At 42.2% G+C, this 123,463-nt stretch overlaps 6 protein-coding genes across 7 annotated transcripts; 4 read left to right on the top strand and 2 right to left on the bottom strand.

The window, feature by feature from the left end:
- Nucleotides 1-17,416: 17,416 nt before the first annotated feature.
- LOC139451996 (lysophosphatidic acid receptor 3-like) lies at nt 17,417-18,331 on the bottom strand. The gene has a single exon (XM_071233276.1). It carries the CDS (start codon nt 18,329-18,331, stop codon nt 17,417-17,419), a length of 915 nt encoding a protein of 304 aa, XP_071089377.1.
- A 4,021-nt stretch (nt 18,332-22,352) lies between these two features.
- On the top strand, nt 22,353-52,004 carry LOC139452302 (macrophage mannose receptor 1-like). Of its 2 annotated transcripts, XM_071233728.1 has the most exons (14): nt 22,353-22,394; nt 23,353-23,430; nt 28,227-28,408; nt 28,612-28,730; nt 31,994-32,121; nt 37,041-37,234; nt 38,230-38,363; nt 40,174-40,307; nt 42,935-43,089; nt 43,962-44,080; nt 46,657-46,966; nt 49,086-49,219; nt 49,567-49,691; nt 49,804-52,004. In XM_071233728.1, the coding sequence occupies exons 2-14, from the start codon at nt 23,373-23,375 to the stop codon at nt 49,869-49,871; spliced, it is 1,860 nt and encodes a 619-aa protein (XP_071089829.1). In that variant the 5' UTR covers nt 22,353-22,394; nt 23,353-23,372; the 3' UTR covers nt 49,872-52,004. The 2 variants fall into 2 exon arrangements, with proteins under 2 accessions (XP_071089829.1, XP_071089830.1); XM_071233729.1 differs by lacking the exons at nt 22,353-22,394; nt 23,353-23,430 and having other exon boundaries at nt 28,321-28,408; nt 31,998-32,121.
- Nucleotides 52,005-53,261: 1,257 nt separating this feature from the next.
- LOC139451995 (uncharacterized) lies at nt 53,262-54,305 on the top strand. The gene has a single exon (XM_071233275.1). The coding sequence runs from the start codon at nt 53,262-53,264 to the stop codon at nt 54,303-54,305; it is 1,044 nt and encodes a 347-aa protein (XP_071089376.1).
- A 2,962-nt stretch (nt 54,306-57,267) lies between these two features.
- LOC139452676 (macrophage mannose receptor 1-like) lies at nt 57,268-75,686 on the top strand. The gene is made up of 14 exons (XM_071234220.1): nt 57,268-57,331; nt 58,578-58,771; nt 59,722-59,843; nt 60,824-60,948; nt 61,884-62,062; nt 62,543-62,673; nt 63,337-63,467; nt 64,566-64,732; nt 65,423-65,547; nt 65,836-65,963; nt 67,376-67,554; nt 68,451-68,584; nt 69,124-69,260; nt 75,231-75,686. Exons 1-14 carry the CDS (start codon nt 57,268-57,270, stop codon nt 75,302-75,304), a joined length of 1,890 nt encoding a protein of 629 aa, XP_071090321.1. The 3' UTR covers nt 75,305-75,686.
- A 2,723-nt stretch (nt 75,687-78,409) lies between these two features.
- On the bottom strand, nt 78,410-91,837 carry LOC139451994 (uncharacterized). Its single transcript, XM_071233273.1, has 3 exons — nt 90,690-91,837; nt 84,717-84,763; nt 78,410-78,807 (listed from the first exon to the last, which is right to left on the bottom strand). Exons 1-3 carry the CDS (start codon nt 91,835-91,837, stop codon nt 78,410-78,412), a joined length of 1,593 nt encoding a protein of 530 aa, XP_071089374.1.
- Nucleotides 91,838-100,132: 8,295 nt separating this feature from the next.
- LOC139452418 (macrophage mannose receptor 1-like) lies at nt 100,133-122,481 on the top strand. Its single transcript, XM_071233889.1, has 14 exons — nt 100,133-100,225; nt 103,998-104,170; nt 105,697-105,839; nt 107,393-107,520; nt 108,484-108,656; nt 108,983-109,116; nt 109,337-109,467; nt 111,407-111,564; nt 112,820-112,953; nt 114,435-114,562; nt 115,407-115,570; nt 116,599-116,735; nt 118,131-118,258; nt 121,719-122,481. Exons 1-14 carry the CDS (start codon nt 100,189-100,191, stop codon nt 121,805-121,807), a joined length of 1,857 nt encoding a protein of 618 aa, XP_071089990.1. The 5' UTR covers nt 100,133-100,188; the 3' UTR covers nt 121,808-122,481.
- Nucleotides 122,482-123,463: the final 982 nt, after the last annotated feature.

The raw sequence follows: 123,463 nt of genomic DNA, 5'->3' as shown, positions 1-123,463 counted from the left end.
CCGTTTCGAATGCTCGCACCATAGGATCCTCGTGGGTTTTACCAACGTGGTCAACATCTGAGAGCTGCACGCATCACTTTGACATTTCCTCCCACATCAAGCTGATGACACGCCTTGATATAACAGAAATACTCTTCAAGATGTCAAACTCGTCCACCCACTCTCTCTCAATATTTTCACGAATGGTTAAGTGACATACAAACCTCCCTCGGCTGCCTCAGCGACATTATGGATTGGATGTTCAGGCAGCTGTGGTGATACAGCTGGAATTTTGCTGACTGTGAGGAGAAAAAAAATCACTTCCAAGATGTCTCGCAAATGTAACTACCGCATTTCATCTATAGACACCACTACCAACACATGACTCCCTCTAACTGGGTCATACTATCTAAAAAAGAGAGGCCGGTCCATTATATAATCAAATTATTTATCCCTAGCTCATCAACTTATGGCATCTAATGATTACTCCCTTTCACTAAGACCGCGGGGGCACGGGTGGCCCAGTCGTCTAAGGCCCCGCGATTCGCTGTGCAGAGTTGCGTCCCTTGGCCACGCCAGAAACCTATGATTGTGGGTTCAAATCCCGGTTCGCCCCGATTATGTTTCTAGGTTTTTCAGCACCATACCCGTGCTCGTGGGTTTCACCGAAGTGGTAAACGTCTGAGACCTGCATCACTTCGGGCTTTCCTCCCACATTAAGCTGACACGCCGTGGTATAACTGGAATACAGTTAAAAGCGGCGTTAAATCCAACTCACTCACTAACACACTTAGACCGCCTCCGTGGTCAAGTGGTAGAGCGTCCGCCCGGGGTTCGACCCCCGACCGCGTCATACCAAATGACGTTAAAAGATAAGGGGCTTAAACAAGGACTGGTCGGCTCGGAGTCAATATACTGTCTTAGTGGGGTATTCATGTTAAACTGTGGCATGGTGTCTCAGTGGGCTAGCACTATAAATCGGCATCAGTCGAAGCAGCCACACAAACACACCTACACATACATGCACGTCGCTATATAAGTGCAATAATCTTGGACGCGACGTTAAACCCCATTTTACCTCACCTCACCTCTTTTACTTAAAGTATTATCAAATAGTGTAAGGTCGGTAGACGGGTGACACCTGGCATCTAATGGAGGAAATACTGTAATCTACCGTCTAATATAGAGATCTTGTATCTCCTTTGTTTTTTAAATAATTAATTGGTGGTGATTTTATTAATCAAGTTTTATTAATCAAATGTTTCACTGTTATCCTAGGGACACTTCTTCTGACCCGTGAAGAATAGAATAGGTCTTCAGTAACCCTGTGCTTGCCGTAAGAGAGGCAACTATGCTTGTCTTAAGAGGCGACTAACGGGATCAGGCTTGCTAACGTGGTTGATGCATGTAATCGTATCCCAATCGTGTGGCTCGATGCTCATGATATCAATCACTGGATTGTCTGGTTCAGACTCAATTATTTACAGATCGCGGTCATATGGCTGCAGTATTGCCGAATTTAATAAACAAAAACAACAACAACAACAAAATCTTCTCATGTTCTGAACACAAAAGCACGCTAAATATAAATTATGTCAGGTAAGTATAAATTATGTTTAAAAGGCAGATTGTTAAGGTTTTAGTGAAGCGTTTTTCTAATATTTGACCCAAGCTGATTTCCATGGGAGATGGTGTACTTGAAGACAGGACAAACATTATGGTATAAAATCATCTTATGTCACTTTCTTCATAAAACTGAAGTTCTAAAGCACCTGATTCTATCACTCATTTGTGGTTAAAGCGTTCGCTTGTCACGCCGAAGACCCGGGTTCGATTGCCGACATGGGCACAATGTTTGAAGCCCATTTCTGGTGTCGCCCGTCGTGATATTGCTGGAATATTGGTAAAAGCGGCGTAAAACCATACACACTCATTACAGCCATATATGAATTTGACCATGTCTGAAGTTCAATTCTTGCAAGTGCTAAAGAAAAAGGCTGAATTACTCACGGAACCCCGTTTTTTCGATCTCAGATTTTAAATAAATGCAGTTAATATACAAAATAAATTGGGCCTTGGCACAAATACAGCGTATCTAAGGTTTTTATGTCTTTTTACACGTAAAAGTGTGTAAAAATATGAACAAGACAGACCATTGTGAAAATGAGCATAACCAGGTGTTAGTAGAACAAGGTGAATGTCCATGACCTCTGACACCTTGACGACAGGTGAAAACAGGTGCTTGAAACCCACGTGCATGTGATTTGTCAGTGGTTAGTGATTTGTGAGTGGCATTGTGGGATAATGAATCATCGTCAAAATATCAGAACGTAAAAGTAACATATTCCCTTCTCAAACAACAACTTACATGTCATTATTATTATGTACATAAACATAGCTGTTATTTTTATTGTTGTTTTGATAACTTTTTTCCAAGCTAATTTGCATTATGCCTATAGCCTGTTTCTGCCATGTCAATTTGGACTTAGTTTTATTTTTGAATGGTGAAAGTGCCTACAAATTACCTCCTGTAAAGTACATTTTGTATTGAACACTGAGATGAAACTAGCAAATCCAGACTAGTACTTTTCCAGTTGTCTTGTTATTTCGTATTTACATCTACGTAATGCTTTGTGTCGATTATTAAATACAGCAACACATTTTTGTTTCATTTCCATGACTACTTTAGTTGTCAGCCATGTAAACATGTTTGATAATTTTCATACCTAAATTTCAACGTTTTCCGTAATGGTCCTTAACCTAGTCTTCCTGCCCCTAATCTATATAGCTTAAACTTGAAATAAACTAGTTTTCTTACTACCACTAATTTCTAAATACAGTATTTATTTTATCTGACACTGACACAATTTACACATGCAAGGCCGATAAAGAAAAAAATAGTTCACTTATCACTTCAATCCATTCCAGACCAAGCCATCTTATCTTTCAAGGAAAAGGCGCAGTCCAGTGCCGTTGTACAAAGCGATCTTAGCGCTAAGGGCGCCGTGACTCCCATTGCTTAGCACTGACTTATGCAGTCGTAGCTCAGGTTGTTCTGTACAACGGAACCCAGATCCGGTATGACTGTAACAACATGATAGTCTATGGATGAGTCAATGCGTATTTTGACGGGGGAGGTGAGGTAAAATGGAGTTTAACGTCGCGTCCAAGATTATTGCACTTATATAGCAACGTGCATGTACGTGTGTGTTTTTGTGTGGAAGCTTCTACTAGTCCGGACTGATGCCGATTTATAGTGCTAGCCCACTGAGATACCATGCCGCAGTTTAACATGAATACCCCACTCAGACACAGTATACTGACTCCGAGCCGACCAGTCCTTGTTTTAGCCCCTTAATGCCGAGCGCCAGACAGGGTAACAACAAGTACCAACTTTTAACGTCATTTGGTATGACGCGGTCGGGGATCGAACCCCGGACCTTCCGCTCTCCGGGGGGACGCTCTACCATTAGACCACGGTGGCGGTCCTTTTGACGGGGGAAATTAGATCAGATTGAAGACGAAGTTGAGTCCTAACGTTTTCAGTCGGTAATAAAAAAACCAAATACAAAACTTAATACTAATAGAAAAAAGTCAACTCAAGTCCAGCAAGCAGGCGTATCCTACTCGCGGCTGTACATGCTGTCGGAATACCAGACTAACAGTGAGTGAGTGAGTGAGGTTTTACGCCGCTTTTAGCAATATTCCAGCAATATCACGGCGGGGGACACCAGAAATGGGCTTCACACATTGTACCCATGTCGGGAATCAAACCCGGGTCTTCCGTGTGACGAGCTAACGCTTTAACCACTAGGCTACCCGACCGCCCCCTAACTAACAGTGAAGATGTAAACATGTATATATATATACACTGAACCGCAAAAGAAACGTCGCCATGGATAGAAATATGAGAAACCCTATTTGTTCAAACACTGTAAACATACTTTGAGACATATAAAAAAGATGAAACTTGGCAAAACTGATCACCAAGGTTGAAATTAAAGTGTCAAATGTTCTTAAAGTGAAACACAACACTAGTCTCTGAATTAAGTGGCATCACAAGTCAGTATCTCGTGTGTCCGCCATGTGCATTGGTGACTGCCGTACAACGTCGATACATGGAATGGATGAGGCGGTTGATGAAGGCCATAGGCACTTGAGCCCACACTCTGAGGAATGCCTGACGCAGTTCAGCTGGAGTTGTCGGCCTTGGTCGGACGTCATTCAGACGTCTTTGAATCTCGTCCCTCAGGTGCTCAATGGGATTTAAATCGGGACTGAGTGCTGGCCACTGCATGGTTCTGATGCCATTCTGCTGGAGGAAGTCTCTTGTTGTTCTCGCAGTGTGGGCACGGGCGTTACCATGCTGAAACTCGTGGTTTCGGCGACGTGCCAAATGAGGTATGGCGCGTGGTCTCAAAACTTGATCAATGTAAGGAGCTGCTGTGACACCATGCCTCTCCCTGGACCAATGCTCTGGAAGACCACAGGGCCGACCCTCTGTGCAAGACCAATTCCACCCCACACCATGATGCTCGGACCACCCCACGAGTCTCTCTCAACAACATAAGCATCCGAATAACGTTCTCCACGGCATCGCCAGACTCTCTCGCTGCCATCTGCTGTTGAGATACAGTAACGGCTCTCGTCTGAGAAGAGGACTCTTCACCACTGCTGCATTGTGGTGCCAATGCTGGTGCTGTGTTGCCCACTGAAGACGGTCCCGGCGATGACGTGGTGTCAGAATAGGTCCTCGGTGTGGCCGTGACAGTGAAGGTGTCTGCTCGTCAATCGTCGACGCACGGTGTCCGCAGTAATGTGTCGCTGGTTTGTCCCCATGGTCTGTCGAACAGTTTCCGCAGCAGTAACAAAGCGATCTTGAAGATGCTGTCATACAGTCTGACGATCCGGACGTCGGGTGGTGACCCTTGGTGTTTTTATCATCAAATTTCATTTTTCCGGACAAGGTAATGTTAAATTTTGGAAACTTTGACAAAAATTAACCAGATATTTAAATGACAACCTTCATGCAATGTTACTTGAGGTGACGTTTCTTTTGCGGTTCAGTATATAAACTAACCAGTTGTTTTATAATCATATTGAGGTAATATTTATAAGAACGAGAGGATTTTGAGTGCATTGTGCTCAATCACAATATAAAGGACGAGTCATAGCGAACAGCATGTACTTGCGTCACGAACTTATGATAATTATAACGGCCGGCAGCTGAACTAGTTTCATGTTGTATTTGCACCCAGTAACCCGGAAAGCAAGCGGGCATGCTTTAAATTATTCTTTCTGTGACGTTGGTGGAATGATTGTAATACGTACTTGAATTTTTAAAAATCTGTTAAACATTTGTCAAATACCATCCTCTATATGTCAGGCCTAATATTTCAGTAAACCTGTAATAAGGGTCACCTAAATGCTAGTAGTGGAGACATAGAGGATCGCCAAATACATACAACCTAACATTCCACACCAGTGCCTGGCTGGGCTCCGTTCCACAGAGCGATCTTAGTGCTACGTTGATCGTAAGCCTATGATAAAGTGGGCGGTCGGGTAGCCTAGTGGTTAAAGCGTTTGCTCGTCACGCCGAAGACCCGGGTTAGATTCCCGACATTGGTACAATGTGTGAAGTTCATTCCTGGTGTCCTCCGCCGTGATATTGCTGGAATATTGCTAAAAGCGGCGTAAAACCATACTCACTCACTCACTATGATAAAGTAGGCCAGAATTGTATATTGTCTTGATGAAAAACTAACCTATAAAATTAAAAATATATATATGTAAACAACATATCTAAAGAATTGTATTTTGTTGTTGCAATAACCACAAAAATGCTTACTACCTTCATAATGAAATAAGTTGAAATATGCTGCAACCTCAGGTTTACATAATTTGTTCGGGTATCACAAAATGCTTTGGTCTCTCAAACTTTATGAAATCATATCATCCTTTCATTATAACTGCATGGTCGCCGATACTACCGGGCAAAAGAAAGTATACACCCATGTTTGATAGTGGCTAACATTGGAACACACAAGAAATGATTATTTGATGATGATGTATTTGATACGGATTGTGTTTTCGACCTTAACTTTGCTGTGTTTCCACTGCTTCTTTCAGCCTAGCAACGTTTGTAAACGTTTGTAATGTTTTGGCCAATTCCAGAGAAAGTTTCCAAGAAAGTACTTTCTTGATCGTCCCTGTAGTGTCACTACTTACACTCCTCTGACATATTTTCTTCAACGCCAAACTCCCATTAAACAGGGGACTGCGACATACGTGAAGATCCGTTGTAGAATAAGTCTTCAGCAACCCATGCATGCTTGCCGTAAAGGGCGACTACGCTTGTCGTAAGACGCGACTAACGGGATCGGGTGGTCAGGCTCGCTGACTTGGTTGATGCATATCATCGTATCCCAAATGCGTGGATCGTTGCTCATAATGTCAATCACTGAATTGTCTGGTCCAGACTCGATTATTTACAGAGCGCGGTCATATAGATGGAATACTGCTGAGTGCGGCGTTAAACAATAAATATACAAACAAGCATATGGTGTTAATTCCGCCATTCCGTAGTCCTTGCAAATGTGATTCAAGTTATTACAACTGTTTCCTTGCCTGCCATCTCAAATATTATAATGTATACTAGTCTAAAAAAATTTAAAGAACACCCGATTCTTACATGCTACTATAGTGAATATTTTATGACAGATTAACTATAGCGCGGACCTAAATTAATTAGGTCCGTGACGGTAGTAGCCCAATATGAAATATATCATAGAACTATATCTCCCTTGTTAATATGAAATAATCGGGTTTTGTTTAACTTGTTTTGAATACTGTAAATTAATATAGTAATTAATGGATATCCCAAGTTATGGATATTATGGTACTAATTACAAATGTCCTGTTTCTCGAATATGCTCATGAACTTTCCGTTTCCCTACACATATATCGAGGTATTCATCGCCTAACCACGAGATGACGAATTAAGAAGTTTCCTTGACATTTCCTGGGTCGTTCACTTTTGTTTACATGCGTAGGTTACATTTGCGTGTCACGTACTCTCTCAGCGACAAACACTTCTCGGTCTCTGTCATTGTGATTGCTATCACACGAGCAGCCGACTCTTTATGTTGATATCATAGAACAAAATATTAACCAATGAAATTCGAGAGACGAGCACATTCAACCAATGAAAACCCTCTGCTTCCCAGAGATGTCGAATAAGCACGGCGATAACGCGTGGTCTTCTATTATTAGAAACAAAACATACATCGGTAAATAAGCGAGTAGGAGTTGGAACCATCCCTGTCAGAACTCCAGGGTTGTCGACCGGCGGTAGGTTTGCCAAGCAGTAAGTATTCTGTACAATGTATGATCTTTAGCATTCTGTATAATGCATGATTATGCATGGAAACGACAAGTCAGCGTGACATTATGGGTCATTCTGCCCAAACGCAGAATGACACACAAGTTCACCCTAAAACGTGAACCTCTGCACGTGTGTAGTGGATTGAAGTCGTGGCCGTATGATTTCGTTCCATGCAACAGCAAGTCATTGAAACAGTTCGCCAACAGACAGGTAAACCATCTTGTTCCCCTAAAGTGTTAACTGAGGCCAGTGTTGAGAATCAGCTGATCTGTCACCTGTATTCGCGGGTGGTTAATGGAGACACAGACATATTTTGTTTATGTTGGTGAGATATGGACAATTCTTGGACTCTGGACCCAGGGCGCGTGGACAATAGAAGTCGGTGTCTTATCGCATTAGTATAGGGCACAGGTCTGGAGGACACGTTTGGGGGTTATCCCATTCACAGGCCAATTTGATCACGGTTCAACAACTGTTCAACGACACTATAAATAAACGTGCAATTAAATACAACGAATTTGCTAACTTCCTTCGTATACATACACGCCTTCAGGTGGGTAAGACTTCGCCCGTATCCCCACTGAAAACGTTATGTATAATATGTATTGGCGCTCAATCCTTTTAATTATATATATTTTTGAAGGGGACACGGGCGGAAGTGTTAAAAAATTTGCTTTGAATTATCTTCATAACATGTTGAGGAATCTTCTTTCATTTGGAATCAATAACCAGAGCTCCAGATAAGCTTTTGGTGTTGTGGGTATTTTACCCATGCATTTTGAGATCATTGGGTATCAGTAATTCTATCTGGGTTTTCCAAATTTCTGTTACCCACTAGCTTTTACACATGTGGGTATTTATGTTAAATATTTAAAAACACTATTCATCTAGTCCCTGCAAACTGGTGTCGTGTGGGTTCAAGAGCTTTATAGGACTAAAAAATACCACGATACTTCCACAAGAAAGTGTGATGGCAAATGATCATGATGTAACTGTCATCGTGGAGTTTGGCAAGGTTGACTGAATGCCAGTTTATAATTTCAAAATAAGTTACTGATTTGCTAATCGAATACGCAGGGTTACTTCACAATAGTTTGATGATACGCACAAGTTTTATTTTTATAGCGTATCTGTAATGTTCTTTGCGTATTTGATACGCTTGGATTTTATTTTACTGTGTATTTCTGCATTTCTGATACGTATTTTACGCAGATATGCAGCTAATCTGATGCTCTGATAATGTAGAAAGTATTGTTGCATGACATAGCCCTTGCAGGCTGTAGTTCATTTATAAATGATCAATTATAAATGATAATTGATGAAATTTATGGTATGAAGTAAATAGTTACTTTAATTTTGTAATTTGTTTGATTTATTTGTAGTTTCATCTTTATATTTTTGTTATCCATCAATGAATATAATAAATAAAAATAAATTGAAACTATTTTGTTCTGATTTTAGGAATGTGACTTTTGGTTCAACCCCTGAAAAAAAGAAGTGTCAGGTTTTTAAGTCTTTCAGGTCTTGAGTTGTTGAATCCGACTGGGAAAACAAGGCTTACCTGTGATATGTATATAGGATGGTCACAAATATATCAAAGAAGTGTTATGTTCTTAATCTAATGTAAATATTTTCATCATTCAGCTGTGTCCGCCATGATTCCAGTTCCAGAAGAGTGTTGTCAAGAGAAAGGGGAAGTCACGGAGTATTCCAGGTATGTTGTCATGTGTTGCTATATGCAGTCGGGAAGCTGTCCCAGTTTTCAATTGGAATTTGTAACATAAAATAAGGAAATCTGAGATACATTTTCTCCCTCTTTGACGGTGTGTTCTGAATGTGTAACAACCTCTGGAACCATGATTTGTGACCAACCTTGAGATAGGGGACCTCGTGGGTGAGACATCCCATTTTGACTTCTCAGTATATTTTACTACAGTATCTTAGCAACACACAAATACAATAATGAAGCTTTAGTTTATGTATTACAGAGATACATGACATCAAACATTTGGACTCACTTGTTGCAAAGTGCTATTTTCAGTTTTATAGCTGTTTATGTGATACATGTAATTGCAGATTTGAGATATAATGTCTGATTATTTGCACATAGACATATATGCTGAAATGTTTTGAAATAATGTTTTTATTACATTACGAACTGTCTAGAGAAATATAAGACATTTTTGTGCAGTCAACACACATGGCTATCTATGCAGAAGTAAAGGACATCAACCATCTGAACTACAAGGGCAGTGACGCAAAGCATAGGAATAATACCAGCTATTGTGTCTCTAAAAGTGCTCACAGAATTCCAATCTTTTTCTTTACATGGCTGGGGGGCACGGGTGGCCCAGTAGTCTCAGGTGCCGTGATTAGCTGTGCAGAGTTGCGTCCCTTGAGCACGCCAGAAACCTAATGATTTAGGGTTCGAATCTTGGTTCGCCTCAATTATGTTTTTAGGTTTGTTTCACCGAAGTGGTAAACGTCTGAGACCTGCATCACTTCCGGCTTTCCTCCCACATAAAGCTGACACGCTGCGATATAACTGGAATAATGTTAAAAGTGGCGTTAAACCCAACTCACTCACTTAACATTGCTGCCATAGTGGCCATATTGAAAATTTGGCCTTAACTCTGTTATTTCTGCTTGTACCCTATGAAATTTTATATTAGTAAGTATGTGGTTTTCAGAGTAACATATAATACTTCCAGTTGCCACCTTTGACTTTCACATACCCCTGTCACGTATCCCTGATGAAATTGCACTTAGTACGAATGATCTCAGCTATGGTGTCTCTTAAACTGCTCACAGAATTCTGATCTGAATTTAAACATGACCATATTGAAATCAGTTAATGACAATTAATCAGATATTTTTTTCGAGATGTATTGAAATTTGGCCTAGGTGTACATGAGTTAAGAAATCAAATTGCTGGATGCCCAGCCATCATTTTTGCCAATTTGTGTGTTGTGTATTGATTACCACTTGGAGGATCAGGAACCGACAGGATAGGGCTAGGGATTGACAGCCCTTCCCAGGGGGGACTCTATTTAAGGACGGATCAATTGCGTGGATCGATGCTCATGTTGTCAGTCACTGGATTGTCTGGTTCAGCCTCGATTACTTACAGACTGCCGTCATTTTGCTGGAATATTGCTGAGTACGGCGTTAAACAATAAACAAACAAACAAACTTTAAATGCTTTCCTCCCACAAGCTAACATGCCATGATTTGATTCAAATAACCCAACTTTCTCACTCACTTTTAAAATTCTGTTGCAAAAGAGTGCAAAATTTAATATATTTTCAATTTCTGAAACATTTTGTTCAATATGTCTTGGATATGATTGTAGATTGAGAACGGTTGTGATTGTCCAGATTGATGATTGGTGGATCATGTGAGCAGGCTCTTCAACTCTAGTGATGATTGACATGGCTTATTGTAAATCATTTTTGGCCTTTCGTTTATTATGGACAAAATGATAGGATCAATGATCCACTGGACAATTGTTAGGTATAGGTCAACAAGATCATTTCAGGTTGGGATACCAGGCGGTTTGATAACTGAGTTTACAGAACCACCTGTGTGGCCATTGGCATCAATCCCAATATGCCTTGCGTAAGGGAGCGCTCTGTCACTTTCACTGAAGAGAGCATTAATTAATGATGTTGATATGGACAGCAAAGATATGACAAAAATTGTAAATTTTACAATAAATGGTATATTTATGTGGTTATCCTGTGTCACACTGTACATTTCTTTCTTCTTTGATCCTGGTGTGGAAATGTCCTAGAACAAAGTTTCCAGCTTCAAAAAACACTTCACAAGTCACATCCCATAAATCACCATGGTCACCACCTAAACAATCTAATCAGCTCCAAATTGATATTCGTCCTGGAGCATGGCTTGGGTTATTAACATACTGATCTTCATAGGTTTAGGTGGGCAAACACTATGAAAGAAATCATCTTTCCAGATAAGCAGCATATTTGCGAAAAACAAACACACACACACACACCTCCTCCTCAAATATTCAAAACCCAATTACTTTCAGTCAATTTGCTTACAGAAACACAAGCAAAAAATGAAAAACTCAAACATTTAAAAACGGCACATGTAAATATCCAATGAAGTTTTTTCAGCATGTGTACGAAGGAGTTAATTTCCCAAACACAGTTACAGGCTAATATACTTTCCCAGTCAAGCCTATATATTTAGAACAGTTATATACATCTAAGGCATTATTTCATTTTTTTTATATCTTTAATGTTCACTAATTTTGGGAAAAACTCAATAGAATGATGAATAGATGAGTGAAAAAATATTGGTCACCCAATGAAAAATGTATAACCCAATTAAAATAGAAACCCTAGAGTAAAAACTCAATTGCTCAAGAGGTATCTGGAGCTCTGTCTTTCTACTTGGCCCCAACAGACTTCAGATTAACTATAGTAATATAAAACAACCAGGTGTTCTTGAACTTCTGGGGAGGTCAGGTAGCCTCGTCGTTAAAGCGTTCACTTGAAGACCCGGGTTCGATTCCCGACATGGGTACAATGTGTGATGCCCATTTCTGGTGTCCCCTGCCATGATATTGCTGGAATATTGGTAAAAGCGGCGTAAAACTTCACTCACTCACTCACACGCACTCACTCGAACTTCCTTTGATTTGTATATATTACAACTCCCTCACTGGTGCTGCCACTGTTTCAGGAAGCGAGATGGAAGCCCTCAACCACAGTGTGATGGTCCGGTGGTGAAACAGTGCAAGGTGATGGAGGAAGATTCAAATCAAATGACCTCTGAACCCAACACAGCATGGGGTCCGTTGTTTAAGAACCGCCAACATTTTGTGGACTTGCATGTCTGTTAAGACTCGCATCCATGTTCCCCATCCCTCTTCACAAACTCCTGAACTCTTAGTGATGCTACACAATATCAGCATGTATCATGCTGGCATCTACAGTTTCCAGTTCTTTAAGAAATCAACAACGAGTCTGTTTTAGAGACTGTGACAGAAACGTGATGGGTCATCTAGCACCGAACAATTTTGAAAGGTTAAAATATTCAGCCGTAATCTGTTCACACTGATTTTGTCCAACTCGCTCTGATGAAGATGAGGGGCGGTCGGGTAGCCTAGTGGTTAAAGTGTTCGCTCGTCACGCCGAAGACCCGGGTTCGAATCCCGACATGGGTACAATGTGTGAAGCCCATTTCTGGTGTTCTGAACCCAACACAGCATGGGGTCCGTTGTTTAAGAATCGCCAACATTTTGTGGACTTGCATGTCTGTTAAGACTCACATCCATGTTCCCCATCCCTCTTCACAAACTCCTGAACTCTTAGTGATGCTACACAATATCAGCATGTATCATGCTGGCATCTACAGTTTCCAGTTCTTTAAGAAATCAACAACGAGTCTGTTTTAGAGACTGTGACAGAAACGTGATGGGTCATCTAGCACCGAACAATTTTGAAAGGTTAAAATATTCAGCCGTAATCTGTTCACACTGATTTTGTCCAACTCGCTCTGATGAAGATGAGGGGCGGTCGGGTAGCCTAGTGGTTAAAGTGTTCGCTCGTCACGCCGAAGACCCGGGTTCGAATCCCGACATGGGTACAATGTGTGAAGCCCATTTCTGGTGTTCCCCGCCACGATATTGCTGGAATATTGCTTAAAGCAGCGTAAAAACAAACTCACTCACTCACTCACTCATTGATGAAGATGAAGCTATGGGGAGATTTCCATGCTGCGGTTGTGGCTGCTGAGATTTCTGTGGGATGATTCATCAGGTGGCAACGTTTCTTGATACAAACACTCCAGACATGAAGAAAGGAAAGACTTTTGTCAGTCTTGTTGCTGAGATCGTCATGTCCGTTTACATAACTTCTTCTTAATTATTACTCTGCTATCATCATTGTACATTCCCATTTCTACTATTACTCCAGTTTCACTGTAAATATGTATTCCATGATGTTTGTACACACAATCAGTGTCCCATTTGACTTTGTCATAGACTGTAAATGATTTGTCATATTTTCATTCTTAATCTTGTATTATATCAGATAACATTGCATGTCTTTTTGACCTTTCATGCTGGGATATGGGGTATTTCTGTATGGATAGTTTCTAAGGCTTAAAAAAATAAAAGAATTGGTTCTCAGGCAATGGCTTTTGAAATATTGTGCGAGCGGGTGGTGGTGTTTTGTTTTGGTTGTTCGGGCTAGTTTGTAACCAAATTTGTTTACAATAATGTAAGCGAAATATGTTCTTAAGTATTGTAGCATTTCACAGTTGGGGTTGTGTAATCGAGACACAGAATATTTAAAGTTTTAATTTAAAAAAAAACGAAAATAAAAATGAAACGTGCGGCTGACTTCATGATGATGCAGGCGGTGAATGGGAACCAAGACTATTCATTTTTTAGCCTAATATGTTCAAAGATCTGTTCAAAATCAGCTTGTGGTCTAAGGGGAACAACTCCACAGAAATCAGGCCTACCTGTGAGATAATATATTAGTTCCAATGTTTTGTTGTTGTTTAAAGACACACGCCTAGCGCCTACCTCATTTGGTAATAATATGCATAGAGTTTCCATTGTGTATGATAGTCATGTACACTACAGTACAATATGCCCTGATTTACTTTATTGATGATTTTATGATCACTTCAAGTACTTGCTGATATGTACTGGCAGAAAGAAAGAAGCAAGTCCTTGGTATGAATTGTATTTGGACTTGGAGGATTGCCAGTGTCATGAATACACAGACTACTAACATCCAATTCACTGACATACTTTGATGATGTGTATGTTTTAGATTGAACACTTTACATGCTTAAGTAAACATTTATATGTTTTAAATAACTTTTTTTTGTAATTATCCTTTCATAATAAGCTTTGTTGGTTACACTCAGCAATATTCCAGCTATATGAGGGCGGTCTGTAAATAATAGAGTCTGGACCAGACAATCCAGTGATTAACATCATGAGCATCGATTGGGATACCATGACATGCATCCACCAAGTCAGCGACAAGCAGTCCCCTTTTATGGCAAGCATGGTTTGCTGAAGACCTATTCTATCTCAGATCTTCACGGGTCAGTAAATGATTGAAGTAACGAAAAAAATTAGAAATTTTGAGTTTTTGAAATGACAAGAAAAAACCCTAGAAATGTGGAGAAAATAAACATAATTGAAATAACGGGAAATTTCGATTAATAAACCGACCCATCCTAATAACCACCCTAACACCCACAGGTAACACACACACACGTGATAACAATACCAGCTCACCTTGGTTTGATCAAAATAAAGACTACTGGCCGCTCTTCCAAAATTTATGCAGCCACATAAAAGTAAAATATATTACCGACTCAGACGCAGATAAATTTGCGAACACCTTCACCACCGCAATCATTACGCAGCCAGTAAATCAATAACTAAAGCAAACCTAACATCGCGAGAAGCTCCAAATACACCCAACAAAAACTTTAGATGGTCAAATTATACACTTTAAAACGTAAGCCAAATTCCTATGTGTAATCGTCGATCAGTATCTCATGGGTTTTACGGATAAGTTCATGTCAAATGAGAAGTGAGTAAGTGAGTGGTTTTTAACGCCGCTTTTAACAGTATTCCAGTTATATCGCGTCGTGTCAGCTTAATGTGGGAGGAAAGCCCGAAGTGACGCAGGTCTTACTCGGGCATGGTGCTGACAAACTTAGAAACATAATCGGGGCGAACCAGGATTCGAACCCATGCAACTTTCATGCAACTGAAATATATCATAACATATCTTGTGTTATTTAAAAGCATTTCCTGACGTCATTGGTGTTGTTGCTATAGCAGCACTCAGAACGGCATGCTACAGGAAAACACTCGATCTAGAGGTGGGAAAAAAATTATCTTGGATAACTGCAGATCAGTTACGATCATCTTAGCGCTAAGATCGCTTTGTGCAAGTGGGCCCAGATGTCTTGGACGATCATGACGTCTCGTCCGAAGTCGATGATTGATGACCCTTGGCCGACCATGTTCAGCACACGGGCGAATCCTGTATGTTGTCAGGCTGGTCCGCTCCGCGATAACAAAAGGCCCTTCTCTTTGCATTAAGCTTTTTGCTGGACCCTGGATTATTTTCAGGATGGAATAACACCATTTAAAGCGGTGTTTGGCCGTATTGCTCGGAACAAGATTCATTTGGATGTTGCTTCGAGTAAAACATTGGATCCTTCATCTAGACTTTCTAAGATGTTGGAAATCAAGGAACAAGTGAGGAAGAAAATAGTCGATGAGCAGGACAAGCGGAGTCAGACCAATGGTGACACGACACAGTTCGTTCCATCCTGAAAATAATATCCCAAGTGTCCCGTGTGTTTGGCAATCAAAAAGTGTAATTTCCTGACTGTGGGACAAGTACCGTCAAACGTTCTAAATAGAACGACACCTAGACAGGATCGTCTCATTACTGTAATTGCACTGTACGCAATAGATTCAAATATGCGCTTGTTCCTAATAGAGAATTCCGTACAATAACACTATGACGAAGTTTAACATCTACCATTAAACGCCGGCTCCATGCAGCCCGCCTGTAAGCAAGGCGTCATGTGAAGCACGTCAATATCACAAATTGCCCGAGTGTTTGGCAAATCAAAAAGTGTACTTTCTCGACTGTAGGATAAGTACCGTCAAACGGGTGGGGTTGCAATGAGTCGTGGGCTTTGCAGGCCTAAAAGAAAAATACCTAGACACGAAGGTCTCATTCCATTCAAATCTGTTATCAATGGAGAATTACGTGCTATAGCAGGGAGGCAAATTCCAACATACACCGTTACAAACTGGCTCTGTGCAGCCCACCCCAAAGCAAGGCGTCTTGTGAAGAGTGTGACCCTAACAACTTGGCATTGGTGGCAAAGATTGGGGTGGACTAGTGACACAGGGACGGGCTGTGCGCCATTGGCGTTATACCTTGTTTACAGACGAATCAAGGTAAGACTCCGATTCACAGACTGCAGAAAACGTTGTTGGCGACGTAGCGGCGAGCGGTATGCCAGGGCAATAATTCTGGACCATGTGATGATGTGGGGCGGTATCACACATGACAGGCGAACTGATTTGATTATTGTGAATGGACACTTGACTGGCCAGCGGTATGTTGACAAAATGTTGCGTCCTTTCGTTGTTTTTGCTCGATGTATCGGTAGAATTTATGAACTGCAACATGACAATGTCTGACCACATCCCGAGCGTACGCCAGAGACCATGCACCCTCCAACGAGGCCAAGCTTGGGGTACCTCTTCAGAAAATATTTATAGAATAGTATTTCTTTCTCAAACACGTTGCGTGTTGGATTCCAAATTCAATTTGGCATGTCAAAATCTGCAGGTAATCTAGCTCAATACTGAAATCACACCACGTTAATCTCCTAATCCCTAATACCCTTCTGCGTAATCTTGTAACGTATAATGTTAAAAGCGGCGTTAAACCCAACTCACTCACCCTACAAACACTAACATGCACATAATTCAGAAATATCCACGAAAAATAGGCTAATGTCCATCCCACCGCACTCGCTGGACCCCAGAGGCATCGCTAAGCATGTATTTCTTCCTTAAATCATTGAGGGTGGCCACTATGAAGGAACATTTTAATATTTTGGATTTCACCTCTAAACCATACCAGATTTTGTCTTGCACTCCCCCCCCCCCCCCCCCCCCCCCCACACACACACACACACACACACACCGTTTTCCCCCTTTTATCCAGGGGACCGACCTGAATGGATCTTAAAAGATATATTACCGTTCTAGAAAATCAGAAATTCACCTTCCCGAAAACCTTTCTAATTAGGCACTTTTAAACAAACCTTTGCCATTTTAGTTTTAAACAATTCTCAGGCACATGAACACATCTTACATAAGGGTCTCTTAAATGTTTGTTGTAAATTTCTTAATTTATTCAGACCTTCTGGGCCAAAAACGGTCCTTGTTATTTCTTGTCCTGTCCAAACCAACAAAGACACTGGACGTTACCGTTCTTTCTTGTCACAGCATCACACTGCCGTCTGTTCACCAGTCACTTCAATAACAAACATCTCCATCTTCTCAGCTATAGGTTTGATGCGAAGCATTCTAAACACAGCTTTTCTGAAGTCCGCCATCCTAAACGTGTAGATCAGTAGATTAAAGGAGCTCCCTGCCAAGACAAGGAAGAAGAGGGTTCTCTTCCATGGCCCGTTTCCATACGGTATCGTGAGCGACGTAGCTATTGTCACCGACATCGCTGCAGTAAAGCCGTTCACGAGCGTCACGATAGCTGCTGCTTGAGACTTAGTGTGGCGGGTTCGGATTCTGTACGTTTTATCCTTTTTGATATGTGTCCTGGTGACATAAAACACGCGTCCGTAGATTACAAACGTACATACATGAAAAACCAAAATCATCCCACTTGCAATCCATTTAAACACGAAAGATTGAGAAGTGTAGAATGCTGAAAAAATGGCGGCATTCATCGCTAGAATGACCCATGTCATGATGACGATCTTGACGCTTCCACGCACAGTCATGTGACTCCTGTAGTGGAATGGCCGTTCCACACCATACAGCCGCTCAAGAGCTAAAATCATAATGTTGGCACCGGATAACATTAAACATAAAAATATAACGAAGTATCTTACATATGCAAACCGACTACAGTGTAACTCCGGCACATAGTCAGGCAGGATGTTGACAGGGAACCCGACGATGCAGTAGAAGAAGTCTCCTGCAGCCAGGTTGGCCAGGAAAACGTTGCAAGGTTTATGTAGCATCCTCGTGGTGGCAAACGCGGCAATGATGATGGCGTTACCGACGCTGCTGACAGCGACAACAACAACGCCTACGACCGTGATGGCCATTAGCCACCATCCTTCAATCCTTCTCTCGATGATTTCAGGGATGCAGCCTATATGAAGGGTCGCGTTGGTCATCATTTCGTCAGTGAACGCTGAACACAGTTGATGGTTTGTTTTGGATCCAGTGAGGATCAAGAATGTAAAACTCGTCGAAAAACGGGGTTTTCCGTCCAGCACGTTATGATGCAAGCGTCAGAGCAATACGATGATCCGCAATCTCCCACACAAGTCTTGTATTACCTCAGTTGCAAACAGGCAATGTATATTGTCATGACACAGTTTCCCGTATTCTGTCACTAATATTCATGTTGATTCGAGTCCAAGTCTCGTCCACAGTTCTCGCCACTGTTTGGCATTCAAACTATTCGCGTTGTCCATATATAAGCTCCTTTCCAAGGTTTCAGGGTCTGCAGTGAAGCCTAGGAATTAAAGAGTTCGCTCGTCACGCTGAAAACAGGGTACGATTCCCATATGGGTAAAATGTGTGAAGCCCTTTACTGATGTCCTTCCACGATGTAGTGTTGAAAGCGGCGTAAAACCATACTCACTCGGTTTGAGTCTTGCCTTCTGGGGAGGTCGTCATTAACTGTCGGATCTGTGGTGCGCGATAGATAAACTTGAATAGATCCTAGTTCCATAAAACAAATCAGCAGTGACACCTGGTTTTATCACTTTCATTTAACTTGCTTGTTACCATTGTTACGGCAATACTGAGGTGGAGTAACCGATATGAGTCTCAGCACACACCCCATGCGTGATACAACATCGATCTCTTCCCAAACGTATCACGTTTGAACAGGGGCAGATATTGGGATGAACTGATCATGTTGAGCAGTCTCAAAGTCTTTATTTCAGATTAAACGTAACTGGTTTCTCACGCCTGAACACCTATACCGCTCGCTTGACGCTGAAGACCCTGATGTTGCACGTAGACTGGCTTAGGATTTGTCATGCGCCGCTGCCGATTGCTGGTTATAAAACATACATGCCAGCATTGGAGCGGTAGGGTAGCATAGGCGTTAATACGTACGCTCGTCACACCGAGCTCCCGGGTTCGATTGGAATATTGCTAAAGGCGGCGTTAAACAATACTCACGCACGCACGCACTCACGCACTCACTCACTATTAACCGAGTGTGTTTCCGTGTCATTTATCAGGAGTAAACATTGTATTATTTGAGCATTTGGCGAGCATGATACATATATTTTATAAATATCTATAAAACCCACGACGGTAATAATCACTTTATATTATGTTATAAATGATAGATGTATTTTTACTCAATGACGTGTCCCGTGAAGATTCCGGGTTAGAATTGGTCTTCAGCAACCCCTGCTTGTCGTAAGAGGCGACTCACGGAATCGGGTGGTCAGGCTCGCTGACTTGGTTGATACATGTCATCGTATCCCAATTGCGTGGATCGATGCACATGATGTCAAGCACTCGATTGTTTGACCCAGACTCGATTATGTACAGACGGACGCCATATAGCTGGAATATTACTGAGTGCGGCGTTAAACACCAAACAAACAAATACTCAATAAAGTAGCTTCAGGACCTGCGTATAAATACAAAGTTTGAGTGAACATTCAAATATATCATATAGTGCCAATGGCTTGCGACCACGTTTGTCTACAGAAACATGGTGACGTATGGGGAAACCCCTATCTATGCATATAGGGAACGCCAGTCAAATTGTGTACAGTAAACTACGGTTATAACGAACTCAAAGGGACCACTAATTTTAGTTCGTTATAACCGTAGTTCGTTATAAGCATATATACAACATATGTACAACAAATGGCCGGTACTAAAAATAAGTTCGTTATATCGGTAACTTCGTTATAAGCGTGTTCGTTATAACCGTAGTTTACTGTATTGAGAAAGAAGGCAGCGCATCGAGCTTGAAAGTAGTTGTTCCTCACAGGTGACCTCATTTGCATATTTGCCGGCTCGTGATACCAAGTTCATTGGAATGGGTTACCGCATCGATAACGGTAGCCATTATATGGTACAAACTAATATCGATCCTTAACATTTGAAGTCGGGGTGGACCTTTGGGGCGTGGAGGGATATGTAGTCTGGTGGTTAAACAAATCGACCTTCACATTGAAAGTCCCGTTCCTCACATTGGTTGCGTCTCTCGTCGTGCATTGGCTGGAATATTGCTGAACTTCGCTCACAATTTGGGGAAACAAGATGCTTCAGACTATCCAAATGTTTACTAAATTTGCCAGTTGTTAGAGGTACCTATCCAGGCTCTCTCCTTTTAAGTTTTCGTGTATTTAATTTTGGAGGATTTTTGGCACTGTCATGGCGATTTCGATAACATTACGCTCTATTATTGTATTCGAATTGTTTTTGCATTTCTGTTATAAATGTCCTTTCATAGTTAGAACGCTCTTCGAATGTATACGTTTTGCGTTTTCAAGGTGTATTTTGCAAAATGAAAAATGTGTGTAATTTTTCGTCAAAATGTATTTTAATATTTGTTGTCACATTGAGACCATAATGTTTAATGTTGAGCTTGGATGACTTTTCGGAGTTGTCGCCCTGACAATAGGAGTGGTTTACTTTTTGTTTAACTAGCAGCCAGTTTTGCAAATTGTATTGATACCTGCCCATTCCCCCAGTAGAATTATAGGTGGTGTTTGCGTTTATTCACTTTTTACCTAAGTTGAAGAATCTGAACTTTCCTGTAGTAACAATATCCTTCATTGTAAGTCACTGCATTCTGACTTTTACTGACAATGGTTATTCTAGTTCTTCTCATTGTTACTAAGCTCAAAGCCCATGCTATCTATTGTAGGATGAATTTTAGGACAACTCTTTTGTGTATTGCCGTTGGTACACTGACAATTCCAGTTCGATGAAACAGTACAATCTTATTCCTTTTCCACTGTCAATATCCTTTGATCAAATAGTAATCTCTTTAACACAGCTAAGCACTTAGATCTGCCTTAACGACGTAACGTTACCAGATTACCTTTAATGCGTTAACAGATGACGCATTGAATCGAAATATTTGCGTAACTCACAGCTCTCACAAGTGTTGTATTCTGGGGTTGGGGGAGGAAAGGGGGGGGGGGGACTGTGTGTACATTTACTGTTGCTACTACTACTACTACTACTACTACTACTACTACTGTTGCTACTACTACTACTACATTTACTGTTGCTACTACTACTACTACTACTACATTTACAGTTGCTACTACTACTACTACTACTACTACTACTTTTGCTGCTACTACTGTTGCTGCTACTACAACATGTACTGATGTCAATACTACTGCTACACCACAAGATGCACCGCGCGATGTCATACACTGTGTATGTGACTCATTCTTCAGTGCACTCTCTATACTTGAAGCACAATCAGTGCTCCACTCAGCTGGTCTGTTGTACTACACGTTATCACCTGATAACGCACAGTGGATGGCTATACATAGTGCGATACTTGAGGCCTCATTCCCGTCTGTTTGTTTCAGCTGTATGACGGCGGTCTGCCCAGGGGCACTGACTTGCTTCTATTACCGGGGAGTGTTTCGATTACTTGCAAACAGTCTCTATATCTAGGAGCGAACGGCGCTTCATTATCAGTTTAATAGCCCAACATGTACACCCCAGAAGGTCTGGGGGGCGGTCGGGTAGCCTAGTGGTTAAAGCGTTCGCTCCTCACGCCGAAGACCCGGGTTCGAATCCCGAAATGGGTACAATGTGTGAAGTCCATTTCTGGTGTCCCCCCGCCGTGATATTGCTGGAATATTTCTAAAAGCGGCGTAAAACCAAACTCACTCACTCACTCAGAGGGTCTGGGTTAGAATAGGTCTTTAAAACCCCATGCTTGCCGTAAAGTGCGACTATGTTTGCCGTAAGAGGCGACTAACGGGATCGGGTGGTCAGCCTCGCTGATTTGGTTGATGCATGTCATCGTATCCCAATTACGCGGATCGATGCTCATGATATCAATCACTGGATGTTGTGGTCCAGACTCCATTATTTACAGACCGCCGTCATATAGCTGGAATATTGAATATCATCTCTCGAGGCCTGATTATTCGTCCTATTTGATAACAACTGTAACAGATACGGTCGGGGTGAAGGACAATCTCCCTCTTCCCTTCGGCTGTCCAGGTAAGGTTGTCTCATCGGTCAGCATATCTCAATATGTAATTATCCGCAAAATGAATAAATTGATACATTTATAACTTGTTCACACCTCATATCTTTATTTGATGTCACCAATAACGGTTCCATTTTCTCGCCTTGCTGAGTTGCTTTTCAATTTTTAACAATTCCGTTTAGAAATAAAACACATCAGGTATATGTAACTAAACCATGTTGACAATTTGTTCGCTTTGAGTGATATGTGGGATCAATTAGTGAGTATGGTTTTACGCCGCTTTTAGCAATATTCCAGGAATTTCATGGCGGGGGACACCAGAAATGGGCTTCACACATTGTACCCATGTCGGGAATCGAACCCGGGTGTTCGGCGTGACGAGCGAACGCTTTAACCACTAGGCTACCCGACCTTCCCTGTGATCAATTAACACAGCATAGGTTGTTAATCATTTTAAAAGTCTATTAACCTTTTTTCGTGTAGTGGGTTAAATATGTATTAGTCCCATCACATACCAGTGAACCCTGTATTGCAATGAGCATGTCATACGCGCCTGATAGTGTTATCACATTGCGGGAACCTTCGTACACACTGTGTCAAGTGAAGGTTGTGGATAAAGGTTCTGAATGTAGATTCTAAATGAAAGTCGCGAAGAAGGGTTTCGAAAGTAGTTTATATTAGTAGATGACGACCCCTGAAGATCTGGGTGAGAATAGGTCTTCAGCAACCCATGCTTGCCGTAAGAGGCGACTAACGGGATCGGGTGGTCATGCTCGCCGACTTGGGTGATGCATATCATCGTATCCCCCCCCCCCCCCCCCCCCCCCCCCGCCATTAATAAAATTGGTAGGTGACAATTTAACGATGTTCAAATTTGAGAGGAAAAAACAACAAATACTGGTACTTAAGTTTGATTTTAACACACACACACGCACGCGCATGTGGTGATTACAATTCTTTCTTTTTCAGGTAACAAACAAACAAACAAGATGGGTACTTGTCTAAATGCTCTACTGGCTTCAGTGTGTTTACTCCTGGTGTATACAGGTATGGTATAACATACGATCAAACCGTCATGTACAACAGGAAGTCTAGTTCTGTGAATTGTTTTGTCCATACTGCCCATATTGTAGGAATGGTTCACTGAAAGCATATATATAATGATATAACTAATGATTTGAATTTACACTACCGTGGCGTTAAATCTGAACGCAACACCAAACCACAATGCAATTTCACATCGTGAATGAATAGCACGTGATGCACGTGCACACAGAAGCCAAAGTGTGGGTGCCAAAAGGGGAACTTACAATCATCAATGCAATAGAGCTTAACACCCGTTTAAAATGCACCCGAGACAGTACTCGTATCTCAAAAAGTCAACTTTGATCAAGGGGATCATCACGGCGCAAAGAGTGAGTGAGTGAGTGAGTTGGGTTTAACGCCGCTTTTAACATTATTCCAGTTTAATGTGGGAGGAAAGCCCGAAGTGATGCAGGTCTCAGACGTTTACCACTTCGGTGAAACCCACGAGCACGGGTATGGTGCTGACAAACCTAGAAACATAATTGGGGCGAACCGGGATTCGAACACACAGTCATAGGTTTCTGGCGTGCCCAAGGGACGCAACTCTTCACAGCGAATCGCGGCGCCTTAGACGACTGGGCCACACGTGCCCCCCACGGCGCAAAGAACTTTGTAGCATTCAGATACGAGTACCAAACCTGTCATAAAGCGTACGTGTGTAACTACGAAGGGGAAACAAATTGTAATTTGCACGTGGTGCCTTCAGAATGAGGAATGTGAATATTGCACATTTCAGTTTAAATAATTTTGTAATATAAAAGTAGAAAACAAACATATCATGAAAACAAAACTAGTAATATGTTTTCACAACAATGACATCCTGAAACATTTGTTATTGTTTTCAAGGAACAAGGGATATAGTTGAAGTAGGACTGCACATGGAGGTGAGGTGAAATGGGGTTTAACGTCGCGTCCAAGATTATTGCACTTATATAGCGATGTGCATGCACGTGTATGTGTATGTGGCTGCTTGTACTAGTCCGGACTGATGCCGATTTATAGTGCTAGCTCACTGAGATACCATGCCGCAGTTTAACATGAATACCCCACTCAGACACAGTATACTGACTCCGAGCCGACCAGTCCTTGTTTTAGCCCCTTAATGCCGAGCGCCAGACAGGGTAACAACAAGTACCATCTTTTAACGTCTTTTGGTATGACGCGGCTGGGGATCGAACCCCGGACCTTCCGCTCTCCGGACGGACGCTCTACCATTAGACCACGGAGGCGGTCCTGCACATGGAGACATGCAGATGTTGTTTAACTTGAAACCCACAACGTTGTGAGTTCATTTTATTTTTAACCATGAACCACACTTCTCTATGAGAGTAACCTCCCTTATTGTAATATGTTTACTCCTGTAGCCTCCTGACACGTCAGTTATTATTGTCCAAAAATGCTAAGATCTCGCTACACGGAAGCTGGGTCAACGTTTCCTGCATAGCGATATGGTGTAGGTCTGTCTCCTGATAGAGCTAGACTAATACCCTGCCCTTCGCCCTACACAATTACATGATAGTTTCTTAAAGAACTTCATCCGTCATGGGTCTTAAAATAACAAAATTCAGATTTTGTTGGGTACAGGGTATTCATGGTCAAGTACCGTATTGATGTTTCATACACTTTTTTGGATTTCGAGTTATTTTGCAATTCATCGTTCTCATTTGGAGTCAAACGGACTGTAACTCAGGGTAATAGAGTAACTATGATAGTGTGTGATTGAAGTGTCACATCAATTACAGCAACACTCCAGCAATAACACGTCGGGGACATTTTAAGACGGGCTTCATACATTGTACCCACAAAAAGGACAATACATTGTACCCATAAAAGGATCACACATTGTACTCATAAAAGGACCATACATTGTACCCATAAAAGGACCATACATCGTACCCACAAAAAGGACCATACATTGTACCCATCAAAGGACCATACATTGTACCCATCAAAGGACCATACATCGTACCCATTAAAGGACCATACATTGTACCCATCAAAGGACCATACATTGTACCCATCAAAGGACCATACATTATACCTATCAAAGGACCATACATTGTACTCATAAAAGGACCATACATTGTACCCATCAAAGGACCATACATCGTACCCACAAAAAGGACCATACATTGTACCCATCAAAGGACCATACATTGTACCCATCAAAGGACCATACATCGTACCCATCAAAGGACCATACATTGTACCCATCAAAGGACCATACATTGTACCCATCAAAGGACCATACATTATACCTATCAAAGGACCATACATTGTACTCATAAAAGGACCATACATTGTACCCATCAAAGGACCATACATCGTACCCACAAAAAGGACCATACATTGTACCCATCAAAGGACCATACATTGTACCCATCAAAGGACCATACATCGTACCCATCAAAGGACCATACATTATACCTATCAAAGGACCATACATTGTACTCATAAAAGGACCATACATTGTACCCATCAAAGGACCATACATCGTACCCACAAAAAGGACCATACATTGTACCCATCAAAGGACCATACATTGTACCCATCAAAGGACCATACATTGTACCTATCAAAGGACCATACATTGTACTCATCAAAGGACCATACATTGTACCCATCAAAGGACCATACATTGTACCCATCAAAGGACCATACATTGTACCCATCAAAGGACCATACATTATACCTATCAAAGGACCATACATTGCACTCATCAAAGGACCATACATTGTACCCATCAAAGGACCATACATTGTACCCATCAAAGGACCATACATTGTACCCATCAAAGGACCATACATTATACCTATCAAAGGACCATACATTGCACTCATCAAAGGACCATACATTGTACCCATCAAAGGACCATACATTGTACCCATAAAAGGATCACACATTGTACTCATAAAAGGACCATACATTGTACCCATCAAAGGACCATACATCGTACCCACAAAAAGGACCATACATTGTACCCATCAAAGGACCATACATTGTACCCATCAAAGGACCATACATTGTACCTATCAAAGGACCATACATTGTACTCATCAAAGGACCATACATTGTACCCATCAAAGGACCATACATTGTACCCATCAAAGGACCATACATTGTACCCATCAAAGGACCATACATTATACCTATCAAAGGACCATACATTGCACTCATCAAAGGACCATACATTGTACCCATCAAAGGACCATACATTGTACCCATCAAAGGACCATACATTGTACCCATCAAAGGACCATACATTATACCTATCAAAGGACCATACATTGCACTCATCAAAGGACCATACATTGTACCCATCAAAGGACCATACATTGTACCCATCAAAGGACCATACATCGTACCCACAAAAAGGACCATACATTGTACCCATCAAAGGACCATACATTGTACCCATCAAAGGACCATACATTGTACTCATCAAAGGACCATACATTGTACCCATCAAAGGACCATACATTGTACCCATCAAAGGACCATACATTGTACTCATCAAAGGACCATACATTGTACCCATCAAAGGACCATACATTGTACACACCAAAGGACCATACATTGTACCTATCAAAGGACCATACATTGTACTCATCAAAGGACCATACATTGTACCCATCAAAGGACCATACATTGTACCCATCAAAGGACCATACATTGTACCCATCAAAGGACCATACATTGTTTCCATAAAAGGATCATACATTGTACCCATCAAAGGACCATACATTGTACCCATCAAAGGACCATACATTGTACCCATCAAAGGACCATACATTGTACCCATCAAAGGACCATACATTGTACCCATCAAAGGACCATACATTGTACCCATCAAAGGACCATACATTGTACCCATCAAAGGACCATACATTGTACCCATCAAAGGACCAAACATTGTACCCATCAAAGGACCATACATTGTACCCATCAAAGGACCATACATTGTACCCATAAAATGACAATACATTGTTTCCATAAAATAACCATACATTGTTTCCATAAAATGACCATACACAAAAGGACCATACATTTCACCCATAAAAGGACCATAAATTGTACCTACAAAAGGGCCATACATTTCACCCATAAAAGGACCACAAACTGTACCCATCAAAGGACAATACATTGTTCCCCCCAAAGAACCATACTTTGTTCCCATCAAAGGACCATACATCGTACCCACTAAAGAAGCATACATTTCACCCAATAAAGGACCATACATTGTACCCATTAAAAGACCAAACCTTGTAACCATGAAAGGAATCGAGCCATGGTCTTCGGTGTGACGAGCTAACGCTGTATCCGCTTGGCCACCTACCTAATCCCAGTTATTATGATAAAAGTATCTGTTGGTTTAATGTTAAAAGGGGCAGTTGTGTGGGCAAGTGGGGGCTGGGATCGCACAAAGGTTTAAATCTTCAGATGGGTTAACTTTGTCTTTCCCATTTTGTGCATACCCTTTCATATTTGGATGGGGGTCGGATAGCCTAGTGGTTAAAGTATTCGCTCGTCACGACGAAGACCCGGGTTCGATCCCCGACATGGGTACAGTGTGTGAAGCCCATTTCTGGTGTCCCCCGCCGTGATATTGCTGGAATATTGCTAAAGACGGCGTAAAACCATACTCACTCACTCATATTTTGACCGTATTAATACTAAAATCCGTCTTAACCCTTTAACGTATTTACCTAAAATCCGTGTTAATCCTTCAACGTCTTTACCACGTTTTGTTGGCACAGCCCTACCAGTGACGTCATCAAATTCCCAGAACGTGGACATATCATGCCGCAATGGTTGGTTGAAAGCAGATAACAGCTGTTACTACTGGACAGTTGCTGACCAGGTCACGTGGGCTGACGCCCGACGTGAGTGCCAATCCCGGGGGGCAGATCTGATGGTTATCAACTCTGCCAAGGAACAAGTGAGTAGTCACGTCTAAACTTTATCAAGGCGGAGGATTCCGACTTTAAGAATGTGTTTAAAATCACTATCAAGTAGTGATGATACAAGGTTTTCACGAAAAAGATCCGTCACAAACACATGCGAAGGCAAGTCAAATTTTGACCTCGTTGAATGTTCATATCAGATAGGGCACACACAGTAACACGTATTTTCTCTCTGCAGAACTGGGTGAACGTACAGACACAGGAGGAGAACACCGACGGATGGTGGGTGGGTCTCTCGTACAGCGTGGACGACGTGCAATGGGAGTGGCTCGACACCACCGTGGACATCAGCAACATGTCAGTAAATATCAGCAGTAAATCGAACCCCCTCATTAGAGATTTAGACAAAGATTATCTATTTAAGAGTCCTCCACGGTACGGAGAGCGTAATATACACCTGGAGATATGTTAAGTACATGACTAAAGAAGTAGAAATGTTGTCACCACAAAAGGATCTCGGCTAAACGAAGTGACCTGTACCTCAACTCTCAGACAATAACACTCAACCACATTGTCAGCTGAGGTTGTATTTTAATCACGATATTGTAACACAACCACCGATGATGATTTCATCCTCATAGGATGGTCCTTAAATATGGAGCTGCAGAGTTAATGCACACGACCACCCTGGATACAAATGACACTTTGAGTCAAGAATGACGCCCCACCCCACCCCACCCCACCCCACCCCCCTGCGTCAAGTCAGACGTTGTGTCGGCTGAGGGGATGACGGCAGCTGCTTGCTTTCGATTCACGTAGATTCTGTGCAGGTTGCTCCAGTGCCTGTATACGACGCTGAGGGACGAGTGAGTGAGTGAGTGAGTGAGTGAGTTTGGTTTTACGCCGCTTTTAGCAAAATTCCAGCAATATCACGGCGGGGGACACAAGAAATGGGCTTCACACATTGTACCCATGTTGGCAATCGAACCCGGGTCTTCGCCATGACGAGCGATCACTAGGCTACCCGACCGCCCCCTGAGGAACGAGCAAAATGTGCTCAAGCGGATTCAGATCTGGACTCACACAGGAAGGCTGCCATTGCCCGGGAACGATGGGGTCTTGCGTTATCATCTATGAAGTGAGGTCTTGTGAGGTCTTGAAGTGAGTTCTTATGACGAGTGGGTGTTGATGAAATTGGGTACAGCAAGTGGCTCCAGGAGAACTCGTAGCACCCGGGGCTGCCTTGTATGGTGACCGGGTCCAGATCATACACCCCCAGGTCATTCACGAGCACCCAGCATTATTGACAACGGGTCGGATGTTCCTGGGTGTACATGCCTTATTCGTGCGCCTTCAAACCCTCAGTCGTTCAGGGGCGGTCGGGTAGCCTAGTGGTTAAAGCGTTCGCTCGTCACGCCGAAGACCCGGGTTCGATTCCCGACATGGGTACAATGTGTGACGCCCATGCTAAATATTGAATATTGCTAAAAGCGGCGTAAATCTATTTTCACTCACTCACTCAGTCGTTCACCTGTGACATGGAGCAGGAATCTGTTCTCGACTGACTAATAGATGTTGCGCCAGGTTCTCAGATTCCGCGCCGTCGTGCTGAACACCATGCCAAAAGAAACCTCTGACGGTGATCTGCCAGGAGGGGGCGTTTGATGACTCCCCTTGACGCCATACCTGCTGCTCTCAAGGGGTTCCTCAAGGTTCTTGTGGACAGACGTGGATTGCGTAGCCACTGATGCTTCAGGACGTGATTCGATTGAAATGGTTCCGGACCAGATTATCGAGTGATTGACATCATGCGAGCCTCATCACCCGATCCCGTTAGTCGCCTCTTACGAAAAGCATAGTCACATCTTACGACAAGCATAGTCACCTCTTACGGCAAGCATGGGTTGCTGAAGACTTATTCTACCCCGGATCTTCACGGGTGCACATCCTTCTCATGCAACCTGGGGGCACGGGTTGCCCAGTCGTCTAAGGCGCCACGATTCGCTGTGCAGAGTTGCGTCCCTTTGGCACGAAAGAAATCTAATGATGCTGGGTTCTAATCCCGGTTCGCCCCGATTATGTTTCTTGGTTTGTCAGCACCATGCCCTCCTCGTGGGTTTGACCGAAGTGGTAAACGTCTGAGACCTGCATCACTTCGGGCTTTCCTCCCACATTAAGGTGACACGCCGCGATATAACTGGAATACTGTTAAAAGCGGCGTTAAACCCAACTCACTCACTCACTCACTCACTCTAATGCAACCTAATCATCATAATCACCATTGCTATTACAGTTGATATTAATGGTGACATGTTATTATTCCTTATCTCTGGTGCTTAACTTATTTCCCGGTGTATATATTAAGGGTTCCGTGGGATTGTATGAGAGATGGGAAGGAACTATTGATATGTACATATTGTATAAACATGATGGCCTCACGATGTTTTGTGTCACAACCTTTAGTCCGAATGTAGAGAAGCGAAACACGCAGTATGTAACCCCTGGCACGTGCAGAGCGTGACACGAACAGGTGTGCACTGACGCACCTGTCCAGTCAAGACACCCGAATCTACCGAAACTGTGTCAAGTCGGCATTGGGCGGAAGAACACATTGAATATACATAATCTGTTGCTGTTGTCAATATCGTGTTCGTATAACACCATATCACGTTGTAAACTCTTCAGTCCTTCTAATAAGTATATAATAACATTAAAACTAAAAATGATAGAAGCTTGACTTCAGAACGAAGGAAAGAACGCCACAGTGAAAGAAAAAAATATGTTTAATCATGGTGTATAATGACCGATCTTATTACCTACGAGGGCAAACATATCGGGGTTCATAAAAATCATATGTGCCATAGGGTCATATCACGTCACGAGACAACATTGTATCGTTTCCTTTCCGTCATCCGGACGTAATTGTTGACGTCATTCGAATCTTATTGTGACATGAGGTCGGAATCACGTCACACTAGAAATGACGTCATACGTGAAGTTTGTTGACGTCATTCGTCAATGCATTTTTTTTTCTAAATTCGTCATCTTCGGTAATAATCAGAACATTATATGAGTGTTCATGTCATACTATGTTTACGACAGGAGTGTCGTAAACATAGTATGACATGAACACTCATATAATATCCTCTATATCTGACACACAACGGGTGATTCTTAATCATATCATTAATTATATGTATGTATGCTGAAAGGATTTATTACATTACGAACTAACTAGAGAAAAATAAGATATTTTTGTACAGTCCGCACACATGGCGATTTTAACTGAAGTAAGTTGACGTCAAAAGTCTTATGGCGTCACAGCACAATTGTATCCTAGTACCAAAAATGTCTCTTTTCTCCTGTCGGGTCAGGGGCGGTCGGGTAGCCTAGTGGTTAAAGCGTTCGCTCGTCATGCCGAAGAGCCGGGTTCGATTCCCGACATGGGTACAATGTGTGAAGCCCATTTCTGGTGTCCCCCGCCGTGATATTGCTGGGGTATTGCTAAAAGCGGTGTTAAACCTTTCTCACTCACTCCTGTCGGGTCACATATGTTAATAACCATAGCGACACGTAAACAATGAGCTGTCGAGTTGGTAAATTATCTGTGTTTATTAAAGCCAGTGGAACCTTGAACCCGACAACTACGAGAACGAAGACTGCTGCGCTATCAACGAGTATGGCAAATTTAGCGACGACGCCTGCCGGGAACACTATGGATACATCTGTAAAGTACCACGGACTAAAGGTACGCATGGATGGATAGATGGAAGGGTGGATGGGTGGATGGGTGGGTGAATGAGTGAGTGAGTCAGTGTGTGGGTTGGTGGGTACGTGTGGCTGGGTGTGTAAGTGAGTCAGTGTAAAATCGAGCAGCTTGGTAATATTCTGACACGCTTTGAAAACGCATTTTCGATTTGTTTCAAATATATGGCAATGTCGTCGTTCGTGTTCGAATCTCATTCGATGTGTTTGGAATTGAGCAGAATTTTTTTTTCTGATATTGAGTTCAAACTGATAATGCGTTTTCATTGTTTTTCAGTATAGATAATTCAGATATTTCACATATCGCCAGATTACGGGTCCCACAGCGGCGAGAGTGATACATCAATCTTTGTTTACGTCAACTGACATAACGTATGGCTTAGAAAGATATAAATGGTTAACCTGACCGTATACTAATGCCCTAAAGACCGTCTTTTCGGCCGTATATCTGGCCAGCAGCCACGGGCCCGTTCCCCAAAAGCGACCTTAGCGCTAGGATTTGTTTTTTGTTAGTTGTTTAACGCAGAATTTAGCAATATTCTGGCAATATGACGGCGGTCTTTAAATAATCAAGTCTTGACCAGGCAGTGATTGACATCATGAGCATCGATCTACACATTTTGGATACGATGACACGCATTATCTAAGTCAGCGAGCCTGACCAACCGACCCGTTTGTCGCCTCTTACGACAAGCATGGGTTGGTGAAGGGTACGGCCCGGGAGCGCCAGATTTGTTTCTTAGGAGGAAAATTCCTCTTTGTGTTCTCCGGACCCTGGCTACTCCATTGATTTGGCGTTCGCGGTACCAACAGTAGGATCGGCGTTCGGCTTTCCCGATATTCTAATGAGGCGTTCCCGGCCCATAATTAATCGAAATTGTTCAAGAAATTATCATTTTCGGCATTATTGCCTATATTAGAAAGAAAATGTTAGAAAAATATATCATGTTGTCAAGAACTGGGCGCACGGGTGGCACAGTCGTCGAAAGCGCCACAATTCACTGTGAGTTACGTCCCTTAGTTACGCCAGAAACCTATGATTGTGGTTTTGTATCTGGTTACCTTGTTACTATAAAATGCATATATCATTGGGTAAAAAGTATGTTACGATGTAATGTATACGTCATCGCAGAAGAAGTATATTACTATATAATGTATAAAACCAAAGGTGAATAAGTATGTTACTATATGATGTTTATACCACAGGTGAAGGAGGATATTACTATATAATGAATGTATCATAGGGTAAGAAGTATGTTACTATATAAAGTATATGTCATACCGGAAGAAGTATATTACTATATAATGTATATATCATAGGGTAAGAGGTATATTACTATATGATGTACAAAACCATAGGTGAAGAAGTATGTTACTATATAATGTATATGTCATAGGGTGGGAAGTATGTTACTATATAATGTATATATCATAGGGTGGGGAGTATGTTACTATATAATGTATATATCATAGGGTGGAAGTATGTTACTATATAATGTATATGTCATAGGGTGGGAAGTATGTTACTATATAATGTATATATCATAGGGTGGGGAGTATGTTACTATATAATGTATATGTCATAGGATGGGAAGTATGTTACTATATAATGTATATATCATAGGGTGGGGAGTATGTTACTATATAATGTATATGTCATAGGGTGGGAAGTATGTTAATATATAATGTATATATCATAGGGTGGGGAGTATGTTACTATATAATGTATATATCATAGGGTGGAAGTATGTTACTATATAATGTATATGTCATAGGGTGGGAAGTATGTTACTATATAATGTATATATCATAGGGGAGGAAGTATGTTACTATATAATGTATATATCATAGGGTGGGGAGTATGTTACTATATAATGTATATGTCATAGGGTGGGAAGTATGTTACTATATAATGTATATATCATAGGGGAGGAAGTATGTTACTATATAATGTGTATATCATAGGGTGGAAGTATGTTACTATATAATGTATATGTCATAGGGTGGGGAGTATGTTACTATATAATGTATATGTCATAGGGTGGGGAGTATGTTACTATATAATGTATATGTCATAGGGTGGGGAGTATGTTACTATATAATGTATATATCATAGGGTGGGAAGTATGTTACTATATAATGTATATATCATAGGGTGGGGAGTATGTTACTATATAATGTATATGTCATAGGGTGGGGAGTATGTTACTATATAATGTATATGTCATAGGGTGGGGAGTATGTTACTATATAATGTATATGTCATAGGGTGGGGAGTATGTTACTATATAATGTATATATCATAGGGTGGGAAGTATGTTACTATATAATGTATATATCATAGGGTGGGGAGTATGTTACTATATAATGTATATATCATAGGGTGGAAGTATGTTACTATATAATGTATATATCATAGGGGAGGAAGTATGTTACTATATAATGTATATGTCATAGGGTGGGGAGTATGTTACTATATAATGTATATATCATAAGGGAGGAAGTATGTTACTATATAATGTATATATCATAGGGGAGGAAGTATGTTACTATATAATGTATATATCATAAGGGAGGAAGTATGTTACTATATAATGTATATATCATAAGGGAGGAAGTATGTTACTATATAATGTATATATCATAGGGGAGGAAGTATGTTACTATATAATGTACATATCATAGGGTGGGGAGTATGTTACTATATAATTTATATATCATAGGGTGGGGAGTATGTTACTATATAATGTATATGTCATAGGGTGGGAAGTATGTTACTATATAATGTATATGTCATAGGGTGGGGAGTATGTTACTATATAATGTATATATCATAGGGTGGGGAGTATGTTACTATATAATGTATATATCATAAGGGAGGAAGTATGTTAATATATAATGTATATATCATAGGGGAGGAAGTATGTTACTATATAATGTATATATCATAGGGGAGGAAGTATGTTACTATATAATGTATATACCATAGGGGAAGAAGTATGTTACTCTATAATGTATATACCATAGGGGAAGAAGTATGTTACTATATAATGTATATATCATAGGGTGGGGAGTATGTTACTATATAATGTATATGTCATAGGGTGGGAAGTATGTTACTATATAATGTATATATCATAGGGTGGGGAGTATGTTACTATATAATGTATATATCATAGGGTGGAAGTATGTTACTATATAATGTATATGTCATAGGGTGGGAAGTATGTTACTATATAATGTATATATCATAGGGGAGGAAGTATGTTACTATATAATGTATATATCATAGGGTGGGGAGTATGTTACTATATAATGTATATATCATAGGGGAGGAAGTATGTTACTATATAATGTATATATCATAGGGTGGAAGTATGTTACTATATAATGTATATGTCATAGGGTGGGGAGTATGTTACTATATAATGTATATGTCATAGGGTGGGGAGTATGTTACTATATAATGTATATGTCATAGGGTGGGGAGTATGTTACTATATAATGTATATATCATAGGGTGGGAAGTATGTTACTATATAATGTATATATCATAGGGTGGGGAGTATGTTACTATATAATGTATATGTCATAGGGTGGGGAGTATGTTACTATATAATGTACATATCATAAGGGAGGAAGTATGTTACTATATAATGTATATATCATAGGGTGGGGAGTATGTTACTATATAATGTATATGTCATAGGGTGGGGAGTATGTTACTATATAATGTATATGTCATAGGGTGGGGAGTATGTTACTATATAATGTATATATCATAGGGTGGGAAGTATGTTACTATATAATGTATATATCATAGGGTGGGGAGTATGTTACTATATAATGTATATGTCATAGGGTGGGGAGTATGTTACTATATAATGTACATATCATAAGGGAGGAAGTATGTTACTATATAATGTATATATCATAGGGTGGGGAGTATGTTACTATATAATGTATATGTCATAGGGTGGGGAGTATGTTACTATATAATGTATATGTCATAGGGTGGGGAGTATGTTACTATATAATGTATATATCATAGGGTGGGAAGTATGTTACTATATAATGTATATGTCATAGGGTGGGGAGTATGTTACTATATAATGTATATATCATAGGGGAGGAAGTATGTTACTATATAATGTATATATCATAGGGGAGGAAGTATGTTACTATATAATGTATATGTCATAGGGTGGGGAGTATGTTACTATATAATGTATATATCATAAGGGAGGAAGTATGTTACTATATAATGTATATATCATAAGGGAGGAAGTATGTTACTATATAATGTATATATCATAAGGGAGGAAGTATGTTACTATATAATGTATATATCATAGGGGAGGAAGTATGTTACTATATAATGTACATATCATAGGGTGGGGATTATGTTACTATATAATTTATATATCATAGGGTGGGGAGTATGTTACTATATAATGTATATGTCATAGGGTGGGAAGTATGTTTCTATATAATGTATATATCATAGGGTGGGGAGTATGTTACTATATAATGTATATGTCATAGGGTGGGAAGTATGTTACTATATAATGTATATATCATAGGGTGGGGAGTATGTTACTATATAATGTATATATCATAGGGTGGGGAGTATGTTACTATATAATGTATATATCATAAGGGAGGAAGTATGTTACTATATAATGTATATATCATAGGGGAGGAAGTATGTTACTATATAATGTATATATCATAGGGGAGGAAGTATGTTACTATATAATGTATATACCATAGGGGAAGAAGTATGTTACTCTATAATGTACATATCATAGGGTAAGAAGCGATTAACTATACAACCTATTCACCATTGTGAAGAAGTATTGTACGGAGTAGGGTACAACACTTGTCGCTCTCTGTCACTAGACGAGGCATGCCCCACCCCTGCCACCGACGGACGTTGGTCGTTCCTGGACTACGCATGCTACTTCATCAGCGACCCCTCAGACACCAGCGACCGCCTGTCCTGGACGGATGCACGGACAAAGTGCCAGGGCCTGAAACCCACGGGTGTGGCCGCAAACATGGACCTTGTATCCATAGTAACAGCAGACGAGTCCGTGAGTGTTAGGACACTGAGCCTGCAAACAAACTAAATTAATTCACATTTTTAAAAGTAATCCCATATATGATATACAACGGACAAATGTATCAGATAAGGTAATTTTTAATCATTAATGTCCAAAGAAGGATTTAAATTAACGGTGGTAACCATAATTTGTTCCTAGCACCTACGGTATTCGGTAATAACATCAACAGTTTAAATCATAAGTCCCAAGCACGAGAATCTGATGGCACGCAAGTTCAGTAGCGTGTATGGCCACCACGTACGTTGACAACTGCCTCACAACGCCTCCGCATGGACCTTGTGATGCTTGTCAACACATGATTGGGACGAAGACGCCATTGTTGCTGCAAAATAATGCCAAGATCTTGCAAATTCTGTGGTTGGTTCTGGAGAGTGCACAGACTTTTGCCAAGAGCATCCCAGACGTGTTCGATGGGATTGAGGTCGGGAGACCTTGACGGACAGTCCATGACGTTGACTCCCGCATTCTGAAGGAAATTCCTTGTCATAATTGCTGTGTGGGGTCTGGCATTGTCGTGTTGGAAGATCAAACCGGGTCCATGTGCTGCCATAAAAGGCAGAAGTTCTGGTGCCAGTACCTGGTCGCGGTAAGCAGCAGCGTTGAGGTTGCCATGGATGACAAGAAGCCTGGAACGTGCATTGCCACAGAAAGCACCCCACACCATGACACTTCCGCCTCGAAATCTGTCAACTTCCTGTACACAACAGTGGGCGTAACGTTCATGACGGCGCCTCCAAACCCTCGCCCTACCATCAGCAAATCGAAAATTAAATCGGGATTCATCACTGAAGACGACTTGATTCCAATTCCTCTGAGTCCATCGTAAGTGTCGCTGTGCCCACTATTGACGTTGACGTCTGTGTTATTGAGTCAGAATCGGCCCGCAGTATGGCCGTCGTGCTTTTAAAAAGATAAAGACAAATGTCTTACTGATTCACGCATTCAAGTGAACACTTTATTTTCAGAGATTCTTCAACGAAAAATTAGGTGACCTATCTAACGCGGGCATGGCAGTGAAATGGTGGACAGGCCTCAACGACCAACAGGCAGAGTCTATTTACAAGTGGTCTGATGGCTCCGCTTGGAACTCGTCCTATACGTGAGTGTTCATATCATTCGTCACAACTCGCCAATTTCCGTAACCTGCAAAAGACTCGTCCCACATCGATGAATGTTATGTCCGAAAATACGACGAACCAGTCAAAACTCGTATGACTACAAGTACTTCCGTCAAAGAATCCCTCAGGAATAATGTTTGATTTTACATATGTCTTGCATCTCAAAATATACCCAACATACAGTTAAATGTGACCAATCATACTGTATAATACCTTAAGTCCCGATGTTTCTTAAATAGCGTCTGGAAAACATATGATATCTGGGAAATATACGTCAATCATTACGCAACGAGTTGACAATACTTTTAGCTATGCCCCTTTGCCCTAAGACGGAACACAGTCGCAAAAAATGGCAACGAGAGGCATTCGTCACCACTCGCCCCTTTCCGTAACCCGCAAGAAGACTCGTCCCCCTATCGATGAAAGTTATGAGCGAAAATACGACAAACCAATCCAAATGCGCGTATGATTTCAACTTCTTCGTCAAAGAATCCCTCAGGAATATTTTTTGATTTTGCATATGTCTTGCATCTTAAAATATACCCAAGACACAGTTAAATGTGTTCAATCATACAGTAAATTCCGTATGTCCCTACGTGCTTCAAATTTCAACTGAAATATATATGATATATGTGGAAATATATGAGAACCATTACGCAACGAATTGACAATTGTTTTGGGTATGCCAGTTTGCGCTAAGTCGGAACCCGGTCGCATAAATGGACACGAGAGGGGCACGAGTCGCTATTCGGCTTTCCCCTAAATAACACGAGTTGGTCACGAATGAACGAGAGGGACACGAGTCGCTATTCGGTTTGTTCCGGAATAACACGAGTTGGTCACAAATGGGCTGATATGTCGAACTAACATTAAAACGTGATTGAAAAATACTCGATTCTGATTGGTCAATCAGAGGTTACAAATCACAATAACTACAACTAATTGAATAACTGATGGAGGCCTCGTCTAATATAAACATTGGTCCAATCTGGATTATTTACAGATCGCCGTCATATTGCTGGAATATTGGTTAGTGGGGCGTTAAACAAACACAATCCAACCGTTAGTTAGTTACAGAATGAGGCAGTAACTTATAGGTCAATGGGATAATGCGCATTATCTTTTCATAGTGAATTAAAAAAATACAACAAAAGGGATTTATTAATGTCAATCTTGTATCGAGGCGGTATATTTTATGTATCCCTTAATAGAGAGTGTTATCGATGATATCATAATCCAATTAATATACAGTATGGTGCTGACAAATCTAGAAACATAATCGGGGCGAACTGGGATTCGAACCCACAATCATAGACTCTGGCGTACCCAAGGGACGCAACTCTGCACAGGGAATTGCGGCGCCTTAGACGACTGGGGCACCCGTGTCACCCGCTATGTTGGAGTTAGAGATTATAGAGACAGGCTATCATAATGTCTGTAAAGATCCATTTCAGCGGATATCAAATTATGATAACGTTTGTAAAAGTCTCCTTTAGTGGAGGTACACGTTTATTAGGAAGTGTGTAAAAATCACAAGCAAAGTTCAACCATAAATAGGCCTCATTAGAGGTCAATATGTCTTAATATAAGCAAACCCGCAGATAATAAATGACGTCAGATGAGGTTTCTATGTTTATATAATCTTATATAGTCCCCCTGATGTTAGTGTTTCCCGAAGACTTGGTGTAAACACATATCGCTACATATATGTTTACTGCGCCCCATTGTTAATATATGTAGCGACATGCGTTAACGCGGTTTCTAAAGGTTAATTTAAAAATTGTTGGACAGCCCCTGGGATTTCGCGCCGAGCACAGACCGCAGTGAGGACCAGAGTTGCGGACTCATGTACACCGGCGGCGTCGTGGACGACACGAAGTGTTCAGCCAGAGCCGGGTATATCTGTGAAACCTCAGCAGTACACAGTACGTATAGAACTTTACACGTACAGAGAATACCAGAATACAATAGTAGACACTAGAATACAGTGCAATAGTAGACACTAGAATACAGTGTAAAAGTAGACACTAGAATACAGTGCAATAGTAGACACTAGAATACAGTGCAATAGTAGACACTAGAATACAGTGCAATAGTAGACACTAGAATACAGAACAATAGTAGACACTAGAATACAGTACAATAGTAGACACTAGAATACAGTGCAATAGTAGACACTAGAATACAGTGCAATAGTAGACACTAGAATACAGTGCAATAGTAGACACTAGAATACAGAACAATAGTAGACACTAGAATACAGAGCAATAGTAGACACTAGAATACAGTGCAATAGTAGACACTAGAATACAGTGCAATAGTAGACACTAGAATACAGTGCAATAGTAGACACTAGAATACAGAACAATAGTAGACACTAGAATACAGAACAATAGTAGACACTAGAATACAGAACAATAGTAGACACTAGAATACAGTACAATAGTAGACACTAGAATACAGTACAATAGTAGACACTAGAATACAGTACAATAGTAGACACTAGAATACAGTACAATAGTAGACACTAGAATACAGAACAATAGTAGACACTAGAATACAGAACAATAGTAGACACTAGAATACAGAGAAACAGTAGACACTAGAATACAGAGCAATTGTAGACACTAGAATACAGAACAATAGTAGACACTAGAATACAGTGCAATAGAAGACACTAGATTACAGAACAATAGTAGACACTAGAATACAGTACAATAGTAGACACTAGAATACAGTACAATAGTAGACACTAGAATACAGTGCAATTGTAGACACTAGAATACAGTGCAATAGTAGACACTAGAATACAGTGCAATAGTAGACACTAGAATACAGAACAATAGTAGACACTAGAATACAGTGCAATAGTAGACACTAGAATACAGAACAATAGTAGACACTAGAATAGAGTGCAATAGTAGACACTAGAATACTGTGCAATAGTAGACAGTAGAATACAGAACAATAGTAGACACTAGAATACAGTGCAATAGTAGACACTAGAATACAGTGCAATAGTAGACACTAGAATACAGTGCAAAAGTAGACACTAGAATACAGTGCAATAGTAGACACTAGAATACAGTGCAATAGTAGACACTAGAATACAGTGCAATAGTAGACACTAGAATACAGAGAAACAGTAGACACTAGAATACAGAGCAATTGTACAGTGCAATAGAAGACACTAGATTACAGAACAATAGTAGACACTAGAATACAGTACAATAGTAGACACTAGAATACAGTACAATAGTAGACACTAGAATACAGTGCAATAGTAGACACTAGAATACAGTGCAATAGTAGACACTAGAATACAGTACAATAGTAGACACTAGAATACAGAACGATAGTAGACACTAGATTACAGAACAATAGTAGACACTAGAATACAGAACAATAGTAGACACTAGAATACAGTGCAATAGTAGACACTAGAATACAGTGCAATAGTAGACACTAGAATACAGAACAATAGTAGACACTAGAATACAGTACAGTAGTATTCACTAGAATACAGTACAATAGTAGACACTAGAATACAGTGCAATAGTAGACACTAGAATACAGAACAATAGTAGACACTAGAATACAGTGCAATTGTAGACACTAGATTACAGAACAATAGTAGACACTGTGACGGAATTCTAATAAAAAGCCAACGGTTTTATTGCCCAATAGGTGGTGTTGGCACGTCATGTTGGCGTGTTTCGGCTCCAGGCTCTCACGTGGTTGTGTTTTTGCGATTTTTTTCATATTTTCACCAAATGTCTGCAGTACATCATTCTTTCCCAACAAATCAATCCCAATCCATGCAGAAATGACCAGTATTATTTTTGAATGGATGTCGGATAACTACGGTGGCCCATAAGGGACATGGAGTCTGTTTTTCAATATTTTGATATTTCTCCTACTGTTATCGTCACCTTTTGCAATTTAACACGAATTGTCATACAAATGTGTGATTAATCATGTATAAAGAAGATATTGAATCGCTGAAAAGTGAAGCGAAAATGTCAAAAACTAAAATGAAAATGTCAAAAACAAAAACGAAAATGTCAAAAACTAAAATGAAAATGTCAAAAACAAAAACGAAAATATCAAAAACTAAAATGAAAATACAGGAAACTATTTCCACCGCGGTGATAATATTTCCAAATAGTTTTCTGTATTTTCATTTTAGTTTTTGACATTTTCGCTTTTGTTTTTTGACATTTTCGTTTTTGTTTTTGACATTTTCATTTTAGATTTTGACATTTTCGCTTCACATTTCAGCGATTCAATAGCTACTTGAAAGTACATTTTCCATGTTTTCGGTTGTCTTTATACATGATTTATCACATATGTGTTTGACAAATTTACTTTAATTTGCAAAAGGTTATGATAAAAGTAAGTGAAATATCAAAATATTGAAAAGCAGACTCCGTGTCCCTTATGGGCCACCGTAGATAACACTATGTCAGATATTTAGGATTTTACTACTTTTGCTTTTCTTTTTTGGAAGAATGTAATATGGTTTGCCAAATATGCTCCATGTTTTCTACAGAATCGACGCCTCTCGGGTGCAGTGTTCACTGGATACGTGGAGGTAAACACTGCTATCGTTTTCAAAATCAGACACAAGTCACGTGGACCGCCGCCCGGAAGAACTGCCAGAACGAGGGCGGTGACCTGTTGAAGATAGACAACGTGGATGAGAAGGTAAGATGTCGCAAGTCTTGAACATAGGAACATCAGTACTACGCTGTATCAGGAGAGTGAATGATGCGCCACCAGTATATACAGGTACAGTTCCACCACTGTAGGAGATAATTCAGTGTTGAGATATCTAGGGACACACATGAGATGAAAGGCTATTTCAGACAGAAAGAGGTCCGCTACACTTAAGATCATCACACAGCTCCAGATCCGTGAAGATCCGGGGTAGAATAGGTCTTCAGCAACCCATGCTTGCTGTAAAAGGCGACTGTGCTTGTCGTAAGAGGCGACTAACGGGATCGGGTGGTCAGGCTCGCTGACTTAGTTGATGCATGTCATCGTGTCCCAAATGCGTGGATCGATGTTCATGATGTCAATCACTGGATTGTCTGGTCCAGACTCGATTATTTGCAGACCGCCGCTTAATGTTCGTACAACTATTTGAAAATAGTTCCATGTAATTCTATTCGGAATTTATTGTTGATTTGGAGAAATTACCAAACGAAATCACTTGTTATGTTAACATCCGGGCTACCCCCAGGTGGTGTGTATCACGTGATCTATTTGATGTTCCAGATCGCATGGATTCGGAATGGGATGTTGTAGTACGGAAGCATTTTAGGGTCATTTGGTTTTTTCTTCTTGAAATTTCAAGACGCTATGTTAAAATTTCAAGATGCTAAGTTCAAATAATATTGAAATTTCAAGATACATAAGTTTAATTTTCAGATATTAACTTGAAATTTCAAAATACTAACTTGAAATTTCAACTTAGTTTCTTAAAATTTCAAGAAAAAAACCAAAACAAACAAACAAATGACCCTTAAAGGCTGCCGTACAGTAGTGCTGCTTATCGGTCATTTTCTGTTGAGCAGTACTGGTTCGACCACATGTACCTTGCCGGAGGGCGTGGCTACTGGACAGGGCTCAACGACCAGGCACAGGAGGGAGATTTTGTGTGGGCGGATGGCTCAGCCCCAGACAACACGCTTGTGTAAGTTGTAATTATTTAGAATATATCAAAGGTGCTCGGACAACCCGCACTGATGGGATGTCCTTTTGTGCTCAGCCAACACAGGAATTTGTATTACCTCCATAAAATGTGTATTAGTAACTCCTTTGTTCATTATTTAACGCCCCACCTATATTCAATCTATATGATGGATGTTCTGAAACGATGGAATATGCTTTGTATCTTTACATGAGAAAATAAGTTTTTGCAAAGAACAATTGTAAAATGTAATGGGTCATTACTTCTGAATTGGTATCTAAGCAAAACATGTCGTGATATTTCCTTTGATTTGAGCGCTGGTATTTAGCCAAAGTTCAAGTGCTGTCCAGATGGTGACTTGGTTGACGCATGTCATCGTATCTCCATTGCGTGGATCGATGCTCATGATGTCAATCACTGAATTGTCTGGTCCAGACTCGATAATTTACAGACCGCGGTCATATAGCTGGAATAATTGTGATTGTGGTGTTAAACAAAAAACAAACTAACAATTACTGGCAACCTGTGGTGGGAAGGTCTTGTGACTTGAATGGAAGACGTTTACGACTTGTTGACTTGGACTGCTGTGTTTGGTGCTGGTAACTCTGGAGCATCTAGCATTCGAACCTAAAACCAACGGATCTGAACACGGTAAAGGTGCTCATCTATACCAGCAAATTTGAAGCATGAAGATGCAGCTGCCACGCAATCTGCTAGGTTACACCAGCTTACCATTGATGCAGTACTATTCATATCTAGCTGCTACTGTCGCCAACCAATCCCAAGCAGACTAACGGAGAATCAGATTTGCACCCTAATATCGACAAACAGGGTAACGGAGAATCAGATTTGCACCGTAATATCGACAAAACAGGGTAATGGGGGTACATATTTGCATCGTAATATCAACAAGCGGGGTAACAGGAGAATAGATGTGCATCGTAATATCGGCAAACAGGGTAACGGGGGGGATATATTTGCATCGTAATATCAACAAGCGGGGTAACGGGAGAATAGATGTGCATCGTAATATCGACAAACAGGGTAACGGGGGTACATATTTGTATCGTAATATCAACAAGCGGGGTAACGGGGTAACATATTTGCACCATAATATTAACAAGCGGGGTAACGGGGTAACATATTTGCACCATAATATCGACAAGTTGGGTAATGGGGGTAACATATTTGCACCGTAATATCAACAAGTGGGGTAACGGGGGAACATATTTGCACCGTAATATCGACAAACAGGGTAACGGGGTACATATTTGCATCGTAATATCAACAAGCGGGGTAACGGGGGTAATATATTTGCATCGTAATATCGACAAGCGGGTTAACGGGGGAATATATTTGCATCGTTATATCGACAAACAGGGTAATGGGGGAATATATTTGCATCGTAATATCGACAAACAGGGTAACAGGGGGAACATATTTGCATCGTTATATCACCCATCAGGGTAACAGGGGGAATCAGATTTGAACCGTAATATCGACAAACAGGATAAGGGGGGAATATATTTGCATCGTAATATCGACAAACAGGATAAGGGGGGAATATATTTGCATCGTAATATCGACAAACAGGATAAGGGGGGAATATATTTGCATCGTAATATCGACAAACAGGGTAACGGGGGTAACATATTTGCATCGTAATATCGACAAACAGGGTAACAGGGGGAACATATTTGCATCGTAATATCACCCATCAGGGTAACAGGGGGAATCAGATTTGAACCGTAATATCGACAAACAGGATAAGGGGGGAATATATTTGCATCGTAATATCGACAAACAGGATAAGGGGGGAATATATTTGCATCGCAATATCGACAAACAGGATAAGGGGGGAATATATTTGCATCGTAATATCGACAAACAGGATAAGGGGGGAATATATTTGCATCGTAATATCGACAAACAGGATAAGGGGGGAATATATTTGCATCGTAATATCGACAAACAGGGTAACGGGGGTAACATATTTGCATCGTAATATCGACAAACAGGGTAACAGGGGGAACATATTTGCATCGTAATATCACCCATCAGGGTAACAGGGGGAATCAGATTTGAACCGTAATATCGACAAACAGGATAAGGGGGGAATATATTTGCATCGTAATATCGACAAACAGGATAAGGGGGGAATATATTTGCATCGCAATATCGACAAACAGGATAAGGGGGGAATATATTTGCATCGTAATATCGACAAACAGGGTAACGGGGGTAACATATTTGCATCGTAATATCGACAAACAGGGTAACAGGGGGAACATATTTGCATCGTAATATCACCCATCAGGGTAACAGGGGGAATCAGATTTGAACCGTAATATCGACAAACAGGATAAGGGGGGAATATATTTGCATCGTAATATCGACAAACAGGATAAGGGGGGAATATATTTGCATCGTAATATCGACAAACAGGATAAGGGGGGAATATATTTGCATCGTAATATCGACAAACAGGGTAAGGGGGTATATATTTGCATCGTAATATCGACAAACAGGGTAACGGGGGTGCATCGTAATATTTAATAAACAAAATGATGAACTTTCAGTCAGTGGGACAGCGAGCCAGACAACGCTCACAACCAGGACTGCACTGTGATCATGAGTGACGGTTCCTTCAGTGACCAAAGCTGCGCGTCCCGGGCGGGGTACGTCTGTAAATACACAAAGGACCCCGGGGAGCCGTGCGCTACCGGATGGGCGACCTACCAACAGGCAGGGTGCTACTACATCAGCTCCGTTAACCGGAACCGGGGGGTCATGTGGGACGAGGTGAAGCAGCGGTGTCTGGATCTCGCCCATATCTACGACAATGAGCTCCAGGCCTTCTATCTGTACATTCAGTCACAGGCTGAGATGGTGAGAACGATAACATTGGTTTTACGGCAGTACTTCTCAATCCGGACTGTTCACATGCCTGTCTGGATAAACGAGTTTTACGGAAGAAAGCATGCATACACTGTAATCGGTATATCGAGTCAGAGCATGTATACACTGTAATCGACATATCTACCCAAAGCATGAAGACACTGTAATCGATATACCTACCCAAAGCCTGTATACACTGTAATCGATATATCTACTCAAAGCATGTATACACTGTAATCGACATATCTACTCAAAGCATGTATACACTGTAATCGACATATCTACTCAAAGCATGTATACACTGTAATCTATATATCTACTCAAAGCATGCATACACTGTTATCGACATATCTACTCAAAGCATGCATACACTGTAATCGACATATCTACTCAAAGCATGTATACACTGTAATCTATATATCTACTCAAAGCATGTATACACTGTAATCTATATATCTACTCAAAGCATGTATACACTGTAATCTATATATCTACTCAAAGCATGCATACACTGTAATCGACATATCTACTCAAAGCATGCATACACTGTAATCGACATATCTACCCAAAGCATGTATACACTGTAATCGACATATCTACTCAAAGCATGCATACACTGTAATCGACATATCTACCCAAAGCATGTATACACTGTAATCGACATATCTACCCAAAGCATGTATACACTGTAATCGACATATCTACTCAAAGCATGTATACACTGTAATCGACATATCTACTCAAAGCATGTATACACTGTAATCTATATATCTACTCAAAGCATGCATACACTGTAATCGACATATCTACTCAAAGCATGCATACACTGTAATCGACATATCTACTCAAAGCATGCATACACTGTAATCGACATATTTACTCAAAGCATGTATACACTGTAATCGACATATCTACTCAAAGCATGTATACACTGTAATCTATATATCTACCCAAAGCATGTATACACTGTAATCTATATATCTACTCAAAGCATGTATACACTGTAATCTATATATCTACTCAAAGCATGCATACACTGTAATCGACATATCTACTCAAAGCATGCATACACTGTAATCGACATATCTACTCAAAGCATGTATACACTGTAATCGACATATCTACTCAAAGCATGTATACACTGTAATCTATATATCTACCCAAAGCATGTATACACTGTAATCTATATATCTACCCAAAGCATGTATACACTGTAATCTATATATCTACTCAAAGCATGTATACACTGTAATCGACATATCTACTCAAAGCATGTATACACTGTAATCGACATATCTACTCAAAGCATGTATACACTGTAATCTATATATCTACCCAAAGCATGTATACACTGTAATCTATATATCTACTCAAAGCATGTATACACTGTAATCTATATATCTACTCAAAGCATGTATACACTGTAATCGATATATCTTCTCAAAGCATGCATACACTGTATCGATATATCTACCCAAAGCATGTATACACTGTATCGATATATCTACTCAAAGCATGTATACACTGTAATCGATATATCTTCTCAAAGCATGCATACACTGTATCGATATATCTACCCAAAGCATGTATACACTGTATCGATATATCTACTCAAAGCATATGTACACTGTAATCGACATATCTACTCAAAGCATGTATACACTGTAATCTATATATCTACTCAAAGCATATGTACACTGTAATCGATATATCGAGTCAAAGTAAGTACACATCGATATATCGAATTAATACACACGCGCTGTAATCGATATATTAATTCAATACACACACATACTGTAATCGATATATCGAGTCAAAGAATGTACACACACTGTAATCGATATATCGAGTCAATACATATATGCACTGTAATCGATATATGAAGTTAATATACATACACACTGTAATCGATATATCGAGTCAATAAACACACACGCGCACACACACACACACACACACACACACACACACACACACACACACACACTCACACGCTGTAATCGATACTAGTGTATCATTTCAACACATGCACAGTTAGCGTTAGGGGAAGAGAAGCAAGGGCAAGAGATTGGTGAGTGTACCATGGCTTCATGTCTATATTGCACTGCAGACATGGTTGGTATCCCAGTTGCAACTGCAACCGGACCTCGGTATGATGTGGTGGACGGGGCTCAACGACATCACCATCGAGGGGGCCTGGACGTGGGCGACAGACTTCGCCAACCCGGTAGACATGACTTTGATGTGAGTGTTAAACATGAGCGTGGGGATAATCCGTTGAAGAGTGGGTTTCCTCTCTATGGTATACTCTCACTCACTCGCCCCGTCAAACCCCACTCACTCGCCCCTCATTATCCAGAACCACTCACTCATCCACTCGCCGACCCACTTATTCATGCACTCGCCCGCTCGCAAACCACTCACTCATCCCCCAAACACTCACTCATCCACTCGCCAACTCAGCAATTCATGCACTCGTCCGCTCACAACCCACTCACCCACCCCTCATCATCACCTCACATTCACTCATCCACTCGCCAACCATGCTATTCATTCACTCTCCCACTCACTCATTCACTTTATGAACACAGTCCCTGGGACACGGAGCCTAACAACTACGGCGGCAATGAGGACTGTGCTGTCATGCTGCCGGGAGGCCGCTACAACGACCTGCCCTGCACCGCCAAGTCCTACTACATCTGTAAGAGTGCCGCAGGTAGGATACACAAACCCCGATATTCCGAAAACTCCCTTTCCGAACGATCCCTTTTCTGACTGTAAAATAATGATGACACTAGCTGATTAAGTAAATCTCACCCATGTTTCAGGGCTGGGCGTGGTCGTGTCTTCCATGGTGATGTGGGCGGGAGTGCTGGCAACCCTTCTCGCAAGATAACACCGAGACACCCTTGTAACAGAACCTCGTTAATCCGGACACCATTAATCCAAACACAAGGGTTCCCCAAGCATCAACCTCTGCTCTGTTGAAGTTCGCATCAACACAAGGTTGGCGCTCAAGAACAGCACGATGTTATGGGAAACATGTTCTGTTGTCAGTCTCTCCAACAATTTGGATGGATATCGAAAAGTCCGGATAATGGAGGTTCACTTGTTTTATCTAGTTTGAATTTGCGATTTTACCAGGATACTCTTTACATACTCAAAAACTCCATGAACTTATGTCGACGTCGCGCCATTAGAGCAAAATATTGTGCATTTACAATAGACCCGCCTTTTGTATCCTCAATTTCTAATTCAGCAATAATTGACCACGTTACAGATGTTTTTGCATTTTGCATTTTGGAATGATGCGTGAATGAGTGGAGTTTTACGCCGCTTTAACCACTAGGCTATGATGGAATGATGAACTGGATACAAGTGGAGATTCCCACCCGACTTGTTCTGTCGCCGGGCCCGGGGGTAAGGGCGATCCAGAGGTTCGTCCCCATAACCCACCCACCCACATACTGAGCCCCCACCTTTGAAAACACCTTATGAACTAAACTGACCAATATTAAAGTATGTAATTTACTGATTGTTTACTTTGTTCACGAAGACGTAATTTGCTAAGAGTCACCAGGCATAACGAAATGTTCTTATATCATGTATTATATCCACACTTATCATTAAAAAACACTAATCCGGATGCATCAGTGTTTTTGTTAACCTAAGAGCGTCCAAAACATTTCCATAATTATAAGAAGTATTTTCTTAATGTGCGATTCCGACTGTATCATACGTGTGTGTTTGTAAATCACTATAAAATGGTGATGATACCACGTGGTCGCGAAAAGGTGAGCGTATCCTGTTCCACCGGTGACACGCGTCACAAACACGTCGACATCTGGCCATGCTGTACAGTATGACCTTATTAACCTTCATCAGAGACGCTGTCAAACAAACACATCTCACAAGAGATATTTACGTCAAACAATGATACACATCTCGGGTTCTGCTGGGAATACAGCAATGGCAGCAATACCTGTCTAACTAGATAACGATGTGTACCGTCGGATTACGTGGGTAAGGAGCTTTGGTGTAAATGTTTAAATCTGTATACGATGTGTACAGCTTGATGATATGCATGTCATTGTGGATTTCCATGATACGTGGCCTGGTCAGGTCATGCCTTTGTGAACCCCCGTTATGTCATCAGCCATACAAGGAAAAAACATGCACGTGTAATGTATACAATGTCTATATAAACTGATATGTTGTCAGCTCATGGAGGCGATCTCTGACCGTTGGACAAACTCACAGTTGACTCTCATGTCAAACGTACTGATGTCGTGGACAGTAACTACTGACGTGGTTGTGCCGTGTGAGAAATAATTGTTTGTAATGGCTTGATAGGCCCGCACTTCCTGACCCTCCACAGTTACAGATAGAAGGCTTGGTTGCAACATAAGCTCATAGCAATTCTTGTATATAGTATACCATATACAATATTTTGTGTCTCCTGATGTAGATTTCTAATATAGGATCGATGTGTGAATAAAACGCCTTGCTCACGAAATTGATTAAAATATTCTAAAAGCGGCATAAAACCACACTCACTCACTTTCCTCGCAACAGTGCAAGTTTCTGGAAGAACCTGGACACGCTGTAGGTTTTGTACTGAAGTACACTACAATAAACTACGGTTATAACGAACTCAAAGGGACCATTAATTATAATTAGTTATTACCGTAGTTCGTTATAAGCATATACACAGCAAATGACGTGACCAAGAAATAGTTCGTTATATCCGCCAGGTGGTAATGAACGTGTTCATTATAACCGTAGTTTACTGTATATAAAAGTAAAACAGCAGGAACACAATAACAACTATTTCTTGATACAAATCGGTGCCGACGAGCTAATTGATATATTGTATGCAAGTTCCTTTAAGTCATCACCGGTAGTGTTTCACGCAATCATGCTTCAATTCTTTATGAAGATAATTTGTACTTTGATAAGTCTTGTACTGTATATTTAGGATACTCACACAATGTAACACATTTTTTAAATGAGCTTATTTAACATGACTTCCGAGATTGTTTGCGTTAATAAAATAATTAAACTTTCTGTTTGTAGTTTCTTTTGTGAGAATCTCACTATCCTCAATGACACCCCCCTATCGGCAACTCCCCACAGAATCTCAATGTCAGCCTATTTTAAGCCTCTTGTCATACGAATCGCATTCGAAACAAAGGGGGAAGTAGCGAGTGTGTACTGGGATATAGAATGGGAACATACTAACTGATAGACAGAAGAAAGTATACACCATGTATGGTGACAAAAATGATACGGGTATCATAGTTGTGTTTTGGACCTTAATTGCGGCGACTGTTTTCAGCCTAGTATCGTTTTGAAAACGTTTGAAATATTTGATCTAATCCAATTTTCAATTTATTTGCACGTCATTTTACATTGCTTACATGATCACAGTAACTGAGTATTTTATCATAAAAGCAAGGACATTTTAACTCTCCACGTCGAAACAAATACATTTAGAGTCATTGATAGGTACCTAGATATATACGTTTACAACGAACACGCTCATAACGAACTGCCGGATACAAAGAACTATTTCCAGGTCCCGCCCCGTCCATTTGCTGTATATAATGTTGTGCATATGCTTATAACGAATAAAAATGAGTGGTTCGTTTTAACCGTAGTTTACTGTACATACGGTGATAGGTACCTCGATCTATCATTTATGGCGATGCTACCTTTAGGCCCAGAACATTTATCCATATCGTAGTTTGTTGCTGACCTTTGTCGCGAAAAACGGATATCTGAATCACATGTTGATGGTCTTCAGGACACCGATTGATGGATTGATGGGTGTGACCAGTCTGTTAGGTGAAAACGAGAATGGTAACTCTCACCAGGAGGTGAGGTGAGGTGAAATTGGGTTTAACGTCGCGTCCAAAATTATTGCACTTTTATAGCGACATGCATGTGCGTGTATTTGTTTGTATGGCTGCTTGTACTAGTCCGGACTTATGCCGATTTATAGTGCTAGCTCACTGAGATACCATGCCGCAGTTTAACATGAATACCCCACTCAGTATATTGACTCCGAGCCGACCAGTCCTTGTTTTAATCCCTTAATGTCGAGCACCAGACAGGGTAACAACAAGTACCATCTTTTTTTGGTATGACGCGGCCGGGGATCGAACCCCGGACCTTCCGCTCTCCGGGCGGACGCTCTACCACTAGACCATGGAGGTGGTTCTCTCACCAGGAAGCATATGTCGATGTTAACACAGAACATCAGGTGCTGTCCCGTATCACTGTCATGGATAGTTCCCACAGCGTCCGTGGATCTGGTACTGTCACGGATAGTTCCCACAACGTCCGTGGTTCTAGTACTGTAACGGATAGTTACCACAACGTCCGTGGTTCTAGTACTGTCACGGATAGTTCCCACAACGTCCGTGGTTCTAGTACTGTCACGGATAGTTCCGACAACGTCCGTGGTTCTAGTACTGTCACGGATAGTTCCGACAACGTCCGTGGTTCTAGTACTGTCACGGATAGTTCCGACAACGTCCGTGGTTCTAGTACTGTCACGGATAGTTCCCACAACGTCCGTGGTTCTAGTACTGTCACGGATAGTTCCCACAACGTCCGTGGTTCTAGTACTGTCACGGATAGTTCCGACAACGTCCGTGGTTCTAGTACTGTCACGGATAGTTCCCACAACGTCCGTGGTTCTAGTACTGTCACGGATAGTTCCGACAACGTCCGTGGTTCTAGTACTGTCACGGATAGTTCCCACAACGTCCGTGGTTCTAGTACTGTCACGGATAGTTCCCACAACGTCCGTGGTTCTAGTACTGTCACGGATAGTTCCCACAACGTCCGTGGTTCTGGTACTGTCTCGGTTAGTTCCGACAACGTCCGTGGTTCTAGTACTGTCACGAATAGTTCCGACAACGTCCGTGGTTCTAGTACTGTCACGGATAGTTCCGACAACGTCCGTGGTTCTGGTACTGTCACGGATAGTTCCCACAACGTCCATGGTTCTAGTACTGTCACGGATAGTTCCGACAACGTCCGTGGTTCTAGTACTGTCACGGATAGTTCCCACAACGTCCGTGGTTCTAGTACTGTCACGTATAGTTCCCACAACGTCCGTGGTTCTAGTACTGTCACGGATAGTTCCGACAACGTCCGTGGTTCTAGTACTGTCACAGATAGTTCCGACAATGTCCGTGGTTCTAGTACTGTCACGGATAGTTCCCACAACGTCCGTGGATCTGGTACTGTCACGTATAGTTCCCACAACGTCCGTGGTTCTGGTACTGTCACAGATAGCTCCCACAAACGAGAATGGTAACTCTCACCAGGAGGTGAGGTGAGGTGAAATTGGGTTTAACGTCGCGTCCAAGATTATTGCACTTATATAGCGACGTGCATGTACGTGTATTTGTTTGTGTGGCTGCTTGTACTAGTCCGGACTTATGCCGATTTATAGTGCTAGCTCACTGAGATACCATGCCGCAGTTTAAAATGAATACCCCACTCAGTATACTGACTCCGAAACAAAGTCCTTGATCCCAATTGCGTGGATCGATGCTTGTGATATTAATTACTGGACTGTCTGGTCCAGACTCGATTATTTACAGACCGCCGTCATATAGCTGGAATATTGCTGAGTGCGGCGTAAAACAACCAACCAACCAACCAACCAACCCTAGTCATTACACAAGTGCAGTTACTATACATGTACCAACAGCATGATCACATTCATACAGAATTTCTGAAACATTATCACCAACGCATGGTTCAGGAACAGAAAAGTTCATTTCTTTTTCGTAACTAATATTTATCAGTCATCGTCTCCATTTGATTAATTAAATCATTGCGCCATCACTTTGAATGTTTGAGAAAGAAACGAAACAATTATTTTTTTATTGTGTTTATTTCAAAATGATAACAAGACATTAAATAAATAAAGACGCAGACCGTACCCGACATTTGAAGTCTAATTGCTTGATTTTACTGCAACCAAATATACCGTAGCATCCTCATCACTGCAACCTCCTCTTCACATACCCGAAACGTTGTCACGTACACGGATAAGTATAGTTTCAGGTGAATGAGGTTGTAATTGACTTGCCTTTACATGTGTTTGTAACGGGTAACACCGGTGGGGCAGTATACGTTCACCTTTTCACAAACACCTGGTATCATCACTATTTGATAGTGATTCATAAACACATGCTCATGATATAGTCGGAATCGTACAATCGACCCTTGCTTGTTATTTCTATTACGACGCTGGAACTTGACCAGGCCAAGGTGCACAGTCCTTCTTCAGATACGGTGCTCCCAATCTCATTAAAATCAGATCTTAGTTCTCGCCACCGCTAATGTGATTTCTAATCATGCAGCCTCGAAAACTTTAAAACAGAGTATTCCGAACGATAGTTACGGGATTAACGACTGAATCTATACATTCTGGACCATATTTTAGCCATTCGAGAATGTTCTTTTGTTCAGGTTTCAAATTTGTAAGCGAGAATTTGTCAAAATATGTTTCGAAGCGTAGTCCCCGATTTGAAATTAGTTCCGGAAAGAACGAGAAAGCTGCCTTCTGATTGGCTAATGTCGACTTCTGGTCAGTAATTCCCTTGGTCGGTCAGAGTTCGCGAAAGGTCGGTCTGACGTGACCCGTAATGGGATGTCCTCAGATCTTTGTTTAGCGGCAGCGAGAACTAAGATCTGATTTTAATGCGATTACCGTGCTCAAAGAATTTGAGAACTACTCAAATTCAAAGGTCATCATTTTGTTGCAAAGAACAGTTGAAAGGGATTTCCAGTATAAACGGACACCTGACGTTGTTACTAACATAAAGTCTAAGTGTGTGAAGGTGATAAGAATATCTACATCTTGTCTGCCAGTGGGCCTATTATCTCGGGGACGAGAACATCGGTTACTTCTTAACCTGACCTAGAATTGGTGTTCTAGGTTTGTGATGAATAGAGTAAGTCAGTGTTGTGTCGTCGGCTCTTGTGGTAAACTGCAGGGTCCCTAATCTACTAGAATTTTGTGGAATGAAAACAAGACGGTGCACCAATAGCAACAGCACAAAATACAAGGAGGGGAGATAACTCCTGGCACGTTTGAGAGCTGACAGAAAGCTTGTCACAGCCAGCATCACCCCATTGAGACGTACGGCGTGCGATATCGTGATCCCCGGTCGACTTATATCGCTGATAACTCCCAGATATGAAATAACATGATGCAGATACACGGTACGGAGAACCACACGGGCCAACTCGTATTAGAGAGGCTGATACAATCGGAGGCAGATCTAAATCACATTGGAAAAGAACATACCTAAATATTATTACTGTTTATATTATTGTTTTAACGTCTCACTCAGCAATATTCCAGCTATATGACGGCTGTAAATAATCGATTCTAGACCAGACAATCCATTGATTGACATCATGAACTTCGATAATGCGATATGATAACATGCATCAACCAAGTAAGTGAGTCTGACTACCCGATCCAGGTTAGTCGCCTCTTACGACAAGCACAGTCGCCTTTTACCACAAACATGGGCCGCTTTAAAAGAACTGTTGTAACACAGTTCTTCACGGTAATTATTATTATAGGGGTAGCATTTATTGATACATTTCTTTTATTGATAGTAGGCATGCATTTTTTCGGACACCAAGTTACTTGCATAATAGCTCCATAAAGCTGCTGGTTAGACATGGCGTTAAGCGACCTATGCTTGACATAGCAGGCAATTTAATGTATCGGATGGTCAGGCTCTGTGTATTGGTTGGCGTATCCCCGTACCCCGACGGCGAGGGTCGTTGCTCATAATGTCAATCACTGGTTTGTCAGGTTCAGACATGATTATTTATATTCTCCAGTGACATTTAACATCAATAACAGTAACAACAAACCGATCTATATTAAATATTGTACACACTGTATTATTTAACACGTTTGCATAAAAGGTGACTTTCCCGACAAAGGTTCAAAACTAACCTTTCTTCTTGACTGATAATCGCGATCTTTGCCCCGTTCCGAAAAAATCGTAATTCTTTAACTTGAACATGCGAACGGAACAAGGTCCCGATACCACTACGACCGCTGAAAACTAAACAGATGTCGATACCCTGGCCGCGGGATTGAGATCGAGGTAGGTGGCTTTTGAACAGTAGGGTACCTTGAGTAATGCAATGCTGAAAGGGTTAATCGGTAACGCTTTTGGCCCGACGGGGTTCCATACACCGGCCGACAACCCGAGCACATATATCATCAATAATATGTCATGGTGTCGCTCAGGAACTGGAATGAGGTTATTATTCTGCGGAGACTGTTATGTCTCGTCTTGGGTAGGTACCGAACAGACTAGACAGCCCATTCGCTCACCATTCAGGTTAAAATATTATTATTTTAGTTCACCTCCGTTTGGATTCCGGGTTAAAATCTCCAGACATCATTGAATGTGGACAACTATATAGATCAGGGTCGGCTTGCACAAAGCGATCTTAGCGCTACAACAGCTCCCATACTCTAACGTGGACTGAAGATAGTCATAGTGCTAAGAGCACTTTGTGCAAGTGGGACCTGGTTGTCTGGCTCGGTGATTTAATTGACTTCGTGCATCGGGGGTGTCGCTCATAATATCAATCACTGGATTGTCTGGTCCAGACTTCATTATTTACAAGTTGCTGTCATCCAGCTGGGATACTGCTGAGGTTTAAGACGCTGCAACTGGATTGAATTGCGTTACTTTGTCGTGTCGTGCGGGTGTCGACGAATAGCATATTCGTCCAGATTATGATCCACTGTTTGTCAGAACTTCGTTGGTTTCACGAATATTTTCCATGACTTTCATCACCAGAGAGAGCTTTAGTGAAAGAGAGTGAGAGGGAGTTTTAGAGATTAAGAGAGAGAGAGAGATTTTGTGAGAGAGTAGAGAGTGAAGAGAAAGAGTGTGCGTGAGAGAGAGAGAGAGAGAGAGAGAGAGAGAAAGAGAGAGTGAGTGAGAGATTTAGAGAGAGTGAGAAAGAGTAGAGAGTGAAGAGAAAGAATGTGTGTAGGAAAGAGGTTTAGAGAGAGAGAATTTAGTGACAGAGAGTGAGAGAGAGATTCAGAGAGAGAGAGAATTTAGTGAGAGAGAGTGAGAGAGAGAGAGTGAAAGAGAGAGTGAAAGAGAGATTTAGATAGAGGGAGAGAATGAGAGAGAGAGAGAAGAAGAGAGAGAGAGAGAGAGAGTGAGAGTGAAGAGAAAGAGTGTGTGTAGGAAAGAGGTTTAGAGAGAGAGAATTTAGTGACAGAGAGTGAGAGAGAGAGAATTTAGTGAGAGAGAGTGAGAGTAGAGAGTGAAGAGAAAGAGTGAGAGAGATTTAGATTTTGTGAGAGAGAGAGTAAGAGAGATTTAGAGATTTAGAGAGAGAGAGAGAGAGTGAGAAAGGGAGAGAATGAGAGAGTAGAGAGTGAAGAGAAAGAGTGTGTGAGAGAGATTTAGATTTAGTGAGAGAGATTTAGAGAGAGAGAGAGCATTCACAAGGTCTAGAGTGACGTACAGGTACATACAGGCGGAGAGGTGTTCAATAAATGTTTTCTGTTCATCAGCCATCCTCAGTGACGCAGGGACGGCAACTACTGAGACAACTCCATCGACGCCTACTTGTCATCATGGCCTACTCCGTGCAGGGTCAAGCTGCTTCCGGTTCGGCAAACAGCGCATGCTCAGTTGGAAGGAAGCCAGCGCCGAGTGTGCCGCTCTGTCGTCCACCCTGATCAGGTTCCAGACACCCGAGGACATCGTAAGTAACAGTGAGTGAGTGAGTGAGTGAGTGAGTGACCTATGAAATGAGTATCAGGAAGTAGACAAAATATTTTTTTCAAAGTTCTTAAATCTAAATTGAAAATTGTACATTCTGGAAGGTCTAACAGATGGCTGTTCTTCCAACGTGCGTTTGAAATGTTTATCCTATTGAAGCGTGAGTGAGTGAGTGAGTGAGTGAGTGAGTGAGTGAGTGAGTGGGTTAACGCCGCTTTCTTATATTCCAGTTTTCAAGTTATATCATGGCGTGTCAGCCGAAAATGATACAGGCCTCAGGCGTTTAACACTGACACCCACGAGCACGGGTAGTGTAATGACAAACCTAGGAACACAATTCAAACCCACAATCATTGCAGCGCCTAAGGCGACCCCCCCCACCCCCCCCTCCCACACACACCCTGTAGAGAGAGATAGACGATGATTTTGACGGAATCAGTCGTACAGTCTCTAATTACCTCGTATTAAATCTGTTTGATGTTGCATTGCATTAACACATTCAGACTTTCACTTCCGCGATCTCGTAAGCGACGCTCTGATTGGTTGGATGAAAGGTCGTTCTGACATGACCTGTAATGCGATGTATTCAGACCTCGGTGCAGCGGTAGCGAGCACTTAGAACTGATTTTAATGAGATTGAGTAGAGACACTAGAAAGTGGCTTCTCTGGGGAATCGAACACGGGTCTTCATCGTGACGAGCCAACACTTATACCACTAGGCCTCCTGAATGCCCTTGAGTAAGAATACAGTTAACAAGAAATAGGCTTCTTGGGGATTTATATATACCATTAACCGCCTTTCAGTTCAGAATTAGTACGAAATATACATATTTCGACATAAACGTTAGTAGTACAAATTGAATTATTACAGAATCACGAATCAATCTTCGTTTGTTATATCGAGAGCGTGGTCTGTGTATTTTGTACCTTTAGGAAGCGTTCTCCGCTATGGCCAAGACCCTGAAGGTGGACGGGTGGTGGACGGACCTGACCACACTAGACCACCCGGATGTGTGGACGTGGGGCAGTAACCAGGCGGTCAGCAACGGCACCGTGTCAGTAGACACCTATTTGTTTTAGCCGCACAGTGAGTGGGTATGGTATTACGCCGCTATTAGCAATATTCCAGCAATATCGCGGCGGGCAACACGGGAAAATGGGCTTCATATAATTATCCATGTGAGGATTCGAACCCCGGTCTTCGGCGTGAGGAGCCGTCGTTTTAACCACTAGGCTACCCCGCCGCTCCTTATCTAGACAGTGTGTTCAGTCCAGTAAGACCACGTTAGTCCAGATATGTCACTCCGACAAGTCGGCCTTGCATGGACCCGTTCCATAAACCGATCTTAGCGCTAAGTCGATCGTAACTCCCATTCTTTTACAGTGACTTATGATAGTCGTAGCGCTAAGATCGTTTTGTGGAACCTTTCCAGGATGCCGCTGTACGAAACAAGTTAGCGCTACGACCGTCGGAAGTCTATGTTAAGGTTTGGGAGTTACAATCTCGTTAGCGCTGAGTTCGCTTTGTACAACGACAACTAGGTGATTACCGCTGGGAACGTCCATACATAACTTTATACTACCAAAAAGAACCCGAAATTCCTTCATATTACTTCAGTTAATCTGTCATGATATGGCATATCAGCCATAGTGATATGAAAAATATAGTTCACCACAGATTTCTTATTCGTTGAGATATTTGTTAGTCAGGACGAATATGCTTGAGAAGGCAGCGTCCAAATTAACGGTTGTCTCTGTAGTGGTGCATTTTCTCAAACAATCTACGTACGTTATGTATTTTTATCAGAAATATAAGAACATTGAGTTACGATAAGGTTTAGGAACAGGTTTTTGAAAACAAAAGAGTACTTCACAAGCGGAAAATTCGTTCTTAAAAAAATGAATGTCAAACTGTGAAGATGAATAATGCATTTTACGAATGAAAAGATAACCTCATTATCAGTTGCTCACTTAAGAAAATGAAAATATATTTTCTGGATGGTTCATGAAATAATGAATTACCATAAATTATCAGGGTATGGAACCAGGAACCTGACGACGTCAAACACGCCGAAAACTGCGTCGCCGTCAACTACCTGGGCGGGGCTAGCGACGACATGTGTACACGCCAGCTGGGGTATATATGCAAGGCGGATTCTGGTGGGTACATTTGCGGAGTAAAGCTTTAGATAAAGTTTTCAAAATGTTTAACGGTAGTTATATGGAGAACATAGCCAGATTTGGCGCATCAGTGACCAAAATGACGCCCGATGCAATTCCCTGTTTTGACTTGTACCATAAGTTGACGGAGGAACATTGACTTGCCTTTGCATGTGTTAATGACGGGTGCAACCGGTAGGACAGGATACGCTGACCTTTTCGGGAACGCCTAGTATCATGACTATTTGATGTTCGTTTGATACAACACACACTTCATAACAATGAATATGGTATGATTATGGAAAGGGTTTATATTTGCTGTCGAATTCGGTTACATGCGAGTTACATAGCTGACCCCAAATAGGTGAATGAGTTTAGAGTTAGGTCACACATTATTCCAGCTATGTCTTGACAGAGACACCAAGAGCAGGATTCACGCATGGTGGTGAGATAATGTGAATTGGGTTTAACGTCGCGTCCAAGATTATTGCACTTATATAGCGACGTACATGCACGTGTGTCTGTGTGTGTGTGTGGTTGCTTGTACTGGTCCGGACTGATGCCGATTTATAGTGCTAGCACACTGAGATACCATGCCGAAGTTTAACAGGAATACCCAACTCAGACACAGTAAACTGACTCCGAGCCGACCAGTCCTTGTTTTAGCCCCTTAATGCCGAGCTCCAGACAGGGTAACAACAAGTACCATCTTCTAATGTTTTTTTGGTATGACGAGGCCTGGCATCTTTCCGGGCGGACGCTCTACCACTGTACCAGACGGAGGGGGTCTCCAGCCATGTTAGAACCAGGATGAACGAATACTAAACGACCGTGTAAATGGTAAATCCATTTTACGTTTAATATTCGTTCAGCCTGGTTCTAACATGGTTGAAGACCCCCTCCATATATATCCTGTGCTGTGTCCTGTCGTGCAGTTGCTGACGGGTGTGATGACGGATGGTCACTTGTGGGAAACTCTTGCTTCTACGTCAGTGACACGTCAGACTCCACCCAGCTCGTCACCTGGGATACAGCCTTGACACAGTGCGCTCAGATGGCGTCAGCAACTGTCAGCCGACCCACGCTCGTCAGCTTCAAGGACAGCCAAGAATATGTGAGTATCACGCATGCGCATCCCTGTGCGCATGTGCACACACATCTTGGGGATGTAGAGCATGGGCGCATGTGCACATGTCTCACTCTGGGGATCTTGGGATCGAGTTCAATAGTCAAAGCCTTGCAGTCCAGGTAAATTTCTTGATACGATTAACCTCAACAGTCGTTTCAGCAATAACAGCATGACAATAATCGTACATCTTTATAGTGAGTGAGTGATTATGGTTTTACGCCGCTTATAGCAACATTATATAGCAATATGACGGAGAGGGACACAAGAAATGGGCTTCTCACATTGTACCAATGTAGGGAAAATCGAACACGGGCCTTCGGCGTGATGAGCGAACGCCTTCACCACCAGGCTACCCCTCCGTCGCGTACATGTTCATAAAATAAACCAAAGGGAGGCCTGGCAACTTTATCCTCAGGGGTGTTGGTTGATGACCAAACATCCTGTAAATCTACCGTTATGTTGCAGTTGATTGTGATGAAGCTGCTGACGAAGGCGTACTACCTGGGGTACCGGTGGTGGACCGGCCTCAATGACCGAGCAGTGGAAGGACATTGGAGGTGGCCCAATAGCAGTGCGCCGGCGGATGCATCCATTATGTAATACAGGGGGAAGGCGGCAATAAGTGGTGCACTGGGGCCCAATCCTTTTGTCTTTTTTGACAATAAAATATGTTTAAATAAAATAAAATTATGTAATATAATCATTTACTGCGGATAACATATACCTTCACTTTCAAACTGATGAATTCTTTCAAATTTCAAATATTCTTAGTCATACGATATCGTATAATGCATGTACAAAGTACTTCTGGATCAAAACGTATATTGCGAATTTACTAATTAGTCTGCTATTGTATAACACATGTACCGTAAACGTTAAATATTGTAATATATTGCCTTAAAGCATTAACTATAATGTCGTGAATATACTCATTCCGTTCAATATTGTATAATGCACGTACTACATGCATCCGATATTATATAACGCATTGATATATACGCAATATTGTGGATGCATGTATTGATGTACTGTATACAGGTTTACTATATGCATGAACTTATACGTCAAGTAAAATAATGGTCTTTAGTTTTTTGTATGATGCATGTTTTAATATGATACACAGTATATACTAATGTAGTTATAACAGCAATGTGGTATAATACTTATACCATGCAAAACATTTTAGTCACTCGCACACTCCTACAGAACAGACAACGAATACAGAATGTTTTCTAAATGTGAATCCTCCCGTCTTGCAGCCATTGGCAACACCTACCAAACTCCCTACAGGCGACGGAGCGGTGTGGAGTGGTGCACAGTAACGGCCACATATCCTACGACCACTGCGACAACGACAACTTCTTCGCCTGCAGATACCACAACGCAGCAGGTACACAAGAACGCTTTGACATGTGTTTACATCGGTGCTGAATATCGCTTTCACACAATGTTTTTTGTAGAGGAACTGTAAGAGGACCAAGCAATGAGGAAAAACACCACATCATTCAAGCCGGGCAGTTTTGAGACTACCTGTACTCGTATTCCGGGATGATTGTACTGTCTGTTATCACTGTTAGTTTATGAAAAACTAACAATATTTAACCTCTTTCTTGCTCGCTGAACCTATTTTACAATGTATACATTGTCTGAACATTTGTGTTGAGTTATTATGACGGATGCATTGCGAATTACAATCTGCTGTAACAATGCCTATCTGTGCATAGAGTCATCAGTCATTGAAGCTAAGCTGTCATAATATGCAGTCACAGGTGATCTGAAATCAGGTTGACGTATGTATTATCTGAGTTGACTAAATTAGCTTAATTGATTTGCTGAGTTAACGAGATAATCACATGAGGTGACTATTTCCATCCATAACCTAGATGTTACAGCACAATCTTCATTCTTATATTAGGTATGGTTGAACAAATATTTAAATCATTGAGAATCTGGGATTTGAACTCATGACCCGCATGTTCTAACAGCTAAGGGACAACGTTCTGCACAGCAAGTTGACTACCATCGTAGTCAACTTTATGTTAGCGTCGCATGCATTAACAGGAATGGCTATGGCATTATGTGAGTGAGTTGAATTTAATGCCGCTTTTAACAGTATTCCAGTTATATCGTGGCGTGTTAGCTCAATGTGGGAGGAAAGCCCGAAGTGATGCAGGTCTCAGACGTTTACCACTTCGGTGAAACCCACGAGCACGGGTATGGTGCTGACAAACCTAGAAACATAATCGGGGCGAACCGGGATTCGAACCCACAATCATAGGTTTCTGGCATGCCCAAGGGACGCAACTCTCCACAGCGAATCGCGGCGCCTTAATCAACTGGGCCACCCGTGCCCCCTATGTCATGATGGATAGTGTGTACCTGGTTTGATTATCCAAAATATAAAGGATTAAAATGGACGTCAGGTAAACACTATCCTAGGTTCTGATATACAACTGATTTGTGGTTTAACCTAATGAATTCTCCGTAGCCGATGTTCACGTGGAAGAGGAGTTGGGGTGTCCTGGGCTGTGGCTGAGGGCGGGACACAAGTGTTATGTCTTCAACGCCAACGTGACCTTGACCCAGAGTCAGGCAGTCGCTTTCTGCCGCCACAGAGGGGGGCGTCTTCTGAAGGTTGAAACAAAAGATCAGATGGTGGGTAACCCTTCAGTGCTCTTGGTGGTAGGTCCTCTCAAAATGATGTGCCCTTGGTGGAAAGTCCTCTTGAGGTGTGGTGCCCTTGGTGGAAGGTCATCTTGAGATATGGAACCTTTGGTGGGATGTCCTCTTAAGATGTGGTGATGTTAGTGGGAAGTCCTTTTGGGGTGTAGTGCCCTTGTTGGGACGTCCTCTTGGATGGTAGTGACCTTGTTGGGAAGTCCTCTTGGGGTGTAGTGACCTTGGTGGGACGTCCTCTTGGGTGTAATGCCCTTGGTGGGACGTCCTCTTGGGTGTAATGCCCTTGGTGGGACACCTCTTGGAGTGTAGTGCCCTTCGTGGTAAATCCTCTTGAGATATGGTGCCCTGAGAAGGTCGTGCCCTTGTTGGGAAGTCCTCTTGGAAAGTAGTGACCTTACCCGGAAGTCTTCTTAGGGTTTAGTGTACTGGGTGGTAAGTCCTTGGAGTGTAGTGATCCTTTGGTAGTCGAGTGAAGGAAGTGACCCAAATGTAGTTGGTCCCTCTAGGGGATTGTCGTTTTGGGGAGGCGAGTCATTTTGTAAGACGCCATCTTTGTTAAAGTGATCAAATTACAGAAAGTCACATTCATGAGTCTTGGCTTAGATGTCCCTGTATTGAGTATTCCCCATGACGTCCCTGTCATGTAGGCACCAGGTTTTGTTACAGAGGTGGATTCAGCTACAGACAGAGCGTATCCTAGGCAACAACTTCTGGACAGGCCTGGAGCGGTATCCTACAGGAGGTAACAAATGGCGGTGGTTGGATGGGGACCCGGCTCAGATGAATCTCATGTGAGGAGCACATACAATCAGTTCACATTAACATCAAAGTAATTATCTAAACGTGAATAACCATTAACGTTTTAGAATAATTATAGACATTTGCATTATTAGCTTGCCATGTAAAGACCTTTTGTTTTTGTTCGCGTACACGTGCACAACACACATCCAGCGCTTATACGTCTCGACATTTATTTGCTGGTCATATTTTCTTTGATCAATAAGGAGAACGAATTCTTAAAAACATGATACTGAAATATGTTAATACAGCATCACTGTTGACATATATATGTCTGGCAGACCATGGACACTTCAACCGGACAACCTGATGGGTGAAGAAAACTGCGCCTATATCAGCTACGACATTAGCTACTTTGACGCATCCTGCTTCTCCCAGGCCGGCTACATCTGTGAGATACAGGCAGAAGGTAGTGTTGGGTGGGGATGTGGACATCTGTGAGATACAGGCAGAAGGTAGGGGGATGTGGACATCCGTGAGATACAGGCAGAAGGTAGGGGGATGTGGACATCCGTGAGATACATGCAGAAGGTGGGGGGATGTGGACATCTGTGAGACACAGACAGAAGGTAGGGGGATGTGGACATCTGTGAGATACAGGCAGAAGGTAGGGGGATGTGGACATCTGTGAGATACAGGCAGATGGTAGGGGGATGTGGACATCTGTGAGATACAGCCGGAAGGTAGGGGGATGTGGACTTCTGTGAGATACAGGCAGAGGGTAGGGGGATGTGGACATCTGTGAGATACAGCCGGAAGGTAGGGGGATGTGGACTTCTGTGAGATACAGGCAGAAGGTGGGGGGATGTGGACATCTGTGAGATACAGGCAGAGGGTAGGGGGATGTGGACATCTGTGAGATACAGACCGAAGGTAGGGGGATGTGGACATCTGTGAGATACAGACCGAAGGTAGGGGGATGTGGACATCTGTGAGATACAGGCAGAAGGTAGGTGGATGTGGACATCTGTGAGATACAGCCGGAAGGTAGGGGGATGTGGACATCTGTGAGACACAGACAGGAGGTAGGGGGATGTGGACATCCGTGAGATACAGGCAGAAGGTAGGGGGATGTGGACATCTGTGAGATACAGACAGAAGGGAGGGGGATGTGGACAACTGTGAGATACAGACAGAAGGTAGGTGGATGTGGACATCTGTGAGATACAGGCAGAAGGTAGGGGGGATGTGGACATCTGTGAGATACAGGCAGAAGGTAGGGGGATGTGGACATCTGTGAGACACAGACAGAAGGTAGGGGGATGTGGACATCCGTGAGATACAGGCAGAAGGTAGGGGGATGTGGACATCTGTGAGATACAGACAGAAGGGAGGGGGATGTGGACAACTGTGAGATACAGACAGAAGGTAGGTGGATGTGGACATCTGTGAGATACAGGCAGAAGGTAGGGGGGATGTGGACATCTGTGAGATACAGGCAGAAGGTAGGGGGATGTGGACATCTGTGAGATACAGACAGAAGGTAGGTGGATGTGGACAACTGTGAGATACAGGCAGAAGGTAGGTGGATGTGGACATCTGTGAGATACAGGCAGAAGGTAGGTGGATGTGGACATCTTTGAGATACAGGCAGAAGGTATGGGGATGTGGACATATGTGAGACACAGACAGAGGGTAGGGGGATGCTACCGTCTGTGAGATACAGACGGAGTACTGATGTTCAAACGGTCATGTAGACCTGTATATGTAGGCCTTAGTACAGAGGCAATAAGGCTATGGAATAAAGATGGAACTTGACACTAGCGAGTGAGCGAGTTGTGATTTGAACATTATTTCAGTTAAATCAGAGCTTTTCTACAGGTGCGCCCTGCCCATCAACATGGGTGACGCGTAACTATGATGACGTCACAACGTGTTACTACATCAGCAACAGAACTACTTCCGCCATAGTCACGTGGTGGGAGGCGCGAGAGTTGTGCAGGAAGCTGTCTGGTATGGACGAGGCTTCATTGCTTGCTGTCAACGATCAGCACGAACAGGCAATCGATTTTAATTAATATATTAATACAATGTATTACTTTATATTCATTTGTTTTAACATATGCTGTATATTACTGAATCAGTTCAAATGACGTCGGTGAAATCCGTGCGTTTATGATCCCTGGTCTGTTAACATAACCATGCTTGTATATGTCACCATGAGTAACGTCTTCGAAACGTGTCAGTGTGAGTTCATCGAACACTTTGCTTACACACAGTGATAAACGAAATACTTTTCAACCCGTGAAGATCCGGGGTAGAATTGGTCTTCAGCAACCCATGCTTGCCGTAAAAGGCTACTGACGGGGCCGGGTGGTCAGACTCGCTGAATTGGTTGATGCATGTCATCGTATTCCATTTGCGTGGGTCGATTTTCATGATGTCAATCACTGGATTGTCTGGTCAAGACTCGATTATTTACAGACCGCGGTCATATAGCTGGAATATTGCTCAGTTCGGCGTTAAACAACCAAGAATCAAACAAAGAAAAAATACTTTTCAAACGGTCGTTATAACACAACCACTTTCTGTTAGTACATGACGTTTCACACGACACCCACAGACAATTCCTGCAACATTAACCAGTGTTATCTAGGGGTTCCCTCTCATCGGTCAGAATCCCAAGTTGTCAGATAATAACGAGGAAAGGCTGAGACACCTCATGTGCAAGAGGATATACAATCTGTACAATAGTAATGATAGGGAGATACATACCCATGTGTATGGAGACAGCAAGATAATTATAAACAGTATTTTTTGTCATTTTCTACTTACAATTATTTATGAAAAAATAAATAAAATTTGATACATTGCTACAATCACTGTTTGATGTTGGTGACATTGAGTAAAATAAAGACAAAATATTTAACATCCACTATCTTGCTATTTCTCCCAGACCTTCATCGAGACCCAGCTGGGGTCGTACCCCGAGTCCCCCGTGGGGTGGTGGACGGACCTGACTGACGCTGCTGCTGAGGGGGTGTGGCTGTTCGCGGACACCTGGAACCCTCCCCCTCAACCAGGCTCTATGTGAGTTGGCCGGAGCGTGTAAACAACAAGCTTATGTCAACAGTTTAAAAAAAGGGACTGAACATTTTCCATTATCATAAGAAATCCCTGCCAAAATCTGAGTCTATTGTACGATTCTGAGTATATCATGAGCATGTGTTTATGAATCACCATTAAATAGTGATGATACCAGATGTTCGCTTAAAGATGAGCGTATCCTGCCCTACCGCTGGCACCCGACACAAACACATGCAAACACAACTAAATTATTTACTTCAAAAAGTTGCGAACTAAAAGTCTGCAGTCGATGTATTCACGACATATGTTGTTCTTGCTATCTGTGCAAGTTCATGTCGACCTTATGAGTCAAAACCTTATTTCAAGTGATCTGGCTGTCTGTGCAAGTTCATGTCGACCTTATGAATCAGAACGTGATGTCATGTGATCTGGCTATCTCGATCTGTTCAAGTTCATGTCGAAATTATGAATCAGATCCTTATATCACGTTGTACCTTGTCTCATAGTCAGACTCTGATCATACATGCTTGTTTTTGTTGTAGTAACTGGGCCCAGGAGCCAAACAATCACGGGGGTAACGAGAACTGCGCCGTCATGTACTACGGCGGCCAATACAACGACGTCCCTTGCGACGTCCGAGCCAATGTTGCCTGTGAGAAGATCGCCTGGGGCATTGGAGGTAAGGTGTGATGGAGAGAGGGATCGGCTGGAGCATTTGAGGTAAGGTGTGATGGAGAGAGGGATCGGCTGGAGCATTGGAGGTAAGGTGTGATGGAGAGAGGGGTCGCCTGGGGCATTGGAGGTAAGGTGTGATGGAGAGGGGGATCGCCTGGGGCATTGGAGGTAAGGTGTGATGGAGAGAGGGATCGCCTGGGGCATTGGAGGTAAGGTGTGATGGAGAGAGGGATCGCCTGGGGCATTGGGGGTAAGGTGTGATGGAGAGAGGGATCGCCTGGAGCATTTGAGGTAAGGTGTGATGGAGAGAGGGATCGCCTGGGGCATTGGAGGTAAGGTGTGATGGAGAGAGGGATCGCCTGGGGCATTGGAGGTAAGGTGTGATGGAGAGAGGGATCGCCTGGGGCATTGGAGGTAATGTGTGATGGAGAGAGGGATCGCCTGGGGCATTGGGGGTAAGGTGTGATGGAGAGAGGGGTCGCCTGGGGCATTGGAGGTAAGGTGTGATGGAGAGAGGGATCGCCTTGGGCATTGGGGGTAAGGTGTGATGGAGAGAGGGATCGCCTGGGGCATTGGAGGTAAGGTGTGATGGAGAGAGGGATCGGCTGGAGCATTTGAGGTAAGGTGTGATGGAGAGAGGGGTCGCCTGGGGCATTGGAGGTAAGGTGTGATGGAGAGAGGGATCGCCTGGGGCATTGGAGGTAAGGTGTGATGGAGAGAGGGATCGCCTGGGGCATTGGAGGTAAGGTGTGATGGAGAGAGGGGTCGCCTGGGGCATGGAGGTAAGGTGTGATGGAGAGAGGGATCGCCTGGGGCATTGGAGGTAAGGTGTGATGGAGAGAGGGATCGGCTGGAGCATTGGAGGTAAGGTGTGATGGAGAGAGGGATCGGCTGGAGCATTGGAGGTAAGGTGTGATGGAGAGAGGGATCGCCTGGGGCATTGGAGGTAAGGTGTGATGGAGAGAGGGGTCGCCTGGGGCATGGAGGTAAGGTGTGATGGAGAGAGGGATCGCCTGGGGCATTGGAGGTAAGGTGTGATGGAGAGAGGGATCGGCTGGAGCATTGGAGGTAATGTGTGATGGAGAGAGGGATCGCCTGGGGCATTGGAGGTAAGGTCTGATGGAGAGAGGGGTCGGTTCGGGTAGGATGGGTAGGACAGATAGGGTTGGGTTCAGAAGCCGGGTCGAGAATGTGATTGAGGATGGGCGTGGTTTAGTAGTTGAGGTCAAGTGGGATTATTGGGTGGGCAGGTTAGGTGACGTCGAAGCTGACGTGTGACAATGTAATGTGACGTTGGGATTTGAGGCTGGGCAGGTTAGGTGACGTCGAAGCTGACGTGTGACAATGTAAGGTGACGTTGGGATTTGAGGGTTGGCAGGTTAGGTGACGTTGAGGTTTACAGGTGACAATGTAAGGTGGCGTTTGAAGTATAGGGTGGGCAGGTTAGGTGACGTTGAGGGTGATGGGTGACCATGTAATGTGTCGTTTGAAGTATGGGGTGGGCAGGTTAGGTGACGAGGTTAACAGGTGACAATGTAAGGTGGCGTTGGAGGTATAGGGTGGGCAGGTTAGGTGACGAGGTTTACAGGTGACAACGGAAGGTGGCGTTGGGAGTTGAGGGTGGGCAGGTTAGGTGACGAGGTTTACAGGTGACAATGTAAGGTGGCGTTGGGAATATAGGGTGGGCAGGTTAGATTACGTTGAGGTTTACAGGTGACAATTTTAGGTGGCGTTGGGAGTATAGGGTGGGCAGGTTAGGTGACGTTGAGGCTGATGGGTGACCATGTAAGGAGGCGTTAGGAGTTGGCAGATAGAGACGAGATTTGCCCTGAATTTGTTTTCAAAGGACAAAGTACGACAAATGATCTGCATGAGGTAAGAAATGATCAAAGCCTTTAGACATCGTTAAGAAAGTTATCCGATGTTGTGATAAATGAGAGTTTGCCTTTGCTTACGTTCGCAGTTGCATGTGTAGGTCTTGTTATAACACGACATGTATAGACAGGGATGAAATGTGTAAAACGTTGATGATTGAAGCTTTAGGGAATATGTTTGCTAGGATCTGAACATGAGAAGTGTTAGAAATGACATCAATAGAAACATGTGGTAAACTACATTCAACTCGGTGTAGGAAAGAAACTCCACAGGATGAACTGAATCAAATCTAACGTTTCTAGTCAACTAATAGTCCCTTATCCTAACGTGTCCTCTTACGATTAATTTCGATAAACGTTGGTAAGTTCTGTAGTTAGGGATCAAGTACGCAGCAAATGTCAATATTATTAATCCTTTTGACATAATATTTATCCAAGAGGAAGTTTGAAGATCCGAGCAATACATCTCGAATACACTAACTATTGTATACATGTTTACTGTCTTCTCCCCGAGGAAAGCGTGTTCACTCACCTATATCAAAATCTGGTTCCCACCTTTGCCATTTCAAGCCTACTAATATATGAATGGACTATCGCACCTATCGACAGTCCAATCAGAAAACGTTTTCAATCAACTCACCCAAGTACTTTTATGCATTTGAGTGCATACATTATTGTATGCACCCCCCCCCCCCCCCCCTCCCCCCTAGCTCCGGCGCTGGCCGTTTCATGTTGCGGCGATGTGCAGTGTTACCAGACGCTGTGTAGTGTCTCACATAGCTACTTTTTATATATATTCTTACCGCCTAAAAACCCGCCAACCATAGAAACATATAGAGAAGTTTGTACGTTATGAAGAGATGTTTGCAGTGTGTACTCATTGATGTCAGCAAATCAGTCAAGTGTTACCACAGAGTGTCTTTATTCTTATGACGATATGCCGCTCGTGATTTCCAAACTTTACACGCACTCTCCCACCCAGAGCTCCATGCGGCCGGCAGCCAGCGGGCGAAGTACCTCTCTGCCACAGGCAAGCGCCATGTGACGATTCGTCACATCTTTAACAGTCGATTCAAGATATTGAATCAGCTTTTCATCCGTTTAAGTTTGACAAGCCGACACATTTTCATAAACAAATGTCAAAGAAATTACGGTTCATAAAGAAAGTATCCTAATACGTGAAAATCTACTTGTTTTTGCGTAGTTAACCTTTGTTTACATGGGTTGTACGGCTCCACGTGCTGTTATCGAAGCCCAACGGAGAGCTAGCGATACGGTCATTTTGATGTATAAACATAAACTGACGCCGAAAAGAAACTTTACCAGAGTTTGAAATCACTCTTGCTAAAAAACAACAAAACATACATGCATGATGTAAAGTGTATTGAGAAGATCGATATATCAACATAATCAACACTGAAAATGACAATCATACCGCGACCGAGAATGACGTCAAAGCCCCCCAAAGTTGGGTGTGGTACAAAACTCGAGCTCTCAGAATCATGGACAATAGGCAGAGTACATAAACAATCGCTCACGTTCAATAACAAGTCATGAGTAGCGTGTGTGACCACAAAGTGCCTCAATACACGCAAAAACTCTTCCACGCACAGAAAAAGTCAGTCGTCTGATGAGGTCACCTGGGATTTGACGCCATTCTTCTTGGAGGGCCAAGATCCGTTCTTGCCGGTTGGCTGGAAAGTGTGGTCATTGTCGAACACAACGATCCATCAAGTCCCAGAGGTGTTCTATGGTGGACATGTCGGGTGAGCGTGCAGGCCACGACAGGAAGATTACGTTGTTGGCTGCGGGGAAGTTAGTGATAATTCTGGTTGTATGGGCGCTAGCGTTGTCATGCTGATAAATGACACCATGTGGCTGCTGTTTGAGAAATGGACAACTGGACGAAGAATGTTATCCATGTAACGCTGAGCTGTCAAGTGTCCGTCAACGATGACCAGGGGTGTCCTCTCCTGCCCACAGATCCCTCCCCCCACCATGACACTCCCTCCACCATATGGTACGACCTCCTGCACGCAACACGCCGCCGTTCGCTCACCCCTTCGGCTGTAAACACGTTGTCTTCCATTAGCCCTAAACATACGGAATCGACTTTCGTCAGTGAAGACATCCCTCTGCCAGTCACGTCGTTGCCAACGTCGTACAGTCCGGGCCCATCTCAATCGCAGACGACGATGTTGCGCTGTCAATAGCTGTCCTCTGTATGGTCTAAAAGCCCTGATTTCATGAGCCCCGAGTCTCCTGGCCACTGTCTGTCGACTAACCCTGTGACCTAAGGCATTTGTCGCCGATGACGTCACTGTCAGGAAGCGATTTCGGAGGTGCAAGGTACGCAAGTACCGGTCATCATTGGGCTAGGTCACCCTGGGTCTGCCTGTTCTTGGCCGTTTGGACGTTAGTTTATATTGTCATGAAATTTATTTTCGCAGTCGTAGTAGCATATCTATATAATTATGCAAAACAATATGTTAAGAGTCCCAAAATACTTGCATTAGTCCGTTCTATACTGATTTATGAAAAAGCACATTTGTTTACAAACAAGAGAAAAGTCCGTCACGTGATATGCAAATGAGCCTGAGGCATTGGTGTTATGCTGAGTCACCACTGCGCCAGAATGTGACTTTACATGCTTATCCTGCACGAGACAAATAGTGCATCTCGAGTCATGGATCTATGACGTCACATGTGATGCGTTCATAAGCGTCGGTGTGCACAACATGCCATTATGTCCGTCTGTGCATCAAACCAATCTCATACCTCTTATATGTATGGTGGTGAGTATATATTTACAATGTGAATACAGATTTCCATAACTTATAAGCATAAAGAAATATAAAAGTTACAAGTTAAATAACTAAAGTAAAACTGTATCGCCTCGCACAGTTAGCGCACTGACGTCACACAATACAGACTGTTACATAATTAAGTCTCCCAGCTTGGCCTGTCCGTCCTTTGTGACGATGTCCGTCATTTGTCATAAAGTCATTTGTCATTTGTCATACAAATATGTATGCCTCTGTTATTGTAAAAGCGTAATACGACAGTAATAGGTATCTTTACTGTGGTAATCTGTCATTTTGTTTCGCTGTCAGTGATGAAATCTCAATTCTTTTCGTTATCTGATCGAGCAGGTCAGCTGCTAAGGTAGTCATCTTTGTGAAGCCATTGAAATAAGAACAGCGATCGGGTCTCGTGTTCAACACGGGGTGGCGCCACAATCGAGCCCAGAAAAGTAGGCTTGAAATGGCAAAGGCAGGAACTAGGCTTCTATATAGGCTAAAGTACTCATGGAAATGAAAAAAACCTGCTTTTCTGGATTTAATAATCGACACAAAGCATTACGTAGATGGAAATACGAAATAACAAAACAACTGGAAAAGTACTAGTCTGGATTTGCTAGTTTTATCTCAGTGTTCAATACAAAATGTACTTTACAGGAGGTAATTTGTAGGCACTTTCAACATTCAAAAATAAAACTAAGTCCAAATTGACATGGCAGAAACAGGCTATAGGCATTATGCAAATTAGCCTGAAAAAAAGTTATCAAAACAACAATAAAAATAACAGCTATGTTTATGTACATAATAATAATGACATGTAAGTTGTTGTTTGAGAAGGGAATATGTTACTTTTACGTTCTGATATTTTGACGATGATTCACTATCCCACAATGCCACTCACAAATCACTAACCACTGACAAATCACATGCACGTGGGTTTCAAGCACCTGTTTTCACCTGTCGCCAAGGTGTCATAGGTCATGGACATTCACCTTGTTCTACTAACATCTGGTTATGCTCATTTTCACAATGGTCTGTTTTGTTCATATTTTTACACACTTTTACGTGTAAAAAGACATAAAAACCTTAGATACGCTGTATTTGTGCCAAGGCCCAATTAGTACGAATTGAGTTGTTTGAATATTTATATAATTTGTATATTTACTGCATTTATTTAAAATCTGAGATCGAAAAAACAGGTTTTTTTTCATTTCCGTGAGTACTTTAGTGGACATCCTTGCCTCAGGGAGATAATGAATCACGTGCACTTGTATCTGTATTAACTATTCTTTGCTTCAGGGGCAGCAGACAGACAGACAAGCGGCGTTCTACTGGTGCTTATAGCTATCATGGTTATAGGGAATCTTCGATGACGTCATTGAGAATATCAAAGAGTACTATCTTTCGGATTTCTCAGAGAGAATGTGTGTCCAGCAGAACATATTTACTTATATCTGATATCAACTCAAGGTCCAATCAACGACCACCAGACTGACCAACACCCCCACCCCTACCAGACCTTGTCCATCCTCACCCAACCCTACTCCACATGAACTTTGTTAATTAGCCAGTTAACCAAAGGATTATACGGGTACTGGGCAGACGCCTGATTTGTAATTTAATGTTTTCATGTGGTACCCCTCACCTTGAGACAAGCGATAGTTCCACACTGATACCAAGTATTTACCTATTATGCTTCTTAATTTCATTGTCTTTGTCACAACAACATTGTTGTGTACTGAATAAACTACCGTTATGAGATAAATGGTTGCAACATGAAATATGTTTTGTTATAACTCACGTGTTTGTACTTTACGTTAAAATATGCGCCCTCGGCTGTGCCAGGATTCGTTGGTCGGAATCCCAGAGGTTTGAATCCCATATTCACCCCTGTTTGACCATTGCATGGTTTAGCAGCAGCATACCCGTGTTCGAGGATTTCATGGAGGGGATAGGTACATGACCGGTGTCAACTCGGGCTTTCCTCCCACACAGATCTGTCACTACGTGTTCTTGTTGAAATACTTTTTAATGCACATCTAATCCTCACTCAATGACTCGCTCGTGGGGAAATCTAAATTCCTTCATGGTGTTTAAAATCTAGGTTTTGGAACTTGAAGCAGCTACCGAGTTACTTCCCTGCAGTGTTACCAGAGTTTGTACGTATAACATTACAGACCAATACAGTGATAGCATTAAGTGCAAACCGTTTCAAATATTCTCACCCGTTTATCCAGCCTTGAAAGTGAAATGTTAGAGTATGAACGCTATCAAAGGGGATTCAATCTACTGTTTCGGGGGATCAAAGACGAATCAGATGCAAACGTGACCGATGTGTTGTCAAACTTTGTGACAGGAAAACTTAAATGTGAGTAATAGACCTACCATTAAGAACTGCCCTAGACCTGACGGCCACCAACAAAACCTCTAACTAAACCTTGTCCTATCATCGCCATGTTTTGTTCAGGCCTCATGGGCTCCAGGAGAAACATTTCTCTGTCAGAGAAGATCTTCCAAAGCAGGACCTTGAGGACAAAAACTCCTACAGTGATGTCAGAGGCTTGGCTGGACAAGAAGTTCAGTTTATCGAGGGCAAGTTGTTCATAAACTGGATTCAGTACTGTCCTTAACATGCCCTCAATCTTCAGGACTGCTTGACATAAGGAACTCTACTTGGTAAAAAAATCACAATAATGGCTAAAGCCCTTTTTTTTCGCTGTTTCTTGATATTGACATGTTTATGAGGATAAGCTTAGATTTCCCGTGAACACTAGAGGCATAATGTTTTTAAAGTTAGGTGTTGTCATTGGTGACCAGAATGTACAAAATATATTTTTATATATGTATTTAATACCTTTCAGTTCATATTTGAGATCAGAAATGGTATGCTGGTATTATTACTTGTAATATACTTATATGGTATGGTATGGTATAAGCTGAGAACAAGGAAAATAGTGGTAACAGTAAGATGCAGTGAAATGTTAACTGTACCTGCGACCTCGTAAGTTAGCAGCATGGTAAAAAAGCTGACATAGAATCATCATACTGTTATCAAGATGAGGAGCAGATGATATTCGGATAATGTTATTAATATCTGGAGATTATTGCATGTGAGCTGTTTAACTTTTCTTTTGAGGGTCGATGCTATAGAAGTGTAACAAACCCTTTGATTGTTCTTTATGTTGACATGTTTGAGATAATTTTTGAGATTTCATATCTAGGTCTTGTTGAGTGAGTGAGTGAGTATGGTTTTACGCCGCTTTTAGCAATATTCCAGCAATATCACGGCGGGGGGCACCAGAAATGGGCTTCACACATTGGGAATCGAACCCGGGTCTTCGGCGTGACGAGCGAACGCTTTAACCACTAGGCTACCCGACCGCCCCAGGTCTTGTTGATGTAGATGGAGTTATTAAAAGTAGTGAATGTTCTCCCACTGAAACAATAAGGAAATAGAATAAATCCAAATCAAGATTTTTCATCTAAGACATTAATGATGTAGAAATAGCGGAAATTAATGTTGATCTTGATGATATACACAACAACAAAAGTTCCTGTGACACCAATATTTTTGTGTATTTTTCAAACAAGTAAAGATTGGTTTTCAATATTGTAGTACATGTATGGAATCAAGTCACAGAAACGCAACTGCTACAGAAAAGTATGCATTCCATGCAAAAGTTGACTTTTATGCAAGCCCCATGCATTTCACTACCCAAGAATGGGTATAAAAACATGTGCGTTAACGGGATTCCATATGCATTGTTCAGCATCGTGCTGACAACAACCACTCAGAAAAACAACAAAATTACGCAATTATTCAACATTACGAAATGCCACGCCTGTCCGAAAATGAGCGTCTGCGAGACATTGGTCTGCTTGAAGCAGGATCGAGTCAACGTGATGTTGCAAGATAATTTAACGTCCACAGAAACATCATTTGGTGTTTATGGCAACGTTGGCAACAGACGAATGCAGTCAGAGACCATCCTCGGAGTGGCAGGCCACGAGTAACCAATAATCGACAAGACAACTGGATTCGAACAACACACCTACGAAATCAATTCCAGCGAGCAACAGTGATTGCAAGAAGCATCCCTGGCCTTCGACGAATATCTTCACAAACCATACGTCGCCGCCTCAGATGTGCAGGGATTGTCGCCAGAAGATCCGCTAGACGTCCCATTTTGACAGAAAACCACCGTCAAGCACGTTTTCATTGGTGCAGACAGCGTCTACGCCGGACGGCCATGCAGTGGGGACAAGTTCTATTCACTGACGAGGCTCGGTTTCACCTCAGCCACAGCGATGGGCGGATTCGACAAAATGTCCCACAATCTTTCAACAAGATTTATTTATCTTGAAAAACAACAAACATTTTCATCTTGAAACTAAAATACAAACCACGACGACGTGAACGACACACCATGTACCTGTCGGTAACAACATTTCCTCCTTCACCGTCTACGACACTGATGTCATCGAGCTCCGTGGGACTCCAGGAGTGTCACCACTCTCTGATGTCTTCGGTATCTCGCCAGCATGGCTGCTGTTCGCCCGAAAACGTTCTTGGCGTCGATGTCCACCACGTTGAGCGACAGGACAAACATCACCGTATGCACGTTTCCTGACGCACAGGCGATGTGAAGGCTGTTGTTACGGTGTAGGTCAATCAGTGACACGTCAGCTCCTTTACTAACAAGGAACTCCACTACTTCTGTCTGTCCCGCGCGTGCTGCCGTCATCAGCGGTGTCGTGCTCACCACTCTACAGTTGACGTTGACAACCCCCATAGACAGGATCCGCCTCACTTTCTCTACGTTCCCCTTGTTGCTGGCGCGATAGAGGTCGCGACAGCCTGGTGGTAATGGAGTCGCTGTAACACATAATAAATACCGTATTTGACGTAATAAGCGCCCTGCTCTAATAAGCGCCCACGGCGAGATTTGCTGATATATTGGCTAGTGAACAATTTCTAATTAGCACCCCTTCCGACCCCTATTCGCATATAATACGCACCGCTTCCTTCCCCTATTCGCGTATAATACGCACTCGTGTGTTATATGCACCCTTTATTATTGGCAATCTGTCGCACATAAACATTTCAGCCACGAAATTTATCTTTCAACTCTGTTTTTTCCACCAAAATAATATTCTAATAAAAGCCCCCTATTTCTAATTTTTAGAGCGTCCTGCGTGCTTATTACGTCGAATACGGTTACATCTTTGTCATGCATCTGTATTCCCCTATTCCCCTTCACGTCGTCTGCTGCCGTTCGGAAATCTGATGATCTTTGTGAATCGGTTAAAAGGGTAATTCAAATACAGTATACGAATGACGAAAGATCAAAGATTCAGCGGGAATGAGTGTAAAATATTCATCGAACTCTCGAACTCTCGTGTGAGGAGGAAACTGACCTGTCGCGATACACGACTTGACTTTTGCTGTCAACCAACCGGGTCTCGCATTTGAAGCGTCCTCGGACTGTAGATAATTCACTTGAAAAGGAAAAAGTGATGAATGTTTGGGTTGAAAACTATCGTGTTTATGTCTGGAGACGACCGGCGAAGAATAACGCACCCGTTGTTAGTGTCCCGGTCATCAGCCCCGTGTAAGTTTGATGGTGTGGGTCTGCAACTCGAATGGTTGTGAGTGTTTCGCGAAGTCCAGGAGCGATTGGTCCAACGACCGTTGCTCCCAATTACCTACCTAAACATTCATGTACTGGCGCATGCGCATACACGCAATAACACCACGCAAGGTTAGATACTCACACACACTTTACTAAGCTTCAATCAATCTATGAATACACAAGATACTGCAAATTCCGTATATCCCGATGTGCTTTAAATTGCATCTGAAATATATATGATATATGTGGAAATATATGTGAACCATTACGCAACGAGTTGACAATTGTTTGGGGTATGCCCGTTTGCGCTAAGACGGAACCCGGTCGCATAAATGTACACGAGAGGAGCACGAGTCACTTTTCAGGTTGTCCCGGAATAACACGATTTGGTCACGAATGGCAACAAACACTTACTTTTTTTTATTCAAATTGTGCGAGTCGCAGGTTCTCCCAGTAGGGTAGGACATGCCTAACCTAGGCCTTTTCGCGAACATCTGGTGTCATCACTTTACATAGTTATCACCGCTGTTTTGTCTTTTGTACCCAATGGAATCTGTTTCTCTAGATAATCGAGACTGATTATTTTTTGGCGTTGACGTTATATATTTTATGATCAATGCCTACAGTAGGCTTTCTGTATAGACGGTGCATTTGGTCTGATACAGCACTGAAAACTTAAAAATAATAGTGTAGGCAACCAACAGGTTACAACTTAACAAGATATGTTGATCAAGACTGACCCCTGACTAAGTCAGAATCCATCCCGTGGTTATATTGTTAATTGAATACAAAGGAAACATTATGTAGCACTTCAAAGTAGTAGGCATGGCATGGTCATTCTAATAGATTTAATTATAAAAGTATTATGCTACCACATTAGCAACGAAGATATGCTGGTAGTCATTCGACAAGAAATACATAGCTCAGTGAATTAATTTGAGTATTTCACAGTGTGTTTGAAGGATAAGAAATAGAAATATACCTCAAAAGATAAATGTGTATTGATAAAAAAAACCTCTCGAAAGCAGTTGAAAACACTCAGTTCCAAGCTCAGTATTGTAAAATGCTCTGGGTGTGGCTCTTACCGTCTACACAGGCAGCTTTCCCAGATCTAGTCTCCAAACATCGGGAATTCAGGCTGCAGGTCTTGGTTGCACAGGGCCCAGTCTGAACCTTTAAACGCCAACGAAAGGGACCATTTTTCATACGTATTTATTGCCTTTACTATGAATTGTAGGCCATTGGATACCAGGAGTACGGGTAAAACGGATAGGGTGTAATAATGAAATAAAAGCTGAAAAACCTTTTCGCTGCAAACATGAGTGATTTGTTTGTTTCTCTTCTCACTGTCATCAATTTGTATGGCTATAAAACACAAATTACACTATTCCTACGACGAAACGCCGAGGCAGAACGACAGCATCAAGTACAGAATTGCAGTACTACTAATGAAGTTTACACATGGCGTTCTATGATAATTGAGAAGACACCATGATATTTACATGAATTTAGATTTTATTCAGCTGGTTGTATCTTTAACTTACATAAGAATGATCCATAGATTTTACGATGAATCCTTCCCTCTTCTTAATATTCTTTGCTTCATCACTTGATAGACGACAGGTTAAAGTTTCGTAGTTGTATTCGAAACTCAAACATCCACCCTTTTCATGACATCTTACTTGGCACAATTTGATGCCAATGTTCCTGCTAGTGGCAAAACTAGGCGCCATCTTCTCCACCTTGCTGCTGCATGTGGAAAATACTAACACGAAGTAAACTAACAGGCACAAGTTTCCACCGTCGCTTGACCACATCGACGTCATCTTAAAGCGTTCACAGAGGATCTCTGGATTCACAGACTGACGAGACTACTCCCGGTACCAGAGACTGTCACTAAGTAGATGACGATGACAAGACTATCTACACGAATGTTCACAAAATACCAGGTAGGCTGGGGACCTGCTTTCAAGCAGCTTGAGACATCACGTGATACTGCATATTCCTGGTTTGAAGGATCAATACAATAACGTACTTGCACAGCGTAGGCTGGTACTGGGTCTTGTAGAAGCCGTCAAATTGCTTACATCTCGGCAGTGAAGTGTTAATTTATTTCCTTCTCTTACAAAACATATTTTTATTTTGTAAAGAAAAGTGTCCCTTTGTGAATTACAAATTACTCATTATGTCAAAACAACATCACCATGTCAACTAGATGTATATGTAGAGCTATAGACAGGTAATGTACACCAGGTCAGCAAGATACTGTAAATCTTGAAATTAACGCGAGCGTGAATTAAATGCGACTGGTCTTTGCTCGCATTATTAAACATCGCATTTATATCAACAATTAGACATTTTGGATAGCAGAAATTTCAACTTAGACATACGCTGAAAACAAACAACTATGTAACACATCACTGTTTATTGAGCAGCACATGTAACAAGTATATAAACAATGTCATTCAAACACTAATTACATCCTGTGAATTGTCACTGCGTGGGTCAAGACAAGAGTTCTACTCACTTATGTCATCACTGATCACACCTGCAAGTTCAGACAGACGCCACCCACGCAACACAGTGTCTTTGTTCTTGTAGGTACATATTTAGAGCTATAAACAGGTAATGTACACAAAGGTGAGCTAAGTACATATGTAGAGCTATAAACAGGTAATGTACACCAGGTCAGCGAGGTACATATGTAGTGCTTCAGGCAGGTAATGTGCACATTACTTTGGAGTGGTCACCACTCGTTTTACCTTAAGGCAAGTATCTTCCTCAATGTGATCAAATACAATTGTCACAATTCACGCTTCGATTTATACTGATGTGTTTGTTGCTGAGACAGGAGAGCTAATAGGATTTAGTAAGACAATTTTAATCTTTGACACGAAAACCTTTGCTCTTTGTATGTACTGTATTTGTATGTGCAATCCGATGGTATCAATTTTCTTCAGCTTACTGTTGTTCTATCAAAAGTTTCAGTGACAACTTTGCGATTTCCTAACTGTTCCGATGATCTAGATCTGGTTCAAACAACGGTAGTACCTTGGTTCGATTCTTACTGTCACAACCTCCAAATCTGCTATGCATATATCCAGCCATCTGGTTGTTGTTGTTTATTCGGCAAGGTTAGGTAGGCCATCGGCCCATGTCACAGCAGCTGTACAGCAGCCATTATTATTAGAATTTATATCAGCAGTTTTGTCCTTAATTGCATAGACGTGTAGATATACATATCCAAATTTCTTATGATATTACATTTATCACTTGTCATCAAGACATTAAATATTTGATGTGTACAACTTGAGCATCTGATAATCTCTCGTTGTATCATTGAATATAACTGATACGAGGGCTGGTCAAAAAGTTCGAAGCCAAAAAAACAAAACCAACAATTGTAAAAGTCTTTTTATGATAATTTTCAACGTAATCTCCCGGCTTTTCAGTACACTTCTCATTCATATCGATAGTCAAGCTTTTCAGTTTCAGCCAGGAAGATGTTTTCTGAAGTGATCCTGAAAAACCCATTAACAGCAGCTTTGAGTTCATCATTGTCGTCCACGAAGGTGTTCTTTCAGTTAAGGAAACAGGTGGAAATCACTTGGTGCCAGGTATGATGAGTATGGAGAGTGAGAAGCTTTTCGAACCCTCACTGTCGCACAGCAGCCTTTGCAAGTCAAGTGGTGTAAAAAGAGGTTTTGTCAAGAAGCGGTAGAACTCCAGCAGTCAGCAATCCTCCCTGCTTTCTTTGATAGAATATCTCAGGTGATGAAGCAAATCCCTGGTAATCGTCTTTTGACTTTCTAAGTAATCAACAAAGATCGCACACTTTACATCTTAGACGACAGTGGCCATCACTTTCTTCGATTATGTTGAAGACTTGAATTTGTTTGGTGCCGGAGAAGTGGATTGATGCTATTCCATGGACTGACGTTTTGACTCGGGATCATAGTGGTAGACCCATGTTTCATCACCCATTACTAATATCTATTTGAATTTGACGTAATCCTCCTCAATTAGCTCTAAATGTTCTCTGGCAATGTCAGTTCTTTTTTCCTTAGGACCAGAATTTGGAAACCTTGGCACCCAACGACCAGATATCTTATTCATCTGTACATGTTCATGAATAATAGTTTCAATGGACCCATGGCTTAGACATGTGTCTTCCCCAAGTTCAGCTATGGTAATACGTCTATCTGACAGTATCAGTTTTTCTATCCCCTTGATTTTATCTTTATTGATGTAAGTTGAGAGACGTCCAGACCTAAGGTCATCATCAAATCTTGTTCTCCCAGCCTAAAACAGCGGAGTAGATAGGGCATTTATCCCCATACGCTTATGGAATGTGGTCATGAATTTCTTCGGGAGTACAAAAACAGTAATAAACTTGATAACTGCTCAGTACTCGTTCGGACGCTATAGATTCCTTAGATTACCTTTTGGCATCAAAAGTGTAAGAGAGATCCCTCAAAAGAGGGTGGATAGTGCTTTTGATTGTTTGGAACATGCTTATCTGATAGTCGATAACATTCTCATCACAGGTAGTACCACGGCCGAAGGGTTACTACAGAGAACCAGAGAGAAGGGTGTTAAGCTGAATCCGGTTAAAACTCAGCTATGTCAAGAAGAAGTGAAATTCCTTGGTGAAACTCTAGCAGCTGATGGAATGAAGCCAGATCCTGATAAAGTTCAGTCAGTCAGAGACATGAACACTGCTGCTTGCAAAAAAGAGCTAGGAGGACACTGAGGCATGTTTACCTATCTGGCACAATATGCTCCTTGTCAGAAAAGACACACATACTACGAGAGCTAACAAAGCAGGATAAAGTGTCCTGTGGGAGACGAGAACATGAGAACACGAGAACCCCATATCATGACAGACTCCCCGCCACATGCTAAGGTCTTCTTGATGTTCCTTGGTGCAAAACGAGTGTTACGTTCGTCCAAACACGTATTCTACCATCAGCAGTTCGTAGCAGCATTCGACACTCGTCAGACCAATGGATCCTTCTCCAGTTGGCCAAGTTCCATCGACTACGGGCATGACACCATATCAGACGATTCCGCATGTGCCTCTCAGTCAGCTGATGTACGTTTTTACTGGTCTTCTGGCGTTATAACCAGCAGCTCTGAGGCGACGCCCTACGGTCATCGTCGAGAGCCTCTGAAGGGTAATCCACTGCAGTCTTAAATCTGTTGAAGTGGCAAATGAATTTTACCAGACCTATGCCTGTCATTGAAATCATTGGTTTGACCATGTTTGACAATCAAACGAGTGATAACACTGTGATGAGGGCCCATTTGTCTTGCAATGGCCCTGCATAACATACCAGCATTTTTCATGCCTATCACTTGCGATCGTTCAGTGTTCGTTAACTTTCTCCTCACCATGGCTGATTTTCAATCTTTATTGGAAGGGGAATCTCACACAGGAGCAAAATGCAACCACGTGTCTGAAACTTGAATTTCACTATTTATAGGGTAGGGGAACTGCAGCAACAAGTAAATCACGCGTTCCTTGTGGTATCTGGACAAATCTGGGTTTATGAAACTATGGAAGCCTAATTCAGTCATACATAATCACATTTCGTATTTCTGATTTCCACACGTGAAATCAAGAGACTATGAATATGGTGGCGCTTAACTTTTGTGCATGTGTATATAACGGTTTAAAGGGGACTTTACACCAGTTCCTCGGTCAGTGTAAAGGCAGTAAATGGTGCTTCTCTCCTCATTTTATTGACACCCCTTTCGACACAAATTAGAAGCATCAATTAAACACTCCAATTAACTGCCTTTATCTGGTGTAAAATAATACAACCATGGTAACTTTTACAACAAGTGACATAATCCAAACCAGAAGTACTTAACACACACGAACTAAACGAACCAAGCTAGAACTATGAGAATTCCGCTTTAAAGTTTTAATTATGTATCAAGGAATTTTGGAATAAAGTGAAAGAATTCAAATTACAAGTGCCAATAACTATTTGCATAAACTGTGATGGAACCAGGTGACTTCAGAAAATATTTTCTAAACCCGGAAGTTAGACAATTCAAACACTAATAGCTTCGATGCAAAACGAGCTACAAGCATGGAACTTTTAGGTTTATAATAAGGACGTGTTTTTTTTTTCGAAACTGCAACCGGAAGTGATTATTTCCTTAAACAAACTGAGCCACAGAATTGATTTTGCTCTGGTTATAAGTGCTCTGACAGAAGGTACCTGTTGACTTTCCTTAATAAGGCCAGACGTATTTACACCTTAAGGCTATTTAAGTGAGCTAAAACGATGAAGAACATTCGTTCATTGTTTTCGTTTCTGAAGAGACAAAGGTGAGACCATTCGTATGGGCAGTTGTCTGAACGGTGTCCTTGGATCCAGGTCTCGCTACTCACATCTACATTCTATACTTGTTATAACATGATACTTTTCTTTTCTCCGATACTATTTCAAACCTATTCCATTATACATTAATGTACCTTGGAGAACATACCTGCTTGTAAGGTGATCAAATCATTCAGGCATTCTGCACACATCTATTTTCACAACTTTAAGCCAGAACACAGCCGTAGCTAGATAATGTCACTCGTCAGCTGATATGTCCTTCATCGGTAAGAACGGGATACAATTGATCGATCATCTTTGTTTATGGTAACAACACAATGTGAATGTCTTCACATAGCCAATCCGTTATTGCGTATTTACCCACCTGAACCTGAAAAAAGGAGACGGTGAGATATATTTAGGTCCATGCATACAAGATTCAGAGTGAAAAAAACCCTCTCCACAAGACGACTTTAAAACATCCCCTTTTGTGGAGCAATATTCCAGCAGCTCCAGCTTGTGGTGTCCACAATTCACATCTTTTGATGTTAAATCGAGCAAGCCCTTCCTTGTAAGATTTTAAAGAGCGTCATACGACTCTTGCTCAAAGGTTATTTGATCAAGGTTACATTCTAAACCAACAGCCACGTTTGTTTATTGTATTGTAGGTATATTCCTATCTCATAACAACCTCTTGGGAGGTTTTACTTGTTCCTAGTGGGACCTGGTGTGTGGTTTTACTTTTCCCCAGTAAGACCTGCTGAGTTAATTAGAAGATGAAATGTGTACTTGGTGTTCCAAACGTCCCAAAACGTCTAAAATCAAAGACAGTGTTCATTATGACTGACGGGAATGGAACCTGCAACCTCAAATATCGCGTTTAGTCTTCTAGTCCATTGTTTTCCCACTGAGCCACCGGCGCAGGTGATGAAAAGCTGTTCAATTTTACATTTCGTGACTTCAGTTTGTGTTGCATGCTGCACAGGGTAGAACAACAGGGCCGATGATCTCGTTGCGGTAGCGCTGTCCATTGAGATTTCCCTCTATCACTATCAAACGGGTCCTCTGTCTTGCTGTTATCCTACCCCATACCATAACGCTGCCGCCCCCGAACCGATCTTCTTCCATGACACAATGATTGACGTAACGTTCAACACGACGTCGGTACACTCGAATCCGTCCATCGCTGTGGCTGAGGTGAAAACGAGACTCGTCAGTGAATAGAACTTGTCCCCACTGCATGGCCGTCCAGCGTAGACGCTGTCTGCACCACTGTAGACGTCCTTGATGGTGGTTTCCTGTCAAAATGGGACGTCTGGCGGGTCTTCTGGCGACAATCCCTGCACATCTGAGGCGGTGACGTACGGTTTGTGAAGATATTCGTCGAAGGCCAGGGATGCTTCTTGCAATCACTGTTGCTCGCTGGAATTGATTTCGTAGGTGTGTTGTTCGAATCCAGTTGTCTTGTCGATTACTGGTTACGCATGGCCTGCCACTTCGAGGATGGTCTCTGACTGCATTCGTCTGTTGCCAACGTTGCCATAAACACCAAATGATGTTTCTGTGGACGTTAAATTATCTTGCAACATCACGTTGACTCGATCCTGCTTCAAGCAGACCAATGTCTCGCAGACGCTCACTTTCGGACAGGCGTGGCATTTCGTAATGTTGAATAATTGCGTAATTTTGTTGTTTTTCTGAGTGGTTGTTGTCAGCACGATGCTGAACAATGCATATGGAATCCCGTTAAAGGACATGTTTTTTTTATACCCATTCATAGGTAGTGAAATGCATTGGGCAACTCCGGATACTGTGTCTCTCAATTATGTATAAGTTGATTTAACGGAAGTAGTATCCAACACACAACACACAAAATGTTGTTCCCGGTTACAATACACTGCCTAATATAATAAATAAAATCATTACTGTTGGATGCAGCTTTGAAAGTGAAAACGTCAAACGTGCAACTCCCATTTAAACTGTTTATAGACTTTAGAGCTGTTCAATTAGTCAGATACTGGCAAGACTGGCATTTCGTGTTACGCTGACCGGCGCTTGATATGTCATATGGGTCAGCCACATTTGTCTTGTTATTAAAGAGGTTGCATACAAAAAAATAATAATCAAGAAATGGGTATATTTGGTATCATTTTGTAGGAAAATATGTCCTGAATCAAATTACGCAATAACCACGTCATTTTTTGAATAAGTGGCGCCTTAAGTGGAAATTTCAGAAAAAGAAATCATTGTATAGAATATATCACAGATAGGATGTTTCAAATGTTTTCATCGATGCAACTTGATAGTGAAATGTATAAAGTACATTTCTCACGAGATTCAATCTAGTTACAAACATACATAATAATTTTTTTTAACATCAGGAACTGTCAAAGGCTATGGCTGAAAACATATCATATTGGGTAAAAATGATGACATGGTTATTTCGGGAATGATGATAATCTATTTATATACCGGTGAGCCTCTAGGCAAAACTACTACCCTGGGGAGCTGCATTTATGTGCAGCTTGTATCAACAGCGATGAGTGAAGCACTGATGAGTGAACCACATTTCACCCCATCTTAATGTTGAGATTGTTGTCACTTTCAATATCTGTGTTGGCCTATAATTAGAATGGAACGATATGAATGTAGTAATGATTCAGTCGTATAGAAGATTACGGTTTCTATGGTAGAAGAGGTGAATGAATGAATGCGCATTGAATTTCCTTTTAAATGTTTAGAAAGCCTACCGGGACAATACAACACCTAGTAACAGTACAGTACACTTAAGATCTACAACATAACACACACTGAAATAACACGTTATTGCGGGTACGCTTGACACTGAGTACAAAGGAAATGTCTTATTCAGGATTTGACCAAGAAAAACATGGCTAAATACCCGAGTGACACTGCTTACTGGACCTTGCTGAATGACCTTCACCCCAATGTTTCCAATACAAGCACAAGGCAGTTCCGGTAGGGCAACGGGCAACTTCCGGTACACGACGTGGTGTAAGTAGCGCTTGGGCTTCACTGACTAGACATGACGTTATTAATTTCTGAATGTGATACTTTTCTTTACATTTACACTGTTACTTAACATCATATTATGTTGCAGAAAACACATAAATAAACACAAATGGTTTACCAACGTATGTTAAATATGAGCACTTGTGTTCGGAAATAAATCTGACCTTAAACACAGAAATTGTGAACAGGCATGATGCTAGCCTTAAGTAGGCATATTGGACCTCACTTTTGGATGTTACCGAGCCCCAAGGGTTTTAAATATCATAAAAAAACATGAGGGGGAGTGTTTTATTTAACTTATGAACCAAAAAAGAAACTTAAAACAGAATTTATCAACATTTCTATGTTTCAAACATACTTTCCATGAACCTATGGAAACGGGCGTAGAATATCTGTTGCTGGCGTACGGTACTTGAAAAAGACATTCTTAAAAGTATTGTAAGTATTTATAAACGAAGGTTGCGTGTTCGATCCACGGCAATATAAAGAAAACAAATTGTTTTTTGTCTAACATTTCATTACATTGTATTAAAATCCAAAATACATTTCTAGCGAGAAACATTCAAATGTTACAATGTTGTACAACAGAAGTTGTATCAATACAAACACCGAGGATATCATTACAGCCCTGTACGGGAGTACAATAGCATGACGTCACTGGAGGTTTATAAAGGATATTATAAAATGTCCCAGGCCAGATAATAAAAGCTATGACCACAAAGATTAAAACATGTTAAAAGAGAAGAAGTTACAAAAGTTCACTGCTGTATATTGCGATATCTCAAGTCTGAGCGAAGAGGGCTGTGACATGAACGAGTTATATTGCTATTACAATTATCATGAGACGCCCCCTCTTATGCTGTCATTCCCTGTACCGTTATGAAGCACGTGCAGTTCGTGGTTGCGCTGTTCCTCCTACCGTTGTGCCCCCCTCCGTTCAAGATGTCAACACATAACATATGATATACATTTAATAGACTATACAGAACAAACAGGGACCATCCTACACCGAGCCTGTTTATAATACCCAGTGTTGACCCACTGTCACCTGGAGAGAAAGATCTCTACTCATAAGATAGACACAATATTTTTATGGATAACAACTTCTTTAATACTGTGAAAAGCGACGTTTCGGTATAGATCCTTATACCGTTGTCAAGCAAGAATGAGGGAAACAGTGGAGAATATATATAGTAGGTGGAGGATTAACAGTAGAGGATTAACAGTAACAACAAGAGCATACATGAGTGGGATAACATAGGTAGGTGTGACAACAAGGATGATGCTATCACAACACGATGGACAGAAAACACATATCTATAAGCCAATAGGGGCATGAAGCCAATAAACAGGTGAATATTGTTTGATGAGTTCATAGTAGGCGTTTGGGATGAAATAGCCTTGATCTCTGTTGGCGGCGAATGTAGACTGATTCTGTTAGTTTTCTTTTCGTGAAATCATGGAGGTTGTTGGCGAGGATTTGGACGTTGTCCCAGTTGATGATGTGATTGGGACAGTTGCTGATATGGTCCGAGATGGCTGATTTGCTGTCGGATTTGATGGTGGAGGTTTTATGCTCTTTGATTCTGGTGTTGATATGGCGGGATGTTTCACCTACGTAAGATTGTCCACAGTTGCAGTCAATTTTGTAGACTACACCTTTAGCCTCTTGGGGTTTAGATGTGTTCCTGCCGTTGGCTCTTAGCATGGTGTTGAGGGAGTTGGAGTTGGTGAAGTGGGTGTCGATGTTGGCTTGCTGTTTGAGGAGGCGGCTGATGATGTGGGAGGCTTTTCCTATGAACGCGAGGGCGATGCGGAATGGCGCTGATTCGGGTTTAAGGGTCGCAGGTCTTGGTGTGGGATAGAGTACAGAGGCGATGACTTGGCGGAGGAGTTCGATCTCAGGTTTGGGGTCAGCAGAGGAAAGGTTGATGGCTCGTTTGGTAAGGGTGGAGATGATGCCAGTCTTGATTCTAAGAGGGTGGTTGGAGTTGAAGTGGATATACTGGTCGGTGTGGGTGGGCTTCCGGTAGACACTGGTTTGGATTCTGTTAGCTGGGCTTCTAGAGACGAGGACATCTAGGAAGGGTAGTTGGTTGTCCTTTTCTGTTTCGATGGTGAACTGTACTCGGGGGTGTTGTTGGTTAAGATGTTGTAGTAGCAGGGTTGGGTCTTGGTCTTGTTTTAGGATGACAAAGGTGTCGTCAACTTTCCTGCACCAGCAAATAGGTTGGATGGGTGATGTTGCGAGGGCTTGCTGTTCGAGGTGGGTCATGTAGATTTCAGTAAGGATAGGAGACAGTGGGGATCCCATGGGTAGGCCGTGTATCTGTTGATAATACTCGTCGCCCCAGGTGAAGTATGTGGTGGGGATACAGGCGGTGGTGAGGGCGATGATATATTCGGTGGTTAGGCTGGTTTCAGGAGGAGTTTCAGTGATGCGACGGCGGAGAATTTGCAGAGTGTCATGTATGGGTACGTTGGTGAAGAGGTCTACTACATCGTAACTGATGATTTGATCTGGATTGGTGATGTTCTTGAGTTTGGAGCAGAAGTCCGTGGAGTCAGAGATGAAGGAGTCGGCTGTTTTTCCTAAGGGGGCAAGGATTCTGGTTAGGTGTTGGGCCGTTTTGTAGAAGACAGTATCTCGAGAACACACAAGTAGACGGGCTTTAGGAGGGTTCTTGTGGATTTTGATGGTGGCTCTGGCATAGGGTGGCTGGGGGTGATTGATGGAGAGTTGGTTGTGAAGAGCTTGGCTAATTTCAAAGTTGTCTCTAAGTTGTTTAAGGAGGGTTTTATGTTGGCGAAGGAGTTTGGCGGTTGGGTCCTTCTTGATCTTGGAGTGGGTGGCGGGGTCTTGGAGAATGTTGTTCACTAGCTCATGGAAGTGGTCAGTGTCCATGATGACTATGGCCTTGCCCTTGTCAGCAGGGGCAATCTTGATGGTGTTGTCATCCCGGAGTTGTTTAATGGCTTTTGTCTCAGCTCTGGTGAGGTTGGGGGTTTGTGATTTGGTTTTGGCAAGGATGTCACAGATCTGGTGACGTAGGTAGTCAACCGTACCTCCTGGTGCCAGTTGCTGAAGCCCTTTCTAGATGTTGGAGATGAAGTCATCGTGGTTCCGTAGTGGTCTGGTGGGGATGTACTTCAGGCCTTTTGACAGGACGTTGGTCTGTTCTGTAGTAAGTTGCTTTTTGCTGAGGTTGATGACGGTTTTACAGTGGTGCTGTTTTATTTTAAGTCGACTTGAGGTGTTGGATTGGGGCTTCTCGGTGAGGAGGTGTTGAAACTTGTCGATGTGGTTGGCTTTGGTCTTCGTGCGCAGTTTGTTGTTGGCCTTGGTCTGGGCAGAGCGCAGTGAGGAGAAGGTGTCTGGTTGGAGGGTAGTGTTGAGATGGTTGATGTGGTCAGAGATGTCAGATGTCAGCATTATCCCTTTGTTGTCACACCTACCTATGTTATCCCTCTCATGTAAGCTTTTGTTGTTACTTTTAATCCTCTACTGTCAATCCTCCACCTACTATATATATTCTGCACTATGTCCCTCATTCAGTCTTGCTTGACAACGGTATAAGGATCTATACCAAAACGTCGCTTTTCACAGTATTAAAGAAGTTGTTATCCATAAAAATATTGTGTTATCTTGTCATCCGTCAACTTCTAAGTAATGCCCATCAAACAAGTTAATCTCTACTCATAATCATTTCTTTGTTGATTGGTACCTCCAGGCTCCTATCAGATAGTGCCATTGCTGTTGGTGTGTTGGGCATAGTCACCACCAATAATCCCTGATGTCGGGGTTTTGTTTGTTGTTCAACTCCGCACTCAGCTATAAGACGGCGGTCTGTAAATATTCGAGTCTGGACCAGACAATCCAGTCATGAGCATCGATCCACGCAATTGGGATAGATGAAATGTATCAACCAAGTCAGCGACTATCAGATGTCGTTAGTCGTCTTTAACGACTAGCTTAGTCGCCATTTAGAGCAAGAATGGGTTGCTGAAGACAAATTCTACCCCGGAACTTCACGGGTCTGATGTTTTGGGAAGGTGTGCCCCATCGAAATCCTTCTTCTCTCAGATTCTGACTGTCTTCCTGATCATATCACAACACAGTGGACCATATGTATTCAGCGCCGTATCTGCAATGTCCTGCAATGTCCTGCAATGTCCTGCGTGCATTTAAGCTAATCATCCAGCGTTCCCCACTTTCGACCAATCACACATAACTCCAAGATTAGCATAGGTCAACATTTCTATTGTGGACATTAACAGTTTAGTTTTCTTATGGCCAAAATCTAGTGTAATATCATTACTTATTTCTACTTTCTGTGTTTGTGTGTCAACAAGAAATCTCTGAAATCTTAGGTCGCATGCTGTGAAATCTTGGCGTTCGCAAGATCGTGTGGTTCCAAAACTTCCATCTTCAACCTCTCAATTTCTAATTCCAAATCCTTCGCTGCTCTAATTTTCAAACACGCCAGTAAATTAGCTCAATCCATTCTGTCCCTAACATTTCGGTTTTACTGATGGCTTCTGTACCTGTCATTCCCCTTGAAGAGTCAGTTCTGACGTCTCATGGCATTCACGCCGCCCGGACCTAACGGCAGCTTCGGACTTTCTCGTTCGAACGATGACCCCCCTTTAGAGATTCCAAAGCCTCCACAACTCTTGTTTGTTCGAACATCTAGGCCTAAATCAGGGTTAGACTACTTGTAGCCGACGGGCGTAGCAAGTCCGCCAAGCATTGCTGGCCTGCACCGTAGGTATGTATTTGGTTCAACGTATAAGGTATACGGTGAAGACTCGGTGAGCGAGTGAATGCTGTAGCCATATCCAGCAACATACCCGCTATATCACGGTGGCTTGTAAATAAATACCAGTGACTGAAAACATGAGCTCCAATCCAGGGGCACGATGACTCAGCCATGTCAGAATTTGACAACTTAAGCCTCTTTAGTTGGTTCTTGGGACCTATTCTTCATTAAATAATAATAATTCTGTAAGTACTCAAAGCGAAGCATAACTCACTTACCCTAGAGTGTTATAGACTATGTTTACCACTGTCAGAATGCAGTCATGACCTACCCAACTGTTGTTTGTCCAGATCCACCCAGATCCGGGACAAGGAAACCAGTGACATTAGGTCCAACTGCGCCGCCCTCAACGCCGCCTCGACGCTGAGTGCCAAGCGATGCGCTCACAAGCTTGGTTATATCTGTCAGATGAACACCTTGAACGGTCAGTATACCGTGTACCCGGGGTGGATGCTACGGTGGCCCATAAGGGACATGGAGTCTGTTTTTCCATATTTTGATATTTCGCTTACTTTTGTCGTTACCTTTTGTAAATTCACACGATTTGTCTTACAAATATGTGATAAATCATGTTTAAAGAAGATATTGAATCGCAGAACAGTGAAACGAAAATGTCAAAAACTACAAAGAAAATGTCAAAAAACAAAAACGAAAATGTCAAAAACTAAAATGAAAATGCAGAAAACTATTATGAATGGTTTTCTGTGGTTTCATTTTAGTTTTTGACATTTTCGTTTTGGTTTTTGACATTCCATTTTAGTTTTTTGATATTTTCGCTTCACATTTCAGAGACTCAATAAATACTTGAAAGTACATTTTCCACGTTTTCGGTTGTTTTTATACATGATTTATTACATATTTGTATGACAAATTGTGTTAATTTGCAAAAGGTTACGATAAAAGTAAGTGAAATATCAAAATATGGAAAAACAGACTCCATGTCCCTTATGGGCCACCGTAGGATGCAGACACTCTACTCCATCCTACAGTTATGTTACCTGTTCATACAAATGCAGAGTGGCCACTGTCTCATGGTTGTGTCCAGTACAATTACAACGCAGGTCGTTTCATTTCCTGCCTTGTTCACATGAATATTCCAGTATGGGTAGCTTCTGTCAGTTCCTGCCTTGGACATGGGGGTTCCAACGTATCAGTACAACATATCATGCGCATGTTATACCAACGCAATAAATACTATGACATACATATATTATACCAAGATCGGTGATGGGGTAGCCTAGTGGTTAAAGTGTTCGCTCGTCACGCCGAAAACCCGGGTTCGATTCGCCACATGAGTAAAGGGTGTGAAGCCCATATCTGGTGTCCCAAGCAGTGGTATTGCGGCAATATTGCTAAAAGCTGCGTAAAACCATACTCCCTCGCTCGATTATACCCACACAATGTATTCCATGTACATATTATACCAACATGATAAATATTATTTACGTAGTATAACAACACAATTGTTGATACACATTGTCTCTTACATGGGCGCCGGTATTTGTATATCATTATTTTATGTATTTCATTACCTCCAGTCAGTGATAATGCAGCGCCATCTCAGTCGCCAGCCAAAAGACGAATCTAAGCTAGACAAAGACCGCCCAGTGCCATGTGGGCATGTATACAGTCAGGTTAAATGGCTTGACCTTCCGATCGATTTAGCATCTTAGGACAAGTTGGGGATAAGGGACCTTAAACATTTTCAGTCGATGTGTTTTAGAAACCTAAAGTGCAACGTCTATGTTATTCCTAGGGAGTTGCCCCTCTGTCTGGTCACCTGGGACAGCGCACTGTTATTTCTTCAGTGACCTCAGGGAGCCCACCCAGATCGTGTCATGGAACAGCGCTAGTCAAAACTGCAGAAAAGCGAGACCTCACGACTGGAGTGCCCATCTGATAGATATCGACAACCCCGACTCGGTAAAGTCTTATCATTATGTGCCACCACTATTCCCGTAGGTTTCACCACGCTGCTAAACGCCTATGACCTGCATCACTTTGGATACCGCCTCCGTGGTCTAGTGGGAGACCAAATTACGTTAAAAGATGGTACTTGTTTTACCCTGCCTGACGCTCGGAATTACGGGGTTAAAACAAGGACTGGTCGGCTCACATCACCTTCATCAAGTAATGTAAAGGACATTCTCGCCCCTCGCGTTCTCGACCATTCAAAACAAGCTGAATAAGCCAAAAGTGCAAGGATGCTACTCCCAGCCCCCCACCCCCATTCCCCCTACAACAAGTTTCTATAACTGTAATACTGTCAACCCTTACTCATTCTACCAACATCCCTGCTATATATATATATGCTATTTGATAGAACTTCTCAGACAGTATTTGTATGTTACAGGCTAAGTTAATTCAGGACATGCGTTCTTGGACGTTTGTGGACGATGGTGGACGAGTCTGGCGGACAGACTGAGAGAGAATGAGTGGCGCTGGAGCAGTGGGTCGTACTTCAACTGAAGCTATGAGTGAGTGACTGATTCCTCGGCTGTAGCTCGCTCTCGGTGAAGACTTTGTCAACGGCTGCTGGAAGCATTGGGTGCTGGTAGCCTTGCTCCAAGGCTGTACTGAAAGAAAAGTTCATGGATGTCTAGTAAGTCTATCCTTCTGCTAAGCAAGTCTAGATATGTGGACAATACATGTAAGGACTGCTGTCTCTAAAAGGGACAACTTGTTCCTAATATTTACATAATCTAGAAATGATAATTTAAACTATTTCTTATTGCCTTAAAGACTTGTGCAAGTCTAGAGTGCTGAGTATTGTGGTTAAAAGCGATTGCTTGTCACGCCAATTGGCTCGGGCATTGTTAGACCCAACAAGAGTTCTGTGCAAAGATCGTTCATGCTTCCAACACATGGTGTAATATTGGCACCGTACGCAAACTTTGGTGTTCTAGGGTTGGTAGAGCCACAGCTGTTACAGAGGCAGCGAGACTGCGAATTCCTGAATAACCACATATTGTCAGAGGAAAATAGACTGCCAGACATACTGGTGACTGAGATGCAACATGTCGTGAAGGCGACGTTCTGTAGGTCAGTGTGTCGATATGTAGGCCAATAAGTCTGTATATAGTGTGGTGTGCCTATATGTAGGCCAGCGTGTGTGTATGTAGGCCAGTGTTTCTGTACGTAGGGCAGTGTGTCTCCATGTAGGTCAGTGTGTCTGTATGTGGGTCAAATAGAGGTGTGTTATTACAATACGTAATTGCTTCAAAACACAAATGCTTTTAATAACCAAACAACTTACATAACACATGGCTTACATTACACATGTGTATTATAACTAGATCTAGTGACATCCACACACCATGGTGAATAAGCAGATCTAGTGACATCCACACACCATGGTGAATAAGCAGATCTAGTGACATCCACACACCATGGTGAATAAGCAGATCTAGTGACATCCACACACCATGGTGAATAAGCAGATCTAGTGACATCCACACACCAAGGTGTATAACCAGATCTAGTGACATCCACACATCAAAGTGTCTAACTAGATCCACAGACGTCCACACACCAAGGTGTATAACTAGATCTAGTGACGTCCACACACCAAGGTGTATAACTAGATCTAGTGTATTCAACACACCAAGGTGTATAACTAGATCTAGTGACGTCCACATAGCAAGGTGTATAACCAGATCTAGTGTCGTCCACACACCAAGGTGTACAACCAGATCTGTTGACATCCACACACAAAAGTGTATAACAAGACATTGTGTCATCCATACAAGGTAATGTCTGTGAGTGTTCAGATAACAGAACTGCTCTATATATCGGCCTACAGTGATGTACAGTGGTACACAATGCATTCATGCTCGCTATCATGGAGATAACCAGATCTGGTGACGTCCACACACCAAGATGTCTAACTAGATCTAGTGACATCCACACACCAAGGTGTATAACTAGATCTAGTGACGTCCACACACCAAGGTGTATAACTAGATCTAGTGGATTCCACGCACCAAGGTGAGTAACCAGATCTAGTGACATCCACACACCAAGGTGAGTAACCAGATCTAGTGACGTCCACACACCAAGGTGTATAACGAGATCTAGTGACGTCCACACACCAAGGTGTATAACCAAGGTGTATAACTAGATCTAGTGGCGCCCACACACCAAGGTGTATAACTAGATCTAGTGACATCCACACACCAAAGTGTATAACTAGGTCTAGTGACATCCACTCACCAAGGTGTATTACCAGGTCTAGTGACGTCCACACACCAAGGTGTATAACTAGAACTAGTGACATCCACTCACCAAGGTGTATTACCAGGTCTAGTGACGTCCACACACCAAGGTGTATTACCAGATCTAGTGACGTCCACTCACCAAGGTGTATAACCAAGGTGTATAACTAGATCTAGTGACGTCCACACACCAAGGTGAGTAACCAGATCTGTTGACATCCACACACCAAGGTGTATACCTGGATCTAGTGGCGCCCACACACCAAGGTGTATAACTAGATCTAGTGACATCCACACACCAAAGTGTATAACTAGGTCTAGTGACATCCACTCACCAAGGTGTATTACCAGGTCTAGTGACGTCCACACACCAAGGTGTATAACTAGAACTAGTGACATCCACTCACCAAGGTGTATTACCAGGTCTAGTGACGTCCACACACCAAGGTGTATTACCAGATCTAGTGACGTCCACTCACCAAGGTGTATAACCAGATCTAGTGACGTCCACACACCAAGGTGAATAACTAGGTCTAGTTGCGCCCACACACCAAGGTGTATAACTAGGTCTAGTGACATCCACACACCAAGCTGTATAACTGGATCTAGTGTCGTCCAAACACCAAGGTTTATAACTAGGTCTAGTGGCATCCACACACCAAGGTGTATAACTAGGTCTAGTGGAGCCCACACACCAAGGTGTATAACTAGGTCTAGTGACATCCACACACCAAGGTGTATTACCAGGTCTAGTGACGTCCACTCACCAAGGTGTATTACCAGATCTAGTGACGTCCACTCACCAAGGTGAATAACTAGGTCTAGTGGCGCCCACACACCAAGGTGTATAACTAGGTCTTGTGACATCCACACACCAAGGTGTATAACTTGATCTAGTGTCGTCCACACACCGAGGTGTATAACTAGGTCTAGTGACATCCACACACCGAGGTGTATAACCAGATCTAGTGACATCCACACACCAAGGTGTATAACCAGATCTAGTGACGTCCACACACCAACGTGTATAACCAGATCTAGTGTCGTCCACACACCAAGGTGTATAACTAGGTCTAGTGACATCCACACACCAAGGTGTATAACTAGATCTAGTGTATTCAACACACCAAGGTGTATAACTAGATCTAGTGACGTCCACATAGCAAGGTGTATAACCAGATCTAGTGTCGTCCACACACCAAGGTGTATTACCAGATCTAGTGACGTCCACTCACCAAGGTGTATAACCAGATCTAGTGACGTCCACACACCAAGGTGAATAACTAGGTCTAGTTGCGCCCACACACCAAGGTGTATAACTAGGTCTAGTGACATCCACACACCAAGCTGTATAACTGGATCTAGTGTCGTCCAAACACCAAGGTTTATAACTAGGTCTAGTGGCATCCACACACCAAGGTGTATAACTAGGTCTAGTGGAGCCCACACACCAAGGTGTATACCTAGGTCTAGTGACATCCACTCACCAAGGTGTATTACCAGGTCTAGTGACGTCCACTCACCAAGGTGTATTACCAGATCTAGTGACGTCCACTCACCAAGGTGAATAACTAGGTCTAGTGGCGCCCACACACCAAGGTGTATAACTAGGTCTTGTGACATCCACACACCAAGGTGTATAACTTGATCTAGTGTCGTCCACACACCGAGGTGTATAACTAGGTCTAGTGACATCCACACACCGAGGTGTATAACCAGATCTAGTGACATCCACACACCAAGGTGTATAACCAGATCTAGTGACGTCCACACACCAACGTGTATAACCAGATCTAGTGTCGTCCACACACCAAGGTGTATAACTAGGTCTAGTGACATCCACACACCAAGGTGTATAACTAGATCTAGTGTATTCAACACACCAAGGTGTATAACTAGATCTAGTGACGTCCACATAGCAAGGTGTATAACCAGATCTAGTGTCGTCCACACACCAAGGTGTACAACCAGATCTGTTGACATCCACACACAAAAGTGTATAACAAGACATTGTGTCATCCATACAAGGTAACGTTTGTGAGTGTTCAGATAACAGAACTGCTCTATATATCGGCCTACAGTGATGTACAGTGGTACACAATGCATTCATGTTCGCTATCATAGAGATAACATAATATGTCGCCGGGCAAAGTCTGATAAGCTACTGATACCCCAGAATCTCCCACCCTCCTCTTGATACTGTTGACAGATTCTAATTAACTATGAAGGCGTTAATTTCAGCAGTATGTCTACTACTGGGTGAGTATGTCGCCTTTCCTTCTCACTTTACGTATACGAGAGCCTTTTGCTCGCACCTGCCACTACTGATATAGAAATCCATGCACGTAGCTGCCATTCAGGCCACCTAACCTCTACAGTCGTGACACAGTCGGTTCAATGAACCGGAACATCAGAAGTACAGAGTAACGAAATATCTACAGTTGTTCCCATTTGAAATATTAAAACATGATGACAAAACAAATTGTCTGAAATATGTCAGGATTATTACTGTTCGGTTAACCAGGTTCGACTGTCTGCAACGCAAATTATTACAACGCAATGCTTGATTGACCAACCAGGCTTCGTTATGTACAACATTGTAGCGTTGTAGCCGGTAGTGGTAGTCAGTTTATCTACTCCACTGATAACAACTCGACTGTTTCAAAATGGGTGAAATCGTAAAATTCCTTTCGAAAAATATGATGTTCATGACATAAAATGTATGTATTACATTTCCTATAATTTCTATGTTCAGTACTAATGTTCAAATAACAACAATTAACATATAGCGTCCATGTAGTCCTCTGCATCCCGTACAATGGAGCAGTAGAATGGATACATGGCGAACGAAGTACCGTATTTCCTCTGATGGGCGTTTATCCCTGTACGTCAATTGTTTCTCAGAATCGGCTGTTATGAGATACCTTATATTTTTCGGAGATGACTTTCCACATAAATATATTTCAGAACATTTAGATGACTTGTTTGTTACTGCCACTTTAGGTGATATATTTCATTAAGCCGAGATTCATTACTTACATACACGGACTATTCCCGGTGCCGTTGCTGTAATGTGTACTGAACATTGTCTCGACGCATTCGTCACAACTCGCCCCTTTTCGTAACCTGCAAGAAGACTCGTCCCCCTATCGATGAATGTTATGTGCGAAAATACGACAAACCAATCAGAATGCGCGTATGATTTCAAGTTCTTCGTCAAAGAATTCCTCAGAAATAATTTCTGTTTTTACATATGTCTTGCATCTAAAAATATACCCAAGACGCAGTTAAATGTGTTCAATCATACTGTATAATTTCGCATGTCCTGATGTGCTTTAAATTGCATCTGAAATATAAATAATATATGGGGAAATATATGTGAATCATTGCGCAACGAGTTGACAATTGTTTTAGGTATGCCCGTTTGCGCTAAGAAGGAACCCGGTTGCAAAAATGGCCACGAGAGGGGCACGAGTCGCTATTCGGCTTGTCCCGGAATAACACGAGTTGGTCACGAATGTGACTCGACGCTGTCACGGATTGGTCGAATGACATATCGTTAGAACGGAGGATAAACGTTCAAATGACAGAGGAACATAGAGAATGCTCGTTATAGTTGGTACTATAAGTCCCCCCCCCCCCCCCCCCCACACACACACACACACACGCTGTCAGTCACTGCTCCTACTTCATGTTATTTAGTGTGCACATACAATTACACTACATCTATCACGAACGGAACGTTTGTGCTCCATTAACCTTCTAATCCTATCTCAGTTCCCATCCCCCATCGACGTATATGCGCACAAATCGGTTTTTTTTTTTTGGTCTCTGGTTGGTTTAACAATGAAAATTGAAACATCAAGCATTCCACACAAGTGTAGTTTCGACGTAAGTGTAAATTGGCAGTGTGTATCCCAATTACTGCACTTACAGTGTGCGCTGCGTACTTACTTCTACTTTCTCGCGTAGAATAGGTCCTGGTTGGGATAAAGTGAACGATCTAAGCTTCCGTGTCCTGATTCAACACCACGCGCGATTTGGGCACTACTCCGTATATGTAATATGTTTTTGTATATGTTTTTTGTGATTGATGGATCAGTATGTGAGCAGTGTTTGTATCTTCTTCCCGAGGCAAGAGAGTTAACTGACTTGAAAAGTCCAGTTTCCACCCTTGCCAAACTAGGCTGGAATTACTGGGTTCCATCGTAGCGTCACCAGTGGCTATTACGAGTAATGTCCCTTCTAAGCCTCTCCTATGGACCAATCAGATTCCACCTCTCGTATCACTTGCGTTTGCTTCACACAAAATGGTGGCGCCCGGTCAATTAGATCTGATCGACAATCAAGATCTATATTGTGATAAAACGGGTCTTACATCGCGAAATGCATCAAATCACGTGAGCACCTTGATTAAAAACATGAAAACATTTGGAAAATATCTGCTGACAACGAGTTGGCGGTGAACATGCTTTGCAAATCCTGCAATCGACCGCAATCTGTACGACAGTGTACGAACCGGATTTCGATTTCGGTGCGCGATTTTGATTGGACTATGCATAGACTCGTTAGTCCGGCAAAAATATAACACCATAATACTAGCCTATTTCGGCAAGGGTGGAAACTGGACTTTTATAGTCAGTTAACTCTCTTGCCTCGGGAAGATGAGCCTAGTTCGGCAAGGGTGGAAACTGGACTTTTATAGTCAGTTAACTCTCTTGCCTCGGGAAGATGTGTTTGTATGTGATGTTTGTGCACGTGATACTGAGTGGATGTGGTGAACTTCCATGTGTGATTGAAAATGAAATGTATGTCATATTTATGTGTGTGGGTGTGTGTGTACTTTCGATTATGTTCGTGTATTATTCTTGCCAATTTATATCATTGATAATTTAATGATTTTAAGTGCCTCATAGATCCTTCATGGGTCGGCTGATGTTTTTATATATCAAACGTATGTATACGTGTAATGTTTTTATTGTCTTTAAACATCAGGTGGCACTGAAATAAAAAAAAATTTTTTTTCTTCTTTTGTAATAATGGTTGATGTCAAGGTGAATGCATCTGTCGAAGTAGTATTATGAAGATATGCTGAGATAACAGGACATTTTCATTCAGTTGCATTGTAGGTGAGGTGAGGTGAAATGGGGTTTAACGTCGCGTCCAAGATTATTGCACTTATATAGCGACGTGCATGTACGTGTGTGTGTGTGTGTGGCTGCTTGTACTAGTCCGGACTGATGCCGATTTATAGTGCTAGCTCACTGAGATACCATGCCGCAGTTTACATGAATACCCCACTCAGACACAGTATACTGACTCCGAGCCGACCAGTCCTTGTTTTAGCCCCTTAGTGCCGAGAGCCAGACAGGGTAACAACAAGTACCATCTTTTAACGTCTTTTGGTATGACGCGGCCGGGGATCGAACCCTGGACCTTCCGCTCTCTGGGCGGCCGCTCTACCACTAGTTGCATTGTAGCTTCCAATGGGAACAATATAGCTCTTTTGAATAAAGAGAGTGCAATGGGGCGAAAAGTAAGCATTTGGGTATGTTCACAAAACTAATAATCAAATAACACTAAATAAATTCAATGCCAAACACATTCCCTGAAAGCCGCTCTATTTCTGTGGATGAATATGTTTTACATATTGATTGGATCTGTGAAGATCCGGGGTAGAATAGGTCTTCAGCAACCCATGCTTGCCGTAAAAGGCAACTGAAGGGATCGGGTGGTCAGGCTCGCTGAGTTGGTTGATGCCTGCCTTCGATCCCAATTGTGTGGGTCGATGCTCATGATGTCAATCACTGGATTGTCTGGTCCAGGTTCGATTATTTACATGTCGCCGTCATATAGCTGGGATATTGCTGAGTGCGGCGTTAAACGCCAATCAACATCACATATTGATTGTAAATATTAATTTAACATACTGATAGTTTGTTTTGAATCCCATAATTTGTTCTCACCGCTGTATGATTGAAACAATACCGATGCAACACTAAAACGTAACTCACTCACTCTGAAATTCCAGGGAATGTCGGGGCCGACACCAGCCCCCCCTGCCCCACGGGACCAGGGTGGGTGACGGGGACGAACTACTGCTACTACTTCAACAACAAAGACACCGTGTCGTGGGCCGATGCAAACGACGAATGCAGTACGAGGATGGCCAAGTTGCTGAGACTGGAGAGTATGGATGAGTGGGTGCGAAGGAACCTCCTTGATATGAGATGTTGATCTGTAGCTAACACCTTGCAAGCTTCGAGAGACAGTGTTTAGGCCTTCTTGGCAAACCAAGCAACGAGTCTCCTGATAGACATACCTGACCGAGTATAGTCGGTGCCGTTGCTTTTCCCAGTTTGTAAACTGTTCAAATCAACATGCAGTGACGACTTTGAAGGGCATTTAGAAGTGATACACATAAGGAAGAGACTTTAAGGATTTCAACTTCTTTATTACGAGGAACACAAGGTTTCAGAGTATGTACTTACTTTTTACTCCTTCACCAGGTGAAATGATGAAGGAGTAAGTATATACTCCTGAACTTTGTGCTCCCTATAATAAAGAAGTTGACATCCATAAATTTTCTTCCCAAACATGTAGTGGCCATTTTTACCACCCGATTCCTTGTCATAAAGCTATACGTATGTAGTGCAGCGTCGGGCTGGAGTTGGGTAGAATAGAGTAGAATTTGGTAAATTGGGTAAATTGGGTAAATTGGGTATAACAGGTCCCCAGTGGTAAGAGTGAGTGAGTGAGTGAGTATGGTTTTACGCCGCTTTTAGCAATATTCCAGCAATATCACGGCGGGGACACCAGAAATGGGCTTCACACATTGTACCCATGTCGGGATTCGAACCCGGGTCTTCGGCGTGACGAGCGAACGCTTTAACCACTAGGCTACCCGACCGCCCCCCAGTGATAAGACCCAACGCAGGGGGTTGTCCGGTTAGACTCACTGTGACTGGTGCATTGCAGTTCAGCGTATCCTGATACCGTCGTCGTTACAGTCACATAATTACAAACTGTTTCTCTCTCGTTACTACCGGGACCCTTAAGAAGTATATAGGAGCTATTACTGTATGGTTATGTTACATCCCGTTACATTGATTAATGCCCATGCCCGCGAAACATTAGAAGTAAGGGAGCATCCATTTGATGTGTATGGTGGCGAGGTATTTGTTTTTAGATCAATCTATTTTGATGAGTATGGTTTTACGCCGCTTTTAGCAATATTCAAGCAATATCACGGCGGGGGACACCAGAAATGGGCTTCACACATTGTACCCATATGGGGAATCGAACCCGTGCCTTGGGCGTGACGAGCGAATGCTTTAACCACTAGGCTACCCCACCACCCTCAAGCTATAACCAACAAACTACTGGTATATATTTACTGAGCACCATCAAACAATCTTTTCAGTTCCACTATTAACATATATTTTTGACGTTTGGTATTACCTAATATTGTATTTAGTTTCACGAAAATACAGTTAATAAAAACTAAAATTGAAAATTCCAACAAACCTTTCCTTTTTTCACCACTGCTAACAAACTGTTCATTTTGGGCATGGTTCTGAACAAATTATGTACATAAATAATCTCCCTCATAGAAAGCAAATGGATGCTCCTTAAGATATTTATCTTAAGATTCAAATTAGTGGAATGTGTAGTAAATGTATTTTGATATACAGACTCTAATATAAATCTGTCCCTTTCCTTTGAATTAGACATTTGTGAAGAACAACATGGCCTTTGACCAAAGTGGCAACGGTTTCTGGACAGCATTGAATGACATTGACCCGTCTGGCACAGGCACTGGAACCGGAATCTGGCTGTGGGGCAATGATGAATATCCAATTGATGCAATTGTGTACGTACAATGTAAATTACAGTCAAGTCTCGTTAATCTGACAATCGTTAATCTGACAATCGGCTTTATCCGACACTAATGATGGCAACCGATAAAATCAGTGCCGTTTAGACCCGTTAATTCGACAGTCTCGGACTCCGACTCCGACACACGTAATTTGCTACGACTTGCTGAAATCACTCATTAATCAGTCTCGTTTATCCAAGACAGTGATCGATGTACGCCGTGGTAATCTGCCCGCGAGTAAACAGCCCGTGTTTTGATGCGAGTAGCTGCATATTACAACGGCTGCAGAGATAAACATGCTTAACAATAAACAATTAATGCTTTAAATAAACAAAACAGGATTAATAACATCCTTTGATTACCTCAATTTCATTAAAATCAGAAACAAGTTCTCGCTTCAGCTGAGGACATCCCATTACAGGTCACGTCAGAACGACTATTAGCGGACTTTGACGGACCAATGAAATGACTAACAGGAAGTCGTCATTAGCCAATAAGAAAGAAGCTTTCTTGAGCATTGCGGTACCAGTTTCAAACTAGCGACTTCCATTCCAGACTATGCTTTTAAAAGTATTTTGAGCCCGTAAGAGTATAATCAACATGCCGTCTGTTTCTAGTGGTTTTATCTCTCCATTACCTCGGAAGAACGTTTGTTTCATGTGACAACAATGATGATTATGGTAGCGCCAACGAGTTGACAAAGTGTAATCTGGTGTACGTAAATTCGGAGACCCCGGTAGGTTGGTAAGGGGAGGTGAGGTGAAATAGGGGTCAGTGATTGAGTGAGTGAGTTGGGTTTAACCCCGTTTTTAGCAGTATTCAGTATAAAGCCCGAAGTGATGCAGATCTCAGACGTTTACCACTTCGGTGAAACCCACGAGCACGGGTATGGTGCTGACAAACCTAGAAACATAATCGGGGCGAACCGGGATTCGAACCCACAATCATAGGTTTCTGGCGTGTCCAAGCGAGGCAACTCTGCCTTAGACGACTAGGTTACCCGTGTCCCCGAAATAGGGTTCAAAGTCCAAATTATTGCACTTATATGGAGACATAAACGCGCGCGTGTGTGTACTAGTCCGGACAAGTGCTGATCTTATAGTGCTAGCCCACTGAGATACCATGCCGCAGTTTAACACGAATACCCCACTCAGACACAGTATACAGACTCTGAGCCGACCAGTCCTTGTTTTAGACCATTAACGCCGAGCGCCAGGCAGGGTAACAAGAAGTGCCATCTTTTAACGTCTTGTGGTATGTCGCGGCCGGGCATCGAACCCCGAAATTTCGCACGCTGGACAAATGCATTATCCACTATACCACGGAGGCGGTCAGCTTGGTAAGACCAGAGGGATAATAGGTAGCTTCAAATACATTGAAACCCCGTCAGTCCGGAAACCTGGCGAATGTGTTTGGGATGTCTCTTTATACATACAGGGCATTACACCATATCCATGACCTATAATTCGGCCTTGTATCAATTTGAACGATTTCACTGGGAACGGGGACGACCGGGTTTTTAACGGAATTCACGCTCTTTTGTCCAGAAAGTCCCACTGGGATAAAGAACCAGATAACAACGACGACGAAGACTGCATTGCCATCAACCTCGCTGACACACTCAGCGACGAGCACTGTTCCAGCAAGATGGGCTATATTTGTGAACTAAACAAGGGTACGTACACACACGGTGTAGCTTGTCACTGGTGTGTGTCAGTGAGAGTGAGTGAGTGAGTGAGTTGGGTTTAACGCCGCTTTTAACAGTATTCCAGTGATATCACGGCGTGTGCTTAAGGTGGGAGAAAAGCCCGAGGTGATGCAGGTCTCAGACGTTTACCACTTCGGTGAAACCCACGAGCACGGGTATGGTGCTGACAAACCTAGAAACATAATCGAGGCGAACCGGGATTCGCACCCACAATCATAGGTTTCTGGCGTGCCCTCGGGACGCAACTGGGACGACTGGGCCACCCGTTCCCCTTGTGCCAGTAAGTGAGTGAGTGAACGGGGAGACAACTCTGCACAGACAATTGCGACGTCTTACACGACTGGGCCACTTGTGCACTCTTATTGAACTTGGACAGTGAGTGAGTAAGTGAATGAGTGAGTGAGTGTGGTTTACGTCGGTTTGATCCTTTGTTTAATTTCCGGAGCACCACGGCGGGAATTTATACTGACAACCCGCCGGATAGTAGAAAGTATACAACCAGGGTTGATGCTGGCTAAAAATGAAACAAACAGTTCGATGGTGATACCTGTTTTGGACCTTAAGTTTGTAGTGTTTCGGCGAATGTTTTCACCCTAGTAACGTTTTGCTAACGTTTGCAATTTTTGGTCAAATCTAATTTTAAGTGTATACTTTCTTTTCCCCTGGGGTAACGTCGAGCGTTGTTATCATTAGTCTACCAAACAGCCAGCCTGTCAATCAGTTAGTAATTGGTTTGGCTCTTCAGACAGACACATTGTACAAATTAGGGAATCGAGCCCTATTGTTCGGCGTAACGAATGAACACTTTATCCATCAAGTAAAACGATTGCCGATCTGTCAGTGAATGCGAGGGTGTTGTCAGTAACGGCAGTGTACGTCACAGCTGCCTGTTCGCCGTCAGGGGTGATGATCATTGTTTTGTGCTTGTAGATATATGTCCCTACGGCTGGATTCCAGGAGCGTCAAGTTGTTACTTTGTGAGCAACACCAGTGATCCTACCCAATTCGTAACCTGGGATGCAGCAAGCTCACTGTGCCAAGACGCAAATACCGTGGGCCAAGGTCAAGCACACCTGCTGACGGTGAACACGGCGGAAGAATCGGTGAGAGAGAGAGAGAGAGAGAGAGAGAGAGAGAGAGAGAGAGAGAGAGAGAGAGAGAGAGAGAGAGAGAGAGAGAGAGAGGGGGAGAGAGGGGGAGAGAGAGATTGAGAGAGATTGAGATAGATTGAAAGATATTGTGACCGAGGGAGAGAGAGATTGTGAGATTGACAGAGAGAGTGAAATAGAAATTGAGAGACAGATTGTGAGATTGAGATAGATCGAGGGAGAGAGATTGAGCGAGAGATTGAGAGTATACATTATCAATAAACAAACTGTGGTGTTCGTTCATCAACAAACAAAAGAACAATTGTCTTTTGTATTTCCAGACCTTCTTCGCTGAATACATACCGACAGCATGGTCCTTGACGACCACCCAGAAGTGGTGGACAGACTTGACGGACAAGCAAACAGAGGGAACGTACAAGTGGATGAATGGCGATGTTTTCAACCAAAGCCTTGTGTGAGTGATTGTCTTCCTTGATTTTACCATGCGCGAATCCATAGCCACAACATAAATAAAAACACAACAAAAACACAACAACAATAAATAAATAAAAACTAAAATGAATGAATGAATGAATGAATGAATGAATGAATGAATGAATAAATAAATAAATAAATAAATAAATAAATAAATAAATAAATAAATAAATAAATAAATAAATACTTTATATGTTAAGGAGGTGGACTCAAGAGCCTAACAACATCAAGGGTCGGGAGCACTGCGCCACCATCCTACAGAAAGGCACCTTCAGCGACAGGGACTGCACACAGACCAACAACTACATCTGCAGGAAGGAGATACCCACTCGTAAGCTGTCGCAAAAGACACCATTCAGAATTTGTTAATTCACTTTTGGTAATCTATGACACCTTTGAAGGGACAGTGTTGCGTTGTCACCCGTACAAAAACAAAAGCAAGACAAGACAAACTTAACCAAAGTGCCACATCGGAATAATGAGACAGAGCCACATTTTGACCAATTGTCGCATTGTCGTGCCTGAAATAATATATTTTTACCAACGAGCGACATTGCGACATTTTTCCAGGTCACAACGTTGTTGCATTACCACCGCATCTAAAAATGGGTAAAATAGGCGATAAAATGTGATATTGATCATGTCGCATTGCCACCCTTTTGCCACCATTGGTGCATATGGAAAATAAGTGAATTCTATTGCGCATGCGCTGAAATGGGTCAACTCTCCAGTGGTCATTTTTCTGATCCAGTGATGCTAAAACTATCAGAGTACCAGTGAGAACATGGGGATCCTTCTCAAAGTGAAAAGAGAATTCTTCATCCTTAAGAAATGATTTCATATAGCTGTCGTTTTAAAAAAATAACGTGTTTTTACAAAGAGAAACAAACTCTTTGTATTTCGATTAATAATTCCGGTCCCGAACAGTTTGATACAAGGAGCGTGGTTTGCCAAGTCGTCTTAGGTGGCGCCTTTCGCTGTGCAGAGTAGCGTCACGTATTTATACCAATGGTCGTGGGTTCCATGTAGCGAACCCATGTTGAGTCTAAGGCTTGCATCACCTCGGGCTTTCCTCCCCCCTCAAGCTGACACTCAGTAAGTAAACTACGGTTATAACGAACTAAAAAGCACCACTACTTAGTTCGTTGTAACCATAGTTCGTTATAAGCACATGTACAGCCTATATACAGCAAATGGAAGAGACCCCCAAACAGTTCGTTATATCTGTCAGTTCGGTATACGCATATTCGTTTCACTCACCCATAATATACTTTTGGTGAAAAGATGCTTTGACAGCTTGGTACATTAAGGACACCTTTCACAATGATGTTTTTGTTTTGTCTCTACATAGTACAGTAAACTACGGTTATAACGAACACGCTTATAAGGAACTGACGGATATACGAACTTACTTTTTTGGTCCCGACTATTTGCTGTAGTTATGCTGCATATTTGCTTATAACTAACTACGGTTATAACGTACTACAATTAGTAGTCCCCATGAGTTCTTTTTATCCGTAGTTTACTGTACATCAAATTCCAGATAACCGACAACCCTGTAACACACAACGTCTTGTTATGTATGCGCATTTGTCATTAAGTTCGAGCCGTGGACGCATTCATCTGTAATTGCCCCGTGAAGACCCGGTTTAGAATAGATCTTCAGCAACCCATCATGATGCTTGTCGTATGAGGCGACTAACAGAATCGGGTGGTCAGGCTTGTTTGACGCATGTCATCGTATCCCTGTTGCGGAGAACGATGCTCATGATATCTACCACTGGATTCTCTGGTTCAGACTCGATTATTTACAGACCGCCATCATACAACTGGAATATTGGAAAACAAACAAATCTGTAATAACAGATCATGATTTGTTGACAAATTGTATCTACAGTAAGAAATGTAAGGGCAACAATGTGACATTTCGTCTATAGGTTTGCCACGGTTGTGCAAGGCAGTGAGCAAAGACAGTGATGACTGACAATGTCAAACTTCGGACGTCTGTGCAAGTGTTAACTCTGGTCACTACTGTATCACGTGGTCGGGTAGCCTAGTGGTTAAAGCGTTCGCTCGTCACGCCGAAGACCCGGGTTGGAATCCCGACATGGGTACAATGTGTGAAGCCCATTTCTGGTGTCCCCCGCCGTGATATTGCTGGAATATTGCTAAAAGCGGCGTAAAACCATACTCACTCACTCACTCACTGTATCACGTGTCAGCAGCCAGTAATACCTGAAATGATATCCCCACATATTTCCCGTTTCCAGAGCAGTATACGGTCAACTTTGGCTGCGGGGATTGGGAGAGGGCTGGGCACAAGTGTTATCAGGCCATCGCCAAGCCCGCCAAGTCATGGTCAGACGCACAGACATCCTGCAAGGCTCTAGGTGGTAACCTGATGAAGATAGAGAATCACGATGAAATGGTTTGTGTACACCACCCCCTTTATAGTGAAACATAAGATAGCTACGCGATAAATCGTAAAGAACAATGAAGAACGAAGCGTGGTTTATGTCACGATAAAACATTGTTCTATCATGACGTCATTTCTGGAGATACGAACAGGCGCGAAGTGAGTTGCTTCCCATAGATGTAACTGGGCAACGCAAATAAACGCAATGGGCGAACGATCGCATCCAAAAGAGGGCGATATATGACAATTGGTTTTGGGAGAAAAGGTACAGATACCCGAAATAGTATCCATTGTCCATTGTAGACTACTGTAGGCTAGTAACATTTTGATAACGTCTGAATTGTTCAGTCAAAATCAGTTTTCATGTTTAATCTTTCCTTTGACCGGAAGTTCAAACACAACGGGGTTATGTTCAAACACCAACCTAAAACGCGGTGTAACATATATTTATATAGGTAGTGTATGAAACCAAGGGGTCACCAGCAAGTTATTGTCACGTCATTGTACACACATTTAGTTTGTATGATGAATATTAATCTCGCAATTAAGTGAGTGAGTGAGGTTTAACGCCGCTTTGAGCAATATTCCAGCAATATCACGGCTGGGAAATGAGCTTCATACATTGTACCCATGTCGGGTCTTCGGCGTGACGAGCGAACGCTTTAACTACAAAGCTACCCGACCGCCCCTCTCGCAATTAAGAACTACCCTGGTATACATACAGTAAACTACGGTTATAACGAACACGCTTATAACGAACTGACGGATATAACGAACTTACTTTTTGGTCCCCACTACTTGCTGTAGTCATGCTGTATATGTACTTATAACGAACTGACGGATATAACGAACCTACTTTTTGGTCCCGACTATTTGCTGTAGTTGTGGTGTATATATGCTTATAACGAACTACGGTTATAACGAACTAAAATTAGTAGTCCCTTTGAGTTCGTTATAACCGTAGTTTACAGTAGTTCAATGTACGTATATAAGACATTGAGTCCGCCTGGGTCTGAGACCCTTGACCATGGTGTCGCTTTAATAAAAAAGCGACAAAATCCTATCCATATTCAACAGAAATCTTTACATAAAGCAGAGTCGATTGTACGATTTTGACTATGTCATAAACATGTGTTTATGAATCACTATCAAATAATAAAGATAGCAGATGTTCGCGAAAAGGTAAGCGTACCCTGCCCTACCGGTGGCGCACGTAAGAAACACATGCGATTTAACCAATCAAACACAAGTCTGAACACATTTTCAGCACTGGTTGAGCTACCAGTCGAAGACGGCCAAGATGTCTTATGGCGGCTACTGGATTGGCCTCAATGACCAGTCAAGCATGGACCACGTGAACTGGAACTGGGCGGATGGGAGCAAGGCCGATACATCCTACCTGTAAGGCGATATTATTTTTTTGTAGCTGATTGGTTAAAATAGGAGGGTTCAAGATTGATTGGTTGAAATAGGGTAGTTCAAGATGTTCCGGATGTGTGTTTTGTATTAAACAATGTGTTTGTTATGACTTCAATATGAAATGGCTCGCTCACCCTTCGTGTCCATGGTATGCTGTAGTTAGACCTAATGTCTCGCTAATCCTGTGTGTGGGGGTATGCTGTAGTTAGACCTAACGTCTCGCCCATCCTGTGTGTCTGGGGTATGCTGTAGTTTAAGCTAATGTCTCGCTCATCTTGTGTGTCCGGGGTATGCTGTAGTTAAAGCTAATGTCTCGCTCATCTTGTGTGTCTGGGGTATGCTGTAGTTAGACCTAATGTCTCGCTCATCTTGTGTGTCTAGGGTATGCTGTAGTTAAAGCTAATGTCTCGCTCATCTTGTGAGTCTGGGGTATGCTGTAGTTAAAGCTGATGTCTCGCTCATCATTTTGTGTCTAGGGTATGCTGAAGTTAGACCTAATGTCTCGCTCATCCTGTGAATGTGGGGTATGCTGTAGTTAAAGCCAATGTCTCGCTCATCTTGTGTATCTGGGGTATGCTGTAGTTAAAGCCAATGTCTCGCTCATCTTGTGTGTCTGGGGTATGTTGTATTTAAAGCCAATGTCTCGCTCATCTTGTGTGTCTGGGTTATGCTGTAGTTAAAGCTAATGTCTCGCTCATCTTGTGTGTCTGGGGTATGTTGTAGTTAAAGCCAATGTCTCGCTCATCTTGTGTGTCTGGGGTATGCTGTAGTTAAAGCCAATGTCTCGCTCATCGTGTGTGTCTGGGGTATGCTGTAGTTAAAGCCAATGTCTCGCTCATCTTGTGTGTCTCGGGTATGCTGTAGTTAAAGCCATTGTATCGCTCATCCTGTGTGTCTGGGGTATGCTGTAGTTAGACCTAATGTCTCGCTCATCCTGTGAGTGTGGGGTATGCTGTAGTTTAAGCTAATGTCTCGCTCATCTTGTGTGTCCGGGGTATGCTGTAGTTAAAGCTAAAGTCTCGCTCATCTTGTGTGTCTGGGGTATGCTGTAGTTAGACCTAATGTCTCGCTCATCTTGTGTGTCTAGGGTATGCTGTAGTTAAAGCCAATGTCTCGCTCATCTTGTGTGTCTGGGGTATGTTGTAGTTAAAGCCAATGTCTCGCTCATCCTGTGTGTCTCGGGTATGCTGTAGTTAAAGCCAATGTCTCGCTCATCCTGTGAATGTGGGGTATGCTGTAGTTAAAGCCAATGTCTCGCTCATCTTGTGTGTCACGGGTATACTGTAGTTAAAGCCATTGTCTCCCTCATCCTGTGAATGTGGGGTATGCTGTAGTTAAAGCCAATGTCTCGCTCGTCCTGTGAATGTGGGGTATGCTGTAGTTAAAGCTAATGTCTCGCCCATCCTGTGAGTCTGGGTTATGCTGTAGTTAAAGCTAATGTCTCGCCCATCCTGTGTGTCCAGAGTATGGAATCAGGAACCCGACGACCTGAACGGTGATGAGGACTGCGCCGCAATGGGAACCGATGGCGTCTACACCGACTGGAACTGCAATCATTTCCATAATGGATTCATCTGTGAGAAGCAGAAGAGTGAGGAGGCTACAGCTGTTTTATATTTTGTAAATTGCTTCCTTTCCTTTTTTAAGGATGGGGAATAAGGCGTTTACTCATTACGCCGAATTCCGCCGTTTCCCCACATGTTTCAAAGTAACTGTTTTATTGGCATACTACAAGTTACGTAAATAAGAAAACGTACAACTTTATGGATAACGACTTCTGGTTTATTGAATTTGTCGACGTTTCGATGTAGAGTCTCACACCGTTATCATTATTCAGATGTGAAAGAAGTTGGTTTGAGAATATTGTTTTATGATTCGTAACAACCCTGTCACGGAAGGTTTAAGCCTTGATTGTCTTACCCGTGAACTGAATTTGTCAGTGCAAATGGAAAAAGGAAAAAGGAAATTCCTAACGCATCGCCGAGTACCATATCGTTTCCACCAAAAATCCTCTTCATTTCTGCCGGAACTAGTTCGTTGTTCCTGCGCGTCAATGGAACCTATGTCAGAAAAGGTCCACGCAGTCCTTACTTTAAGCAAGGGGCTGCTTGGTTTTCGCTGATTGTGTGTCATCATGCTCCGATGGCGTGGATCTTTACTAGTGTTACAGTTTCCTGTTAGCCTGGTGTAAACTCGAATACGAAATGACCACGATGGCATAGGTAGACTACAGCTGACTGCGGCGTTAAACAACATTCACTCACTCATTGAGATCATAGCTGGAATATTGCAGAGTGCGGCATTAAACAAAAAAATCCTTCGTATGGTTGAGGCTAAAGTTAAGGGGGAAAGTGGGTGTGGCACAGTGTTTGGGTTTCGTTTGGAAGATATTCTTAAGATATTTACCCCTTCATTCACAGATCATTATTTTTCAGAAAATCAGGCATGTCCTCCAAACTGGGTGGCCAACAGCGATAAAAGCCAGTGCTATCTTGTGGCATCGAACTGGACCACCTGGCGAGAGGCCTCGGGGAAATGTGTCACCTTATCGGGGGATGGCTCTGGCGCCCTACTCGCTATAGACACTCAGGCGGAGCAGGTTGGTCGTCGGGGGCCTTTTTGACGCAATATCCTCTGTGAGGATTGCCTGTTCCCCAGTTCCCAATGTTTTATATACTCCGAGCTTTTTATATCTCAACTGTTTAAAAACAGGAATGAATGGCCACCTCATTCGATATTCAAATAGTGCCTCCAAATTAGAACGGCTAAAACTGGCCGGTAATTAGTTAAGGAACTGAGCAAGTATTGATCGGTTGTAATAATATTTGATAGCTGCTCGTGAAGGACAGGTCAAGTTCCAGGGCAAGAGAAACAGGTCAGCGCAATCAAGGCACTGCAAGTTTGAGAAAATATCGATTGGTTTACAAAAAGTTCAACTCGTAACTAGCATCAACAAGCGGAGTAAGACAGGTCAAATTCGATAGCCAGGTGAAATTGTCAGAATTCAGGTGTCCAGAAGAGCGACGCGTACCGCCAGATGACCACATCGAAAAAATATATAGTCCCAGAAGAAAAATTGTTGCAAGACGGTTTTTTTTTTGTAAAAAGAGAGAAAAAGTAGGCTCGAAGTTTCAATTAAGCAAATATACTCATCGCCAAAAGAAACGCGAACCATAGGAACATTTAGAGAAAAGTATACGTTAATAAGAGATGTGTACCAATTAATGACAACATTAACAATCAGTCAAGTGTTACCACAGTGTCTATTCTTATCACGATATGCTGCACGTGATTTTCAAACTTTACACGCTAATCCTGCACGAGACAAATGGTGTATCTCGAGTCATGGATCTATGACGTCACATGTGATGCATTTATGAGTGTCAGTTCACATTACATACCATTATGTTCGTTTGTGCATCGAACCAATCTAATATCTCTTGAATATGACAGAGGAGTAATTCGTTATACATTAACCGAAATGTATGGTATTCGAGTTTGTTTTGGCGGTGAGCGTATATGTATTTGATTTTGGAACTGTATCTGAAAAGATATCTGGTCTCCACTCAAAATCTCAGCTAAATAAAAATGGTGGGTCCCTTCAATTGATCGGTGTTATAATTACAGGATTTCATCCTGGGTCAGCTGGCCAACGTGGCAACAGCACCCTTCTATTTCTGGACGGGTCTAACGGACAGCCGTCTTGAGGGCCTGTGGCAGTACAGCTCCAGCGCTGACAACACACAAACATCCCTCGGGCTGATGTAAGTATACCTCGTCATTCTATACGGAACTCAGTGACATTTATCAGTGACAATCCACACACAACACTCGGCCCTGTCACTATGTTAAAGTAAATTTTATAACCCGGAATACAACAAAGGCTCCGGATGTTTAAAAAAGCCCGGTGCCGCTTTAGATGGTTTAACTGCAAAATAACCGACAGGGCAAGCGTGGTGAACATTAAAGATCCTGGCTGGACTATCATTACTAATTCTACAATCACTTTTTCTTACTTATTCTAACTTGTTTTGTGCAGTTTTGCACACATTTATTTGTCTGATGATCCTCTTGTGAAGCATGTCAAGACTCATGATGAAAAGAAGGCATTCCACAGTTTTCTAAAACGAGCCAAGGATGTGGGACATAATCTGTATGTCGGTGTTGATTTTGTTGATGGTTCTGTACGCTGGATGGTGCAGAAATGAGTGTCAACCATGCGAAGTGCTGTATCAAGTCGGACCAGACTCAGTTTTTAAAGGAGAGGCTATACGAACGACCACTGCATGGAGTTTATGTGCAGTGTGTTGAGAGGATCAGCAATCCTGCAGAGTCCTTTGCTTGGATGAAGTCGTCTGGCCTGAGACGAAACAGAAGGCTTTCTGTTTGCTGCTCAGAACCAGTTACTTCCAACTCGAAACCGCCAATGTGTGATTTTGCATCAAAATGAGAATATGAAGTGTAGATTATGTAATGAATTTAATGACACCGTCCAACACATTGTCAGTGGATGCCCAGCTTTGGCACAGACACAGTATCCTAAACGACATGATGGGGTGGCTCGATCATTTTATTACCGTCTTCTCCATGCTTGTGGTTTTGACACAGAGGTCCATCCATGGTACGACCCGGAATATGTAGAGGGCGTTATGGAAAATGATAAATACAAAATTCTTTGGAATAGGCCCGTATACAGCCTCAGACATATCCAGGCCAATAAACCTGATCTTGTCCATTTTGATAAATCCAATGAAATCCTTTAAATCATTGAATTTCCTGTCCATTTTGACAGTAATTTGATTGACAAGATTGAGGAAATACATGGCAAATATGCGGACCTCACTTTCGAAATGTCACGCTTGCATCATAAGTAACAAATTGTTCGACTCCCCATTGTTCTCGGTGCCTTAGGTTTGGTACCTCCCAATCTGTTGACTGACATTGAGAGAGTACCCGGGTTTGCTACCAGGAATACAGCCCTTCTGACAATCTGGGTAATGCAGAAGGCTTCAGTGTTGGGGAGTCTTTACATTCTCCGAAAAGTTCTGGGTGGGTTCGACTAGGCAGCGATTCCTGGGAGAAGTCCCATTCGCTGTCTGGGCTGCGTGTAGAGGGGGCAAGGGACCTGAGCTGATGAAGAGCGTTGATGTTTTTTTCAGCAAATGGAACTCGGAGCCAAACAACTGGCACCACAACGAGCACTGCGTAAGCACCGCATTCGGTGGCCGCCTCAACGACGCCACGTGTTCCGACAAGTCGGGCTACATCTGTGAGAAGTATGCTACAGGTACGTACATCTGCACAATGAACGGGCGCGTTGTTTGTCTACACGTACGCACGCGGGGTCATGAAGTAATGTGCTGTTTATTTACACGTACGTATGCTGCATCATGAAGTAATGTGTTGTTTGTCTACACGTACGTAAGCTGCGTCATGAAGTAACGTGCTGTTTGTCTACACGTACGTATGCTGCATCATGAAGTAATGTGCTGTTTGTCTACACGTACGTATTCTGCATCATGAAGTAATGTGCTGTTTGGCTACACGTACGCAAGCTGCGTCATGAAGTAACGTGCTGTTTGTCTACGCGTACGTAAGCTGCGTCATGCAGTAACGTGTTGTTTGGCTACACGTACGTAAGCTGCGTCATGAAGTAATGTGCTGTTTGTCTACGCGTACGTAAGCTGCGTCATGCAGTAACGTGTTGTTTGGCTACACGTACGCAAGCTGCGTCATGAAGTAATGTGCTGTTTGGCTACGCGTACGTAAGCTGCGTCATGCAGTAACGTGTTGTTTGGCTACACGTACGTAAGCTGCGTCATGAAGTAATGTGCTGTTTGGCTACGCGTACGCAAGCTGTGTCTTGAATTTAATGCTTAGTTTGGATACATTCAGAAAACTCGTCATCATCACATTCTTTGTTTAAGTAACTCTTGTCTGGATACGCTAAAAAGGAAACAGCATCGGCTGTCGACTTCATGCATCGACAGAAAAACATAGTATATGTCATATAAAACTCCAAAGGTTGTTAAATATCGCAATATCCTTAGTTTGTTTCTTGCACAATGGAACAACCTATTGCCAGACATTATTGCGTTTAATGCGTATGTTGTGACGAAGATATTTATTTCCTGATGACTTATTTATTGTGCGTTGATTCATTATACAGAATTCGTTACCTGCATTTATGATATATGACTGAGTGAGTGAGTATGGTTTTACGCCGCTTTTAGCAATATTCCAGCAATATCACGGCGGATGACACCTTATGATATATGATTAGTATTAGTATATATACTACGTCAAGGCAAGAGAATACCCAGTCGATTATCCCAACATATTCCCTTGGGCGTTAACATTACATGAATGCATCGTTGAAAATCGGTGATGACACCAGGTGTTCGTGCAAAACGGTAAGCATGTCCTGCTGTGATGGTAGCACTCTAATCACTAAAGCGCCACTAAAGTCCTCAGGTATAACAGTGAGTTCACTGTAGATGGGTTAGTTGTGACCAAAATCCACATAGGCATGTGACTTAGTCGTTAGTTTCAGTCAATAAACAAATGAATATAAACAACAACAATTTATAAACATTTACACAAGAGTGAGTGAGTGAGTGAGTGGGTATGATTTTACGCCGCTTTTAGCAATATTCCAGCAATATCACGGTGGGGGACACCAGAAATGGGCTTCACACATTGTACCCATGTCGGGAATCGAACCCTGGTCTTCGGCGTGACGAGCGAACGCTTTAACCACTAGGCTCCCCGACCGCCACATTAACACAAGAACTTCCTCAGTGAGCAATATTATTTCGAATCTATTACCCAAGAAACAACTGCTATCATTTTTCACTTATTCATTTTTCTTTCTATACCTGTCCCCGGTATTTGTGATCTCTGACTCTTGTCATAACGATGACATCATTATTGCTCACAATATCAGAGACATATTGCTGGAGGCGAAGTCAGAATTTTATTGCTAGATTCCTCAAGCCACGGGAGTCATTTTATTAAAACATTCTATGATACACGAGTGTGCTTTAAACACGAACAGGGTGTCATATTTGTAACCATTTTGCATGTTTGCGGGAAGAATATTCCGAAAATAATTATATCATTGTATGTAGATATACTATGACTGGTAACTTTAAAAGAAAATCAGAATTTGTTGGGAATAGAATATAAGAATGTTGACACGTACATCGGGACACAGATGGTTGTTTGTTTGGTGTTGTATTAAACGTATAGTGTCAGCACTTAAGGACAAGGTACTCATTTAGCTAATTTATTCACATATAGGACATGTTACGTATATGCCTGAAGGGGACAATGTACGTGTAGCTCTACCAACGTGTACATGTACATATGTTACATTGTTACATATGTTACATATGTTACCACGCTGAGGTACATGTAATTCGCACACAAGTGAGTAATATTGAAATAAGGATTACAATATTGCTTCCCAGTTTGTCAGATACCTGTGAAATCACAAATGCCACGGCTGAGTTCTATCCAATGCTCGTTACCCAAGTGGTGAAATTGATTAGTCCCGATCATACCCCATCTGTCAGACACCTCGTGATAATATAAGACTTATTATAGTTGTCACTGACTAAAACATGCTATTGTCTTGTTTTATGAGTGAGTGAGTGGGTGAGTATGGATTTACGCGGCTTATCGCAATATTCCAGCAATATCACGGCGGGGAACACCAGAAATGGGCTTCACACATTGTACCTATGTCGGGAATCGAACCCGGGCATTCCACGTTACGAGCGAACGCTTTAACCACAAGGCTACCCCACCGCCCCCATGTTTAATGAAAAGAATTTGATGTTATTAGTTAAAAGTTCATTTTGCTTTAAACACATTTTAAAATATATTTTATGTAAAACCAAACACTTTAGAAATCTGACCATTATCACATTTGTGACCTAGTCACCTTGGTGTGCACTTTGGTATTGAGTCTGTAATCATGTTCTATATCAGCAAACTTTAAATAACCAGACTGCAAATTTCAGCAGAACTAATTCTGAGATTAATTCTAACTAATTAAGATATGACATTTGACATTTGAGGTGATGTTGAACGTTTACCTGTGTCAACTTTCTCCAAACCTGCCATGTTTGTGACCCATTCAGATATCTCTGATAATATGTACAACTTAGTAAAATCATATGAATTGAAAAAACTCAATATTCTCGTAAGAAGCTGAGATGAGATCTTACAAATTTAAGCTGTTTCATGAATAAATGGTTCATTAGTTACATTCATACGGGTAGAAAATAAAACGATACATAATTCTCTTGTATCTGAGTAAAACAAATATTTTATCCAATAACTTCAACGTCTTTATTTGATAGTTCATAATAATGGGGATTAAATCTATTAGGACATGTCCATTACCAAAAAGGGTAAAGGTCATCTGTTTTGACAAGCCATCTATACTCCACTGACAACTGGGCCATGACCTGACACACTTACCCTTGTCGTGAACACCTGGTGTCATCAGTCATGTTCAGTCATCTTGTCATGTGATTTTCACCGTTATTTTGCCTTTCACGCCCAGTGGAATCTGTTTCGTCGGATAATCGAGACCGGTCATTCTCTGGCGTATTTACTTTAAATTTACAGTTAAGTCACACGAATTTGCGTTTGCTTTACATTCACAATCGTATTTTGTCGATGTATTATATGGAATTGTTTAATCTATGTATTGACGAAACGATTTTTTATTGCAGGCTACTCTACTGCCGGATTAATTACCTTGCCCTGCAATAAACTGACCTTGATCTTAATGGCCATCTTGACGTTATCCATGGGACATTGACAACTACTTTCATAGTTCGCCTTGTCATATATTGCTTGTGATTGTCTAGATTGATAAACGAAATAGTTTATGTAAATATTGACCGGAAATCGAATACTAGTACTCGAGTAAACCCAATGTTCTTCTAAGATTCTCATACTCAGTCTAGACATGCTGACCTCCAATCCAACGACATTGGTCGGTAGCTTCCCTTAACAATTAAGACAATCACAGTTAAAGAGAACATTTTTGCCTATGCTTAAATACGTTTTCGATGCTAGTTCTGAATTGTTTGAAAGGCATTGCTTGGAAGTTGATGGGCGACAAAGACAAGAAGCTTGACAAAGACATACGGATCTATACTGAAACGTCGCCTTAACAGTAATAAAGAAGTTGTTATCCATAAATTATCTCTAATTTGTGATGCTAGTTCTGTCGATGACGTTCGTTGGATCATATAAGTAACATCAAAGTCTGGGACGAGAACACGGTCTCATGAGAGTTCATTCTTATCTTCATCAGCTTATGCTTATAGTGCCAGGATGTGCTTCAGAACCATGCACTCTTTGTGCTTCTAATGGTGACAAATACAATACATTTATCTACATCTATCTATCTATGCTTCGTGTTTGTTTGTATTTAGCTCTGTGTGCTCATTCAGTTCATTGTTTTGAATAAATAGTTTCAATTTTAATAGTTTTACCTGGTGATATCGTCTCTTGCACCATGCACTCTTTGCAATAAAAAAGACGAAAAATAAATTTCACCATTAAAATATTGGCATCCGCGTATCAGTTAAACATTTCATGGCATCCAGCGTGCTCCACTGGGGTATCCGGGATGCCACTTATCAGGGTTCGGCATCCGGCGTCACAAGAGGGGGTTGGCACCCTCTGAGACGCCGTCGTACTCAGTACTGGGTTCTGGCAATAGACGCACCAGGGTCCGCCGATAATCCTTGTTTCTCGGAACCATACCGTCGTGGTTTTCTCCAAAAGGGATGACTTTGGGTTTCCTCCTTTCCGCCTTTCCTTTAGTTACTGGATATACTGTTCCAAGCGGCGCTAAATCTAACTCACCGACTCACTCATAATCGTATCTCCGTCACTGGAAAATGAACTCCATCAAAAACGGAAAAAGTGCATTTCAGAACTTTTGTAATTGGATTCATACCCCAGGAGTTCACAATAGGGGTACTTGGACTCTACGTAACAGGTCAACGTGTCCTTGTCCGTAACCCTTAGACTCGTAGAGGTCACGCTGACTGGTCAAGGGTGAGGGACGATTTGATGGAAAGTGACTCGCGTCACTAAAACGCCTCCCTTCACGTGTCATGGCACGTCCACATGAGTGCAGTCACTTGGCCCGTGTGAATTTTATATTCGTATCACGTGACATGGGACAATGAATCAGTCCCACATCGTTGTTGTTGACATTTACGACCGTTGTGTCTTTGTTACTTCATCATGACAAGATCCTGGTAAAACATTCGCCATAGTTTAAGAGAAGATGCACCCTGTGGTTCGCATTAATATAGATAGAAGCTCAAAGGTGAAGAGTGTGTGGGTGGAGTTGGGTTTAACGTCGCTTTTAACAGTATTCCAGTTATATCGCGGCGTGTCAGCTTAACGTGGGATGAAAGCCCGAAGTGATGCTGGTCTCAGACGTTTACCACTT

The sequence above is a fragment of the Haliotis cracherodii genome, unplaced genomic scaffold, assembly GCF_022045235.1.
Source record: "Haliotis cracherodii isolate W230 unplaced genomic scaffold, xgHalCrac1.p SCAF_9, whole genome shotgun sequence".
NCBI lineage: Eukaryota > Metazoa > Mollusca > Gastropoda > Lepetellida > Haliotidae > Haliotis > Haliotis cracherodii.
Note: the sequence above shows the minus strand (reverse complement) of the source record. Positions and strands in the feature narration are given on the sequence as shown.

Bases quoted from the DNA above. Each gene is read 5' to 3' on its own strand.
- LOC139452676 (XM_071234220.1), top strand. From the start codon at position 57,268: ATGGTGTCGCTCAGGAACTGGAATGAGGTTATTATTCTGCGGAGACTG. The intron at 62,674-63,336 runs GTAATACAGGGG...CCCGTCTTGCAG, and splicing joins CCGGCGGATGCATCCATTAT to CCATTGGCAACACCTACCAA. The intron at 65,964-67,375 runs GTAGTGTTGGGT...GCTTTTCTACAG, and splicing joins CTGTGAGATACAGGCAGAAG to GTGCGCCCTGCCCATCAACA.
- LOC139451994 (XM_071233273.1), bottom strand. From the start codon at position 91,837: ATGGACACTGACCACTTCCATGAGCTAGTGAACAACATTCTCCAAGAC. The intron at 84,764-90,689 runs GCAAGCCAACAT...CCACTTCAACAG, and splicing joins ATCAGCCGCCTCCTCAAACA to ATTTAAGACTGCAGTGGATT. The intron at 78,808-84,716 runs GTAGGGCGTCGC...TATGTGTTACAG, and splicing joins AGAGGCTCTCGACGATGACC to CGACTCCATTACCACCAGGC.
- LOC139452302 (XM_071233728.1), top strand. From the start codon at position 23,373: ATGGGTACTTGTCTAAATGCTCTACTGGCTTCAGTGTGTTTACTCCTG. The intron at 28,409-28,611 runs GTGAGTAGTCAC...TTCTCTCTGCAG, and splicing joins TCAACTCTGCCAAGGAACAA to AACTGGGTGAACGTACAGAC. The intron at 40,308-42,934 runs GTACGTATAGAA...TGTTTTCTACAG, and splicing joins TGAAACCTCAGCAGTACACA to AATCGACGCCTCTCGGGTGC.
- LOC139451996 (XM_071233276.1), bottom strand. From the start codon at position 18,331: ATGACCAACGCGACCCTTCATATAGGCTGCATCCCTGAAATCATCGAG.
- LOC139451995 (XM_071233275.1), top strand. From the start codon at position 53,262: ATGGATAGTTCCCACAGCGTCCGTGGATCTGGTACTGTCACGGATAGT.
- LOC139452418 (XM_071233889.1), top strand. From the start codon at position 100,189: ATGAAGGCGTTAATTTCAGCAGTATGTCTACTACTGG. The intron at 104,171-105,696 runs GTGCGAAGGAAC...CCTTTGAATTAG, and splicing joins TGGAGAGTATGGATGAGTGG to ACATTTGTGAAGAACAACAT. The intron at 111,565-112,819 runs GTTTGTGTACAC...ACACATTTTCAG, and splicing joins TAGAGAATCACGATGAAATG to CACTGGTTGAGCTACCAGTC.